At 45.0% G+C, this 144,179-nt stretch overlaps 1 protein-coding gene across 1 annotated transcript; it reads right to left on the reverse strand.

Annotated features, from left to right (window-relative positions):
- Positions 1-6,748: 6,748 nt before the first annotated feature.
- Positions 6,749-68,340, reverse strand: TMEM150B (transmembrane protein 150B). Its single transcript, XM_069638261.1, has 6 exons — positions 68,256-68,340; positions 51,193-51,252; positions 33,703-33,770; positions 20,932-21,059; positions 17,430-17,607; positions 6,749-9,482 (listed from the first exon to the last, which is right to left on the reverse strand). The coding sequence occupies exons 1-6, from the start codon at positions 68,318-68,320 to the stop codon at positions 9,286-9,288; spliced, it is 696 nt and encodes a 231-aa protein (XP_069494362.1). The 5' UTR covers positions 68,321-68,340; the 3' UTR covers positions 6,749-9,285.
- Positions 68,341-144,179: the final 75,839 nt, after the last annotated feature.

The raw sequence follows: 144,179 nt of genomic DNA on the forward strand, positions 1-144,179 counted from the left end.
CATTCTTAGGGTGCCCTTCCCCAAGGCTTTAACTTCCCCATTACAATGTCCTTGCCTTCTTATAACTCTCTGTCACACTTGCCCCCTTTTCCATAAACTGTTTTCGCATGGGCATCTTTGACTGTTCTCTTTATTTCCTTGGCTAATAAAGCTTTGTTTTCTTTATAAAATGTTACATTTCAAGGTTTCTTAATTTTGCTCTCAATATGCATTCATGCCGTTTGAAGCTTTCATTCAATTCTGTATTCAATACGCCTTTCTTTTGCTTCATTTTAAAGTTATATTCAGTTTGATCTTCAATGTACCCTTGTTTTGCTTTTTAAAATTCCATTGAATTTGGAATTCAACATGTATTGACTTGCTTAATTGTAACGATTTTATCCAGTTCAGTATTCAATGTGCATTAGTTTTGCTTAACGTTCAATTTCCATTCAGCCCGGTATTCAGTATGCATTTGTTTTACTTCAAGTAAAATGCTCAGCACTCAGAGACTTTCAAAAACTTTGTTCCTGAGATACGTGACCACTCTGATACAAAGTATTCCTTCTTGTGCTTTAACAATCAACAATGAAAATGTTCTTAACCAGAGACTTTTGAAAACGTTCTCTCTGAGACAAGCGGCCACTCCAATACAAAGTATACTCCAACAATGGAAATGTTTAGGCATTTAGTTATCCCGGGTTCCTCATCTGTCAGAAACTCACTGGTCTCACTGATAGCTTTCACTGCCATGCGGAGCACAGACAGTTCAGCTTCTGCTGTCAGGGGTCCATTTCCTGGCTCTCAGACATTCCTGTGTCAACTCCTTGACACAGGAAAACTAGCACTTCTGTTCAAAGGGAAAGGGACAACCTCTCCACACGCTCGGCTCTCTACCCTGTCCTCAGTGTGATCCACAGAGCCCCATCTCCCACACCACGCTTCATGAGACCACCTCTCTCTGCAGTCCCCAGCTTCTTGGCGTGCTGTACACAGCAAACCGACTCACAGGAGTTCCCTCTGGCGGCTCGCCTCTCCCAAAACAAGGTTCCCTGCTGGTCGCACAGGCCTCCCTGCTGCTTTTCTCCGTGTTGCTTTCTCTCTCTCATTTTCGACACCTGCAACCCTTTAACAGGTTGCAGGTGTGCTTTCCCAATTAAGCTTTCCTGACCGTGATTAAGGGGCCATGCCTGACCTTCACAAGATTTTGCAGGCATATTCTTGGTCGTAGTACTAAGGTGGTGAAATGGTATAGTGCTCATTACTCTCAGGTGCCTCTTCCTCATCTCAGTACTGTTAAGTGTCACATGAGGGAAAAGGAGGGGACCTGACTTACAATAACCCATAAAGGTCGGGGAACAGTTAGGTTGGTCATCAAAAGGGAAAGGGGGATACCTTGTCTCACCTGGGTGCACCCTGCTCCCAATCCCCAATGACTCTCCACCCAGGGTATCCTCCCTCGCTTATCCACCCGCAGGGTCGGGATGCAAGAGTGATGGCCTTTCCCTGGCCACCTGCGAAGGGAATCCAGGGGGTTTAGGAGTGAGGCTATCCTCAGGTTTCTCACAAATGCGATAACTAACTGAAAACATAAGCAAAAACCCATTCGTTTGGAAAGAACAAAGAAAATGCAGAGCTTGTAAAGAATAGCACTATAGATACTTTAGCAGAGTTGATCCAGCAAGCAATTGCAGTAATGTCACTTTAAAGGATATGTCTTATCAGGAAAAGGTGCTAAAAAGTACTTTAAAGTCACTAAGATCCTAGAAGGTGGACCATGGACAGGGCCTCTTTAAAGTACCTTAATCTTATCTTGGCTTTGGGGGCTCAACAGCATTGAGACAGGTTTCTAAGAGCATCCTAAGGCAGTGATTCCCTGTTGTGTTGGTGAGCTGGTCGACTGGATCCAATACGCGGTGCAGTCCAAGCATCAATGGCATGTGGAACAAAGAAGCAGGGAAAGAAAGGTGATATCCAGGTCAGTGGAGCGCACAAGCAGCTCAGTGCTGGAATCAGGGAGCGGAGCTTTTCTTTGACATCTCCAGGGACAAGGTAAATCCTTCTGTTGCACTCCCATTCCAGGGTTTCCTTCCTCTCCATTGAGCAAGAGCCTGGTTCTAGTGCAGCCAGCAGTTGAGACCTTAGTCCACAGCGGTGCACCCCCACTGGTGCCAGGGCATGGTTAGGGGATAGAACTTTCCTTTGCCCTGCAGGCGCCTGTCTTCATCTCTATGTCAGAGGAATTTAGCATGGACTGCACTCACAACAGGGTTCCAAAGATGTCTTCTTCTTGGTGTCCAGAAAAGAATCAAGTAAGGGGTTGGAGATGCCTTCCTTATAAGGGTACATGTTCACAGAGGACTGGACAAAAGCAAGCCTGCTGTAAGGAGTCCACTTCCTTTTGCTGTACCAATTAATCCTTGCCCTCTTCTTGAATCGTCCTCAGATTGCTTTGTTCCACAGTAAATGTAGGGGAAAGGAAGGATAGAGAGCCCCACAGAAAACCAAGATGTTGACTTCTTTCTCTCTGGTACAGTTCTCTCTCTGGATATTCTAAATACGCCCCTTTGGGTACCTGCAGTCCCAAAGGCTCTTTGGTGTGCAACCCCCTATTATGAGGCTGGCCTTTGTTGTGTGAGTTCCCCTTTGAAAGCAAGGTTCATTGGAGATATTCTGGTTTGAGGTCATTTGCTTGAGGGGAGGCCTTTCCTTCCTCTCGGGTACTCAAAGTAAGGCAGCATGGTGGTATTGTCTCTCTAGGAGCAGTACAGACAGCCAGGCTGACATGAATACACATTGTCCTCACGTTGCTGTTCTGGGCACACAGGGTTGACAAGTGTATAATATCAAATTGGTGTGGCTTTAATAAATGTATGCTCGTATCAGTCACTATAATCAGATGTAGTTTATTTGTATTGTTTACCCTGCCACCAGATGGTTAAGGGCAACAGTTATTATATTTTGGATGAGAGGTGCAGAAGTTAAATGCAGCCTCTGTCTGCAGTGGCTCTGGGTTACAGCAGCTGTGAGGAATGCACATGTGACCTCTGAACCAGCTCGGTACCACTGGAGTGCAAGTGCTGCAGTTGTCAGACTTCCCTAATGATGAGCAGACCTCCCTTTCAGAAACAGATTTACCTGCCTCATTTTATTTTAATAAAAATCAAGAATGCCAGGGCTGTCACATCGTCGCAAGATAGCAATCGGCCACATTTCGCTCTCCAAAGACCTGTGGATATATTCCGAGATCTGTGTGCCACATGCAACAATATATTCAAATTACAGCAGGGCTGACTCGGCCTTTCACTGTTCGCAGCCAATAAAATGAGCAGGCCTGATAAGCTATATTTATCTGAGATAGGATCAGCAATACCATTGGCAATAATGATCAAATGGAAATTGATTGAAAATTCTGAGAGCAGACAAAGGACTTGCTATTTTGACCCCATGTAAATAATAATATTGACGACTAAGAAGTATTAGCCATAATATTATGCAGGAACAACGACTTCAGCAGATAGCATCGGCAATAATGAGCATCATGCAGGACTATCAATAGCTGTAAATCAGTCCAACCAGACATTATATTGGCGAGGCAGCCAATCCCTCCATTTTGACTCCTACCCCTCAAACCTCATTGCTCATCTCCTCAGAGGCACATTCCAATTGCCCTGAAGGCAAATCTCCACACTTCACCCCTTCAAGCCCCTCCACAAGGATATCCCCACACCAAGCTATCCCCTATTCCCACAGGTGTATCTCCACCATCCCTCTATCCCAACCTACAACACCGGCGTAGCACAAATCCCCCTCCACCTCCCCATCAGCCTTACAAGCACATCCCAGAATGCACATGCGTGCAATCAACCACCTTCATACCAATTCACATCCTCCACCCTCTGTCAATCCAACCCGATATAACATCACCATCCACCCATATCCCACATATGCTTCTCTACTTTCCTTCAACAGAAATACACAGGAGACGAGGAGAAAAAGTGGGGAGCAGATTGTAAATAGAGTGAGTAAATGTAAGGCGAAGGAAGTGTGATGTTGCGTGGATAAATTGCCAGCTTTGGAGGCATAAAAATCAAGTTCTAATCCCGGCTTCCCCACTTGACAAAAATCGTGTGATCTTGCGCAAATAACTTTGCCTCCTTGTGCTTCTGTTTCCTTAGTTGCAAAATGTGGAAATGCTTCTAAACAAATTTGATAGCAGTATAAAGCGGCATTTTAAAGCAAACTACAGGCCCAGGAATGAGAGATGTGGTCTAGCAGCAGAATTTGGACACACAATATCTGGCTCCCTTATATACCACATGTGGTAGATTTTAGAAATAAATACAGCAGCACATCAGGTGCTTTATTTAATCAAAAAGTTGATAGGAAGGGGAGAAGGATGAGAGGAAAGAGGGATGTACCATAAGTGGCACGTTGCCACCTTTGAACCATACGATCTAAACAATTCTCTTGGCTTTCCTGCTTGAACAAAAGCCACACTTTTTGCATTCATTGCTGAATAATGCGACCAGCGTGTACCTATGCTCTTCTAGTGTTGGTGTATGTGGAAATCAAGCACATCAACCTACTATTTTTCCCAAGATCACACAAATCCGGTCCAGAAGCCAGGATTAAGCCACTGAACAACATATCCTATCCTCTCATCTCTTCTCTGCGGACTTTTTGATTTAACGTCATAATTTATAGTAGTGTCCCCTTCGCTTCTGAACACCCACAAATTTGGCAGTCAAGGAAACTCAGGTACCAGGAGATAACGATTTCCCCAAAACAAAAACATTTGTATTCAAGCAGGAAAACCAAGAAAATGGTTTAGATCGTCTGGTCCAAAGGTGGCCACTTGCCACGTAAGGTCCATCCCTCTTTCCTCTCATCCTTCCCCCCTTCCTACCACCTTTTTGACTAGAAAGAGAAAGGACATGGTTTAACGGAGCGAATGGCAGCAGAGATGAAAGTGAAGGGGGGGAAAGAAATTCCACACGCATGTGCTCCTTTCTCCTGCTAACTATGCATTGTCCTCAGTGCACATCAATGGGAAATTGAAACCCCTTTAAAAGTCTTAGGTGGTGAGAGGCTGCCGATCTCATCTGACCCAGGCACGGAGGCCTTGGCACTCTGGAATCGTGCAAGGCAAGAGTGGGCGTGCATCAGGCCACAAGGTGCATGGTGTCACTTTAGCTAGCATTATGAATGTGGTGAATGACACCACGCAACATTGCACCAGGGATAATTTCCCCTCCACCGTGCATTCTAAGAATATCACATGTCACATATAGTGGAAAGAGGTTGAAGTCTGATTTACTCTATGAAGTCATGGGGCTCTGAGCTGACTTGCAAGATGCTTTTCACCTATATAGTGGGTATTTAATTCTTTTATTATACATGGTCACAGCATCATCCCCTTGAATGTTTGTATCTTATCCAGATACACCGGATGTTCCAATTGGTGATGCATCAAGTGAATGCAGAAGGCGCTCAGCTGCAATTAAACATCCACCTGCAGTTTGTGTTCCAAACAAATATTTCCAGCCTTTAAAAATGCTTTTGGAAGTTATGCCTGTGGCATATACCCAGTGGTGCCAGGCACAAATATACCATATATCTCCTGCACTAAACTCAGGCAGCGCAAGCCATACACGTTCGAAGATCAGTGCCTCCTTAACCTCTAAGGACTTGTCCTGGAAAGGTAGCTCAGAGGAAAAGAAGCTGGAAAGTGGTCGAGTGGAACATTGGAATTCTCGTAACGTCACACCTGAGACCTGTTGCAAGTTATTACTTCAGAGTGGGGATGTCATATTCTACTAACAGTGATGTTACAGCTAGACTGTAAGAGAACATTATTTACAGGCTGTTAAGGCTTCCACGTATTGTAAATCCTACACTTGCTTAGAAGCACTTTCCAGCAATTATAGGAAAATGGCACAGAAGATCAAACTTTATAATGGTATACTTCAGTTGCGAGGTCACCGCTTCTAGGGGTGCCAAAACACGGAGGACACAGAGTGACACAGTGCAGAGCTCAGAGGGCTGCAAAGGGCACCAATGGACTGAGGGTAGCCACGGCCGGCTGGCGCGCAAGGATGAACGATAGGGCGCGCAGGCGCTAAAGGATAAGGGATACAGAACTTGAAATGCTTCGGGTAACAACTCATCACAAGACTGAGGTCTCTGGGCTCAAAGTGATTGTAGTTACAGAGGTGAAAAGGGTAGAGATCAAAGAATAACAAAGCAGAGGGCCAATGGACTGAGGTTCCACTTGACCAGAGGTCACACACTGATGAAGGATACAGACCATAGAGCACCAAATGGTAAGGGAACAGAACCTGAAAGGACTAAAATTACAAATTACCAAAGGGTTGAGGTCTCGTAGCTCATAGAACTGCAGTCCCAGAGTGACAGAGGATTGGGAGCACAGAGGTCTAGAGTATCGTGGTCAGAGCACACTAAAGGATGAGGTCACAAAGCAGCAAAGTGGGCTGTGGTACCACATACCAACAAAGGATGAGAGTCACACGGGATCAGAGCATTTAGGTAACTCAGGGCCAAACGCCTGAGGGAGAAATGAGTTCACAAGAACAGAGGATAGAGGTCGCTGAGGACTTAACAGAGAGCGGTCAGGGGGTGCTAATGTATTGAGATCTCACATGTGCCAAGGAGTGAGGTCACAGAGCCAAGGGTACATTGACCTATTCTGCAACATAAGTATTGTTAGTCACAGGCACACAAAAATATGACATACATCTCAGCGGTATTGATTTGTTTGAAAAATAAATCTTTATTTTCATGTAAAATATAATTTGGGGGTGTACTAGGGTTGATATCCTAAGGACTAAATTACACACACAATCTTTTTAAGACACTTTTAGAGCCTGGTGATTTCATTTCGCCATCCTGTGCACCTCTCCAAAGTCGCCTGTGTTTTCACAGCACATTGTGGTGCCCGAGCTGTAGGTCATGTGGAGTCCAGGGAACCTTGGCCCAGTGAGAAGCTGGCAACATATCCCTGCACAGGGCCCTATTGAGTCTTTAGTGGGGCCCCAGAAAAGATGAATAATGCATTGCTGAAAAGGTGAATTGGACAGATGTACAAACCCACCCTTATTCAGTACATATAACTTTTAATCTCATTAAGGACCATTGTTATGCGCTGGAATCATTTCATTGTGCAGCAAATGGTGGATTATGCAGATTGTCCGGAATCATGAAGCCCCGGCTGGGCCCGTACGATCGCATGATTAGAGATCCCCCGGGATTGAGTTGTATGGGTGCATCCTAGGAGCGCTGTCGGAGAGGTTAGGAGTGATGATGTGATCAAGGAAAGGATCAAATGAAAGTGGGCATCAAATGTTAATTTGTGGAAGGCATACATGGACCGTCTGAAATGCCATTACAGCCTTCTCCATTATGACATAACTAGTTCGAGTGCCAGTGTCCTCTGAAAAGTAGGTAGGGCAGGGGCTGTTCCAGTCAGCATGAAGTTCCGCGCATGTAGCTTCATTATTTAAGGGACTTGCACTGCATTCAAGCCTTCATTGTGATGGAACACAGCCTTTGTTCCCAAGTCCCTGTTTTGATGGAGGCTCAAGCCAAGGTCTGCATGCAGGCGGTGCTCTCCAATGGCTGTCGCCTACAAGGTCTGTTTGGAGGGCTCAAAGGTAAAGAGGGTAAGCATCTGAGGCATCTATTCAGGAGGGTAGCCCATATGTTGGCCTAATACATTGGCAGAAATATTGATAGAAAATGGCTGACCCTAGACTTCTACAGATGAGACATCATGATTTGTTGAATAATAAATGTATGGACGAGGGTAGCCCAATGCACTGACCCAATATTTCTTTGAGGATGGGCATCATGAAAGGCTGTCCGTAGGCCACCATGGAGGTAGGCACCATGAGGAAGTGGCCCGCGACCTTTAGGGAGGTGTGAGGCACAATGTGTTGTCCTAAAATCTGTTTGGAAGCATGCAGAAAAATGTGTTAAAACAAGATCTTTCTGGAATCAGGTATTGTGTTGAGTTGATTAAAGGTCTGTTTGGATATTAACCAATGATGGAATTCAAATCCATGGTCTTCAGGGGTATCAGCAATGCAATTGTGTCTCATCCCAAATCTGGTATCTGCTGGCTGGAAAACCGTGCCCATCCTGGAGGGCAGCACCGCACAATGAATGGCAGCAATCATGGCGGTAACACAGAGATGTCTTTGGAAGCCAGCATCCACAAATGAAGTTCATTGATAGATGTATTGGAGGTCTACGCCCACAATTGAAGCTTGCATCCACAATGGCAGTTCATCAACCAATCTGATGGAGATCATCACTCACAATGGAAGCCCAACCCCACAATGGTGTCCCTCAAATGTGATGGGAGTGAATATTTATGGAGATGTCCAGGGAAGCCAGCAACCATGATGAAGTCTTGGACCCATGAGGAAACTGTATGTGGCAATGTCATGAAGGATAGAATGCATGATGGAGGCCAAAATTGGGAAGTTTCTGGAGGAAGATGGAAGCTAGCACCCCCAAGAGAGACTGATCCTGAGCCTGCAGTGCAGGAAAGACAGGAACCACAGAACACCCCAGCACTTACGATGGGGGTTAGTTTAGTAAAAGTATGTGGACCATCCCCTAGGATAATAGGATTAATGTCAGTCCTCACAATTAAGCTTCATCAGGACATTTTATCAAAGTCAGCAGCCGGTTAAGTGGAGAAGTGCATGTTGACCCACTCCCAAAGTGGCAGTTAAAGTGGCACATTTTGTGGAGAACAGCACCCACCTTTGAGGTTAATCTGAAGGTTTTATTGAGGGTGAGCCTGAAAATGTTGATGGAGCCAGCAATCAAGAGGGAGATAAACCTGCCGATAACTATGCAGGCCAGCCCAGCAGCCACAATGGTGACCAGCACCCAAAATGGAGTCAACCCCCTGTGAAGATATCCTTGGAGTCAACCACCTGTAATGAACGGAAATCCTAGGAATTCATGGAGACCTGCATCCATGAAAACAGTTAATCTGGCGATGTCCGTGGAGACCAGCACCCTCTCTGATGTCAGCACCCACAGAGAAGGTTCCTCGAGAGTCCTCATGTTCGTTGGCCCCAATGAAGCAGGTTTATCAGGAGATGTTCACGGAGGCTGGCACACATGATGAACATTAATTCCAAGATCTCATGGAGCCAAGCACCCACGGTGGACGCCACCACTTATGTTGGAGGCCAGAACCCAAGAAGGAGGTTACAATGAATGCTGGTCTAACCATCTGTTAAGGGACAGCACATGCACAGGTGTAGCCTATACACCTAGGGTGACAGTTGAGACTTGGAACTGATGAGGTATGCTCTGCACAGTCTTCTGAACGTGAAAGAAGTGACCTTCAATGTGTCGGAATTCCACTGCGAATAATGCAAATAGTAGAAAGAGGATCATGGCAGCGATCCACTCACAAATGGCAGCCGCACTCTTCAGGTTCTGTGAATGGAGAACACCCACTGATGTTGTGGTTAAGGATAATGACACAAAATCTGAACAGTTACTTCCCTCTTTAGTATCCCCCCTAATATGTTTTCCTTTTAGCTGACTGCAATATTGCTCTAATAATTTGTTTCTTGGTGTGTTACTTTGTTTCTTTCTTTCTAATTGCCTCTTGTTCTAGATTGTTATTCTTTCTTAATCCGTTACCCTGCCTGTCATTATTTGACACTTTTTCTTGATTCATTGCTTCCATGTCCTTTCTTTTAATTTCTCTTTCTTCCTCGAGCACCTCTTTCAAAACTTCACTTTCTATTTTCTTTTTTCTTTCTACTCTGTATCTCACATAGTACTTTTTAGCTCTTTTCTTTGTCAAAAGCACAGCATTTATCCATCACTCTTTCTCTGTTTCTCGTTCTCTTTTCCTTTTCATTATTTCACCTTTTCTTTTATGGCCTACTTTTCTCAGACACATCTTGATATTTCTATCACACTTCTTGTATTCATTATCTTCTCAAAGCCCAATCTATGTTCTCAGACACATCTTGATATTTCTATCACACTTCTTGTATTCATTATCTTCTCAAAGCCCAATCTATGTTCTCAGACACATCTTGATATTTCTATAACCTTCTTGTATTCATTATCTTCTCAAAGCCCAATCTATGTTCTCAGACACATCTTGATATTTCTATCACACTTCTTGTATTCATTATCTTCTCAAAGCCCAATCTATGTTCTCAGACACATCTTGATATTTCTATCACACTTCTTGTATTCATTATCTTCTCAAAGCCCAATCTATGTTCTCGGACACATCTTGATATTTCTATCACACTTCTTGTATTCATTATCTTCTCAAAGCCCAATCTATGTTCTCGGACACATCTTGATATTTCTATCACACTTCTTGTATTCATTATCTTCTCAAAGCCCAATCTATGTTCTCGGACACATCTTGATATTTCTATCACACTTCTTGTATTCATTATCTTCTCAAAGCCCAATCTATGTTCTCAGACACATCTTGATATTTCTATCACACTTCTTGTATTCATTATCTTCTCAAAGCCCAATCTATGTTCTCAGACACATCTTGATATTTCTATCACACTTCTTGTATTCATTATCTTCTCAAAGCCCAATCTATGTTCTCAGACACATCTTGATATTTCTATCACACTTCTTGTATTCATTATCTTCTCAAAGCCCAATCTATGTTCTCAGACACATCTTGATATTTCTATCACACTTCTTGTATTCATTATCTTCTCAAAGCCCAATCTATGTTCTCAGACACATCTTGATATTTCTATCACACTTCTTGTATTCATTATCTTCTCAAAGCCCAATCTATGTTCTCAGACACATCTTGATATTTCTATCACACTTCTTGTATTCATTATCTTCTCAAAGCCCAATCTATGTTCTCAGACACATCTTGATATTTCTATCACACTTCTTGTATTCATTATCTTCTCAAAGCCCAATCTATGTTCTCAGACACATCTTGATATTTCTATCACACTTCTTGTATTCATTATCTTCTCAAAGCCCAATCTATGTTCTCAGACACATCTTGATATTTCTATCACACTTCTTGTATTCATTATCTTCTCAAAGCCCAATCTATGTTCTCAGACACATCTTGATATTTCTATCACACTTCTTGTATTCATTATCTTCTCAAAGCCCAATCTATGTTCTCGGACACATCTTGATATTTCTATCACACTTCTTGTATTCATTATCTTCTCAAAGCCCAATCTATGTTCTCGGACACATCTTGATATTTCTATCACACTTCTTGTATTCATTATCTTCTCAAAGCCCAATCTATGTTCTCGGACACATCTTGATATTTCTATCACACTTCTTGTATTCATTATCTTCTCAAAGCCCAATCTATGTTCTCAGACACATCATGATATTTCTATCACACTTCTTGTATTCATTATCTTCTCAAAGCCCAATCTATGTTCTCAGACACATCTTGATATTTCTATCACACTTCTTGTATTCATTATCTTCTCAAAGCCCAATCTATGTTCTCAGACACATCTTGATATTTCTATCACACTTCTTGTATTCATTATCTTCTCAAAGCCCAATCTATGTTCTCAGACACATCTTGATATTTCTATCACACTTCTTGTATTCATTATCTTCTCAAAGCCCAATCTATGTTCTCGGACACATCTTGATATTTCTATCACACTTCTTGTATTCATTATCTTCTCAAAGCCCAATCTATGTTCTCGGACACATCTTGATATTTCTATCACACTTCTTGTATTCATTATCTTCTCAAAGCCCAATCTATGTTCTCGGACACATCTTGATATTTCTATCACACTTCTTGTATTCATTATCTTCTCAAAGCCCAATCTATGTTCTCGGACACATCTTGATATTTCTATCACACTTCTTGTATTCATTATCTTCTCAAAGCCCAATCTATGTTCTCAGACACATCTTGATATTTCTATCACACTTCTTGTATTCATTATCTTCTCAAAGCCCAATCTATGTTCTCAGACACATCTTGATATTTCTATCACACTTCTTGTATTCATTATCTTCTCAAAGCCCAATCTATGTTCTCAGACACATCTTGATATTTCTATCACACTTCTTGTATTCATTATCTTCTCAAAGCCCAATCTATGTTCTCAGACACATCTTGATATTTCTATCACACTTCTTGTATTCATTATCTTCTCAAAGCCCAATCTATGTTCTCGGACACATCTTGATATTTCTATCACACTTCTTGTATTCATTATCTTCTCAAAGCCCAATCTATGTTCTCGGACACATCTTGATATTTCTATCACACTTCTTGTATTCATTATCTTCTCAAAGCCCAATCTATGTTCTCAGACACATCTTGATATTTCTATCACACTTCTTGTATTCATTATCTTCTCAAAGCCCAATCTATGTTCTCAGACACATCTTGATATTTCTATCACACTTCTTGTATTCATTATCTTCTCAAAGCCCAATCTATGTTCTCAGACACATCTTGATATTTCTATCACACTTCTTGTATTCATTATCTTCTCAAAGCCCAATCTATGTTCTCAGACACATCTTGATATTTCTATCACACTTCTTGTATTCATTTTCTTCTCAAAGCCCAATCTATGTTCTCAGACACATCTTGATATTTCTATCACACTTCTTGTATTCATTATCTTCTCAAAGCCCAATCTATGTTCTCGGACACATCTTGATATTTCTATCACACTTCTTGTATTCATTATCTTCTCAAAGCCCAATCTATGTTCTCGGACACATCTTGATATTTCTATCACACTTCTTGTATTCATTATCTTCTCAAAGCCCAATCTATGTTCTCAGACACATCTTGATATTTCTATCACACTTCTTGTATTCATTATCTTCTCAAAGCCCAATCTATGTTCTCAGACACATCTTGATATTTCTATCACACTTCTTGTATTTATTATCTTCTCAAAGCCCAATCTATGTTCTCAGACACATCTTGATATTTCTATCACACTTCTTGTATTCATTATCTTCTCAAAGCCCAATCTATGTTCTCAGACACATCTTGATATTTCTATCACACTTCTTGTATTCATTATCTTCTCAAAGCCCAATCTATGTTCTCAGACACATCTTGATATTTCTATCACACTTCTTGTATTCATTATCTTCTCAAAGCCCAATCTATGTTCTCAGACACATCTTGATATTTCTATCACACTTCTTGTATTCATTATCTTCTCAAAGCCCAATCTATGTTCTCAGACACATCTTGATATTTCAATCACACTTCTTGTATTCATTATCTTCTCAAAGCCCAATCTATGTTCTCAGACACATCTTGATATTTCTATCACACTTCTTGTATTCATTATCTTCTCAAAGCCCAATCTATGTTCTCGGACACATCTTGATATTTCTATCACACTTCTTGTATTCATTATCTTCTCAAAGCCCAATCTATGTTCCCGGACACATCTTGATATTTCTATCACACTTCTTGTATTCATTATCTTCTCAAAGCCCAATCTATGTTCTCAGACACATCTTGATATTTCTATCACACTTCTTGTATTCATTATCTTCTCAAAGCCCAATCTATGTTCTCAGACACATCTTGATATTTCTATCACACTTCTTGTATTCATTATCTTCTCAAAGCCCAATCTATGTTCTCAGACACATCTTGATATTTCTATCACACTTCTTGTATTCATTATCTTCTCAAAGCCCAATCTATGTTCTCAGACACATCTTGATATTTCTATCACACTTCTTGTATTCATTATCTTCTCAAAGCCCAATCTATGTTCTCAGACACATCTTGATATTTCTATCACACTTCTTGTATTCATTATCTTCTCAAAGCCCAATCTATGTTCTCGGACACATCTTGATATTTCTATCACACTTCTTGTATTCATTATCTTCTCAAAGCCCAATCTATGTTCTCAGACACATCTTGATATTTCTATCACACTTCTTGTATTCATTATCTTCTCAAAGCCCAATCTATGTTCTCGGACACATCTTGATATTTCTATCACACTTCTTGTATTCATTATCTTCTCAAAGCCCAATCTATGTTCTCGGACACATCTTGATATTTCTATCACACTTCTTGTATTCATTATCTTCTCAAAGCCCAATCTATGTTCTCAGACACATCTTGATATTTCTATCACACTTCTTGTATTCATTATCTTCTCAAAGCCCAATCTATGTTCTCAGACACATCTTGATATTTCTATCACACTTCTTGTATTCATTATCTTCTCAAAGCCCAATCTATGTTCTCAGACACATCTTGATATTTCTATCACACTTCTTGTATTCATTATCTTCTCAAAGCCCAATCTATGTTCTCAGACACATCTTGATATTTCTATCACACTTCTTGTATTCATTATCTTCTCAAAGCCCAATCTATGTTCTCAGACACATCTTGATATTTCTATCACACTTCTTGTATTCATTATCTTCTCAAAGCCCAATCTATGTTCTCAGACACATCTTGATATTTCTATCACACTTCTTGTATTCATTATCTTCTCAAAGCCCAATCTATGTTCTCAGACACATCTTGATATTTCTATCACACTTCTTGTATTCATTATCTTCTCAAAGCCCAATCTATGTTCTCGGACACATCTTGATATTTCTATCACACTTCTTGTATTCATTATCTTCTCAAAGCCCAATCTATGTTCTCGGACACATCTTGATATTTCTATCACACTTCTTGTATTCATTATCTTCTCAAAGCCCAATCTATGTTCTCGGACACATCTTGATATTTCTATCACACTTCTTGTATTCATTATCTTCTCAAAGCCCAATCTATGTTCTCAGACACATCTTGATATTTCTATCACACTTCTTGTATTCATTATCTTCTCAAAGCCCAATCTATGTTCTCGGACACATCTTGATATTTCTATCACACTTCTTGTATTCATTATCTTCTCAAAGCCCAATCTATGTTCTCGGACACATCTTGATATTTCTATCACACTTCTTGTATTCATTATCTTCTCAAAGCCCAATCTATGTTCTCAGACACATCTTGATATTTCTATCACACTTCTTGTATTCATTATCTTCTCAAAGCCCAATCTATGTTCTCAGACACATCTTGATATTTCTATCACACTTCTTGTATTCATTATCTTCTCAAAGCCCAATCTATGTTCTCAGACACATCTTGATATTTCTATCACACTTCTTGTATTCATTATCTTCTCAAAGCCCAATCTATGTTCTCAGACACATCTTGATATTTCTATCACACTTCTTGTATTCATTATCTTCTCAAAGCCCAATCTATGTTCTCAGACACATCTTGATATTTCTATCACACTTCTTGTATTCATTATCTTCTCAAAGCCCAATCTATGTTCTCAGACACATCTTGATATTTCTATCACACTTCTTGTATTCATTATCTTCTCAAAGCCCAATCTATGTTCTCAGACACATCTTGATATTTCTATCACACTTCTTGTATTCATTATCTTCTCAAAGCCCAATCTATGTTCTCAGACACATCTTGATATTTCTATCACACTTCTTGTATTCATTATCTTCTCAAAGCCCAATCTATGTTTGCTTTATATCACTTTCCACTCCCTCTAGTCTTCTCTCTGCCTTTTCATTATCATGTTGTTTCTCTGCGGTCATCCTTTTCACATCTTCTGCTATGTGTAGAGCTATTGAAATGAAAATATAATGCTTTGATAAATTGTTTTGCTTTTCTTGTTTGACGTGCTGTCTGATTTTTTCATAAGTTGTACTTTTTATAATTCCAATTTTCTTTTAAAGATTGCCACTGGAATGAACTGGTTGCAGGGAAGGTATGGTATTTTCCTAACATTCTGTCTGGACCGAACGCCACTTCCACCTGACAATGAAGTGGACAGAGGTAGGTCAAAGTGCTCTGAGGCTACGCTTGTGTCAATGCCCTATCTGTGTGGCCTTAATTAATTAATCTTGTTTTACACGCTTAATACCAGAGACCAGTCTCTAAGCACAGAACCGGGATTCAAATCTGTGTTGCTGTGCGTTGTCTTTCTACGAAAAACCAAAGACGTTGCCACTGAGATATCCTCCCGGCCCAGCTATCCTCCCTTGCTTCTTTCTGTTGCAGGCTCTTGCATCATCTTGATGACTTCTAATATGTACATAATTGCCAGTTTACAAATGTTAGTTACCAAACAAATACTCACGTAATACTGCAGGGCAGATGTCTTGCAAAGAATTGTGCGAGGCTCCTGATTTCTTTTGGGCCAATGCTAAATTCTGCCCTTTTCAATTTCGTCTGCAAATATCATGACCAAGGTGTTCACACATATTGGCCTGTATGTTACTGTGTATGCAGCTGTTTGAGTGTACACAAATGTATAGCACCACACAAAGAACTGTGGCATTGTAGTTACTTTTGTGTTACTGGACATAAATATGTTCTTGCAAAATCACTATGCAGTCTAACTGCACACTTTCGTCACCATGTTCACACACAAAGTATGCGATAGTATATAGTGAAATAGCACGCCATAGTGGTATGAACGATGTGGCTTCACTTTAAAGTTTAATTAAAATATGTGAGTTTTTTCAGGTTTGAGAATGTTAAAATGGGAAGGCCTCGGGGAGCCTGCGTATTTTCTGACTTGCAGAAGCCGTTGAACCGTGTCAGTGGAATGAAACATTACATTTAGACCGTATTTAAAAATGTGCCTACAGTCTCTGGTTGTTCATGTTAATAACATTGAAGAGCATTATCCCCAGAAGGTTCTAGATTTCTAGGGAACTCATGGGACTATTTGAAGAGCTCCAGATTTCACAGAAAGTTCCCTAGTGTAGATCCACCCTTTTCCTTACACTGCACACAAATGTACATGCAATGTCTGCAGAATTCCTATAATTGTTCAGTTTTAGACCCCTCCAATCCAAAGAAATGGTGTATAGTTTTGGGTTTGAGATGGTGTGTTCAGGCGAGAGGCAACAGCAGCCCCTCGGGAGCCCATGTTATACTCTGGCCTGGGTAAGCCCGGGAACACTCCAAACCATGCATGGTCCCGTAGTGCGTTTAAACATGGTGGAAGCGTAACATAGCATGTCAGTGGGTTAGGAAAAAAGGAATAAATTAAGGATTGGATATCCCATTTGAGGGTTATTACAATTGTGTATGTGCCCGCCGATGGAATTTTTGTATCGACTTGTAACGGTACAATCCCTCACCATAACCTGACTTTTAAAATATGTGTCACTTTAACAATGCCAGCTGCTTGAAGCCCATCCCTAAATTCGCTCTGATGCCCATATTTTATGATGTTGGCTCCCATTTAGTTCTATAAAATTATTCACTGCCCATTTAATATCAGGATGAGTAAAATCCCCAAGTCCCCAGGTAGGACAACCTCCCTCGCCTCTGCTAGGACACCACAAAAGGATACTCATGACGATAAGCACTGTGCATGCCGTGCAGAGAAGGAACCGGTACGGTCCAAGCCATCGTCCGCCATGCCGTGGTGTCACCCGGTACGTCATGATGGTCTGCAGCCAGAAGTAGGCGACACCCACGAAGAAAGCCAGGACAGCCCCAACCAAGTGTGTCTCTAGCTGGTTGGATTGCTGTGAGAATAAAAGGATACAGTTAGCAGTCATTCAATAGAAATGTCAGTATACACAGTACCTGAGCCTAAAAAATAGACTACATTGTCAACTCATTAATGACAGAGCAACCTTTTGTTACATATTTTGAAGAAGCAGTGCAGTGTACTTGAACAGCTACCAAAATAAGTAAATGTTATATGACTGCTGGGCTTGCAAACACATATGTGCTAATTATTCTGCAAAACATTTACTATAGCAAATATAGGTGTAGGCTGCCCTGCACATACCGATGGCCTGCCCTGCCAAAAGTGGCCTATGGCTTCTTTCCCTAGTACAGTTAATTGTTCACAATGTGATATTCACTCAAACAAAAAACGTAGAATGTGTCTTTAAATATGGACAGCATGCAAAATTGATTCATTTTGTTTTTCATTTGAAATTGTACATTTTATATGTCATACCGAGGTCTAGTCTTGAAACCAGAAATAGTCGGCGTATAAGAACTGTTCTGTAGTTTTGCATTAACCAGAGATACTAATTTAACAGAAGAAAACGCTGATTTTACAGTTGAAAATGTGCTTCTTGGCTGCAGTGTTTATTTGTTTGCATTAGAAAAGCAGCAGAGTAAAGGTCAGCTAACAAAATGCTTATACTATATAATATATAGGTTATTTATAACGCGCTTAATATCCAGAGGTTTCTAAGCGTGGACCCGGGGATTGAACATGTGTTGTTCCGTGTCATTTTGCTTCCAAGGCGAGCACGTTGCCACTGAGCTATCCTCCCAAGATGTCATCCTTTACCAAGACGTCTACATTGAACAACCTCTTTGTGTGTACTTTTTTTAAACAGTGTACCAATGTTATGAAAAGGAGGCAGCAACATCAGCTAATTAGATAACTGAGGTCATTGTGTATGAAAAAAGATTAGACCATCAGGTTTCGCTTGAACTGTTTAGCTAATAAGCCCATTCTAAGGTAAAGAGAATAGCAAAACGCTGTCAATGGGAATAAATAAGTTAGGAAGCAATGAACGTAACATGATTAAGATAAGACCTATTTAAGGTTAAAATGAGGCATCCAAAAGAGGTGAGAAGGGCCATGTCACCGAGGGGCAGTAGAGATTGATGGGGAAAAGAAGGAACCCGCAGCTTTCCAGAAATATGTTGTAGGGTGATATACCTGTGCACCTTCGTTCTACACTACAAGGATTCTTTAGAATTCTAATTATATTCTCGTTCCTTTATTTTGGCAACTGTTCTTGGATTGTTAAAGCCCTCTTTTTCATTTTTATGTTTTCTATGCATTTTTAAAATGAATAGTAGAGTGGTAATAGGTTTGCATAGGCAGAAGTCGTGTGGATTCCTACGACTGCTGGTTTCCTTTTCCTGACAGCACTAGGGTTAGCATATTCCTTAATTTTACTGTGTCATATTTTAGATGCCTGTGCACAGAGACGATTGACTGTAGCCTCCAGATGTCTAGAAATTATTCAGAGAAAGCTTGGACTCCATGATTAGATTCAAACGCTCTATTGACTACATTGGACATTGATTATGCTTTTAATATACTATTTTGTAGGCTCATATAATAACACTAAAGGAGAATAAGTATATGTAAATGAGGTGCGTGAGCATTCTTTATGTGTTTTTATTTTATGAGCCTAGCTGGCACTATAATGAAAGTGTAAATGCTGTTGTTTCCATGATGTAAATGTGAAGGGGTATTTGATGACATGTATTGTTTATTATTTGCAGAAGGGTAATAAGAAAGTATCCCTATGACTTCTGGGGGTAGGCTCACAACAATGCTTCTGACTAATAGTAGACCTGACAGGTGCTCAAGGGTAGAGGTTTCATGTAAAGCTTAGAGCTCCAATGCTCCCTGCAGACCATTGTCAGGTATTGCTCTATTCTCTGCCAGAAAATCTCCCATAGCCAAAGGCAGGTGTGGCCCATGGGCCCACGGTGCCAGGCTAGTGTTGCATCATGCGTGTCCCCTGAGGAAACACCAAGAAAGAAAGACACAGGCACCAGGGTAATATTTTGTTTAAATGTAAAGTAGAGGTTTGTTTTATTTACTTATGTCTCTTATGTGTGTGTGTCCTTTGAAGTACACCAACCAGCTGACCATGGGGCTGGATGGAATGTTAAAAGAAACAGAACCACAAGAAACTAGGGTTTTAGATTCAAATACTTAATTTCGGCCTCCTGCAATAGTATTTACAGTAAATAGGATTGCAGTGGGAAATTAAATCTAAATTATGATCAGCTGCGCATCAAGTGCCATCATTCATCACCATAAAGGCCAGTGGTATCTACCCTGTCCTGGACTCTCATCTGTATTTGTATAACTACACTTTTGCCTGTTTTGCCTTTCTTATTCTAGAAAAGCAAGACAGCATGTCATGGGTTCAGCACTATCTTGATACGAGCCCTTGTGCCTTACCAGGCCCCACAGTCTCCATGTGCTTTTGCTGTGAAGTACTTGTTGATGGCAGTACCTCCTACCCGGTCAGACTGCTCGACCTGCCACCTAGAGGCGGCTCATTGGCCTGGGATTTCTTTGTCATGTGACATCACAGATTGTTAACAATGCACAGAATAGTTTACTGAGATGTGCCCACAGGAACCTCTCCCTTCTTTCTGTCCTTGAGATTTCTAAAGGCAAAGTGAATGTTCTATTCAAGTATCATCTGATATGATATGTTAATTATAACGCGCTTAATACCCAGCGGTTTCTAAGTACGGACCCGGGGATTGAACCTGTGGTGCTCCGTGTCGTCTTGCTTCCAAGGCGAGCACGTTGCCCGTGTGCTATCCTCCCATGCTATACAGCCTAGTCAAAGAGGTACATGTGAAAGGGCTTAAGATCTACGCCAACGTGTTTGGTTTGAAATTAATGTAATCATAAACCTTGGTTGCCCTTATTGTACAACTGAGAGGTTGAAGCCTTGTCCAGTATGTCAGATCAGGAGCTAGACCCTATAAACCACACTGAATCCATCAAGCATTTGTGGGGTGGGAGAAAGGGCATATCCGTCTGCTTGCTGATCTCCGAGCAATCCAGTAGTGTCTTGGGTACCATGAGTATATATTGTCAGTATGGCGTGGTGCGGTAGACCCTCTGTGTCCATGGGAGGCTGATATAATTCCATACCAAATATCAACACCAACTAGAACTCTCTTTCTCTTCATCGCAGCGATTGTGCTATGCCAGCTTTAGCTTTAGGCAGTATCCCACCCAGTCAATCACACAATGCGGTCAACAAACATTGGGGCAATGCCCACATCCACTAGGGCCCTCATTGGCACATCATTGCTGGACACTTGAGCTCTCTTACCTGGAAGTTTCCAACCATGGAGATCCCCAGGGCGCTTAAGACACCGAGAACCGCACTGGCTATGTTGAGGCGTGAGTGGCATCCCAAGTCCCTGACCTGCTGGAAGCGGATAAACGTAACCCACACCGCTGGAAACAAGAGTAAGACTGTGTGAACTGTTTGGAAATCAATGATATGTATTGCCATTTTTTAATGCAACATTTGACAGTTGTTTTCAATCTCCTCTTAAGTTCTAATTTTGGCAAATACGATTTTTTAAAAAGCACATGGGGATGTGTGAATTTCACCAGATCACGCAGTTTGCACGGGTTTGCCAGGATGAAAGCCCAAGATTTCTGGTTCCACGGGCGGTAAACAATCCACTAAAAAACACACACATACCTTGCTGCACGTTATTGTGGCTCTACTAAACGTACACTTGCCTCATGCCGACATTGAGCAGAATTCACGTCACACTCCACTCCTCTTATAATATGTGCTTCGCATGTTTGCCTACTTTAACACCAAGAGACCACCGTGGTTGCGGTAGGACACGCGGTACAAGATTCGCCAACATAACGAACTAGGGGATGCAGGCACCTGGAAAATGGAGTCATTCCTTCTTATGTTTGATCTATTTTTCGTTTAAGCTTTTTATTAACAATATACAACCTGGAAACACATAAAATAGCAGGAATATTAACAGATTCCATATGGTTACACCCCTACAGTTGTCCCTATGGAATGGGTACACATTGAACAATGTTTTGACCAGATCTCTCAACTTCCCTTCATTTGGAGGGTATCACCCACTTTGGACATCTTTTCACACTGGCAACACTCCACTTGTCTCCCATAGACTTCAACATGCTCACCTGTCCAGGAAAAACCTCAACAACCCAACAATGACTGTTCCCATTGGTGTCCTTAAAATCACTCACCAAATACTCAGTAAACACACCTGATTGCCCCCGCCTTGAAGAATCAATAGGTTGCGATGTATGCAGGGGGTGAAGGGAAGAAGTATGCATCAAGCTGGAAGTTACCCCTCCACCTCGTCCCACCCACAGCATCTTTTCTGATAGAGAGAGCAGAGCATGTGTGTGCCGGCAATGCCGGCCGGGTGCATTGCTGCATTTTGAGGTGGTGGGGCCAGTTCCTTCCTGGAATGTGTGCAATATGCCTCAGTATCACACCGGGTGTTGTTAAGCGGCACCCACACCACCTGAGCATGGAAATGTCACAGGACAATGCAAGTTCCCAGAGGGAGATAGCCATGACCAGGGCTGGGCATTCATGCTATTAGCATAAAATGATCAGGGTAATGTTGTGCGTTGCATGAGTAATTGGCCCCCGGCGACCGTTTAAGCTCCACCACTCCCCCCTCTCGGTCCCTATGAAGCCCTTTTTCAAGTTGCCTTTCTATTCTTGCCTTTGTGAAGACAGTAGAATAGGCCATTTCATCTAACGAGGACATACGCCACAGCGCCACATAGTGGCCATCCGTGGAAGTTCACCGCCAGTTCTGAACCACTGAGAAATGCATTGCGTGCATACAAATTAGCCAAAAGCATGCATGCTTCCTCCATGTGAATAAAGGGTCGTAATACCTTATCCACCCAAAACATACGTGTTTCACCCTCATTGAGGATCATCGTTGCGGTGCAGTCGGACATCCTTCTGATTGGTGCTTTATGGCATGTTTACCAAACACCATCAAAGTTATGATGAGTTCAAAAAAGGTATGAAAAAAACCTTGCCTTTGAAGAAAGATGGGCGCATGGTTGCCCAGATACCTATTTACATCAGGGGTCAACAAAGTGTAGAGATAGTACAAATCTAAGGAGCTAATTGGTCGGTGTAAATGAGGCACATACGTTCAACATTGGCCGCAGATTTTAGAAATCCCTTACAGATTTGAAACAGTTTGCAGATGCTATGCAGATGTTCTCCCTGTGCGCATGTCATTTCCAGCTGTGCCTGCAGCTCCAGGTAGATCCAAGCCTGCGCACTCATAAGGAAGTGTGAACAATGGGGGTGTCATGGCAGCTGTAAACACAGGCTGGCAACACAGCTATGCGTTCATCACATGCGGCCATACTGAAAATAGACACAGTGGATCCAGATTGGTGTAGCACGTTTTCCCTATTTAAATTCAGAAAAAGCAATTCCCTGGTTAATTACAGGTAATCTGCATGACCCAAGTCAAAATATTCTAGGTGGAGAGACAACCTTATTTGCTGGCCACTAGAAAATGTCTTTCCCAAAACTTAATTAGAAGTTTTTATCTCGTTTAACTTTTGTCGATTTGATCAATTCCTCCCTTTTCTTCAGTTGCTCAGATTTTTTCTATCCCACCGGTTAGTGATAGCAGAAGTCATTTCCAGTTTTTCTAGTTACCGGCAGGTCCCCGGCATCTCCTGTCTCCTTGACAAGGTCGTATTCGGAAGGGTACCTGGTTACTGCCTTGCTCTGCCCAGGTCGGTACACTAATATCAACAAACAAATGAGCAAGGTCTGGTCGATCTCTGCTGAAGAGTAACCACTGCTACACCCTGAGTGGGTGACCCCTTGTGTGGGTGGTCACAGAATTCTCATGAAACTGTTCTTCTGCACACAAGGGTTTTATTTTGAAGTGCAGTGGTGTAGTAATACACTGGTATTTTTCAAAAACATAGGACATTCACATTTGAGGACATACAAAGTGTAGTACCTAAGTACGAATGATCAAGTAGTCAATTTTTGAGACATCTACTTGTACAGTTTGTTCATTCTCTATAGGTTCCTTGGGAAGGAAGCTTAGAGAATTCAGTGGAATCATAGACAGGTAGGGGGCCCATAGAGTATGGGCACAATCAAGAGTTGAACAACAACATATAATACATGTCAACACAACAGTGTTTCGGCCATTTTGCGTGGAGCTAGGTGAGCTCTAATGGTGTAGGCCTTCATCTTGCATCTTGCATCCTCGACATCCGAGACGACATACTGCCTCTGCAACGATCTTGGCCTCCAAACTCCATTCTTTCGTCCTCCTACAACCTCCTTCAACCTCCAGCCTGCAGGCGCAAATCCAGCCCCAAAGGAAAGTCACTATCAGCCGTAAAGGATCAGGCCAGAGACCCCAGACGCCAACAGCGGGAACACTCCCAACTAATGACCATCTCTGGGAGTTCCGAAAGAGCAACAGCGGACGAAGCAGCCCTCCACATGCCACAGCCACACAGAAAAAAATGCAAAGCAGGGCACAGATAACCAAGCTTTGCTGCTCAACCTCTGCTTCCACTGGTCACTCCAGACACTGGATACAGCCCGCCTCGGCAGCCCAGATCGGGCGCAGTAGCCAAATAGGCGAACAGCCCCATGCGACGTACCGACACCTGCGTCTGTAGCCGCACCCCAGGGGCCACCATGGCAGCTCAATTTAGATGTAGGCTGGATGCCTCTGCGGCACGGGCAAGGTTGCACACGCTGCAGCATCTGCCGACACCTGCACCAGCGTCTGCCGGAATCCCTTCATAGATGGAGTTGCAGTAGTCTAGTTAAGAATTAATCAGTGAGCCAGCCACTACTGGCCGATCATTCACTGGAATAAGAGGAAGAATTTGTTGAAGAAGTCTAAGGCGGTAGTAGATGGTCTTCACTGTTTTGATAACTTGGACACAGCCAAGATGTTTAACCTTATGTACATAGGAAGTCGGAAGGTCAAGCAAAACAGGACATGAGAGCAATTTAGATCGATTATTCAAGAGATGTTGTGGGTCGAGGAAAATGACACCAGTTTTTGAAGGATTCAACTGTAGCATATTAGACGTCATTGAACTTTTTTATTTTGCAAAGCCCAATATGAAATACGTTTAAGAGAATCAAAGGAGTTGTTTACATGCACATAAATCTGTTTATCAGCATAGGAGTGATAATGTAAATCAAATTTAGAAAAAAATGCTCAAAACTGGCCAAATATTAATGCTGAACAGCAAGGATCACAAGGAGGAGCCCTGAGGAACCCTGAAAGGACTGGAATAATGAGCTCCTATTTCAACAGATATCTCACACAGATCTCACACAGATAGAAAGGAGGTAAACCAGTTTAGGGAATCTTCTGACACAAGAGCAACTTCAATCAGTGTGGTTTTAAGAATGCTGAAGTCGGCAGTGTCAAATGCCTCCAAGAGGTCAAGTAGGACCAATAAAGTGAGATCTCCCTCATCAGCTTATCTCAGAATGTTGTCCCAGACAGTAAGAAGCTTTGTCTTGGTTCAATGACAAGGCCTGAAGCCTGATTGAAATTGATTGCAGAGGAAGTGTTCTTCAATACACTTTTGTAATTGTGCAGTGACTACAAATTTGATAATCTTTGCAGGCCAAGGCAGGCCAGCAATGGGGAGATAATTCTGGAGCATCTGATGGTCCAATGAGGATTTATTTAACAAGGATGTCAGTATTTATCCTCTAATTAAGAAAGCAGGTGATGAATTCACTTAAGTCAATAGAAAGACGCAGGCATGCAGGTAAAAAATAAAAGTTAGGATTTGTGGGTTTCAGTGTCATAATTAGAGTAAGTATTTCATCAGAAGTGACTGGCACAGACCTAAAAGTATAGACAGAAACTCATTTCGGAAGGTTTGTTTCGGGATGGAGATTTGAGAGGTAGCGGTGTGAACATCAATGTTGTCTCAAATTGTATTGACTTTATTCATGAAAAATGTATTAAACACATTTGCCAGTTGAGGAGAAAGTGTCAAAGTTGACAAAATGCATGATGCGTTGGATCATTTTCTGATGATGTCAAAGCGTTCTTTGGGCTTATTGATTTTTGTGTTCACATAATTTTGCAAAAGCTTGATTTAGCTAAGAAAATAGCTTTTTTGTAAATATTGAGGGTGGTATTTACAGCACTACGAGAAGCAGGATTATTGGGTTTTTTGCCACAAATGTTCTTTCTTACAGTAATCCTGTTTGAGGAACCAACGGGAGGAAGAGAACCACTTGTTGGCCTTGTTTGATAGGCGAAATGATATTACAAACTTCACATAGTTTAATCATATTTGATTGAACGAAATCTTCACATGCAAGATTTGGTGTGAATGGTAACAATACTAAGGAAAGTTCCTAGCCAGAGATTTTATTTAGATCCTTGATGCTATGTGAAGCAGTGCCAATGGGGAGGCCATTCCTGGTAGATACTATGGGGTCTTTTGGGATCCTAAAGATCCTGACAGGAGGATCAGACCATGAAACTGGTAGAGTGTCGTGGTAGGTAAGTACTTGGCCTTTGTATAATATTAGGTCAAGGCAGTGCTCTTAACAATGGGAAAGGTAGTAGACAAGTGAGGAGACACTATGTGAGAAGAGCAATTTGTTGAGTTTAATAATGTCCGAATTGTCTGGGATATTGTACGATAGGTTGAAATCCACAAGAATGATTATCTTAGATAGTTTTAGGGCATTAGTTCCTAGGAACTCATCTAATTTCTCTACCAAAAAAATTGGCGGATTCTGGGTGTTGATAGCAGAGGACAGTATAGAAGGAAACTTTAGGTGATAAATGTAATTTAAAAACAGAGGGATTCAAAATTCGTTACAGTCATGGAAGAGTTAAAGACAATTGCGACCCCACCCCCCTCTGTGTAGCTCTCAATTAATCCATTTAATCTGGCCGTCGTAGGGTACCAGAAAGTGAAACAAGGAGGTGGAGCTGGCATTAAACCAGGTTTCCCTGTTTAAAAACTAGGTCTAGGTCATACAGTTCATTTATATTGGCCAGAACTGTGGAATTCTTCACTGCCGATCTGGCATTAACCAGGGTGCGTCACGACGGTTCAGATCCCGGTCATTTAACGGCCTTGGGGTTGTGGATGCGGGCATATGGTGTGGTCTTTGAGTAGTCTAACCATGTAGTCTAATTTTATTTAAGGCATACAGAGTAAGGCAGCTGTGGCTGTTATTTAGGCAAATAATATTTCTTGCCTATACATTTCTTACAGATGTATAACAGGGAACAGAGCAATGTACCTAAAGTGAGCGTGATGTGGTGAGAAGAGTGGCAATTGAAATGGGAGGAATGAGAAGATGAGCATTGAAATGTTCCCGTAGACTGTTGAACTGCCCTGAACAGGCCCAAACAGGCTTTGCATCAGGGTGGCCCTTTTGAGGCCTGCACCGCCTGGGGATGATGCTTTTCAGGCAGCGACAGGCTAATAAGGTTGGGAGATATAGTTCCCGTACAATTAAGGAAAATTGAAGTGCAGAGTGCACGGGAGCGAGAGAATAATGAAGGGACTCTCTAATAGAGTAAATAGCAGGAGAAGACACAGTCAATGCAGAGTCTAAAAACTAATTGAACTAAAAGCAGTTATATAAAACCACCAATACAAAATAAATGTTTGAACTGATCAACAACAATAAATCAATCTGGCAAAAAAGTAGCAGGGAGATGAAAGTGTAATTTTGAAATTCTGTGTTGGATGTCTATGCCTTGGAACTCTTTCCGACGTCCCCCTCCTTCATCTGCGTTAATTCTTTCTGTCCTTTTGAACTCTGCCGCAACCACTCCAAATTTTCCTGTAATGGTTTCTAGTGTGGACCGCCTAGGAGCCACTGTTTGTTTTCAGTTACATCACATTTTTCGTGAAATGTTCAGCAGCATTGTGTTACTAATTTCTGTTCCTTTGTTAGACTGCCTCTGCTGGCTTTAGGCTTCATTTTGCCTTCCATACCTAAGTTTCTGCGTTTCATTGCCTCCTGTAGAGATCAAGCATCACCCAGTGGTAAAGGTCCCCCTTTCTCGTCTCACAGCTTAGCCTCTTTAAAGGTATCTTTAAAGCACCTGTCGCTGATCACCTCGGTTTCTGTCCTGTCTGTCTTGTGTGCGCACTGAGGCCTCTGGGCGAGCTGACGCGTTATCAAAAATTTAAATAAAGACATTAATTTGCTTTGGGGCACAACAATGGCACCCTAGCCCCTCTCTCTATCAGCCAACTGTTTCGTGGGACTCGGGTCGTGTGACCCCGCCCTCAACAGCTCCCATCTAGGTCTTGGCCTCCAGATTGCCATCTTTGCTATCACTAGTTGCAGCAGTGCACGCCCGCGGTCTTTGCTCAGGCCTCTCTTACTCGTGTTCTGCGCACCCTCAGACTTGCTGAGCATCTCTGTTGACTTGGCTTGCATAGGAAAGGTTTTCCTGTGCCCATTTCAAACATCTGAGTCAGGGTCGAGGGGCTAGAACCATCATAGGGCTACCGCAGTCACGCGGCAGTCTTACGTGCTAAGAGGTGTGGAAGGCCGGAAGAAGGAGTCATACACATTAAGGGCATGTTCCTTCTTTTTAATTAAATTATAGGTTAAAAAAGGCCGATCTTTCCCTATTACTGAAGGGATCCCCCTACCTATCTAAAGATGCTCGTATGTCATCAGGAAGTCCAAAGGTAACTGTCCTCCCTCCCTAAACCTGACTCTACCTGACCCTACCACAAACGTGAATAGCTCAAAAGGGGGCCAGAAGAATGTCCCTCTTCTCTTGGTTGTTTTCTTTTTGCCTTGCTTCCAGCGCCTTTCTCATATCCTGAGGATATTGATACCCAAATGTCTCTGTTTAAAATAGGTGCCTCCTTCAGTTCTCTTCCCTAATGGCCTCTTGAGACTTCCCTCATGAGCTGCTATAGCTCTTCCCATATAATTGTGGGCTTTGTAGTGTCTTTAATGCCAGGCTTATGACAATATTCCTTGGAATACTTTCTCCCCCTCTTGTCTTCCACCTTATAGTGTTTTCATTCTTGAGGGTTAATCTTCCCTGGGTTTTGTATGACTTTATGCAAACTATGGGCTCTTCTCTTCTGGGTTCTTGGTTGTGGATTGTCTCTTTTCTGATTCTGTTTGCTTAACAGTCTCTTTTCATAACGCTTGTCACACTGCTGAGTGGTGGGCTCTCTCCTCTCCTTACGGCTCTGTATCTGTACCTGGGGGCTTCTCCCCTCCTCTCAGGGTATTTACTTCAACTTTTTAGAAGCTTGCCATACAGCGTTATGCCTCACATATTGTGTAGCACTCCAATTTTGCTTATTTAATGTTTGACTTTCATGTGTGATTATGCAAAGTTTCTCTCTTTCTCATATGTTGCCGCTGCAGCCTCCCACCTTTCCCATTCTCACTGGTACCTCGTCTGACGCAGGGGAACCTTGCGGGGCTCTGTGCACAGTCGTGTCTTCTATTTCCCAATTTATCTTCTATGCAACTGGTCTCGTTGGCATCTCTTTCTCGGCTCTGTGGCAGCGGGATGTCGTCTACGGACACGGGTAGCAGGGAGCTTGTAGCACTCCATTCGCGAGTGCTCTCGATGTCATTAGCTGGACCCTTCATCCACCACAAAGCAGCTGTGGTCACACCACCACCTGGTGCGGGACTTTGACTCCTGTTCGGGCAACGGTTCTACCGTTGCAGAATTCTTCAGCTCTCTGGCGTCTCAATCTGGCATTTCTTGCCTATCTGAAAGTTGTGGGCTCTGCAAATTTGCCCTGTTCTGCCTCTCCAAGGCGTAATGACGTCAGGGGGATTCCCCTGCTTACTATGCTCTCTCTTTTCCCCAAGAGCTACTCGTCCCAGTAATGTACATGTCTCTTTTTAAAGAGACATTTCCTTTTTCTTTGTATGGCTGGTTTGTTCGCACTTTGCTGGAAGCTAAATATAAGGATGACAAATCAGTCTTCATAGCTGGCAGTCCCATATAGGCAGATGTGCTATTGGAGCTAGGGGTTCCCTCATCAGAAAAGGGTTCTTGTCCCCCATGAGGAATCACTCCCATTGGGTTCCACTTGCCCATTCCCCTAGGGAGGGTCTTGCAGAGCAGCTCACCTCACTTGCCTCAAAAGGGGGGCTCCCCATTGGGGAGAGCAGTCATATACCCGCGATTCATCACAGTGGGTTTAAGCTGACACGGCATCACTACCCCAACTTGGGAAAAGCAATGGCACACCATGATGAGAAACAAAGCAAGAAAGTCAGATAGATTATTTTTGGGGTCACCCGAGCATCAGACCCCATGGTCCTCTTGGCTTCTGGCCAATGCCAGCTTCTGAGTTCTTTTTTTTATTTATAAATCACTGGGCTTAGTGACACATGCCCCAGGACAGGACAACCCCTGTAACATTGGTCAGTGAAACAGCATCTCCTTGTGAATTGAAGCTGCAAGATCCCATACTTCTGCCTACCTGGAGAACTCCAGTGTGAGGCAATACCAGGGAGGTGCCTTAATTTCTCATAGTCAGGAGGTGGACTTACCTATGGGAGAAATCAGGTTATTTTGTAACAGCTGATTGTCTGTCAAAGGCACATTGGATGGAAAACAGTAAAGCAAGTGCTGGTTGTCCCCCTTTCCTTACTACTCCATTTCACCTTCTCAACTCTCCTTCACGTCTCCTTCCCTGAAATCGACCACACCCTCATCTTGGCCCACTCCCTTCCCCTTTTCCTCTCACATCTCCAGATGCCTCTTTCTTTTTAGAATACACCATCTATTTTGGCTCTTTAACAATTCACTCCTCACTTTCGCTTACCTTCCCTATTTTAAGACTGCAGTCGTTGCCCTTCTACTTAAAGGCTCCGCATCCAATGCATCAGCCCTCTATAAATGTAAACACCTTCTCATCAGTTTACCATCCTGCGTTTTCCAACTTAATAGGAAGTTCACCACCCATGCTTTCTTCAACTTGTCTAAAACCTCTCCTACGTCCTTCTTGATGCATTAGACAGGCTTTCCTAAAGCATGCCACTGGACTCTATACATATTTTTCACCCTAGTGTATTAACCAATCAATAGTCTTGCCTCTCCAACACAGTGCAAACTATCCCCCCCCCCACACACCTTTATCCACCCCTCTTCAGGATAACCCATCAATGGCTCACAGTCCCCCCAATCACCTCTGCCACACATCCAGATTCATGTCTTGGCCTACCTGCCATCCTTTCCATGGATTACTTGCCCCTGGATCTGAGAGCAACTAGCATCCTGTCCAACTTTAAAATAGCCCGCAGGGCAAATTTTCTCCTCCAATGGCTATACAGCTCACCATGCTCGGCAGAGCTCTGAGTCACTGTGTAAGGACTGCTATGTTGTGGCTCATCCCATAGTCCTCTGCCTTTCCTCAATATCGCCACTATCATTCTAGGCTGCCACTGTGAAATTAAAAGCCCTAGGCTGCACCTCTGGTGAGAGGCACCTATATTATTAACTGTGTTTCGGCTTGGTGAACAGATTTTTTTGGTTGGAGTGGCCAACACATATCTCTTCGGGAAAGAAGCTGTGAACATGTTATGGCAAAGTGTTAAACTTCGCAAGGGTGAGGATGCCCAAGGACCCCCTGTTCCCTGTGTGAGTCCCCTCCTTTTTTGTGTAGGATGTCAGTGAGGTTCATCTTGCTGTACCCTATGGGTGTGCGTTCAGGGAACCGATGTGAAAATCCAATACTGCGTCCAACAGCCCTATGTTGTGCTCTATGAGGATGAGTGGTACACGGATGTTGCCATATGTGGTCACTGCGTATGTCTGACTCTGAGAGCGAGCGCTGCAGTTGCCAGGACCAGACACACCCAGATGGTTGAACTTGAACCACACCCCTGAAGCAAGGACAGGGGGATGTCCTGGAAAGTTGCTGGCCCATCTCCTCGTCCAGGAGTCAACGCGGCTACTCAACCACACGCACCACTAGGTGGGCAAGAGAAAGCTGTCAGGAGACCCTGTTTGCCCAGAGTAGTATGTGCTCTCATACCTGACCACAAGGGCACTAGAAACCATACTACCAGTCAGCATCTATATCATCACTGGTTCCTCTTTACCATACATCCTGTCAAGCATTTCATGGTCCGACTGAATACAAATCAAATTCGTAAACTCTTCAGCAAATCTACTTTTCAGGATTCTATTTGACAACGTTTTCCTGTTGATAATCTCTTTAGTTGCATCGTTAGGCTTAAAAATGAGAAGATCAGACGATTTATTATGAGACTTCGCTGTAATGAACTACCGACTAATGAATGTTTGGGCGCGTTGGCTAAACGCCCCGACCATTTAAGGATTTGTGGTTTATACTTGTTATAAGCGGAAATACCACGCCATCTCTTAACCTCTTGTGCTCATTTAGCAGCTAAGTATAGGAAAGCACACAGTAAATTTGTAAGCAATATGGTGAACATTCAAACTCAACAGTTGTGGGCCTTTTTATATTGGGCAAAGGTTTCAACTGTTATCACTGCAGCATTTCATCTTTGGGTGGAATTGGAAAATAAGTGCCCTTTTTTAAGATGTATGTAACTGGGATTGACTATGTTTGATATCATGAACTTGAAACACTTGATTTTCTTAAATAATATGCTCTGCATATGGTGGGAAAGGTGTTCTTTGTAATCAGACACCTAAATAAAAAAAGAACTCCATGCGCTTCTGAAGGCACTGCTGGAGTTGGGATATTTTGCAGGTGAGGCTACCTTTGATAATGTGGGACTTCATGTCATGTCATGGTAGAGCCTGGTTATCCAGTTGCAACCCGCTCCCTCTCACCCAATATTTTCACTTGAGGGACATTCATGCCGGGTTATGTAATACCATGAACCGCCACCTCACTACAGGGCGCTCTCTCTCATCAGAGCCCAAAACAAACAATGCAGATCCTAAATTCTGTGTGTGCCGTTTCTTCTTTTCTTTTCTAGAAGCACATTGGAACGGTGATATTTGCATTACATGCAATTCAGTGGCAAAGCGCTATAATGAGGCGATATGCCCCCAGTGGCGCGCCCACCCTGTGTGCAAAGGCCCGCTGCCCAAGTGAAGGGCCGAGCGAAGCAGGCGTCCCTTAACGAGGGTGGCGCGCCGTTACCCACAGGGTGGGCCCAGCCACTGAGAGGCATATCACCATTAGCACCCGTGTAGAATTCTATGTGGGTGCTAATGTCTTTTTTTTTTAAAGTGCAAAGTATTTTCTTTCTGTGCGCGGGACCCCTCGCAGCGTCCCGTTCACAGAGAGCGAATACTCTAACAACATGGTCGCCATGGATTAGGAACTCAGGGCTCCGTATGGAGCCCCTCTCCCATGTCCATGGCCGACAGAGTGGGAATGGGAGCAGCAGCAGCCGCTGAGGCGGCGGGACTCGCCATAGCAGCAAACAGGTAAGTGGGAGTGGGGGCAAGGATTTGTTTTTAAAAAGCGGGGTCGGGTGAGGGGAAGATGGCTGGTGGGGGAGCCAGCCATCAGGCATCATAGAACGCACTGCTCAGGCCCTTACCAACTGGTAACCTTACTTGGACGGAAGGCTGTTACCAGCAGCTACTGCCCTTGCAACGTGGCATTATTTCTTAATGCAAGACCAATACATTACATAGATGGCAGATTCACACTAAACATATGCTTTCAATGATTTCCCTTAAGTCATACGCACATTCGCTGTTGAGAAAAAGTCCACGATATTCAGCTTTTTTCCACAATTGTCAGAATAGGGACTGTTTTGACAAGTGATGAAGAGGGTTAAAAAATAAAACCGTAAAAAAGCATCAGTAACGTGATTTCATTTCCCTGAATATCAAGATCATGACAGTTCATCCTCTGCCCTTCCATTTCGAGCAAAAACGTAGTAATGGACACTGCATTCCCAAAGATCCAATGGTCACCTAAGAAATCACCCAACCCGGACTTGACAACATTCGTGGAAGCTTCTATCTGAAGGATGCACCCATGCCTTCTTCTTGGACCACCCTCACACACACACACACACACACGCCCCACCGCAGGGACACATATTACCTACCAAGAATAGCTCCCACGTTGAGCACTTGGCCGAAGACGCAGCTCTGGGGAGGGTAGGACCCGCACGTGCTGAAAAAGGGGAAGTGATTATTGTGATTGAATGATACCAATAATGCACAGCACTGCAAATTACAAATGAAAACGTACTGGATCTTTGGTTCTCAAATACCCGTAAAAACACAGTTCAGCGGCTGCGCGCCAAGAGGAGATGCGCAATGATGCATTTCTTTTCTTCCGGCAGCACTTTGCATAATTGAAAAGTTCCCAACCATGTTATGTTATTCAATATTCTTACGGCGCCCATCACCACTAAAGTGGCCCTACAGTGCCTGACCTTGTCCTAGAAGTGGCCTGTTGTGACCCTGCCAGGGTGTTGCCAGACCATGTCTGTGGTTATGAAAGTGGTAGGGTTATGGTGAAGGGAGGGTGATAGGACTGGGGTATTAGCTAGTAGACAAACAATTAAACGGGGGATAGGACACACAATGAGCAGGGGAGATCATGGTTGCGGCACCTGGGATGCATGGTACTTAACTACGATTAGTTACTGGGAAGCTTGAGCGCAAAATGATAAGATTTAAAGAATTTCGGTACATTTCCAGTACATCTTCATCATGTGAAAAACTAGATTGTGATCATTATCTTCGAAGAACATATACAAGAGAACAGACAAGTCATTACAATTACAGTTGTTATCTTAGGATTTAAGGTAGCTAGATCGTAGTAGTTGTAAACTCTCACACTCAATCAAGAGGTGCTCTAGCGTTTCAATGACTTGTATACCACATAGGTGACAAACTCGTGCTTCTCGTAGAGTGGCGCTCCTTTAGTGGCTAAAGCCTCACTAATGTTACATTTCAGTAATAGCTAGTGGGCCTCATTACAAGTGTGCCGGTCCGGTAACAACGGTGCCGGTAACCCTACCGGCATCGTTACCGGACCAGCACACTACGAGGCTGCAGGTGGGTGCCGTTCCGACCGCCAGATCAGACCTGGCGGGCGGAACGACACTCGCCCGTGGACTTTCACGGAAGCACCAGCACCGTTATTAACGGTGCTGGTGCTTCCATCATTCCCATTCCCATTGAGTCTTATGGGAGTGGGGATTAATAATTTACCGGCGCCTGACTTCCCGGATCGCCGGGGTCGTAATCCCCCAGTGATTCCGGCAGGTCAGGCGCTGGTAAATATTGCAAGTCCGGCGACAATCCACCGGCAGCACCGACAGGGTTACCGCCGGACTTGTAATGAGGCCCACTGTCTTATGATTGCTCTGTTCGGATAGGCGGTGATGTAGGAGGGTTTTACCAGATGATTGCATACATAATCACAATAAAGCGCACTTTGACATTTGGTGTAAAGAGTAACTAAATTTTGTTCTTTACTCATCTTCATCAATTTTGCTTTCAGTCGTGTTTTTACCACATAAGCTTCCCCGTGCAGATTGTGTTTAAGGCATCCGGCATTCCACTTAGTATAATTGGAGGACAATATACCTAGAGTCCCCATGGTCTTACAATTGTCAAGAGCTAAAAATGCACCAAGAAAGCTCACCATCATTCAAGTGCATGTGTTCATAGAACATAACCGTTTTCAACTTAAAGTCGTACATGATACCATTCATTTCGAAGTTTAAGTAAAGATACTAAATAGGCAATGCCTGAGGCATACGAAACAGAGTGCGCAACATTAACCCTTCAAAATTTTTTAATGCGGCTAAATACTGGTGGCCCCAGATTTCAATACCATAAAGGAGAATCTGAAGCACCTTTGAGGAACATAACAAGAGAGAGCTGTTGCGATGGACAAACTACACTGACGGCCAATAGAATAACTGAGTGCTCTAATAGCTTTATTACATTTTGCTTTAATTTCACCCATTGCACAGCCCATTTCAAGGTGTTCTCACTATAGTGGCCTAAGTATTTATAAGACGTGATACATTGCAGTTGTTGCCGGCTTAAGCTACAAATTGCTTTCTTACGTTGGCGAGTAGGGGAAAATAACATTGTCTTACTTGTTTGGATATTCACAGATAGGCCATTTGTCAGGGCGTATTCGCCCAAAGCCGAGAGTAGACATTGTAACCCCTTAGGGGTCTGATCTATTAGGATGAATTCATCAGCATAGGCCATCCAGCTAGCCTGATGACGGTCCATTTTTACAGGGCTAGCTCGGAGGTTCTTAAAGGACACTTCATGATCTGCAAGATATAAATTGAAAAGTATGGCAGCAACAATAAATTCCTGCTTTACCCCGCGATGGGTTGGCATAGATTTCAACTGTTTGCCGCCAGCATCCAATCCGATCTTTACTGATGAATCGGTATACAACAACATTAACATCTTTAGAAGGCCAGGGGGGTTTTCCATTGCTCTAGTTTTCGCCATAATTTATTCCGCAAAACAGAGTCAAATGCTGCAGAGAAGTCAATGAACGCACGGCACACTGGGGTCTTTAGGCAGGTCCAAGGATTCTCGACTGATGACACCAGGATTATTAAGTTGTGCGAAGTAGACGGCTTCTTAATGAAACCCCCTTGGTTGGCGGAGATGATGTTGTTATCACTAATCCATTGATTTAATTCTAAATGAAGGACTTTGGCAAAGATCTTGGCAGGAATATCTAGCATAGCTAGCATCCTGTAATTAGCTGGCACGTTCCATAGCCCTTTTTGTGTACCGGTAATATATGGCCTTCGCGTCAAGACTCTGGTATAATCCCGCTTGTGCCTATGTGGTCGAAAAGCAGGTGCAGAGCATGGGCCCATAGATTATGAGATAATTTCACTAAAGAATTACAGATCCCATCAGGCCCCGAGGCACGAGAGTTATTAAGCTGCTCGAGGATAGTTGTAAGATCTCAGATTGTGAATGGTAAATGTATGGTAAATTATATACTAAATCATATAATTATACAAATGTATACATCTGATTTTAAATTATAGAGAATATATTTTAAACTGTGATGCATGTGTTTTTATAATTATACAATGTATTATTTTTTTGCAAGTAGGTTATAAATGTTTTGAAATATATATTGGATACATGTCTATGATTTAAATAATATATGCATAACATTTGAAAGTCAGACATAGCAATCCTCAGTGCATCCCTGACTTATGAAGCAGGTGCCGTGCAGGCACCACTGTTTGTAAACCACTGCTTGCATTGCAGTGGCCAAGATGCAAATGCCCATAAACTACATCAGGGGTTCATTCCTTTTTAGGTCTGGCTGACGTCAGACAAATCTGTTGCATTAGAAAATAAAATAATAAAATAATGCCAAAAAGCAGTCACATGATGCCAGAAGGAGGCCCAGTTATGACTGTTCCTTCAACGTGTAGCGATGCATGAAAGAGTCCATGTGACAAGGTGGGTCCAAGGGGAAACCCACCATTCCAACCGTCAATTGGTGGCCACCGCCTCCTGCATTGTCGGTTGGCTTTTAGATTTCCCAACCCATTACACAGCACTCAGACAGAGTGGGCGGGCTGATAGGTAGTATTAAGAGGGCTACAAAAAGTCACTGCTTTGTCTACAGTTCATCATCCTCCCCACTGAGCCAGGTGCATTGAACGACAAAAACACAGAAAAGTGGCAGTCAAGAAAAAGAATGTGGAACTTCCGTCCAAGGCGGATGTTAGGCAAAGACGGAAAGGCGGAAATAACCCCAAAAACACAGAGCAATTAAGAGCAATGCAAAATAATTATCAGAAAATACACAACATCCACAATCAGCACTAAGCCACCAGAGAGGAGACTGGATACACAAAACCCAACACACGTCCCATAACACACCACAGAACACATCAAACACACAAACTGCCACATCATATGTGCAATCAATACAACCATCCTGAAAAATACACAACACCCCCATGCACAATGCCAGCAAACAAGAAACACCTGATCCCCCACACACACAGCTGCAGAACATTCCATGCAAACAAGAACAAACCAACCACAACAGCGACGATGCACATCAGCATGCACAACATGACATCAAACGTCCCTATATTAAGGCCACTGCCACTCCACACCCGAGCCCAGGAAATGTATCCCTGCAATTTGTCGATAGCGCTCTACACAAAGCAATAACACAACGCTGCTGTTGCAGCCGCACCCAGCCGAGGAGGAGGAGATGGAGGGAGCAGGTTTTCCACACCAGGGTCACCCTCTTCAGCATGTCCGATGAAGAGGTCTATGTAAGGTATTGCTTCCTTCTGCATGTCTATTTTGCAGGAGCGGGAGGGTGCTTTGCACCCCACCACTACACGGTCAGATGCCATCGGGGCACATGTGCAGCTCCTGGCCGCACTGCGCTTCTTTGCCAATGCCTTTCCCCGGCAATGCAGTCATGTGTCCTGCACCAGGTCGTGGCGTGCATCATATCGTGCAGCCTACGCAATGTCCACATGCCCTTGACCCAGGAAGAAAAGAGACAGGTGGCTCGCACATTTTATTCAGCGTACCCATTCCCTCTGGGTCATCAGTGCCATTGACTGCACTCATGACACCCTATGCCCCTCCAGGACCAAGCACACATGTACTGGAACCGGCACCGCCGGCACTCCCTCAACACCCAATTGTTCATGGACATGAATGCAAATTTCCAGGGCTCCGTCCATGACAACCACATATTCCAGGTTTACAGCATTTGTGCGCAGTTGGAAGCTGTACCCTCTGGGGACATGTGGCTGATAGGTAAGCACTGCAACTCCCACCGCCTTCCACCACACACACACATCCACACGGTATCAGGTAATAATATCCCGACAAAAATATCGCCGTAAATATGGCCGTTTGGTTCGCCATAGGCATATTTTTATTGGGGATGTTATGTGGGAGCTGGTGTGTCCCCCACACATTAAAAAGGGATGCGGGGGTTGCGGTGGTGTCCCCCGCAGGGTCCATTGTGAATTTTGCCGCAAAAATATGGCAATATTTTTGTATGGAGATATTTTTGCGGCAAAATTATCACATGGAACCATCCACACATCCACACACTGGCGCACAGGCACATGACCATCGCAACAGATGTGTGACAACACTGGGTCCACACAAAGGCAACTAGCATGCATCCAACACCACACACATGAAGGAACACCCAATGAGCAATGACGCCATTCATGCACTTCTCCAAGATTCTGGTTATCCACTGCAGCCCTACCTAATGACACCCTACAGGCAGCCTTCCAAAACGCAGCAGAAAGGTACAATATGGTACACAGGGCCACCGGGGGCATCATTGAGTGGTCCATATGCCTCCTGAATTCAGGATTCAGATGTCTAGACCACTCGGGGGAGTTTTCTCATGTACAGGCCACACGTCATGTACAACATCATACATGCCTGTTGCATCCTGCATAACAATGCAGTGCACAAAGGTATATATGCAGACCATGTGCCTGACCTCAGGGCAGAGCCACAAGCCAGGCTACCAAACTGGGGGCAGACAACTGTGACAGCAGCATGAGTAAGGGGGCGGATAGTCTACAGCTTCTTTGCATAAGCACGCATTGTCAGAAAGAAACAGTGACCGCACATGTGATGGTGTCAGTGATGAGCGGATAACAAGTGCCACACACATGGCCTGCACACACTCACCTGCCTGAGACACCCAAGGAAATAAACATCCGGCAAAGCAAATAACACACACACACACGCACGCACGCACGCACGCACGCACACACACACACACACACACACACACACACACACACACACACACACACACACACACACACACACACACACACACACACACACACACACACACACACACACACACACACACACACACACACACACACACCCCCCCCCCCCCCCCCGCACCCCCAAACCCCCCCTGCCCCACACCAACCCCGCCCTCTGGTTTGTAAATCTACGAAATGGAACTCAATTGCACACAGCAGTACACAAACCACCATGTAGCACTCAGCACCAGAATCTACATGAACACCCACACCACCACACAATCGCCTTACATGACATGACACACATTACCAGACGTTTGCATGCCACGCCCACAATGATCAATTGCGCAAGACACATTGTGACACAACTACAATACACTGTGACAAATCAAAGGTATTCGTCCCTTCTCCCCAGGGGGGAGCCTCCCACATTGAGGATAGGGAGGTGAGCATGCTTGGCAAAACCCTCCCTAGGGGTCTGGGAAAGTGGGACCTCACTGGGAAAGACTCCCCCTTAGGGGACAATGACTCTCGTTCCTGTGCAGAACTCCCTATGCCACCCAGTCTAGTAATCTACATGGGACTAATTGTTACAAAGAGTAACGTATCATACACCCGTTTGGCTGAAAGTAATGCTTGAACATGCTGTTCTGAACAGGGAAATGAGAATATCTCTTTAAGAGAAAACACATACTTAACTGGGACAAGTGGTGAATGCTGGAGAAGCAGAGAGTACCATATGCAGGAGAAGCTCCCTGACGTGAGCGCGACTGGATGAGGCGAACTAGAGAAAAGTTGTGGAGACTGCGACTTTCGAAGAGCGGCTGAATGCCATAGTGTGACGCTAGAGACCTTTCATATCCTACAACGAGAGAACAGCTGTAAGGAAGGAAACAGAGTCTCGCAGCAGGTGTTGGCGAGACCACACCCAGACTGTGGTGGGCAGGGCACCCAACAGAACTTTCCGAGACCACCCAGGAAGGCAACTGGAAGAGTGAGCAGCTTCTGAACGGTGGAGCCCGTATGGGGCATAAGGGAAGCCGAGAACAGGTGACCAATGAACACAGAGAAGCAGAGAGGCAATGGGAATGCGAGCAGCTTCCCAGCAACACAATGCATGTATGGCAGAAGGACAGCTGAGGACGAGGGTGCGACAAAGTGAAAGAAGTAGAGACCAAGCACCAAAGATCACCCCAGTGAACGCAAGAGCCCACAAAGTTCTCCAACCGGCAGAGAGGTAACGGGGAAAACGGGAGAAGCGGAGGTGGCCGGGGCAATAGACAATAGAAGGAACTCATCCAAGTCTTTATGAAGATTTTCTTAACATAAACCTATGTAACTGGAACTGTGTAAAACCGAGAAAGAGGGACTGAGTAACCCTGGCTTAAAAGTCTATGAAGATTCAAAATCAAAATTGAATACCAAAGGGAAGATATTATATGAGCAAGACGCTGCAAAGACAAGTGCAGAAAGTGGAAATCAAGAGAGAATCCACAAGTGGGAAATACAAAGAGGAACAAAACCCCAGGCAAGTTGAAAAAGCCTGGATCAACAGACTGCATGTGTCCTAAAAATCCCAACCAACAAGTGAGGAAGTATCTCGAGGAAGGTTACCATAATTACTTCACCAAAGAGAATATCAAACTCCAGAGTGTTGTGAAGGAATTACAATTACTGATGAAAGAAGTAACAAGAGACTATTAATGAAGGTCCTACGGGATAAATACTAACCAAATAAAAAGACATTGATACAAAGGGACCATCGGAAAGACTGGCACATAGAATCAAGTCAAGCCCCTGAAATTGTTCTTAGTGGTAGGGTCAGGATAGAACTAGCTTTGGAGGACTTTTCTTTCTTTGGGACTTCCTGAAAACAGACAAGCACCTTTAGTTCCTTAAGACAGGTAGGGAAACCTCTTTAGAATAAGGAAAGCTAGGCAGTTTTCTTATTTCATAAAAGTTATTTAGAAAAGTCCTCAAAGAGTCTGACTCCTGCTTCTGACTCAACACAACTCTCACAGAGTACATGCACTCCCCAGTGTCGTAACCAATAAGACACACTGGAGGACCAACATGAACACATTGGCCAACTTGTCATGCCGGGCGTAAAGTGGAGTATACACCACCACAAAGCGGAACATCTGGCAACCAAAGGTGAACAATGGCCTTATGGAATACTGTGTTCCTGGACCTTGGGATGCAGACACAATGGTACACGGTCTGGTGAGGTGACACCAAGCACCCAGTGACATGCAGTAGTCCACCAAGAATAGATTGGGGAGACAGACACATCATCGCCAAAAGGGGAGCGGGAGAGGGGGCACATGGGTGAGATGAGTGTGAATTCCGGAAGTGAATCACCAAGGCACAGCGGTTCCATGTGAAACTGTCCCAGAAAGAATGTAGTCTTGACAAAAAGTAACTGGGAAAAGGCTGTGGTGAATGTGTTGTCATTAAATAAATACACTGAAAGGTGTGAAAATATCTACATTCCCCAAGTCATGTTAACAAAAATGTAACTGAACACTTTATAGAACGATTTATCTGTAAAGGTATGACCCGTACAAGGAAGAGAATTCTGAAATTGAGACGCAGAGAAGAAATGTGCAGAGTTCAAGGGAGCCTGTCACAGCACGAGTGAAACAGGTGGGATGTCAATTAGCAGACACGAGACGAATTGAACGGAAGAGAAACGTGCCACAGAATTCCCTGTATGCTTTAAAAGGTAGGTGTGCCCTTTTAATAGTCCACAAGGAAAATTTATTCATATTAAAAGGCCGAATGGTAAAATATTGCTAAACTCAGACATTGTTATTGTAGTAAATATCAAATGGATAAAGGTGCACAGTACATCACCTCTCTAAAAAGGAAATAAACAATTGATCGAAGGAGGTACTATGTATACAAAGGAAAAACAGAATGGTGAAAAAGTTTGTGCAAATGTACGTTATATCATTCGAGAAAGTGCACTGCTCGAGCAATCATAATGAAAGGAAAAATAATGAAAACCATGTAACACAGCCATGTGGTAATAATAGAAGCAAAGGAGCGAATACATGAAATGAATAACAAAGGCGAGCACGAGTAAAGTAATAGCAAACACATGAGAAAAAATCCCTTTCAATGTGGCAGGTCAGTTACCATCAATTACATTGCTAACAAGAAGAACATGCATCAAACGCCAAGAAAGATACGCTGCCAAAGCCAGCAAAGAACTTTCCAGAACATAGTATACCCAATTAAATGAAAAAGGAGTTTGAGTAATGCATGTTTCTTTGTTTATGACAACGAAAAAAAAATGAAGGCTGCAATATAATATTTGGCACAAAGGAAAATGTAAATCTACTGAAATTAAAGGATGCATGGCATGCAGAGGGTACTTTCAACCACATGCCCTCAGCCTTTCAAACAAATATACACCATACATAAATATGTGTAAAACACATTATGCCCATTGCTATATTGCCTACCACCAGACAAAACTCTAAAGACATACAAGGAACTATATCAGGTGATCAAGGACGAAATAGGGGAAAGTAATCCACAAACTGCGGAAATGGACTTTGAAATGCAAACAATAAATGCACTGAAAAGTAAATTTTGTCAAAACGAAATACAAGCATTTCAAGCAATCCATGTGGAAAAAAATACAAAAGAGTGGACTCCAAGCACAGTACTCTTCGGATTCCGGATTCGAAATTCCATTTAATATAAGATTACTGCGTGCACTAGCCTTTGTACAAATAGATTATGTGTCTGCATACTATGGAAAAATTGCAACTTCAGAATACTACCAATCAAATATGAATGCGATATTAAATTACTTCAAACTCCCTTGGATTGGTGTGTTAAACAGAGGAGGTCAAAGAAGACAACCCAGAATTGACAAAAAATACTGGAACTGCTATGATGCAACATTAAATATGAAGCAAGAGTGAATAATGCTGCAGCGGGATGGCATAATTAATTTCAGCATTCAGTTGGTATTTGCGTCCTAACATTATGGACATTCATAAAAACAATAGTAACGGAGCAAGCCTACCAACAAGCGAGAATTGCTCAAACACTGTCAGAAGAACTGGAACCCAGAAGTATGAAAATATACTAAGACTCAGCTGCAAGACTGACGGAAACGGAATGTCTTTTCATCGCCTGCAATTTAATCCCCTGACATTATAACGTGTATATTACAACAAATATGCTCATTGAATTTTTTAGGGGGGATGGGAAAGGGCAGATAAGGGTTTGGGGGGTATGGAATAGTTACAAATAAGTTGGGGAGTCGGATTGGGGGGTAAACCCCCCCCCAAAAAAAGATGAGCGTTTCCGTTAGAATGTACACGTTAAAATGCCAAGGGATGAAATTGCAGGCGATGAAATGACATAGAACCAGCAAAACAGTCACTCAGTTTGGAAAATTAACCGAAATGCGTACTTGCAAAGCGTGGCTTTCAATATCACCTGTGCTTGTGTGAGTATGAAATATATACATGTTATGTAAAAAAACAGAATTGTCCCTTTTCAAAATGTAATTAACCAAACCAGTAACATCAGTGATGTTATGCATGATTTAATAAGTGATGCCATCAGTGTTGTCATCTATGATGTAATCAGTGATGTCACCTGTGATGTCATCATCTTGCTCATACGCTCGCAACAGGGGGAGCATAGTTAAGATGGACTTGCTTGAAATGCGATTGCTGAATTTCAGGGGTTATGTTGTGTTGAATCTGATCACCTTAACTCAGTGGTCTTCAAACTTTTTTGGCCGGGGACACCCTAGAGCAAAATTTGGGCAGGCCGGGCCCCCCCAAAAATGCCAAATGAACAGTATGTGTTGCGTGCTGTCACCGCACCATACTTCCAGTATAGTCCCTGGGCTCCCCCACCTGCTCACATCACAGTCGTTGGGCTCCATCATCCCACTCCTACCCAGTCCCTGGGCTCTCCCCACCCCATCACACACCCTGGGCTCTCCCCACCCTGCTCCCACCACTATCCCATGGTTCCCGCCCATTCTGCTCCCACCACAGTCCCTTTACTCCCTCCATCCTGTTCCCAACACAGTCAGAGGGCCAGTGGCTGCTGGTGAATTTTTTAAGTGGAGGGGCATAACTATTTCCCCCAAAGATGCCATAGCGACCGAGCGCAGTGAGGGAGCCCGAACCAATCAAGGGGGGTTTTGGGGGCTTTCGGGGGATTTTGGGGGTTTTCCCCCCTTGAATTAGTTTGAAAAAAATGGGTTGAAATGTTGCATTGTAGAGCTGTACTTTAAAAAAAAAAAGGTAAATAGCCAACCCGTTTGCAATTGGTGCTGGGGAGCCCAGGGGGCAGGCATGACATTTTTTACTGGACATCTATGATAGATGTCCAGTAAAAAGATACCATCCCTGTCCCCTGGGCCTCACTGGGCCTCACTGGGCCTAACAGAATCAATATGATTACGTGTGTATGCAAGGCGCTAGGGTGCCAAGGGGGAAAGCATGGTATTTTTGACTGGACATCTATGATAGAAATCTAGTGTAAAAAAAACCATCCCTGTCCCCTGGGCTCCAGAGCGCCTCAGAAGGAGAGCTGATTTTGACAGGTGGGTAGGGGGACTGTGCAACAAAGGAATTTAGGCATTTTTAAAATGCCTTTGTTGTAGAACCCTCCTTCCCCCCTCTATCCACCACTTGCCAAAATCAGCTCAACAGACCAAAACAAACTAGCACACACACACATTCATACAGCAATCACTCTATCATTCACACGAGCATCCATAACCATACACTCACTCATAACGCAAGCATACACGCATCCATACACGTTTAAATAAAATAAAATCAACATAAACGTACCTTCTGCATTAGGCTGCGTGTGGGGGCTGAAACGCCCTGCTCCAGGCTGCTCTGTCCGTATGTGCGAGGAGGCGCAGGAGCTCCCCCTCACACATACAGACATGCAGTGCCCCAGCCAGCATTTCCAATGAGCTATGCAATGCTGGCGAAGCAAAACACCCCAGCACTTGTATGGCTCAGTGAGCATGTGTGGCTGGGGAACTAAACTGAACTGTCAAAGGGAAATAGTGTTTCCTTTGACAGTTCAGTCAGCCCAGGAGCACTCCCTCAGCTGGAGAATGCAGCTGAGGGAGTGCTCATTGTTTTATGGGCTGGCTCCTTAGCTCCTCCATAATGGGTTAGGGGGTCACTGGGTGGGCACCCCCTCGCCATTATGGATGAGCCGCCAGGCTCGGACTGCCCTATAGGGCAATAGGGTAATGCCTGTAGCAAAAATGCAAAATGCTAGTGTGGGCCAGTCAAAATGGGCGACCTTTTTGGCCAATGTGGGCCAGTTTGATTAGTTACTTCATCATGCAGTTAGTAATTTTGACCATTGTTACTGAATAAATACTCTTTAAATATCACAATTTACTTACATTTTAACACAAAGCACCCCCTTGGGTACTATTCAAACAGTCTGTGACTAAAGGAATGAATATCCATTTACAACTGCGGGCCACTTTTTCATTGGTGCCTGAGACAGTTTCATGCTTCAGCCCGACCATGTAAGCCACCCCTGCCCATTACTTCCAATCTAAAAAAAAATATATATATCCTTTTTTTTACATTTCTTTCTGGGCTCTCACAGTCCCACAGGGATGCGGCCGCGGACCCCTGTGGGGGCGCGCCCCACAGTTTGATTACCACTGCCTTAACTCTTTCTGACCCAAGGTTTTTTCACTGAATTTCAAGTTTTTGTTATACTATTGTTTCTTTGGGGCTGCCGTGGACATTGTACATGTTGCACCAATAGGTTTCTTTGGTGCCCACTAGCCATGGCCTTCAGCCGTGGACACTGTACAGGTTACATCAATAGGTTTCTTCTGAGCCCAATAGCCATGGCCTTCGGCTGTGAACACTGTACATGCACTAATAGGTTTCTTTGCAGCTCACTAGCCATGGCCCTTAACCATGTCCATTGGCCATGGCCTTCAGCCGTGACCACTGTACATGTTACACCAATAGGATTCTTTTTGGACCCTCTAGGCACCGTAGATGTTGCACCAATAGGTTTCATTGGAGCCCACTAGCCATGGCCTTTGGCAATGGCCAGAAGCTACGCCCTTTGGCTGTGGCCTTTGTACATGTTGCACCAACAGGTTTCTTTGGGGCACCCTAGCCATGACCTTTACAGAGACCCGTTAGCCCCTGCCTAGGAGACGACATCACTGCAGAAGTTAAATTCCTTTTTTTTCACTCTCTCTCCATTCCCGCGTTATTCCCCCGATAATGGCAACGTACTACACATAAAGTGGCATTGAACTAGCACCCTCAGCACCAGCCCTGCAGTAGGAACGGGGCATGTTCAAAGATCATGTTCATTTCTGACAGCTGCTGGAACACAAACTAACAGTAGTCAGAGGTGTTTTTATTGTCTGCACCTCTGATTCAAATTATAATAATTGTGTAACCTAGTCAACCTGATGGCACGTTAAACTGTAAAAAACAAGCCATGACTGATTGTGGGATTATGGCTGCTAGGGTCACATAAATATACAAGCCCAACAATGTCATGTCATATCAGTGTCGGTTTAGTGAGCAGTGCGAAGATATGACAGGGTTGATGTTTATTAGCCTTATGGCTTTTCTTTTTAAACATTTCTCGCAATGATATGCAGTGGAGACGCCCTGCAGCCCCCCCCCCCCAAACTCTCCTTATATTTTTCATAACCCTAACCACCCCCACATATAATTGTGGGGTAATGTGCCCCTCGAAATTCGGCATTTTTGGATTCAACATTTTTGTCGGCTCAGAACTTGGCTGATACCCCTGGAGGAAGGGCACCACACCAGAGCAGAAACCCTGCCCAGACGTTCACCTGGGAGTTGGTGCTTCAAAGGCAGGGAGAGTTATAGTAGACAGAGGAGAGGTGAAATGTAGTCTGAGAGAGGGGTTCTGCCATCTTGGGCTCTGCTAGGGCTCCCTACAACTCCCTGTCCTCCCTATTTCCTGCAGAAAAGGATTTCTGGGTATGATGTAAGAAGGCAAAGGGCCACTGTACAAAAGCCTACATTGGAGCATTGGCCCAATCCTGTGTGACATCAGGCTTTTAAAAGGAGGGGAAACTCCATTCTCAGTTGATTAATCTTTGAATTCTAAAGACAAGAAGACCGATTCATTGCACCTCTGTTGGGAAAACAGTCTATTTCAAAGTCCTCTGCCAGAGAGGTGAAGACACAAGGTCTCCAAGGCAGAGGCAAAACCATGCCCAGGGAACAGTGGAGGTTAAATGATGTGGACCAAGGCCTCTCGACTGTCTGTGCACTATAACCAGGATCCTTCTCACTGGTTGTGAAGGAACCCCTGTGTGTAGCAAACAGTTTCCTGCAGTGGAAGTGCAGTACTGAAGAAAACATTTTGTTATGGGGCCCTTGGATTGGGCCTCCCTGAAACCACGAAGTCCAGAAGCAGCTTGGACACTGTTTACTGTCTCAAGACAAATGGCAGTGGCCATGTTCGACTCACTTGCCACAGGACCTGCGGTATTTCTTTTGACACTCTACGATCTTCAAACTGCTTACCTGCTTCTTTGAGGCGTCTCAACGCCATCTCACCCCAGTGAAGAGTGCTACCACCATGACTTGAGCACCGGCTTGCCACTGTGGAAGCATCCTATTCACCACATCCTGAGCACCCATTTGACCCACTAGACCCAACAGAAGTATCATCATGACCCAACTCGAAAGCTGGCTCAACCCAGAGGATCCATAGTTTTGACCCGTTTCGATCGCTGACTTGAGCTCATCTCGCCTCGCCCACTTCGACACCTGCTTGACCGCAGGAAAATGTCTAGAAGCCAGCTTGACTCTGTTGATCACCCAAGAGAAGACCTACAGTATTTTGAAGAGGCCCTCTTCCACTTCAAAGGACCATAGTGACTTTTAAAGCCCCCTTCTTTACCTTCCAAAGACATTTCTTGAACAATAGACATTGCTGCTACAATCTGTTGCCTGAACAAATCCGCTAATAAATCCACATGACCCTTTCACATCAAAGTTTGCATTTTCTATGTTTCTCCTATGCGGGTGGATTTTTAGTGTTTTGAATTAGTTGTTTACATTTGTTTGGTTTATTAAAGTCCCTTTTTAACATTGACCCGACATTTTTATTTTGGTACCACCGTACTATTGATGTTTTGTCTTGCAGCTGTATCAGCTCATACCACTCCGGAAGATATAGCTTGTCCCCGGCCCACATTACCAAAAGAGGTAAAGGAGGTATACCCTCGGGCTGTGCCTGCTTCACCTATATGACAGGTATCACTTCTGCTGTAGTAGAGGTGTGGGGCGGAGGTAGGTGATTTAGCCACTACTCATCCCTGTAATCCTGCAGAGCAGTAATCAAATTGTCACACATACCTGTTGCATTTGTCAACGGTTGTCCCATTGATATGATATATTTTATTTATATCGCGCTCATACACAAGTGTTTCAGAGCGCGACGAGGCAAGGGAAGGGAGCAAGGGAGAGGGGAGGAGTGGAAAGTGCTGAGCAAGAGATAATACAGCAAAAAATGGTAGTGCAGCCAGCAAGGTGGCAAGGGCAAGGTTAAAGCGCAGAGAAGGGGTGTGAGATAAGTGCAGTTAAGGGGACTGTAGGGTTACAGATACAGGCCCAAGTGCAAGGGATGCCAGGACGTAGTGCGGGTATGTGGCTGGGTGGGCAGGGACCTGGTCCCGAAAATCAGAGGGTAGCCATTGCTGAAGTGCGCCAAACATTTTAAACATGCATTGAAAGGGAAGGCCCTTCACTTGCAATGTCTACTATGAACCCAGGTGGGTGAATCTATGGCCATAGCCATCGACTCACAAAGGTACAGGGTACCAATGCCTTTCTATTTGTTGTGTTAGCCCATTACTTCAAAGCCCACCTTGCACCAATGGGGTAGAAGGGCTGGCCCCAGACCTACACCCATACAGGTGATGTTATCAAAGCCTACCTATGTGTCAGGTGAGCAATGCGATAGCATGGCGAGCTAGGTTATGATATGTTGTGGTATGTTATGTTATGGTATGTTATGCTAAGGGATAGGTTTTCTATAGCTCGATTTCTGCCATTTTCATGGCCTCTTTGTACTTGAGACCTACAAGGGAATCAGTTGGGTTTGGTTAATGGTAGGGAGCGGTGCAAGATTGCATTCCTATACTGTTGATGTGGGGGTTCTATGTGATATTTTCGATTTTTTATAGGTCGCCTTACTAAAAGACTGGTTTTTTCAGCCAATTTTAGGCGACCCATAAAAAAGTGAAAAACCACATTTCCACGCCCCATCAATCCCAACACCCCCGTCATCCCCATCTCCACCCAAGACTCTCCTATCCCCAATCCAACACAAACACCTGACATACACACACGCAAACAAACACACACGCACACATGAACTTTCCTCCTCTCCCTCAGTGTCGCTTCCGGGTCCTGGAGTTCCTGTCAGCCCCTGCGCGCACTTGTGTGCGGCAGGGGCGTGACAGTTCGTCTGAGAAAGACCGCTCCGTGCAGTCATGGAGCAGACTTTCTGAATCCATTTTTTTTTGTTGTTTTTTTTTAAATGTCTACTTCACTTAGGACCGATGTGGGCAGGCTGAAAGAAAACAGGATCTCTGTTCAGGTAAACTTCTTGGGGTTTTGGTGTGCCATCGTTTGGAAAGTGGTCTGTATCCACCCCAAGTGGGGCACCGATGTTGCGTATCTGGTCCATCTGTGTTATGGCCATTTCAGAATAATGATTCTGTGTGTTGTTCTCAGTGCTAGCGTTTGGTTAGAGCATGGGCGTTTGGGGTGAACTCATTTACTTAATGCCTTGTCGGTTCTCTGCTTAGTGTTGAGTCTGGTCTCTGCGTTTGCTGTAAAGTGTTATATAGATCGGTGAGTTGGGATGCTTGTAAGGGTTGTTGGGTGAGAATGTTACAAGGGTGCAGATTAGGTACTAAACATCAAACATGAACATAATATCACAAGCTGTAATGAAGGAGAGCAGGTACTAATTGGGTCCTGGAGTAACACATCACTCAGGAGCAGAAAAGACCTAGGCAACAATCAGGAAGCTACAGATAGTAAGCCATAATACAGCTCAGCAAGGCATGGAGAAGCATAACGAGGAATTGCAGGACTACTTCCCCTCACTCCTTTCGCTGGACTCCCATTTTGACTTTCTCACTTCGTCCCCACGTTGGTTGGTATTAAAAAAAAAAAATCTTTTGCCATTACCAATCTACTTATAATGAGAAACAGAGTATTTTAAATATTAACTTTTCAAAATGTCACTTAGTACTGAGTTGGGATCCCCTAGTATATATCCATCAAAGAAAGCACTGCATGGGACAAATATGGGCTAAAGAGGACTGTTTTGCATATCCCTGGCTTAAGTCTGCACAGGCTCTCAAAATGCTGCATCTTCCCCACATACACATTGTGCAGAAATACCATTGTGCAATAGGCTTTTTGCATACACTTTTTTCTCAGATGCAAAATCTTTCCATATTCCTGAAGCTTTCAGTTTCGTTCCCAATTTCAGGAATTTGGCAGAGGTGGAGTTCTAAGATCAAGCAACAGGTGAAGGACACTTACAGGCACCAGTGATGCTGGTTGGGACAAATGCCTCTCAGCTTTCTGAATAGAGTCTTGGTGACAAAGCTCACCATAGATAGTAGCAACCCTGCTGGGCATCAGGTGGTGGAGTGGGCTGGGCTCAGTGGTGGGCACAAACCCCCTTCCCTGAGAGGAGCAAATAAGCAGGCACATTCAAAAAACATACCTGATGTAGGGAAAGGCCACTGAGATGTTCACAGAGCCATTGCTCACTGACATGAAATACCTGTAGAGATAAAAGAGGGACATCAGTTCAATGGTCCAGAAACAAGGAGACTGTGAATCCGAGGGAGGCAATAGACACACACTTTCTTACAACAGGGCCCAGACATAGGGCGTCCTGAGTGATTAGGGGCATAGAAGTGATTATGTGTTTTCCTGAACCTGTTTTGTAGGGAGTTATATCATGGAAAGGTGCTGTTTCATTGGAAAAGTTAAAACGGAAATTAACAGAAATTCCCCGATTTCAAAACAATGGCCACAAATAAACATGGGACAAAGGTGAAAGGGACGCATTAGAAGAGGTGGGCAGTGGGGCTGTCAAGAGCCCCTCCATACATGCAAGTGGAAAAAGGAAAAGTTATGCAAATTCATCACAAGTCATTTGAAGAAACCGGAATTCGAAGAAACAGCAAAGGTCCTGTACCATGCCTTCTATTGGGGTCCGCTACATAGGTTAATGCATCCTCGATATAAACATCGAAAAGGGACGTATGTAAAGCTTTAAATTAATCACATCTCTTGACGATTTCCCTAGCAGCTGCCATTCTGCTGCCTTTTTACCACCTTTGTGTCATAACAGAAGATGAGCAACCTTGAACAGATTAGGCATAGCAGCAATCAGAGAGCCCGGCTTCACCTCTCTGCTGGTTCTACCGACTGCACACAAACACTGAGAGACTGGCTTCTTACAAAACATCTACATTCATTGTTGCATTGAAAACCAAACAGCTCAGTATATGAACTGCTTGTAGGGTACTTGTGCTTGAAGAAGTGCGAGGTGCCAGTAAGGTGATGAACCTGTTTGTGGTGGCTTCATGATAACTGGTTTAGAGTTTCAAGTAAAACATGGAAACATAGAAATTAAGGGGCTCCAATAGCCTCTTTTATATACGAGAAATGCTGAGAGATCCTGAACCATGTGCTATCTTTGGGGGGCTGGCAAAAGTTTGCATGGCTAGCCCATGTTCAAGGGTGGCTCGCACAGCTGGGTTTTTCTATTTACTGGCAAAGTCGTCGCCAAATGGATGGTAGTGCAAAAGCTAGGGTGAAAGAAGCCTTTCAGAGGTATAGGGCGATGAGGGCTGTGACCGTCACACTGGCCTTGGAGATGGGCCCGTCGTATCTGGAACTTAAACAGACCCAGGGTTTTGAAAATGATCTGGACATTCTCAATCCACCCTATGCTCATGCTCTGTATATGCGATTACGCTTTGGTTATTTACCAGTACCCATGAGAAACTGGGTTGGGACAGAAAACGCTGCGCGCCCGCTCTGTGATAAGGGTGTGGAAACAATGGTCCATTACTGTGTGAAAATTTGAAAGATCTGAGAGCAACGTAATTGACACCTCTGTTCCGTTCACATTGTGTTTTCACAGCCAGGGACGCTATGCGGTTGTGCGAGCAGTCCTCGGACTTGAGTGTGGCCTATTGTGTCTGAAAATTTACTCACAGAGCCTGCTTAAGAAGAGATAAGGCTCTTTTGTCTAATGGCCCAAGATCTTGATCATCGCATAAAGCTCATTTATGATGAAGTATGGGCGTGCAGGGGGTATGGAGGTAGTTTGAACATTTTAGTGTCCCATTAGTTCAATTCCAAAGTTTATTCAGATTAGATCATCCATCAAACACAAATATCATCATATACAGGTAAATATCAGGATTTCTTCAGTAAGTACATATCATTATAAATGACATTTACAAAGAAAAAATGTAAACCGTGTAGCTCTAATCAGTTAAAATTGTTGTAGCCCCTTAAAATCCCCTTCCTCAAGTGCATTGGTCTTTTCAGGTAGGACTGGAGGGCCCAAGCAGTCATTTCTGATTCTGCCATCAGGAGTAGCAATAATGGCAGCTTATAGAGGCGAATATTATTAATCTTGACTACCTGCAAAATGGTACTCCTTCTGATCTCCCCAAACGCAGGGCAAAACAGTAAAAAGTGCTTCAGGTCTTCTCTTGCCACCTCACACATTGGGCAGCTTGGATCATTGGGGTGGCCTGGCCACTTTTCTGTATGGACCCTTAGTAGTAGGCAATTAAACCTGGCCCTTGTTAGGAGCCAGCTCCCTGTGGACGGATGCACAAGGGAATGAAAAGGAGAGGCCCAAAAGCTGTTTAAACAACTTATTTTCTTTCCCCTGGAGTTCCAGGGCCTTTGCATAACCCCACAATGGGGCTCAAGGCACACAGCTGCCTTGGTTTGGGTGGCATAGACCTTTAGGACAGGTTTCAGGGGCTGTCCCTTGCACCTGGTTAAAAAACGGGAGATGCTTGCTATTTGCTGACTCATTTTTACAGACTGTTTTTTCAAATGAGCAGCGCCAGTAACGATCTCCGAGAATCTGACCCCTAGATAGTCAAATTATTTTACTCTTGGGATAATTTCCCCATTGCAAGTCATTGGTTGAATCTTTGCTGGCCTCTTCCTTCCTACACAGCCCATTACAGCAGACTTGGTATTATTCATTTTTAACCCCAGTCCCTTCATAAAGGTTACGTAGGTATCCACCAAAGCCTGCAGGGCCCTTGAGGTTCTGGCCATGAGGACTGTATCATAGGCATAGGCCAGAACCGGAAAGGCCCTACCACCCAAGCTCAAGTAGTCCATGCGTGTGTCCACCAGGGCCTTCAGAAGCCCATTAATGTAGAGTGTGAACAATATAGACGTGAGCACACACCCCTACCGAACCCTCATTCCAACACTGATATACTCCGTGCACTGGCCCCCCGGTCCAATATGATGATTGACCCTGTTTTCCGAGTGGATCTCTCACAGGACCATCAATATTTACTCTGGGCACCCCAACAACCTTAGCACGGCCCATAACTCCACCTCTCCCTTGCAAAACATAAAATTAGAGATGAGGAGGTACAAATTGAGCCATGGTTCCCAATCCTGGTCAGAAACCAAGTTGAATATCCATCAGGAATGATCCGTCCTCAAGCCAGGACTCTATGTAACCCAACAGGACCCTTCCAGAGATTTTGAATGAAGTGTCTAATAAAGATATGGGAAGGTAGGATGCCGGGCTTGAAAATCAGATAAACAATAGCGCTTTTCCTGGAGGGAGGATGTTGGCCAGAATTCAAGCAGGCATTGAAGGTCAGGGTGAATAGCGGTCCCCATAGTTTAATTTGATCCAACAATAAGTCGTCCGGTATCGCATTGCGGACTGTGGCTCTGTTGCGTGCCTGTGCCCTGATCGCTAGCAAGACCTCTTCAATGTTAAAGCATAGGATCGAGCTAGTGTTCCCTCTCTCCTCTGGTCCACCACTAGGTCCAAACAGAGAACCAAAGTGCAGCACCCAAACTTCCCCTGCCACCTGGGAACCACTGTGGTGCTCTTTTGGATTGTATACCACCCCCCCTTAACAAATTCCTAATTTTTTTTGGCATTGTTGGTTCAATTGGTCTCATGAAAACTTCCCAGGCCTCTTCCTCCAGCTCAATTTTTCTATTCTCTATTACTAAGTGATAGTGAGCTCTTGCCTGGACGATATTGCCTCTACAGATGACAGGGGATTTCAGGGCATTTAAAAGAGCTTGCTTAGCATCTTGCAGGCTTGGTCAAACCATCCCGCCCCCCTGATTTTCCCTCAGGGTTTATTCTCTACCACAAATCCTCCAGTGAAGCCGTCCAGGATGCCCTTGAAGTACTCCACCACCTCTTCTGGTTGGCTATGTTCTTGAGGATATCATCTATTTCTAGAGTCAACCCGGCTTCTATTGTCAAATGCAGGGCTGAGTCCTGAATTCTCCCCCAATGTATCCTTCATTTCAGGAGAGCTGCTGGTTTTACTTGACAGTTTGCATTATCATGCTGCCCTCCACCCACCCCTGAGCATCCCTCTCATTTGCAAAACCAAAGGATTATGATCACTATTACCCTGTGCAGCCGCCTCAAAACTAACTATGTCCCTCCACAAGTCTCGGGATACACAAAAGTAATCTAGTGTGGAGGAACCCAGATGGTTATGGAAAGTTTGTTTCCCTGGGATATCCGGCTCAATGCTGCCATTTACCGATCTCATTCCCCATACGATCAGCCATGTCCCTTCGCACACACCCTATTATCCCCCATTTGTGGTTCCTGGACATTCAGGAGTAGATCCTCCAGCGGGTCGAAAAGATCTCTAGAGATACCACACCCCATCCGGAGGTTGAAATCACCCCCCGCCCCCACATTAACATAATATAGCTGCTTCCCCTGTTCCCCCAATACTTGACAACAAACCCCTTGACCTTTTCCAATTGGTTCACCTCTGCCTTATGGGGACTACTGTAAAAATTTGAAATGGAGACTTTGTCATTTCCAGGGGAGCCGAGTGTCAGGAGCTGTAGAAAGTCCATCTCTGTCTCCATCTCTGTCTCCACTAGCTTTGCTCTGCAATTTACTATTTTTCTTTGCAAATTGGTTAATTAAAACCGTATACCCACAACTGCTTTTCTATTGAAACAAATTACAAATCATTATCTCTTTGTTAAAATGTATCACATAAAATCATCATCATCATCTATCAAAATTACAACCTTTGTAGCACATTACACAGTTTGACCGCAACTCTTTTCACTATTTACTAATGCCTTAACCATTATGACCATCCCACCAAAGTGCCTGTCCCTCCGATTTCTTTGTGTTGGTATGCCGTGAGAAATATACCCATGCAATAAGGAGATATCAGGGGCACATTTTTCCTGTAGGAGGATTATTTCATGAGTCCTCAAGAATTCTATAATGTCGGCCTGCTCCAGTTTCCCTCTGGTTCCCGCTATGTGCCAGGATACCACCTTCACCACTGAGGCATTTCCTTCCGATCATTGCCCCCTTTCAAACTCTCCAAAATATTCCTTGCATCGGTCCCCCCCTGCCTCCTACCGACTTCATAGGGTCTTTCAGTCAGTCCAACTCGTATATGGATGAGAGAGGATCAAATCTGTTTTGGGACGGCAGACCCATCGGGACATCATCCCTTGTTTGCCTTAATCGACCGCTTTTACCTCTTCGGGCCCACAGGCGTTCACATGACGGTGTATACAAACTAGGTGCTCCCATTGCTCCTGTTCCATCACGCCCAGTTCCATCCACCTCCCTTCGGCCATATATTGAAGCCACGTCCCTCCGCGTCGTGGGTTAAAAGCAGTCCAGCCCGACCAGCCTGCTATCTAATCTAGATCCATTGGCCCTTAAGCCTCTCGTCAGATTAGAAGGGACCATATGCCTGACAATGTCCTATCATTAATTGGTACCGACATATTGTTATTTTCATAATGGAATTCCTTCTTTTAACCTGATTTTAGAATCCAATGTTCATGTCCTATCATTAATTGGTACTGACATATTGTTATTTTCATAATGGAATGCCTTCTTTTAACCTGATTTTAGAATCCAATGTTCATGTTCAACATCTTGTACTGTGTATTGTGGTTCTATTTATTGAATGTATTTTTTTATTTTTTTATTTACTTGTCTGTAATCAAAACAAAATTTGATTTTTACAAGAAGTCATATCTCGTAGCACACATAGTGAGAAGAAATAATACTGCACGAAGAACGTAGAAACAAGAAGGACACAGTAAGATACAAACGCGTAGAATGATAAAACTGTGTTAAGTGGTACTGAGTAAGTTATCAGTCTCTATCACTAGTTTAAGGGCCGCCTCCAACATCTTTACTGCCGCGGTAGACCATTTTGTCTTTAATTGTTTCAACTGAAACGGCTTATGCCGAATAAAGGTTTTACAACAACAACAACATACACGTTGGTCCTGCCAACACTGGGAACCATCCAGCTCAAACTGCTAGGCCATGGTACATGGTAAATGGAAAGACAAGGAGCCAAAGGCATGTTTATCCGTACTGGTCCTCAATAGAGAGGTGCAGCCTGGTTCCCTGTTATCAGGATTCAGTGCTCCTGATGCCTCCATGTGTTCCTGTGGTCCTGCCAGCCGCCTGTTTGGCTCTTGAACTGTGCAAGATTCCTAGTTAGGCTCCACAAACCTTCTTGACAATGACTGGAACTGACTTGACTCTGGAACCCTGTTCTGGATCATACAGAGCCAGAATGGTGCACTCTGATGCATGCAGTACCTCTCTTTCTGATACTGTGAAGTTCTGCAATTTAGAGGGCTGAAGCCTCTGATACCTTCACACTGTACAAGACGACTGGTACTTGCTAACATTCCTCCCTGATAAATGACACAACCAAACTACACTCAACAATCTGTTTCTTTTCTGTTTCTTTTCTGTTCCATCAAACCATGAAAAGACCATGTTAGGAGGTGGAACCCTAAGAGCCAGTAGCTGGCAAAATGGTTAGTGATTACAATTGAGGTCTGCTCTGTCTTTGGAAAACCTCTGACTACGAAGTTCTGGGTTCTAACAATTGTGGGCCTTTGCCACTCTGCAGCAGCAGGCCTGTTTCTAGTATTTGAGCTTTGGGCTGTCTGCTCGCTTGGCTAGTTTGTTTAAGATTAGGAGTGCAGATGTTTTTGATAACATGCTCTCTATTCTTTGCAGTGGCAGCCTCCCACTATGAACGGGGGGCAGGGTGATGCCCTGTGCCTGTTTGGGAGGCCGCGCCCTCACCTGAGTGACAAGCAGTTGGGATGAATCGCAAGAATTGGTCCCTTTATCCCAAGGGGGAGCCCCTCCCCCTGTGAGGCTAGGGAGGTGAGCCTGCTCTGCAGTACCCTCCATTGGGGTAGAGGCAAGTGGGACCTCACCGGGAGAGACTCCCCCTTTGGGGACAAGGACCCCCGTTCCCATGTATGAGGAATTAACCAACATCTGCTATTGTCATTCAGAGGCCGTAAATATCTCTTTCAATGAAATTTCCCCTTTCACTGAGACGAGGATGCCAAGCCAGAGCAATAGAGAAGGATCCGGATGTACGCTGGGGTAGTCCCATGCATATGTCACACAAAACAAGGGAGGAGACTGTCAAATGAAAAAGCCTGCGAGTTGCAAAATGGGGCTGTTGCCAGTTACTGAGCAAGAAGCAGACGAGCTGCGTCTTATTTGGGAGAGAGAGAAAGAAGCAGTTCCAGTGGTACGGGGCAAAAAGAGAAAACAAACAGAATCGGGATTGGGCACATGGAGGGCGAGGGACAGATAACAGAAATTGAGATTGCGAGCAAAGGGAGCTAGAGGGGACATAGAAAGAGACCAAAGATGACAAAAAAATGGGAGCAAGACCATGGAGGGATTTGAGCACAATGCAAAAAAAAATTACTTTGAGATGAGAGGAGAAGGAAAACCACCCAAGCAAAGACAGAGATTGAGAAATTGAATTAAGGGGGATAGCTCGTAGAGAAGGCGGATATATGCATTAAAGATGGACTTAAGTGGGGCCAAGCGAGAGAGAGAGAGGAAGACCAAAGAGAATAATAGAACAGTAAAAAAGGCGAGAAAAAATAAGAGATGAGATCAGGAGTTTGGTAGCACCAAAGGACAGAAAAGAACGAGCTTTGCGAATATTAAAGAGATGGAAGCAACAAGAACAAGAGATAGTAGATATGTGATGGGAAAGGATAGGTCTGTGTCAATACAGAGACCAAGATTATAAGCAGTGCTAGAAATAGATAAGGAAGAAGGAGGGAAAAAGACAGAGGGAAGGGACTGGGGGGAAGGGAAGAACAGAACTTCAGTTTTATATATGCGCTCAGGACAAGGAAGTGTTCTGACATCCAAGACTTTATTGCAAGCAAACAGGAAGTTAAATTATCGTGACTAGCTGGAGTAAACGAAGAGGAGAGAAAAAGTTGTGTGTCATTGGCATAAAAGTGATGAGAAATCCCAAAGGATGAAATAATTGCAGCAAGAGGAGAAGTATAAAGAGAGAAGAAAAAGGGGTCAAGAACAGAACTTTAGGGGACGCCGTGAAGAAGAGAAAAGGTTTCGGAGGAAGAACCAGCCCAGGAGGCAGAGTAAGTGCAGTTGGAAAGATGCTAACAAAACCAAGTGAGAACAGAGTCAGCAAACCCAAAAGAAGACAGAGAAGATAAGAGTAAAGTGTGATCAACAGTGTCAAATGCAGTGGAGAAGTCCAAAAGTATAAGAAGAGAAGAATTTTCAGTGTAACATGCAGAGAGCAAGAAATCACAAACAGAGAAATATTGGTTTCAGTCGAGTGGCAAGGACAGAAGCCAGACTGGAGAGAAGGAAGGATGGAATTAACATTAGAACCCTGGTGGGGGTCAATCAGAATGTAAAAAACATTCTGATTGGCCATCGCAGGGGCTTTACCTGACCGGGAATCCCTCAGCCGGGATTCCATTCCTTTGTTCCCGGCGGGAGGGCGTGGCTGCCCCTCAGCCAATGAGGAGGCTCGAAACAGGGCCAACCCCGCTCCGAGCCTCCACATAGCTGGAGGCTGACATCCTCCACCACCAGGGACTCAGGTAAGTTTTTTTTTCTCCCTCCTCCCCTGCAAACAATCCCCTCCCCACCCTCCAAGCCCCACTTACCTTCTTATTTCTCCTTTTTCGGAGCGAACGCACTGGAAACACTTCTGTTCCCAGCGCGTCCTCTCCCGATGGCTCCGTTTTCCCTTCCCCGGTGGGCATTTTCTTTGACTTTTGTTTTTTCTGTTCCGAAACAGAACAGAAAAAATGCTATTAGGACCCTGATCTTGCGGGCCGGGATACTAATAGCAATAAGCCCCTCGTTGCGGGGGCATTACTGAGTCAGGTAATGCCCCAGGGCCTTCGTTAAGGCTCTCGCTTCACTCGGGCCTATAACTATGGGCCCCGGGGTATTACCTGACTCTGTAATGCCCCTGCGGCTCGGGGCTTATTGCTTAATTAAAAAAGGTAGAATCCTGAGAATAAACTAATCGTACAAGAAGTTTAGAAAGGTAGGGAAGAAGAGAGATTGAAAGGAAATTATAAGGAAGAGAGGGGTCAAGAGATGGTTTCTTGAGAATAGGGAGAATAGAAGCATGCTTACAGCCGGTCAGATAGCACAGCGAGTAGAGCACTCGCTTTGACATCTGTACAAGGCCTGCCGACACAGGTTTGAATCCCAGCAGGGCCAAACTCAGCCTTTCATCCTTCCAAGGTCAATAAATGAATAAGCAGCGCTCAGATGACTAAGAGTTCCTAGCGCTATATAAATGCAAATATTATTATTATTAAAGCAAGATGGAGGGATCGATGTGAGAAGAGAGGAATTAAGAAGAGTGGTAAGGTAGGAGACAAGAGAAGGACACAAATTGGTTTATCATGCTACCAATTCCTCACACTACTCCGAAATTGAGATCACATATGCCCACAGTGACAGAAATTGTGCGGAAACATCTGGGACAGGCCCAAGTACATCAAAGGGCTAATTATGATAGGAATGCCACTCCCCCACTGTCTCTGTGGGACAATCATTCCTTGTCCTCTTACCCACCTCAGAGAATAAAATGGTACCAAAATAGTTTGAACCATATAAAATACTTTTTTTCTAAATGCCCATTGAACTATCTTGTCTCACATCCAGACTGGAGACAGAAGTACCAAATATATCACGTTAACCTCCTAAAAGAGTGGAAACAAGATCAAGGAGCAGATCACCCGGTCATTATGAGAAGCTCTCCTTCTAGACCCTGATAAAGAAAACACACTAGTTTTCTCTGACCTTTTACCGTCCCAATAGATAGACCGTAGAGACTTATCAGATCAATTTCCCAAGGTATTCATAGAAGAACTACAGAGAGTTCAAAGAAATGTCCACTGCATTAGAACACCACCTGAAAAGAAAAATGTACTTAAAATACCCGAGGCAAGAAGAAAAAAAATTGAAAAGGAGGTTGGGGAGATGCTTAGAGCTGACATTATTGAACCATTGAAAAGTCCCTGATCCTCCCCCATTGTGTTGGTTGCGAAGCCAGATAAATCATGGTGAATTTGTATCAAGTTTAGAAAACGTAACTCTTTATCTATATTTGATAATTACCTGATGCTTCGGATTGATGATGTAATTGAAAAACTGGGCTCTGGGAAGTACATATCAACAATAGAGTTGACAAAAGGCTATTGACAGGTCCCATTGAATCCACCAGACCGAGAGAAGACAGCCTTTGCCACTCCTCAAGGACTGTTTCAGTTCAAAGTGTTACCTTATGGTCTTCATGAAACACCTGTCACTTTCCAACACCTCATCGATAGAGTTCTAAAACTGTACACCACCTTCTGTGTGGTATACTTGGATGACATTGTAAACCATAGTAATACTTGGTCAGAGCATGCATACCATTGCTATGAGATTACCAGAGCCTTGAGGAGTTATGGACAAACTTCGAATCCACAAAAATGTCATCTGGCCCAACCGGTAGTTAAATATCTAGGCTTCTTTGTGGGGAATGGCCTCATCCAGCCACAGAGTGAAAAAGACCAGGCAGTCTATCAAACCCACCACCAAAAACCGAGAAGAAACTTCACGCTTTCTTAGGTTTAACTGGTTACTACCGCTGGATTACACCAAATTATTCAAGTATATCCGCCAACCTTACAGATAAACTAAAGAATAGACTATGCTACCTCAAATATGACTGTGCACTAAGGAAGACCAAGCCCGTTCCGAGGGACTAAAGAACATCCTTTGTAATGAACCTGTCTTGAAGATGCCAGACTGCAATAGAGATTTCATTCTGCAAACAGATGCTTGTAAATCAGGCTTGGGGGCCGTACTTTCCCAGGAACACAATGACATTGAATATCCTGTTTTATATGCCAGCAGGAATCTTTTTCCGAGCGAGCAGTCCTATGCAACTGTCGAATTGGAGGCATTGGCCATCAAGTGGGCCATTACCCATTTGGGATATTATTTATCTGGCTGAAAATTTTGAATTTTTACGGATCATTCACCCTTAACATGGATGAGTTTAAGGAAGGATGCCAATGCCAAAGTTATGCAGTGGTTCCTGGATTTGCAACCCTTCTTTTATACAGTTAAACATTGAAAGGGACCAGAACAAGGAAATGTAGACTTCCTAAGTTGGTTTCTGGTCAGTGGAGAAGGGGAAGATAGAAAACTAAGTGAAAAGGTATGTGGTGAATTGCAAGAATGTGTCTATTCTCCCCAAGGGGGAGCACCCTCCACCATGTGAGGCTAGGGAGAGGAGACCACTCCACAATACCCTCCCTAGGGGTAGAGGGAAATGGGACGTCACCGGGAGAGACTCCCTCTTTGGGGACAAGGAACCCCATTCCGATGAGGAACTCCCTAAAAATCCTCTCAATAGTACCTCTGAGAACATTTGCTGTGGGACCATGTATGAGGAAATAACCAACATCTGCTATTGGAATTTCCCCTTTCACTGAGACGAGAAGGCCAAGCCAGAGCATTAGAGAAGGATCCGGGCATACGCCAGGGAAGTCCCAAGCATACATCACACAAAATGAGGGAGGAGACTGGCAAATGAAAAGGTCCACGAGTTGCTGGTTACTGAGCGAGCATCTCACAGCCAGACTGGAGACAGAAGTACGAACTATCGATAACAATATCATGTTAACCTCCTCAAAGCGTGGAAAGGAGTTCAAGGATAAGATTGCCCAGTCACTATGGCAGCTCTCCTTCCAGACCCTGATAAAGAAAACACCATAGTTTCCCCCGACTTGTACCCATGCCAACAGACAGACCATAGAGACTTATTAGCTCAATTTCCTGAGGTCTTCATAGAAGAACCAGGAAGAGTTAAAAAAAATCATACTTGGCGCAGCATCTTATTTGGGAGAGAGAGAGAAAGAAGCAGATGCACAGCATCTTACCTGGAAGGGAGAACGAGAATCGGACATGAGGCATTTTACCTGGAAGAGAGAGAGAGAGAGAGAGAGAGAGAGAGAGAGAGAGAGAGAGCTGGATGTGCAGTATCCTGGGTCCAAAAGGGAATACAAAGCCGAGATCGACATGCAGCATCTCACCTGGATGAAAGCCAAAGAAGCAGACATATGCAGAGAGTCCACGAGCACCAAGAGAGAGAGAGACACCGAAGGTGGTAGTGTGACCACAAAAGACTTGGTGTGGACCAGGAGTCCCCCACCAAAACCATCCTGCAGTCAAAACTACAGAACAGAATTGTACTGGAAGTACCTTATGACCATCCTCAATAACGGCACGAGAAAGAAAGCCTTAAAGGAGTAAGAGAGAGAGAAGCCTGACATTACAGAAAATCACCCCCACAAGCCACATAAAGCCCAGTGACATTGCCCCTAGAAATCCCAGTTAACGAGAATACAGGAGACTTGGGGGAGGGGGGAATAAGATTCGATATCAGACTAATTTTACTCGTCCCAGTCAAAGAAAAGAGACAGCGATACTTGAACGAAAAAGGGTGAATGATACTCGTTATGGGATTGATCATACTTGTCCTAGTCAAGATAAAGAAATCCAAATAGTGGAAACTCAAGAAGTGAATATGAAGCAATACTGGAAAATCCAATCTTATATGAGTAAAGCCCCAGAAAATAAAGAGAAACTTGTACATGGTGGAATAGTTTATCCCAGGAAGAGAGAAAAACAAATCTCAGAAGAAAGAACCAAGGGGAGAGTAATAGACCCCCACAAGGATAATCATCTAAGAAAGACAAAGACAAGCCAAGTCATATATGAACTGTATGAACTCATAAAAACAGTGACTAGGGACTACCTGAAGATTATTTAAAATACCTTTACAAGGAGCAACACACATAACAGGAGAAGGGAGTGGGGGCTGCTGGGGGTATGGCATTCTTTTGTGCTTTACCCTTGATGTACAGTACGCTGCATCAAAGGTAAAACAAAAATGCTAAGGGAAGTGTTATTTCGTGGCTAGATTGGCTTACATTAAATGTAGGCCAATCTAGCTACGTAATAACACTTGTCTTTGCTTTACACTTGATGCCCAGTTACTGTGCATCAAGCGTAAAGTTAACATGGTATGTGATATTACCTGTCTAGACTGGCCTACACTAGCCATGTAATAACACTTATAATTGCTTTTCCCTTGATGCACAGTTACTGTGCATCAAGGGTAAAGCAAACCTGATAAGCATTATTACCTGGCTAGATTCTCCTACATTGAATTTAGTCCAGTCTAGCCAGGTAATAAAACGTATGTTTGCGTTACACCTTGATGCACAGTTACTGGGCATCAAGGGAAAATCAAATACAATAAGTGCTAATGCCTGATAAGACTATCCTAGATTAGTGGTGCCAGTCTGCATATACATTCATATTTTAGCATGGCATTTTTTACTTGGCATCAAGGGTAATGCAAACATGAATTCACTGAATATTTGATGCCTTTTCCAGCCTCAAGCCTCTGCATCATGAGACCTTACACAAAGTCAGTGTGGCTGGAGATGAAACTCAATTGGCTTTGAAAGTCATGTACATGAACTACACTGAAATGACTTTGAGCACAATTAAGGATCCTTATCTGATGCTGAAATCTTTGACAGTTAAGTGACACATCCTAAAGTAGCAAGCTACAAAGGTGGCTCGGGAGGTTGAGTTACTGATGCCGAAATGTTATATGTTTTTTACAGACTGAAACTCGTATGGCTGTTTGCAATTCGTTCTTAAAAATAGGCGCTGTCAAATGCACTGTTTGGCCAGGGGATGAGTTGGCTGGTTGCATGCTCATATTCAGGGTAGGTCTGACCTGCCGGGCGAACAGCACCTGTGAGCAGACCTACACTGTAGCAGCGGTACCGTTAATAATGGTACCTGTGCTACCGGCCTCCCAATTCCCATTGAGTCCTATGGGCCTCAAATGGGAATGGGGAGTAATTTTACCGGCACCCGCGAAGGGGAATTACCGGGTCCGGTGGGGCCAGAATCCCCCATAACATCCCCATTGCTGGGTGGCAGTAAAAAAATGACACTGGCGGCAGCCGTGCCGGTATTTACCGGCACAGCTACCGCCTCACTTATAATGACCCCCAATGTCTTTAAGTATCCCATGTAATAAAACTCAAAGGAAGAGGCATAACAATCTTACGATACTTGTTGAAGGTAGTCCGACAAAAAAAACGAACCAGTTTAAGGGAAACCAGTGGATTTAATTTTTAGAAACAAATTTTATTTGGGAAATGTCTTTTTTTATTGTTTCTATGAAATTGTGAGCTGCACACACTGCAGCAGTGTGAGCATAATGTGGGAAGCCCGCTTTTAGCATGGAAGGCCCACACCTCAGTGATATTCATGGCCCTGCATCTATACCCAGTGTCTGCTTCAGGCCAGAAGAAAGGACAGGCCAAGCAAATAAAGAGATGGTCAACTCGGGGTCAAATCTGGTCAAAGTGGGAACCTTTAATGCTCCTGAAATATGTTCTTTGCCATGGGGGGCAGGGCACCAATTATGGGGGCAAAGTATCAAGTGGGGGGGGGCAGTAGAGAAGCCTATGACTGTGCCCCGTGCCTGCCACCTTTCCCACTCACCTGGAGCCCTGCCAGTCCTTGTACTCACATGACAAGAAAAGCCCGGCGGCGACCCTAGGAGTAGAGATACTCGCAGAACGAGGATGCGGAGGAGAGGAAGACAGGACTGGAGCGCCTCTGCCATGGAAGAGCTGTGCAGACTAGGACAGCAAACCAAATAGAAGCTTGAGGGACCGAGGTATGTTGACCCCCACATAACCCGGGTCGGGGAAGAGGCGATCAGCAAAAGACACATGAGGAGGAATATTTTTAGAAAAAAGACTGCGGGACAGCAGACTGCCTTCAAGAGCGCGGCCTGGGACGAGGAAGAGAGCACGTATCGTTACCACAGATGCCACTCGTCCTCTGCAATAGTGAATGAGGAATACAATGGCAAAGGTGGAGGGAAGGGTCAGGGCATTTCTGTGCATTCAATCGGGGTATGGGGTTTGGTCCCACCTCTCCCGGCTGGCTGATGAAATCTTCATTGCCATTGTTTGATAAGAAAGCTAGAAAACCTTTCCCTCTCAGGACCCCCTGCTGGGGAGGACTGTTCAATGGATGTAGTCTGGGGGTAGCAGCTGCTAGCCCTGCTTTCTCCTTGGTCCCCATGGGTCAGCCCTTGCGGCCTCTGGCCTATTATTACCCTTCAGGCCTCGAAAGTGATAAATCACCCAGTGAAAATCACTGTGTGTCTGAAAAGAATAACTCATCGTGGCAGGGTGTGTGTGTGTGTGCGTGCGTGCGTGCGTGCGTGCGTGTGGGTGTGTGTGTGTGCGTGCGTGTGCGTGCGTGCGTGCGCGTGTGTGTGTGTGTGTGTGTGTGTGCAATACCATTTACGTGTTCAAGATGACAACTGCTTGTAGAGTGGAACTTGCAGCCGCACTGGATTCCTGCAGGCCTCGGCACAAGGAAACTGAACGTTTTCCACAATAGCTCTTGTCATGACACCTTACGAATGGTGGTTGTGTAGGAAGCCTCATTTATCTATGCAATTTCAATGTGTGTGGTTCGTCTGTGTTTGCAGATTGCGAAAATATTCATTATTTACGTCTTCTATATGACAGTTTTAATTCTATGTACTTAAAATGCCCCACTTTCTATCCAGTGTGTAGGAAGGGGTGGAGATAGCTCACTGAGTTGCGTGCCTGTTGCTTGTAAAACAGGTAATTACAATGCTGATAAATGGCGTACTATCATTTGGACAGCGTTAACTGAAGTGCCAACAAGCCAAAGGTTGAAGTTAGCAAGCCCTGCACAGTAAGCGAATAATCCATGCTTTTTTTACCCAACACGCTTTGATAACTATTCTTTTCAGCTTGATTTAGAATGTTGGATGGTGCTTTGCAAAACCCGCTTTATTAAACACAATCACCTGCTTCTGATCATGAAAGAAAACAATCCCGAAATACTAGTATGGTCATGTAATGCTAGGACGGCAGACGATGTCTACCGGATACATTGGAGACTCTGAAACAAGGACAACTGTTTTCAAAAGAACATTGTGCTGAAAGGGTGTTTTATGCCTTAACTGCTCCAATTGCAATCATGCAAAAGTGATCCAGGTCAGGTTTCCAGCAAATAAGCGGACTCCTTTACCCTTACAATGTGCCTTCATCACACCTAAACTCTACCCCGTCTCCTGCCCGCCCCCAGACGGCAAATCCTATGAACTCTGCCCCACTTTGGCATTCTTGACTAGGGGGGCATGTGTGTGTAATCTGCCAGTGCTGTGGGGCAATGGTGGCTGTGCCTGGGCAAATGCCCCCAGGCTGGACATGTGATGGAAGCACCTGGACATGCGGGTCTGCTCTCACATATGGTGAATACATCTGGCACATCAGGCTTCTCCTGGCATAAACGCCAGGGGCAATTGCGGCTGCACTTGGCTTGTGCTAACAGCACTTGGGGGGTCTGAAACTTCACCTGACATATGAGGATCTGCCTGGCATAAAATGACATTACTTGAATATATGAGCCAGAAAGCATTATAAACCCAAGTAGCTCCATATTATGCCTATGGCTGGCACGTGAAGTTTCAACTGGCTTGAGATGGCAGTACCTGGCAGTATTGGCATGAGAAAGAACTGCAACTGCCCTGTGATAGCTCTGCTGGGTGGCCCGGTCATTATGCAGCAACATAGTTAATATTTGATATCAAAACTCACTTTAGTACTATTTGTTATTGTAATAATCGTACTCTAATTGTGAATTTACTGGGGTCTATGATTGCGTGATGTACATTCCTGTGACGTCGTCAGTGTAGGAGATCGTGTGATGCCATTTCCTGTGATGTCAACATACTTGTGATGTCACCTCCGCTACCCCTACCATTGTGTTGAATTGACGTCCCTGCGCTCTCCATAAGTCCCATTCCTTTGAATAGTACTCTCTCTCTAGCTCAGACAGGAGCAGGACCAAAGTCACTGAAGACACTAGTTCCAGTCTTCCCACTGCCCTTGGTAATAGTTTAGGCCTAGCTGTGCTCTGTCTGATCTGCACCTACGAGTAGCCCCCGTCCCCTTACACACCCCGTGCACTCTGAAGCAGCCACGAGGCAAGCAGGACCTTAAAAAAGCTCCAAACCAAATACCGAAGAACGACAATGTTGTACTCACACTATCCACAGCCCCACCGTGGACCAGATGGCGAAGGAGATGGGGACCAGGCTCCAGGCCCACATTCTGCGGAGATCTGTAAGCTGACCCTGCGAGACGGGAGAGAGACAAAGATAGACATTAGGTACAAGTAGAAGACATGTCCCCATGACCCTGAAGCCATGCATCGGATGTGGGTCGGGGGGGGGGGGGGTACACAGAATTGATGGACTGTGCCTCAATTACATAGTTACAGGGTTGCTATGGTTACAGTGGCAGAGATAGAATGTCCCAGGCAGTTTTTTTTTAAAAAAAGACAGAAGGGCGATCAAGCTCAATGTCTCAACTTTTGTATTGCTTCCAAGCGCTATGAGATTCTGTATGCCTGCAGAACTTCGGTGCACCCTCTTTCGGCGCGGCCAGTTGGCCGCAGCAGCCGATTTGGCACGCCCATTTTGGCCCAGGTGCCTTTCTGGCGCGGGTGATTTGGCGCGAGGGACATTTGGACGTGGCTGACCATTGCAGCCACGTCTAAACTCCCTCACGCCAAATTCAAAAGCATAATTATTTTCAAATGCAGCACGTTGACATGTACTGTGCCTGTTCACGTGTTGCATTTGAAAAGAGCAGGGCGAGCATGATCGAGAGAGCAGTAGGCAGTTCGCACGTATCACCCGGTCTTTCACGGTCTTTCATCTATCTCAGCCCCCCCCACCCCAAACCTCTTATTCTGGGAGGCTGGCTGGTCTGCATATTTCGATCGTATATATATATATATATATATATATATATATATATATATATATATATATATATATATATATATATATATATATATATATATATATATATATATATATATATATATATATATATATATATATATATATATATATATATATATATATATATATATATATATATATATATATATATATATATATATATGTTATGTTAAAGGTACTTATTTCCGCGATTCCTAATGCTTCAAAGCGCTACAATAGCTGTTCGTAGTACCCAGTGTAATACTACTCGACCTATCGAACTCGGAAGCATGAAGCATGCAGGGTTGAGGTATTGTGTACATCTTATATTTTCCGAGACAACACTGCTTCAAACAGAAGCAGATATATATCATATAGCTAACACCAAAAGGCCCCCAACTGGGACCAGCAATAGTCATGTAGAGTGAGGAGTCGAACAGCTGGTGAATTAAAGGTCATTAACCGAGGATAGGACGTGGCGTGCAACAACCAGTGTGGCACGAAGAATTCTGACGGGGGCAATAAGCATATTTACACGGATGTTCAGAGTTGGAGTCACGGGGAGGGAGCAGAAACACGTGTATGTGCAGGTTGACTCCCGCTCTCCCACAGTTGTGAGAGCATCACCCACAGAAAGCAAATTCCTCCGCGTTCAGAGAACTTCCCTGCAGCTCGGAGTCTCCCGCCCTCCCACAGCTGTGAGCATTCCAGCGCCGAACCGGGCGCGCCAAAATGTCTGCTGCGCCAAAGCGGTCGTGACGAACTGGCCGCGCCAATACGTCCTGCTCCGCAGAAGGCCACACACATTGGCAGAATTAAGTGAATGGCGCCATCTGCAGGCAAACACTTGGAATTGTGGTTCATGGCTGAGATGCTCTATCAACGTTTACCTTGATTCATTGTAAGTGACGACAGAAAAGCCCCACCCGCCCATCTGATCTGGCCTTACGCCCGTACTCAAGTCATTGTAGTACCTTAAGGCGCTTATGGTCTTTGACTGTTCCTTGGTTTTTTTCTATTCGTCTCCCCTGGGAATTTAAAGCTTTTTCTAAAGATGCTGCCGTTTTGCTGCCGAGCATTCTCGAGTATTATAACGTTCTCCCACTTAAAAGAATAGAGGAATGTGACCCTGGCAAGGTCTATGCCCTGTGCCCTCTCTGGAGAGATGTGAGGGAGAGTCTTGAGTCCAGTGACCAACCGTGATCTGGGGAAGAGACATGCACGTCAGGCCCGGCCCCACCCATCACAAATCGTGATCCCCCTCCACTCTTACTAAAAGCCTCGACTTTCACCCGGGAGCCCTTTCACATTTCTTGTGCAGCGTGCACGCGACAGCTCTAGGCATTTTTGGACAACCCTATAGGCATCCCTGCTTCTGTATATATGATATAGCAGCTTGCACTAACCTCTGAGAGATAGCTCCCTTTTCTCTCTCTCTCTCTCTCTCTCTTCTTTCCCCTTCTTACCCTTTACCGCTATTTTTGCCTCTCCCTTCTCTATCTGTCTCTGTTTCTCTCTCCCCCCCTCTCTCTCTCTCTCTCTGTCTCTCTCTCGCTGTCTCCCTCTCTCTCTCTCTGTGTCTCTCTCTCTCTCTCTGTCTCTCCCTTTACCTCTATTTTTCCCTCTTCCTTCTCTGTCTCTCTTTCTCTCTCCCTCTTTCTCTCTCTCTTGCTCTCCCTCTTTCTCTATCTCGCTCTATTTCTCCCCTTCGCTATTTGTCTGTTTCTCTTTTCTTTCTTTCTCTCTCTATACGTATATATTTCTCTTTCTATCTTTCTATCCTTACCCCTCTCTCTCTTTTACTCTTTCCACCTCTCTCTCATTCATGGCCAGAAAATTCAATGTCAGACAGGACCAGAATTGTGTATGTACTGTTGTGAGCACTGCATTCACTACATTTTATGAGTACCTAGCGAGGGTGGGGTGTCGGCCTCCCAGCCAATGAGGATGCTCTAAATGGGCGCATTATCACATGGTAATCCTGCCGTCCAAGCCTCTTCATAGCGGGAAGCCGGCATCTTCCCGCGCTGGGTGCTCACGTAAGGACTGCCCTGCATCCCCACCACACCCAGACCCCCTTTCCCACATATGTTCCACCCCTCCCAAGCCCGCCCCACTTACCTCACGCTGCCTGGTCCCTTGCTGACGCCGGGAACCTCAGTGTTCCAGCAGCGTCGCAAATGACCGTCACAGAAAGGGAGAAGGGACTATTTAGTTCCTTCTCTAGATTCATGGTGGATTTTTTTTTTTTTTTTTAAAGTTTGGAAACTATCGAGTCCTTTCTCGACTTAGCGGTGAGCAGGCTGAGCAGCTTTATTGGTAGTTATTGCACCCCCTACAGGAGAGGGACTGAACAACACCCTCCACATGGTCTTCCCCTAACAGCTGCTCATCAGCTGACTCCCCAAACATCCTGCGGGATGGAACATATCAGACATCCATACATGTCATAGACAGGGGTGGGCTGGACTACACTGAACCCAGGCGATTTCCCGGTGGATCTTCTCAATATGTGCCTCTTTTGTGAGGGTACCCTGGTTTTCCCCTCCTCTTAAACTCTCTCCCATCCACACCACCCTCTTCTGATCATATCTCCTCCTCCCCATCATCCATGTGTAATAAATAATGTTTTAAAGCTTCCACTGTGTTATTCCCCCTCTTGCCAAATCTTTAGACTGAATTGTGCATTAAAATCCATTTATGATTTGGACTGTTTGTTTTCAAAACTTTATTGAGCTACATTCGCTCACACAGTTGAATGGGGGCCACGTTCAAACACATTTCTGAGGCCATTTTTTTGGTGCTGGGTCCTTCCCTGACCATGGAGAACAGATCATCTCAAAACGAGGCCGCTGGGAATCTTCTCGCAGATGGGGAGCAGGTGCAAGTGGATCTAGGTCACCTGGCCTAAGCCCCGACCACCTGGTGCCTTCCTGCCTGCCGCTCTTTTTCACCACTTAGCAAGCCCCGCCCACCTGGTGTCTTCCTGTTTGCTGCTCCTTTTTCCTACTTAAGGAGCCCTCCAGCCTCTTTTCCTTTGCAGGTGGGGAGCAGGTGCAAGTGGATCTAGGTCACCTGGCCTAAACCCCGCCCACCTAGTGCCTTCCTGTTTGCTGCTCTTTTTCACCACTTAGCAAGCCCCGCCCATCTGGTGCCTTCCTGTTTGACACTCTTTTTCACCACTTAGCAAGCACCACCCACCTTCTTAGCCCTGCCTCTTCCTTCCTGCTCCTAACTATTAGATCAAGGGCGTCTCTCGGCCGGGCACCTTAAGCGAAGGGCAGACGAAGAAAAGGGGAATTCCTGTTTGGACCTGTTCGGACCAGGAGGACCCAGGGCCCGACCCCCTGCTCAGACAGCAGGTAGGCATGCACCAACATGTGTTACTCCCTCTGGTCCCCCCGTGATGTTCCCTTGTGCCCCCCCATTTTCACACACAGGTGTTGCCTGTTTTGCTTGATTCTTCTACCCTGCTCCCCCCTCACCCCACTCAAGCCTACTTCCGCAGGAGTCTGTCTTGATACATTCTGGTTTCACCATCACCGTCTTGTGGACAATGCTGGATTTGACTTTTATGGACTTCATTCATTCATGGTGCGTCACTCTTTCTCAACTCTCATGCTGAACCTCTTTTGCATCTTGTACTCATGGTGGCCCTGAATCATGCTGTTCCCATCTTCATCTTGTATTCTGGCTTGCAACATTATGTGTTACTACTGACTTCTGCAATTGTATTCACTCTCCCCTCTTGCTTCTCCACTCTTTTGACTGCTAACTCTCTGTTCTCTCCTCCTTTCCCTTCTCCCTTTTCCTATCTCCTCCCCTTCCTTTTTTCTATGCACTTACTCTATCAGAATTGTCCCTGGACCTAGTATGATAGTAACCTCATCTGTCTCTTTCCCCTTCCCCTTACTTGTTCTCCACCAGCACTTTCTGAAATGTTGTCAGGCCTAGTACGATAGTCGCTTGTTTTGTTCCTCCCCTCCCTTTCTGCACCCCTCTCTCTCACCTTTTGTTTTTCTCCAGCTTTACCAGAAATGTCGTCAGGCCTAGTACGGTAGTCGCCTGTCTGTTTCCATTTCCTTCCCACTCTCCCCCTCCCTTCCTTATCTATGTCTTAGCTCTTGCACTATCTGAAATGTCCTTAGGCCGAGTATGATAGTTAATTTCACATCCTTACTGTTCATGGCCTGTAAGAATGTCATTGTATTTTGCCTTGTTCCCTCCCTTGCCTTGAAGCGCTTTGAAACACATTGTGTATAGGCGCTATATAAATAAACTATCATATCATATCATATCACATCATCCAGCCAGGAAACCCGTATCCACAGAGAGCCTGCGAGGCCAGGCTCCCTTGCCTAGGGGCTCCCCACTCGGATGCTGGGGCCTTCTCCATGATTCCACTTTCAGGCAGCTTGCATGACTCCTCTTTGAATAGCTCTTGGGTCGAGCAACATGGGTCCCCCTGACCATGGCACCAGCAGCTGCACATGATTGGGGCCAGCAGGGCTGCTTCACGTGCTCCGTTAAGGAATGCAAGAGTAGTGTGAATGCAGCCCATGGTTTGCATGTTTCATTCATGGGAAACAGCCTGGCACTGCAGGCTGGCAATAAAACCCAAATACTACAAAGCAACGCTCCAAATTGGTGGCCTTCTCTGAACCTTTTGCAATTCACCCATATGATTTGTCATTCATGGTTCACAAAAGCAATGTCAGCATTTTAAATGTAAAATGGAACTTACAAAGTACTAAGTGGTACGATGGCCCTTGGGACCCACTTCATAGTCACCTTCTCGAGCAAGAAACGCCCAGGCTTTTCATTTCTTGGCATGATGGCCGCTCAGACTCAGCTAGCTGCCTCAGAACCCAGCCACCAGCAGGAGACTTCTCTGGAGGAATCCCTCTCTGTCCTTCTGGGCATTTCCCTTTCCTTTTCCCCTTTCTACAAGGACAACCGTCTCTGCTGGCACCAGTGGGAGGGGATCGCTCTGCACGCACCCTTGGTCCTTAGTCTACCAACACTGAGATGGGCACTGCCTTCCACACATGGCTTTCATGGCTTTGCCGCAGACTTTTCTTCCCTGCAGTCTTTACCATGACGCCCTTCCATCACTGGCTTTGGCTTCGTTGTAGGTTCCGGCTTGCTGTGTTTTCTCACCATGTGTCTCACTTAGAAGAGGGCCTCTTCTGCATGCCCATCTACTACTCCCTTTCACAAGTCTCCCCTATTCCCCACTCCTTTTCCCTCGAAGACGGAGGGGGTCCATTCTTCACCGCCTGGTCCCGCAGCTTTGCCCACCGCATCAACACACCTGCCTCCCCCACCCCACTTCACGTCCCCTTCGTGCCCGTTCATGCATCCTCTCTCCTGCCTCTGCACATACCTTGCCATGGTCCCTCTCCTGGATATGTGGGTTCATTCCCATATACCAAGTGCAGTGCAGTAAAGACCCACGCTGCCACGGAATTCCCCATTTTTGCTGAATGACATTTCGCATATTCACATCTTAGAAAACTCCAATGAGTTCAAAACACTACAGCAACGCTCCTTCTTGCCCTTGGCCCCAGAGAGCACATCACACCCACCATTCATGTCCTTCACTGGCTGTCGATCAGGCAACAATGCACCTTCCAGGCTATGTGCATCCCCCACCGAGCTGTGCACAACACAGGAACAGAATATCTACAACACAAGCTCACACCCTACAGGCCTACAAGAAACCTGAAATATGGCACAGCTCTCCACCTTGCCACCCCAGTCGTTAAATCAACCAGAGTAGTGGGATCTTCTTTCTTCATCCAAGCTCCCACCATCTGGAACTCGATTCCATATAGCATCCACCACATAGAGGCTCCCCTCACTTTCCGGAAGGCTCTGAAGACCTGGCTCTTCTCCTCAGCATCTCGAGTATCCTAGTCCACCTCCCAGTAAAATATCACCCCGGTCAGGTAGGAGGGAGCACTGATGAGTCATTTGAAGAAACAACAAGACAGTACTCAGCCGGAACGGAAAGGACTCCAGTCGATTGGTATGACACGATCCACATACCCTCCTCACAACTAGATAGCAGCCTGGATTTTCAGGTACATATAGCACTCCATCTCAATGGAACATAGTCGTGTCCTTCCCGGAGCTTGACTACCCACCCACCTACATCTGCAATAATTTACTACCCGACTTCACGAGGTATAACGTCCTTTCATCGCGGGATGTTTTTTTGTGATTTTTTTTTTTTTAAAACATCACATTTTTTAGGGGGGTTGGAATAATATATATTTGGGGTGTGGGTGTTCGGGATCATATACAAAATAAAAGTGGATGGGGACTTGGGGGAGTAACCCCCGGCAAAAAAAAAAAAAAAAAAATAGATGAGTTTTTTCATTGAAAAATCTGCAGTAAAAAACTCAGCAAAAAAACATCCTGCGAAGAAATGACATAGAACCCTTCGTAATGCACATCACCTCTGCCATCTGAATGCAGCTGAGTCACACAAACAAATTTGGTTAAGCTGGACACACAATCAGTCTCCTTGACTCTCCTGACAGCTCATCACAGCAGCCATCCAACAGCCAGATATCCATGTGTCGCTGCCAGGGACCTAGCCGCTCCTCCCTACCTTTGTGCTGGCTAAAATGCGCACATGCATTCTAAAATCCTCCTTTCAATTCGCATACCTCAAACTTCTAACCCCTAAGGGCTTTCACCCACAACACCTTGAGGTCATACCAATGGCAATAGGCGCTGTACAAATGCCATATAGCATAACATAACATAGATCTGCTGCAGCTGCTTTGCGGAAACAACATGGGTTCCTCAAATGTATTCTTGTTGAGTCCATGCTCCATGCCCGAGTGATGAAGGGTTATGTGTCTTTAAATCATTGGAAACATACTTTTTTAAATAAATAACAAAAGTTTAACTTCGCTTAAATAAACAAAGTTTAAACTTTGGTATTGTTCAGAATCTCGTATCACATATTGTATCTCTGTCATGTTGTGCCATCTAGTGGGCATTTGTGGCATAACTTGAGAGTTAAACAATATGTAGTATCACAGTTCCCACACATATTCTTATAAATCTGTCTAAAGCAGGGGAGTTGCTAGGTCTGGAAAAGACCCGGGGCTAAGCTGATGTCGGAACTGTTGGGACTGGGGGCTAGCTAGTCTTTTGGCTGTAGCTCCTGAGATTCTATCCGGGGCTACAACCAAAAGATCAGGGGCTATATATAGCCCCCTTAGCCCCCCCAGCAGCGTCCCTGGTGTAAAGTATTTCATTCCTATTCGTTATGACGGGACACCACCCACACCTTATTGCTGTCTCTTCCCTCCCTCCAAACCCCCACCCCACGCCTTTACTTTAGAACAGTATCAAGGAATACTTTTGTTGTGAAACCCTACAACTTTTTTCCTAAACGAAACACTAATAAAACGATATGTTTTGCTATCTGTTTGTCAAAACAAGGCTTTTCCCGATTAAAATGTGACTTCCTTTATCTCAAAGCACTAGCACCAAATTAAAATGTGCCTCGCCTGGAATGAAGTAAATGGTTTAGCCCATCACAAAATATTCCACTAGATTCAATGTACTTAACAGACAAGCTTGTTATCAAAGCATTTCATATCTGAGTACTTACTTTGAACATAAAACATTTGAGATAACCAATGTATGTAGGTTGTACTCATATGGTGAAACCCAAACAAGGGAACAACGAAGAGTTGTACAAGCAAGTAGGGTGGGAAGGAATCAGAATTGTGGGTATGGCCGGGGTGAGGAACCGCGGCCAGGTGGGTACATTGGGGGCCGTCTTTGTTCTTGGCTCCGAAAGCAAGAGCAGAGGTTGCACCCCTTATTGGGATCTTATGTGGGCAGCATCACACGATGCTTCATATGCGTGGAATCTAAGCCCAGATCCCGGGGGCCTGCTTTGGGGAGGAACGCTGCCCGCCTGGCCTCGGGAGCTGGTTGGAGGCTTGCATGAATTCCAAAAGAAACTAAGCCTCTGGAAATCAATCCTGACCGGGCTGCCCGGTGGCCACTAACCATGGATTGGATATGCTGTGGTTTGTGTAACATGGCAGGGCCTTGCGGCAAATGCAGACCTCAGTCATGAGCAGGAATCTCCCACAGCACTGGAATTGGAATTGTGGGTATCTCAGAGGAATTACCAAACAGAATTTCCAGTGTAGACGAATTGGATTTGAGTTGATTTATTTGTAATGCATGACTGAACGGACTGAACCGCATCCAGGCGAGAGTGTTATCAACGGAAAGCCTGCGTCGCTACACTTTAAACATGATCGCTGTTGTATCCTGGCTCCGCGGCTCTGCGCGCAGGAAGACAGGATGATGTAATGCAGGGCCGCGCGGCCCGCGTGTCGCAGCTCCGGCAGGAGCGAAAGAAATGCACAGCACACAGGTTGCTGGTCTGCCCGGAACTGCCTTCCCGTGCTCGGGGGCGGGGCTTTTATTAATGCGCCCTGCGTCAAGGGCTTTACGGAACTGATACAGTAATTCTTGTTTCCTGAGTTCCCGGGGGCAGATTATTCCACAGCCTGGAGCCGTACACTGCAACCCTTCTATCTCCTCTGGAGGCGTAATCAGATGGTGGCATCATCAGTAGCAGTTGTCCCCAGATCCTGCTTGGTTGATATCTAATCAGTTTTTCCATTAAGTATGATGGTGCCTGGTTATGTAGACATTTATAAATCAGGCACTAGGGGCCTGATTTGCAGAAGTGTTTTTATAATGGCGCAATCCCATTGACAAATGCTCTGTGAATCAGGACCCAGGTCTTGAATTTGATTCTCTCGCCCACTGTCAGCCAATTAATGGAGCCGCGCAGTGCTGAAATTCGGGAGGATTTACCAACTCCAAAAATCTGTCTGACTGGTGCATTCTGTGCCTTCTGCAACCGGTACAGATGTTTTGGCAGAACGCCTGCTAGTAAGCTGTTGCAGGAATCCAGCTGAGAATTAACCATCGCTCCTACTACAGCTGCATGGCCCTCAAATCAGCTCGAGGAAAAGAGAGGGCATGCCGCAACAGGCGTAGGGAGTAGAATACCAACTGTATTTCTGCCCCAACCTAGAGTTTCACAGCCCAGGTTGTCTAGCCATATGCATTCAAGAAATGTTATTTTGGTGGCAAAATTAAGACTGAAACCCAGAACCCTGAATGTGGGTGTTTATTACCATAGAGAAAATGTTTTCGTCTAAACAAGGCCACTTCTGCTTTACAGGGATTGAGTTGCAGCTAGTTCAGAGACATCCATTTACTGACATCGTCTAAGCACTGGCCAGCCCTGCGAAAGGAATCTTGGCAGTGATGGATTTTAATGAATGCCTGAGTATCGTATGGTCGAAAGCCAACCTTGTGTCTCTTCAGGATATCCATTAACAGCTGCAGATATAAATTAAACAACAAAGGAGACAGTGATGACCCCTGAGATACACCACATACCTGGGGTAATGGGTCTGAAATAAACTACCACACCGAAGTTCTTGCTGGCGATCTGATAGGAAGGAATAAAACCATTTAATAGTGTGGTCTGAAACATTCTGTACCTCTCGGAGATGCTTCAATAGGGCACTGTGATCCACAGTGTCGAATGTTGCGGAGAGGTCCAACATTACCAACAGCGATAATTACCCTTGATCTGCGACCCGTAGAAGCTTGTCCCAGGCCGCTATCAATGCTGTCTCTGTACCAAATCCTGTCCGAAAGCCTGACTGGAAAGGACCCAATAGAGCACTCTTCTCTGTTGGATCTTGTGACTAGACCAGGCCATGACAGACTTTTCCAGGATTCTTGTTGGCCATAGTAGGCCAGCCACCGGACGGGAGTTTTGTAGCTCATTTGAATCTATGTTAGATCTTTTTCAACAACGGTGTAATAATTGATTTCTTCAGTTTCAATGGGACCATTGCTTGTGAAAGAGAACCATTCATGAATTGTGTCGTAAACGGGCAAATCTCTCCCCCACTTCGTTGCTCTGTGCAAGATGGAATCTCAAATAACTGATCGGTAGCAGGTTTGAGGGTCTGCAGCAATGACAAAATGGTAACCCCCGACACTGTTTTGAAATCAAAGAAAGGCTTAGCACATTGCAAATGACCAGCTTCTGCTCCTATCATCTGTGGAGGAAGGTGAGGTACTACATTTAGGTCTGATTGCATGTTCTGAGTACTCTTCTCCTGGATTAATTTAATTTTGTTTGTAAAAAAAAATTGAAATGCATTTGTTTGATCTTGTGAGAGTTCCATACAGGAAGAGGTACTACTCGGATGACAGAAATGGGCGATGGCTGAGAAAGGTTCTCTGGGGAGATTGTTAGCTGCCTCAATGAATATTCTGAAAACTCTTGCGGGGTCAGAGGTGCTTAAGGTAGGACCATATCTGGTGTGCAATTCAATCCAGCTGCTTAAAATGGGGGTAGGTGCAGCATTTAATGTTTGTCACTCATGTTTTTTCCTTTGGGGCTGTAGTTTCTGGCATCCTCGCTTTGCTCGGGCCTTCAACTTGGACCGCCAAGCCGTTACCACCCGTTACAGCCCTTGGAACGGGTGCTTCATGCCACAATCACTCGTCATCATGCTGCCGGAGCTGCGTAACAACGGCTGTGCGAGCACAGAGAGGGAATGGAAGACTCTGTGGGTAGGTCCAGAGGAACGTATAATATCACTGACGCCACACACTGGATGACGCAGCATCAGGCGCGCTTTTGTCAGGAATGCCGAACTCGGTTATAAAACGTGAGAGAACAGCGAGTCAACAGACGAATAATGAAGAGTTATAAGTCAGCTGGAACAGAAGGTGATTTAAGCACAGAAAGTAAACACGCTTAAAAACGCCGGATTTGCAGAAATGGCTTAAAGGGAGGAACGGGATAGATGACTAGAGATAATGGGCGCAAGAAGGGGACAATTGACAATGGGTGCAGGCGGAAAAAGAGAGGAACAAAAAGATGGTGTTTTAGAAAAGATCAACAATTTTATTTAATATATTATTTTTATATTCAAGCACGTATGTGTAAGATTTTCTTTTTTTTAATTTAAATAAGTTTATTTATTTTGCATTTTTAAAGCGCTCACACAGCCCGCAGGCATCGAGGCGCTGTTACAGGAATTGTTAGTTGCGTAATAGTTTTTTTGTCTTAGTTGCATATTTATAACGCGCTTAAATACCCAGAGGTTTTCTAAACACGGACCGGGGATCGAACCTGTGTTGCTTCGTGTCGTCTTGTTTCTAAAGCAAGCACGCTGTGGCTGAGCTATCCTCCCTTGCCTAGTTAAGTCTTACCCTAACAGTAGTTAGTAGCAAAATATAACAGTCATGACTAGTTTATGAAAGGGTTGAAGCAATTATAACTGTCATACAAGAAGCGATTCAAAGGTTAAGATTTTTGTAAATGATATGTTGATATGTATAGTAATTTATTGGAACTCAAAGTGCCTATGGAGCAAAGGGGTTTATGCGTGGGGAGCTTAATCTTTCCCTCACCATTTTATCAGACATGTTAGGTTATGCATAGCAGACTTATAATGATGGTCTATCGGAGAGTACCAGAAAAGTTGTTCCCTTGATTCTCAGTTACATTTGCAAGCAGAGAGAAGATTAATCTTTGTTAGGCAATCCTTCGGGGAACAAGGAGAGAGGGTGGGCTCTCTACTAGTGTGTCGTCTGAAAGAATATGAGGAGGGGAGGCACGTTTTCTTGATTATAGCTGAAGAGGGTAACGTCTTCTGAAACAAGTAACTGCAATGCCAACAGTTTGGGATTTTGTGTAGGCATAGGAAAGGCACTTGCCAGGCACTGCCATATGGTATTAACAGGTCATTGATGGCAGCAGGAGATAAATGGTGCGAGTACCTGGGCATCTAATAGCAGTACGTGGCAAATGCCTAATCCGTTTACACATGTCAAAACTGTTGGCTTTGTCAATGCTTGTTTTAAACAGGACTTCAGTGAAGGACATGCATAGTTCTTATACATCGAGTGGCTGAAGACAGACCTGTTTATGACATTTTTATTGCACCAGCATTGGGTTTACTGCTCCAAGTAGGTCATTAACTCTCAGAGGACTGTTTTGAAAAAGCACTGACAGGCACTTTGAGTGCACAGTTTGATGGTAAGGCTTGATTTAAGCATGCTCAAAGAGTTCCCACAAGGAGGTGTTTTGGGCAGGGAGTGCAGGAACTGGGTGGGAATGGCCATTGGGATTAGGATGGTCATGGGCAGTCAATGGGTGAATCAAGCTCCAAGCTTTGTGTCCCTCCTCATGTGTCATTTCTCCCTAGCTGTACTCTAATGCAACCGTTTTGGCTTAATAGCTCAAACTAAAAATGAAGACTTATGTGGGACTTTTAGTGAATGTTATGAAAAAGGACACCATGATTCTTGTCAATTGGATGAAGCAAAGGTGAAAGGTAATCTGGAGCAAGTGGAAATTCCCAGTCAACGTGAAAGTGATAAAATGTCCTTGGAAGCAGATATAACGGTGAAAGAAATTCCACAAGCTATAGATCAAATGTGTCTTGTGTAAAGCCGGGGTCCAGACAGGTTTCCTATAGAATTCTGCAACGTGTTCAATCAAGTACTCTCCTGCGTTTAAAACATATTTTCAGAAATCATCCAGAAGGAAACTATAACTGCTTCCATGGAGTCTGCACTTATCACCGTGATTCCCAAACCAGGGAAGAGCTATACCGAATGCGGAAACCTTCAGCCAGTGTCATTGTTAAATGCAGGTGTGCAGCTCCTAATGAAGAACTTTGCTCAACATTTGGGTGGGTGTCTTCCAAAGCTGATCCATAAGAATCAAACTGGTTTTATAAGTGGTCGAAATAGCTTTGATAACTCGAGGGAATTGGTGGATGTTATTCATCTGCGTAAGAACTCATTACAGCCATGAGCAGCAGTTACAATTGATGCTGAAAAAGCTTTTGATCGGGTTAACTGGGGCGATCTGCGTCAAGTTCTTCAAAAGGTTAATAGTGGCCTGAAATGTTTTAAACTATTTGAAGCACTATACAGTGAAGCTAAAACACAGGTGAGTGTAAATGAGTTAAAGTCTGCTCCATTTGATATTAAGAGAGGTAAACGGTAGGGATGTCCACTGTCCCCGCTTTGTTTGAGCTCTTTGTTCTATCCCTGGCCACTTTGATTAGAGATTACCCTAATATTGAGGGTTTTAAATAATGTCTCCTGTACTTCAAAAGTCTCACTGTACACTAATCATCTTCTGGTAATGTTGTTTGATGCAGGACATTCATTCAACCGTCAGATGGATGTTTGAGGGAATATCTGATTATAAAGTCAACACCTCAAAAAGGGAGATATTGCCTATAACAATATCATGCCATCAAAGTTTATTTGGAGTGGGTCACAATGCATGGGGCAATAAAGGTTTCAGATGTTTGGGCCTTCAAATTGCTAGGGACCGTAATCAGATTTTGGAAAATAATGTTCAAATTAATTTAATAGAATTAGAGGCATTGTAAATGAAATGGGGAACATTGAAACTTACACTATGGGGGATCATTACTGCTATTAAAATGACTTTACTTCCAGTATGCTCCCATGTCCAGCTACAGCAAAGCTCACTTCTGAGATACGCAAAGTATGTAAAGATTTGTTGTATGGTTAAAGGCAAGAATTCCATTACATATCCCTCCAGGCCCAGTTCAAATGGGAGGGTTTGGATATCTCACATTAAAATTGTATAATAGAGCAAATTACTATGCGTACATTCCATTACTGGCTTATTGAAGCTTATACAGAAAATCGAAACGGGGTTCACTTTGAAAGAAATTATGTGTATCCAACCCCTATGGATAGTTTTCTGTACATGGATAGAGAACCAGGGACGTCATTTCACTAAAATGCCTGGGGTAGCGGAAGTGACATTGCATGACCCTTGATCTCTGATGACATCACAGGAAGTGATGATATTTGACCCGACCCCCAGGTGACATTACAGGATGTGTTTGCACACAACTTGTCACCCCTTGACAAAACAGGATGTGGCATCACATAGCACTGTTCCTCAGTACACTAAGAAAAATATGGTTACAATATCACTGTAATATGATATACATTTCATATAAGAATAGATGACTATATGTTATGTTATGTTACTTTGCATTTATATAGCGCCTTATGTACCATTGGTATGGTCTCAAGGCGCTGTATAGCATTAATATCAGTGTGGGTAGGAGGGGGCTTCACACCGGCAGCAGGAACTACTGAATTTCAGCAGCTTGGAATATGATGACATCACCTGGCAAATGATGTGAGTGACTGGGCATTTCATAGAACAATTTGACATATATTGCTTGTACATTACATGGCAAAGCATGGCATATGGTGTAAATAACCTAATAATCTCTGTCATCCCGTAAAGTGTAAATGACTGGGTATAGCAAAACCTGGCATATGATATGAGTACTTGAGTACTTGCTACTTGATGACAATGGTTATCAAATTGTGTGATTTCCTGGGTAATGGCGGCAATATCTGGTGTATGATGCTCGTATTTGGTCATATGATGGCAGAACCTGGGACATGCTCTTTTAAACACTTTCCTGAGCGCTTTGAAACACTTTCCTGTCTATAGGTGCTATATAAATAAACAATATAATACAATACAATGCTAGGAATACTTTGAACATATATTTCGAATTTCTTGGCTATACTAAAAATGCTGGTGGTAGGGGTTTTTTGCTACCTATGGTGCCATTTTGTGGCCCCCTTCCTAGGCAACTGGGACGCATTTGCTACTTGTAATGCTGGGGGATGTCCCATTTGGACCCCACACTCAAGAGTGCCTTAAGCCTTTTGTAATTAAATAAATCATTGCAGCGAGTTTAAACATATATATAACAAAAAAAAAAAAAAAAAAGACGGCACAGACCACACGCCAAGGTCAGGGGCAAAAAATTAAAGCAACAGTGTGATAATGTCAGGCACGGGTCATTAATCAAAAAATAAATTAAAATGACACAAAGAGCACACACACAGAAAAGATGAGTGTCACACTCGCAGTGTGCTTGTTCACAATAAAGTAACATGATCTTAACAGGACATTTAAAGTGGCCTAGTTCTTCTTTGCTGTCAATCACATTGCATTAACAAATGAGAACAGAACTGCAGGGAATACAGGCAGCCATGTTAGGATGGACTATTCATCGTATTTTGGAGCCAAAACCTTGAGGTCAGCAGTCATGTGGGTCGAGTTGACAGGTAATGATGCAGATTTATGACCAAACGGTTGAATTACTTGAATAACTTGAACCGCATGACACATTTAACCAACATGAGGGATAAACATTAAATGCATGTGCATTGTTACAAAATCACATGTTGAAAAACTGTCAGTCATGAAATGCAGTTCATAATTGTAAAGGCCAGAACAACATTTTAACCCAAATGGGAAACATGGACATACTGCACCACAGAGAACCCGACAGTATATTCAAATACACACTGTAGACACACACACAGGATACACAGCAAGGCAAATAAATACATCGAAAACGATGGTAAATAAATACATTGAAAGCAATGGTAAATGTCAACTTGGAAAATGCAATAAAGTGCAAAATGCAATAATAGTGCAATGATAAATAGTAGCTTCATGGAACATGATAAAGAGCATAGTGTTGCAAAGTGCTCAGTGCTATAAAGTGCAAATGCATTGAGGGTGCCATTACATACAACAATTTCCAAGCAGCAAAATAAAGTGCCAAAGCTCGCAATACATTAACTTGTTAAAACCATCTATTTGCTAGTTAAAACAGCCTATATAGTAGAACAAATGCTAATATCATAGCCTGTGTACTAAATAAATCGTAGGGGAATGGAGATGGAAAGTGCCTCAACATACGGCACAATGATTACGCAAAAGAAGCGTAGAACCAATAAAAAAGCTCTCAGTCATACTCTAAAAATCGCACTGGCTGATGTACTATGCGCCTATTCAAGTCGTACCACTGCATTACATGAATCTCAAGAAAATAGCATAAGAAGGACATATATGACCCATCAAAAAGAAAAGAAAAAAAGAAAAGGAATAACTAAGCCAAATACTAATGTTAAAAACCAACCAGCAATACGATAATCCAGTTCATGAATAACCAGGGTAACAGACCCTACTCAGATCAAAGAAAAATAGTCAGTGTGAAACAATTACAAATAAAACAATTAAACACCAATGAAGGTATAAAGCTTCTCGTCAATGTTATGACCATGTGGCACTTTAGTATTGAAATCCAAAATGAACCTTGTCTCAAGCTGACGTAATCTTAAGGGTATTTCTCCCACTTGTGTGGGTGGATCGGCACACGAGCCACTCCAAAAAATGTTAACTGAAAATTGTTACCATGACAGTTTTTAACGTGCTTGGCCTTCGGATAGGAGGGATATGAAGTCTTAATGGCTCTCAAATGTTGTAGTATTCTCATCTTGAGTTTGCAAGAGGTGCTGCCCACATACCACTTATTACAGGGACAGCTACAACAAAAGTGGTGTCACGTGTTATCAATTGTGACATTTTCTGCGGTACTTCAGTAATAGGATGCACAAACTCTTTGCATGAAATTGCATGCACAAATACTTTACATTTAAAACATTTAATAAAACTCATGGGAAAAAGTGGCTAACCAACAGGTCTGGGTGGACATTTTACCTAAGGGCTGGAGAAAACTGGAAACCAATGTATCTCGTAATGAAGATGCTCGTCTAAAGGTGACAGTAGGTTGCCCCGAGAGCAATGGCATCAAATCTTTATCCATCCTTAGTATATGCCAATGTTTTTGGATGATGTTCCTTATTTTGTTAGAGGAGGGTCCAAAAGTCAACACAAATCGTGGATCGTCAGCTACCTTGTCTACAAGAGACCTAATAGTATTCAAAAGTGAATCCCTATCAAGTCCTCGAGCCGTGCAGTAGGCATTCTCTACGGTACCCTTAGAGAACCCACGGAAAAGAAAGTCATTTGATGCCTCTGAACAACATTTATCAAATTGCAACAAGTCTGAGCAGTTCCTACGGTAACGCACAAACTCCCCACAGGGAATACTTTTCTTGCAGCTGGTGGGAACGACTACTAGGTGGTAGGTGGCGTTGTGGAATGTGTAACTTGGCTCAAATGGACTTTCCTGTTTCACATTCCAGGTGAAAGGGTTTTTTCAAACCTTTTTAAATCCACCATAACTTTCTTGGTATTGTGAAAACATGGGCAAAGGCTCCAACAACAAGGCTGTCAGTACTACACTGCACTGACGATCCCTAATAAGGGTGAAACCAAGTATATTGTTGTCCTGAAAGCCTTGCAAATATCTGTCTTGGGTTGATTCAGCTATGTATAAAGTGGCACTGCCCTCTTAGACAAAGACAATGTCCTGGAGAAAAACGTTTTCATTTGAGCTAATTTGCATACCCACAATGCCTTTCTGTTGTGGCTCAGAACTGGGGATGGCTACTAGGTGGTGTTGTGGAATGTGTGATTTAGCTCAAGGCTTTCCTACTATATATATGTATTGTTTTTGGCCAGGGGTAGCAAGGGAGACAGCAGGGATAGCAAGGGAGACAGCACGGGTCACAGATGCTACCCCCAAATTCTGTCCCTGCAGAGAACTCCCAATTACTGCCACACCACCAACAGTTATACACGCAATACAGCAATGGAAGTACGGTAATCAGCTTACAGATGAGCAGAACATTTTTGTGTGAAGATTTGTCCCTCTGGAAAAACCCTGAACTGACAATTAATAGTCATATGATTTACTGCAGGGCATGGCAACAAGCAGGAATATGGAAATTAAGGAAAGTTTGCAATGGAAATGCCATGCGAGATTTTGATTTCCTAAAGTTTAAATACAGTGTACATCCTGTGAGGGAGGCATGGTATCACAGGTAGACACTGACACAAGAACTGCAAGTTTCAAAACCTTTATTGATGGTTTAAGAGGGGTTGGAAAACTCCTATCTTGCCCTATAACTAAGATGGGATTTCTACTCGCCCATTAAACAAAAAGAAAATACAGTCCTAGTCAGTCCTTAGTCAAAATAAAATGGCCTATACTAATAATCCTAATGCCTGCCCTTTTTGTAATCCAATACATGTGTAAAGGTAATGTGTAATGCAGTATGGCTGAGTAAACTTCCTTCCCCACGTTTTCTAGCACGGGGTAAGGTGGCACACTCTGGCCTTGCGACACACTGGCTTTGGACACAAGGATGCCGTTTGTTTCATGGACCAGGGCCCACTTGGCCTTCCACGAAAAGTCACTAGTTTATCCGCTGGATCTCTCAGCATTCTCTCACTCCAGCTCAGGTCACCTTTTATCTTGTAATACAGTCCAACTAAAGTTAATTTCCTCCCAGTTACCACAATTCAGTACAGGTTTCCCTCCGCCAGGTTCAAACCTTTCAATCACAATGCGTGGGGGTTCCCTTACCCAAGCTTGAATCGCACCTTCATAGAGTTCCCTCCGTCGGGCTCAAGCCTCTTTTTACTTTCCTTCTGCTGTCGTAGACTTTCTAAACTGCGAGGCTTTTGCTCTTACTTTGGCATGAACACTTTGACCTTCATTCCTAAAACGTCTTTTTTTCTGTCCTACACCAAGGCCTCTTGGCAAATGTAGATTCGATCACAGTACTTATTTCAAAGTTCAAAGACATCTCTCACATCCATGTTTTCCTCTGCTGGGATCAAACCTAACAGTACAAAGACATCTCTCACATCCAGGTTTCCCTCTGCCGGGATCAAACTTAACAACAGTTCAAATCTTGCACTGCAGTTTCTTTCTCTTCCCGCTGCTTCTATGGCATGAGACATTACAAAGAGACTTTCAATTGGGCAATATTCTTTCGCCGGACCACTCTGCTGCGCTATATCTTTAATTTACAGTTCTTTACAATGCTTTGATTTCTCTCACGTCTTATCGGCACACGCGCAACCTTCATTCATCAGATACTGTTGCCATCAAGTTTCATTTAACACAGACTGGACTTTCATTGCTTTCATCAACTTACCGGCTGTGTTAATTCATTTTCGTTTTTCGCAGATTTGATCCTGAAGTCAAGGCTGATAACACAACTGCTGCTGTACTAGAGCTGCACAATTATCAGTTTCTGGGATGTACAAGCTTCTTGTTTCACCAGAGTCAAATCCCATTTTGTAACAAAGAAAGGATGCCTGGGAGGCTGATTTGAACCAGACTATGACAGATAATGAGTGGAAGCAGATATGTATGGTGATAACCATTATAAATTAGATCTTGACTTGCGTTAACACCAACAAAGAATGGTCAGTTGTTTACACTGGTCCCCATGGAATATGTGGGGCAGTAAGACATTACCCACCGATGTGTGTTGGTACTGTACAAAAAATATAGGGATGATCTCACACATTATCTGGTCATGTGGCATGGTTAAGACCTATTGAGAAGAGGTCCTCTGGTGCATTGACTTAGTATTAGACATTTCTGTCCCATGTACGCCAATTGCTTTTGTGGTAGGACTACTTCCGTTATCTGTAGGTATATCTAGTGAGACTGTTGTATCTTAAGTGTAATGTATGTGGTGGGGGGTAGTGCACGTGCGGTAACGGGATATTGGAATGTTGGTGTGTGAGGCTCGGTGATGTGCGTGTGCTCTGTCGGTTGACAGTTAGAGCCGATCTAATGCCTGCCGGGTGGGGCGCTGCCGGTGTCTCTCCAACGATGCCAACATTAAGAGACAATAAACTTACCAGAAGTACCACGTTGTGTCATTACCTGCTTGCGGTCATACTCTACTATAGAGACATTAAGATGGGTTTAAAGTGCACTAATAGTGGCTAGAAAGAATATGTTGAAACACTGCAAAAGTAATAGTGTGCCCTATGTTGAGGATTGATTGCAAAGTCTAATGACTCTTTCATCAAGGAAAAAAGTCTCATTGCAGAGAAGTGGAACGATAAGAAGTTATGATAATATGTGGGGTGTTTTTAATTAATTATATGGGTGATAATTCCAAGTTTACTTTTGTCTTAAACATATCCCTCTTTTTTAAGATTCCATGATTGTATAATAACTCAGCAATATAGAAATTAGAAATTTATGGTAAATTGAATTGAAAGCATAAGCGAATAACCCATGCCTTTGATCTGTTAATTATTTATTCGAATTTGTGTTATTGTTAAACTTATGTTGTTAAAAATTAAATACATTATTTGCGAGAAAATAAATTTCTGATCTAGAGATAAAAATCCAGGCCCTGCACTTTTCAAAAGCAGGGCCAAAAGCCCCTGGACTTCTTCAATTTGGAAATTAGGAAAATATATGAAACCATAATCACCAATCCTGTCCACTCCCGATACCATCCCATCATCCAGCCACAATTCCATTCCTCCAGCTTAGCTTTCCAACCAATGAGCTGTCAGCCCCATTATGTTAAGGAGCATGGGTCCAACACACTTGTCACCGATTTCATTAAAGATTCCACAAAGCCACACCACTAGCCCATACAGTAATAACCCCACTTCTAAAAACACTCCACTGCAGATCTTTTAAAGTACCACAGGATCCTACCCCTGGCATACACAAAGACATTGGACAGTGAGTCATTGCGGAATGGCAAAGAACCCACCACTCAGCTCAACATCTGCCAGTCAGGCTTCAGACCCCAGTCTAGAGTGACTAAGACCATGCTCAAAGGCATGGGTTAGGACATCCCGATCTCTGGTGATGGCAGCTCTAATCATCCTCATATTGTCGGTGGCCTCCAAAACGTATGTTCCTGGATCCATCTCAAACACCTGAGAGAATGGACAGGGGTTTTCACAAGCATCCAGAAATTAATCCTACCCTTTCTCACACATCACAGTCAACTGATTTGCGTAAGCATGCACACATCCTCCAGAAAAAGGGTAACATGAGGGATGCTACGCCAATCCTCTAGATTTCCCTTTGCGTTCAATGTGAACAAGAGCCCCTCAGCCCAGGTCATCAAGCTTCATCACCTTCATTTCCAGACGAATGCGGGCGAGCACCAGATTCACCTCCATTTGTGGGGCAGATTTGGGGTCTATACATTTGTCACAGAATATTTAGGCCAGATATAGTTCTGTGTGAAGGAGCAAATACACTTCTGGGCAGAGGAAACCTTCCTTTGCCTCAGCAGAAGGAAAACAGAAGTGCTGCTGACTGGTGTGGACCAAGCAATTCCCTTCCTTTCGCATGGTACACTCCCTGGACAAAGCCCTATTTCTGGTGCAAAAGTGAAACAACCTGGGGGGAGGAATGGGGTGTAGTTCATTGAACAAAGAATTGCCCTTGGTTGGCCAGGTAACTAGATTCGGAGAATTCATAAAAGGAAAGCTTGCTCCCCAAAACCTAGCCACTTTAGACGAGTTATTTCATCATCATCAAAAACAGCAACAATTCACAGAAGGAAATAGAAGTGCAAATCACTCAAATTGACTAAGATATGTTTGAAATTGTTCGCAGAAGTAAATACACTTGTCTCTTATTGATCTAGGACCTCCCCCTATGTTCATCATTGCGTGAGACATCTGATCCCAAGGTTTCTGGTTAGTGTATGAGCTCACCCTCTGTACTCTGGACAGGACACCCACACCTATTCTTGGCCACAGGGAAGCGTCAATAGCTACAGGTGCTGTGACACTCTAGACTCGTCCTGTGTGAGGTGAGAATGCAAGTCTGTTCCAAGTTCTGAATCTATTCCAGAACCTTCTTAGACAGAAGGCTGTGTTCTTTTCAGGAACTGGATATTTCTGTGGCTTTAACACCCCATTCCATGGCTGGAACGGTGGGGTGTGAGGGGGGGTATCGGCCTGTCAAGCATGTTAATGGCCGAGCTAAGCCATTCCCTCCATTCCAGACCTTGGAACGGGGTGTTAATGCCATTAGCAGCCCGAGTTACCAAAGCGTTAACCCTATACTTCACAGAGATCCCCTCGCCTATGGGTCCCACTGTTGTGGAGCAATTATGCCACAACAAAGCAGGTAATAGAAATAACTTCTTCTTTCATTAGTAAGATGAATACTTTCTCAGCAACAACCCTCCTGTCCTCCTTCACTCCCTTCCAACCATTGACTCCTTTCCTGCATTACAGATCCCACTCACCATTCCACATCTATACATAACATTCTACCCAGCTACATCATCATTCTCATCACCTCCCTTCCTTTCCTCTCGTTTCACCCTCTAACAGAGCCTCTCCTACCACCTCCTTTGACCATCACCATTCTCTCCTTACTCCATACGTCCCCAACCTTTTACCAATATGGAGGAACCCAAATCTTTCACATCTTCTACCTCTTCTGACAACTCGGACTTCCCCTTTCTCACTCTCTCTGATAATCTAATCCTTATTACATCCCCAGGCATCACCACCACTTTCCTACAACAATTCCTCCAATCGTACCTCGCTTTGTCTTTCAACTCACTCTCTTTAATTGTACCCCTCAATCCTTCTAGATGCATCCGCTTGATCCTTGACCTTCCCATCCATCCAGGACGCAAATGTGTATTTGGTTTACGCCCCCTCAAGACTTCAAACACTGACTCCCCAGTCACTGCGTGAGGCGCCAACCTATGTTGAAATACTCTCTCTGTCACCGCTCTCATCCAATCACCTCTAGTCCCAACCGCAATACTTGTAGCATCCATCAGCGTGTGGTTAACCCTCTCCACACATCCGTTACTTAGTGGATGATACAAAGTTGTGGTCACATGCTCAACTCCATACCCCTGCAGAGATTCCTTATATTCTCTGCACACCAAATGAGTCTGACAACAAACATGACGGAAACCCCTCCCTCCAAAACAATGGCTCCAAAAATGTAATCACACTACTAGATGTGACATTCCTCATCACATACACTTCTGTCACTTAGACAATATATCCATCACCACCAGCACATAGGTATGTCTTGAACCCCGATGTTGAAAGGCCCCTATAAATCCAAAGCAATCTCTTCCCAGTTTAATTTGCTAACATCTAACCATTATAAGAGTCTTATCACATCTCACACACCCACCGCACCCGAAATTCCTTTCCTAAACAAATTGATCCAATCCAGGCCACTAGAATGCAGCACCAGTCAACCTTTCTGTCTTACTAACCCAAGATGACGTTTATGTCCCAAATCCACCACTTTAGCTCTCATCCCTTTAGGAATTACCAAACGATTACCCATACATAAGTAATCGCCCATGACCAATAACTAATCCGATAACCTTTTGTACTCCTTAATCTAACTTCCTTCCCACTCTCCTACCCAATTTGACTGAAGGAATCCTATAACTTTCATGTAGACCTCATCCAGAGCACAAGCCACATCCCACTCATGCAGTCTTACACACTGTTGTACTTGAGAGATCTCACTAATCTCATCCTCTACGCCATTTGCACCATCCATTGCACCATTCTCCATCACTGACACCCTGGACAGTGCATCTGCTACAACATTATCCCTACCAAGGATACGGTCCACTGAAAACTGAAAGCCTTGCAAGCTGCTCACCCGCATCATGATTCATCTGGACACTCTTCTAGACCTCCCTTGCTGAACATACTAACCAAACTCCTATGATGAGTCCTCACCACAAACTCTCTCCCTCACATGCACATCTTGGATTCTCCTACGGCTCACACACACACACACACGCCAGTGCCTCCCTCACAACTACAGAATACCTCACTGCCGCATTCTTGAGCATTCTAGGGCAAAGCCAATTGTGTACATCTGCCGTGCCACTTCTTGCATAGGCACCGCTCCCAAACCTGAATCACTGGCATCAGTGTACACTATGGTCATGCGATTCGCCTTAAATCCTGACAATAACAGCGCTTGCAGAACATCCAGCGTCACATCCAAAAACTCCTTCCTGCACGTTTCATCCCAAATAAAATGTACTCCCATCCTTGTGAGCTTTCTCAAGCTCTTAGATTTTTCTGACAGATTCTTGACAAATTTACTATAGAAATCAATGAGGCTAGAAAGGCAGCTACCTCAATTTTATTCTTAGGTTCTGGCATGTCTCGAATAGCCACCAGCGTGTCATGCTTGGGCATAATACCACCCCTGAAAAAACATGCGCCACATATGTCACTGAGCACCCCCTAATTTTGCATTTTCCAGCGCAATGGTGAGCACTGCATCTTTCAGCACAATAATGCTCCTTCCCACTCTTCCTCCAGACCAGCACATCATTCTGATAAAACATTACCCCACTCACACCACTGAAAGCCTAACCCTAACCTTCTAAAGCACACTCACAGAAGGCACTAAACTAAATGACATGCACCTGCATCAGTAAAGTCTAAATAATGTAATAAACACTGTCAGGTCCATGCAATCAGCATGCAGTTCTTCTTGGTTTTATCCAAGTCTATCAAGGAAAAGCTTTGTGCACCAGAGACTCTTGTTAGCAACTCATTGATCCTCAGAAGAGAAAATCCACATTCTTGTTCAAGCTCCTCAAATCTATGCACAGTCTTACAGCTCATTTGGCCTTCTTCACAACTATGAGGGGACTGGCCCACTCTGATGCTTCAATGACTAATAATACCCTCCTTCTGCATCCTCCTCAATTCTTGCTCTAGTTAACCCCTCAAAGACAAAGGTACTGGCTGAACTTTGGAAGCCACCAGCTGAGCTCCCCTCCATAACTTATGCAATGGACACAATGATTTAGGTGCTCCACATTAGCCTCAAATACTTCTGGGCACTATGTCGTCACTTTCCCATTCACCTCTCCCTCATTTCCATTGTTGGCCCAAGTCTCCTGTATCATCAGCACTTGCTCTGGGTGGAGAGGATCCAACCTGGTGGCTAACTCTGCCTGATCATCCCAGAATAGTAGCTACTCCCTTTCTGAGCTACATAAATCTTTCCAAAACTCTCTTGCACTTTAAATCAAGGAACTGCCTCAAACCCTCCAGCAATATAGATAGGAATGTCTCCATAGGCATTGGCCCTTATTCCAAGCTCCTTCAGGGTGCAGCACCTGAACGTGTTCTTCCAGCATTCCAGGCTGATGATCAAAGTATAATCTGTCCAGCTGTCTATCAACCTGGGAACCAACACATCATTGATTACAATGTCTGTGTGTGGTCTCTTTCGCTGAGGTTTGTCAGAAACTGCGCTCACAGAGCATACCACCACTTTTTCCTCGACACTGTCCTCACTCACACTCTGCATGATTTCCTGCACCGTCCCTGCAGCTCTACAGTTCTTGCAATGTTTAGATGCACTTTCCTTCTACAGTCCCAACAAATGATGTGCACTGCAAAGCATTCCCTGTCACTTGCCAGGTGGCTGAAACTCCCACAGAGATTACATCTCCTTCCGGCTGCAGCTTGTCCATCCCACCTGGGCATTAAGGCCCATCCTTTATTTCCTCGAGACTGGAGGCCATTTTCTGTACAAGTTATTTCTTTTCAGCGGTACCAGGCGGGGCATCCATTTTATTAATGGAGAATCTACTTCTGTATGCTCAATGTTCTTTGCTTTTTCTATAGCTATATCTAGAGTTGGGTCCCTCTCCCTCCAAAGCTCCTCCCTTGTCTTATTGTGGATGCACTTGATCATCAGCTGGTGACGGATATGCTCCTCCTGGCAATGTGCAAACCCCTTAGTACTGTTATTAACTCCTCGATGGTTCTGTTCACTGACAGCAAAGTGGTAGCGTGCGAGCATTTTAGTTTCCTTTGACTCATAGTGCTTATCCAGTTTGGCCAAACTCACATCAAATTGGTTCATGTCACCCAAATCTGGCAGCCGTTTTAAAACATTCACTGGAATCAGGAAACCTTCTCTCCACTCATTCCATTTGACAGGAGGCTCTGCAGGGGAGGACAAGAAGAACATGGGGCCGTGAATGCTCGCCATCGTAAAAGAGTATCAAGTTTTCCTGCTATTTGTTTTTTTGGCTTCTCTCTGTTAGACTGTGTTCCTTCACTCTTTGCAAACTTCCTATGGTGAAGCCCTTCTTACAACCAGACCATCGCTCACCTTACGTCTTGTCATTGGAGGCTATATTGCTTAACAGCAGCATTAAACACCCTCCGGAAGGTTGCTTAAAGATGCTATAGCAAAGTCTAAGATGGCGGCTATCTTGTCATTCTTTCACCGTCCACGGGGGGACTCCTGTGCGGCTGCGTTACACGCAGCCACGCAACTGCCATTCCCCCAGTGGTTCACCACCACGTTCCGAGGTGCTTTCCTCGAACATCTTCCTAATGCTATTTCAGGTTTCTGCTCACTGCCCTTCAACTCAGTGAACGCAAGCCACCCGCTATGCCAGACACTACTGGCTCAGTGGCTCAATGGAACAACCTCACCTGAAATTCCTGACTTTCTGCCACTCAGTCTCAGACGCTTTTGCAACATGTGGACCGTTGGCGCATTGCACATGCTTTGGATTGTTCTTGCCATCGTGGGTTCTCCTGGTCATCCATCATCCCCGGTCGTTGTTGCTGCTATCCCATCCTTGTTGCCAGTTGTTATGGAGCAATTATGGCACAACAAAGCAGGTAATAGAAGTAACTTCTTTTTTTATTAGTAAGATGAATATTTTCTCAGCAACGACCCTTCGGGCCTCCTTCGCTCACCTCTAACCATCAACTCCTTTCCTGCATTCCATATCCCACTCACCATTCCACCTCTAGGCATGACATTATGCCAAGCTACATCGTCATTCCCAACACCTGCTCCACATTCTCTGGGTAAGGGGACATGGTAAGAGGCTTTGCTTCAGCGAGCGCACATTTTGATTCATACAGTGGTTCCCTCAGGAGGTTCAGACCAACTCACATTGGGCCTGGCTTCAGATGTCCTTCTTACACCCGCACAGCCATGCAAGTCCCACCCCCACAATGCACCACTCGCAGGAAACAAAAGTGGTTCCGCGGTGTTCGCTGAGCCAGTAGCAGAGGTCTGCAACATTTGGATCACCAGATGTTTTGGATGAGAACTCCCATCAATCCTAGCCAGAAAGTCAATGGTGAGGGGGTCATGGGAGTTGCAGTCCAAAACACCAAGAGGGACACAGTGGGCCTCATTACGAGGAAGGCGGCCCAGTAATGAACGGTGCCGGTAAGGGACCAGGACCGTTCATTACGGGCCGCCACATTAAGGGTCTGCTCGCGGGTGGAGGAAAGGCCGTCTGGTCCAGACCAGACGTCCTTACCGGCACCCACGAGCAAACCAGGATGTTAACAACGGGCCCGTTATTAATGGGCCCATTGTTAGCATCCTCCCCATTCCCATTGAGCCCTATAGGGGCTCAATGGGAATGGGGATGTACCGAGTTCCCAGTCCCAAGAATGGGAATTACCGGGCCCGCCAAAGTCAGCATTGGCCCAATAATTCCCTATTTTCGGGATCCGGACCTGGTACCCGGTTTGGTGGTAGCCATGCCGCTAAAGGCGGCATGGCTACCTCCAAACTTGTCATGAGGCCCAGGGGCTTGGAGACAGTCTTCTCTTTGCATTCCCTCCAACTCCGTTAATGTTTCATGTTCTGGCCAACATCAGAGCAGGGAATTCCTTTGTTCTACTGGTGGGTCTAAAGGCTAAATCAGCTGAGATGCCTGATGCTTCCCGCTCAGACTCTATCTTAGTTATTCCAGTCAGTTGGACCAGGGGTGTGAGGATAGCTATGAGGCAATGCGCTCGCCTTGGAAGCAAGACGATGCAGAGCAACACAGGTTCGATCCCCAGGGTCCGCGCTTAGAAACCTCTGGGTATTAAGCGCGTTATAAATAACCAATTACAATTACAGCACGGTTACTGTAAGGTGGATTCAGGTCAGTATGGGTTTGCCTAACACCATGCCGTTAAGAATCCAACAGTCTAGACGTCCTGTGACTTAGAAAGTCTGCAATACAATGTGCAGGCCTTATATATTTAACAGACTGAGTTTAGCATGGATTTGCCGACTATTCTTTTATGAGCTCAGTTTGTAGCCCTGCCCGTAAACAGAGGTCCCTGCTGGGGTTTTGGGGTACTGTATCAATACGCTCTCTGCATGTTTTCGAGTTATCCATTGTCCTGTCCTCCAATCTGGTTGATTTTGCCCTCCTGGGATGGCCCCCTCAAATTGAAGGCCTTCCATTCTCCACCACTTGAATCACTTATTGAGGTGGTATTGAAATATCTTCCCTTCAAGGTGATATTTTTGTTGGAAATGACTTCTGCTCACCAAATGGGGAATATGGGTGCCTATCAGGTCTCAGAGACTTATTTGAGATTTTACTGGAAGGGTTCCTTCTACAGCCTTCTCTGAATTGTCTCTCCAAAGTGATGGCTGGCTTCATCTATCCCAGGAGTTGACCCTAACGACTTTGTCTGCACCTGACCTTTTTTCCTCAACCCGCAAATTCGTGATCAACTTTTTTGGATGTTGGTCGGGCAGTGCGCGTTTATTAGTCCGGATCTTCTGCCTTTTGTTCGTATGAATCTTTTTGTTGCTTATGGAGCAGGTCACCAAGGCGCAAAACCTTCTACTTCTGCTTCCAATAGAAGGGATTGCCAGTGTGTTGTGTTATCTGGAGAACAATGAGTTCCTCCTCCGCAGATGATTCAGGGACGCCCAAAAATGGGGAATGGCAGCCGCTTGGGGAGGAATGGGAGGAGTCTCAATCTCCGATATATGCTGAGGAGCCCCGATATGGCCATTCCCATCTACCTTTGTAAAACATGACAAATTAAGTATTTCTGAAACGAATGTTCCACCTCTGGCTGAGTGCGCTTGGTGCAGCTTCACGCTGGTTGTGAGACACCATTGTTAGATAGATGTGCTGCAGGAAGATGCTGTCTGAAGGTTTGTGCAGAGCCTGCGTTGCTGTGGTACATCCTCGTCCATTAATGAAGTCCATGTGGAAGAGGGGCGAAGGGGTAATGCCCAGATTAATGACAGGTAATCTTCATTACACTGTGTCCTCGTGACAGCTCTTCTTCCCTTCTCCCAAACGTCTGTTATCAGACTTTCCCGTTAGGATCAGTGCTTGGCAGGAGTACACAGGGGTCTGGGTAGAGGGGAGGGAGCACTTGCACCTCCCTGAAGAGGGGGAGGCAACACTGGGTTTTCTTAAAGGAAGCTATCAGTAGCTGGATGAATTGGCCTCCAGAGGCAGAATCCCCCTGTGCATTAAGGACTGTGTTGTGGAGGAGTAGGGTTCAGTGTAGTCAGGATTTGCAGTAGGCAATCAAGGCAGTAAAACAGGCCTCTTTTATTGCTGTTTGTGACTCATGATTACCTTCCATGTGTAAAAATAAAATCAATCCAAATAAGGCAATGTATGGCATTGGCATGATATGATAGGTTATTTACAGAGGTTTCTAAGCGCGGACTCGGGGATCGAACCTGTGGTGCTCCGTGTCGTCTTCATCGTGTTAGTCGGGCTATGCAGTGTCTTTTCACACTGTGCTTTATCCAGCCTCAAAAAGGAACAGGGGGCGCCCCCTCACAAGAAAACAAATCTGGAGATGTGTTTAGTAATGGGAGCAGCTAATGAAGCAAGATAACATATATCTCATATATTTCCTGCAGCATCCCCAAATGTCCCACCTATCAGGTTAGTATTGCCAGCTGGTGCTTTATCAGAGCGCTTCTCTGTAAAGCCATGCAGTGCAGGTCATGATGCAGCGGCAAGCGGCAGGGGGAGCGAGGGAGGGACAGCCTAATCAGAAGCACCTGCGACCGCTGCCACTGGGTCAGGTGGATCAAAAATAGATAGTGGAACAGGTGAAAGAGGTGGGTGGGGTGGAAAAGAACAGAGGGAACTGAATAATGGAGAGAATAGACGCCAAGTAAAAGAAAGGGTGGATGCAAAGGGGAAATGGTTCCAAACACCAGAATGCATCATCATTAGTGCTCCCTAGAAATTGTTTCAGCCAATCAAATTCTTTCTAAAGTGTTTATAATAAACGTGGAATAGCAGTGAACAAGTCTAAACAAATATTCCATATCTACCTCCTCGAATTCAGAAACTCATCTACATAAATTATTCTACTCTACCTATGAGCCAAGGCATTAAAGTATCTGATATATATTTGTAGGTGTTCAGCCTCTGAAGAGTTTCTTCAATTTCTATTAAATTGCTGCAACAAAAGTTTCAATTTTTTAGGTTACTAATATACAGACACCCTAATTAGTGCTACATGCAGTATTTTACCGGCTTCTAAGCGCTGCAATAATAGACATCTTGAACCAACTAAAACATTTCGCTTTTCAAATATCACTACCTTCAGAATGCATCCCACTGTCTCCAAGCTTCCCATTAGCAGGTAATGAGAAGTGGTTCTATGGGGGTCATTAGAAGTTTGGCGGTGTGGGGAAAAGTGGTGGTAAAAGTGGCCGTAATTCTATTACCACCACTTTTCCCACACCGCCAAACTATAGGATTGCCGGTGGTGGTAACCTGGTTTACCTCCAGTCAAAAGCTGGAGGAAAATCGGGCCCCACCGGCAACAAATTTCCGGTATTACCCCTATGGAGTCGTATTGGACTTCATGGAGTGGGGAATGACCACCGTTGCCGGAACCTGGAAGATCCCGGTAATACCGGGATATCATGCGCCGGAAACTGTAGGGCCGTTTGCCGGTATCCCACTGGAATTACCGGCGGGATGCCAGCAAACCAATAATGACCCTGTATGTGTTTTGATCGTGCATTTATTTTTGACTGCAAAATGCAGGGGGAGTTCCCATCACCCCGGCTTTCCCCATGATCTCTACCCAACCCTATTTCCCCACAAACCATAATGCCTTACCCAAATACCCCCCTGCATTTTGCAAAAAGAAATCGGCAGTAAAACAGGACCGCGGTGAAAATGTACGGTATACAGCTCTGATACCATGTGAAGTAACACACCCTTATTCGTTTTATCTGCAGACTTTGGACTTGAGTGGGCACGGAAGTGAACCAGCGGAAGTGAACCTGCCCTCTGAGCCCTGGAAAGCAGAAGGAAGAGGCGATACTGTGGGCGCTCAGTGGCAGAGCTAGCAGGTGGCCGCCGACAACTTCCGGGAGCGTCTCCACAGGCTTCGAGAGTAATCCGAAAGTGTACTGCCAGGATGGGGCCAATGAAATAAGGGTGGGGCAGGGGCGCTGCCCGCCCTTGGTAACAGAATTGTGCTTTTCCACACTGCGATAGGCTTAGCCAGGGACACACTGAGAATTGGAAACCACGCACGCAAATGCTGTGGACGAGGTTTATTTGTATGTTAAGTCTATTTGTGCCTTACAATCGAAAACTTGTTTGCTGATACATAGCATAATTGTAACATTAAAAATTCAGCAATCCAATAAAACGTTCAACTAACACATCAACAACCAATAATGATTATTTTTTATAACTAGCTTTCTTTTTGTTTAGACTTTGCCATGATTAAACATAAAACAAAGAACATGTGTTATAGTATGTATTGTTTATCCCACCAGACCATTCTTTGCCTTGTGTACCTGTTTGCGTGTCACTACTATGCGTGCAGAAGGAGGTTTGGTATGCAGAACTTAAGCCACTAGGTCTGCACAGCCCTCTATGCAGCACATGGAAACAGCAGGCGGATGGTGGCTCCACCCCAATCAGCAAATGACATTTCAGTTGGTGGCGAATGAATGGAGGAACTAGTGCTCATGCTTTGTACTAACCCGCGCGCCAACTGGGCAACGGGGAATGCAGCTAGTCCCCATATTACCCAATCAGCCGCAGGCTGGGTCCAGACCAGTTACATCCAACAGGCCTGTGTCCCTGTCTGGAGTCAAATCAGTCACATGCAACAGGCCAGCAAGGCAGGAACAAGAGCCACCAGCCTGATGGGAAATCTCTGAACTTCAGTTTAGGCCAGGCCCGGCAAATAAACACTCCCTTTGAAAGATCGCTGATGGAGTAACCAGTAAGGTGTTCCCTAGCTCCGTGACCCTGACTCTAAGGCAATACTCCAATCCGTTGACTTCATTAATATGTCCAAGAGCCAGAAGTGTCATTCCTTTTCTAGACAGATCAATGGATGTGGTCTATCTGTACACAGGCCTCCAATTTCAGATCTATGCCCCTCTGTGGTACCCTTCTTTTGCCAGGCATTCAGCACTTAGTTGCAACTGTTGGCAACAAATGCCTTAAAACATACCAGTGGCGTAGCACAAAATGTGGGCTCCGCACCCCCCAAGCGCGACAAAAAAGCACTGGCAGCACCACTCTGCGGGCCGTCCTTGACCACCATGCATGCTCAAATCGCATGATGATCATTCTGCTACAGGGGTGCACTGCGCGCTGCACTAGGTGAAAGATATAAATATGTGTTTTAATCAAGCCTTAACTCTTTTACTTAGCATAAAACTAAGAGGGCAGTGTCTGGCTCTGGGCTCCCAAATGTACCAGCCAACTCTGTGTGTGGCCAGTAATATTACGCACAGTAATGATACCATAAGAAAACATGTTCATGCTGGCTCTGCCAGTATATGCCAGTAACCCCATGTACAAACATTCTCATGTTGGCTTTGCCCTTAATGCCAGTAAACATGTCCTGCCACAGGAATAAAACATGTTATTGCTGGCTGCACAAATGCTTGACCAACTCCTGCACCACCATGTAAGAATACTCTTCAAGTTGACTTTGCCCTCAACACCAGTAATGCATGCAATGTAAGCAAACATCTTTTTTTTTTATTGTGATATAACCACATTTGGGTTTTTTTACACATTCAAAAGCAAAACGTATATACATGCAAACATCATATTATAAATTATATCTAGATAACATTTAAAACTAATTCATCACAATCTTATAAAGTTAGCATATTAAAATTGAATTCATCACATCAATATCTAATTTTCCTATAAAACAGTTTTCCCCCTTGCTTCAACAATCAATCAACAGTATTCTGACGATATAAAACCTGTCAATTGCAAAACCCTTAAAATATTTAGGGTCAATTTTGTTTCATGGCCTGCAATCATTCTTTCCCAGAAAGTGTCGGAGGATAATCTATCCAATGACCCAACTGAATTCCCTAAATGTTCCACCCTAATTTCCCAAGTGCCTTTACAGAATCTTAGCAGGTGCTCTAAGGTTTGTTTGCTTAAATCTGAGCATTCCGTGCATAGACTCCGGGCCCCTTCAGTGACTCCCCATTTGGTTAATACTGATCCAGTTTTAATCAAGTTTAACCGTACCCTCATAAAGTTTTGTCTTCCTTTTGGGTTAGGGAATTTCATCAAGTATCTTGGTACAATACCCTGTTTTTTCCCGTACTTAAAAAACCCTTCAGGAATAGAGGATGATCTCACCATATCCCCTGTTGAAATCCAATCTCTCAAAGATAAGGACTTCTTAACTTTCAGCGGGTTTGAACTCAGTGTTAATTTATCTGATTCACAATAAGTCAGCAGATTTTCTGCCGTCTTTTTGAGTTCTGTCAAAGTTAGTGAGGAATCAAGATTCATGTTTTCTAGGAGATTTCCATATAGTGTATTAGTCATTGGCACAATAATTGACCTATACAAGGAAAGAAGTTTCCAATCAACTGCGTATTTTAAAGATTTTAATCCTAGCTCATATCTGAGTGTTATCGTATGTAATCCTTTAGGCAATCCTAATACCTGTTTCCAAATATAACCTTCTATTTTTTGCCAGTCTATTGACCACAACAAAGGTTTGGCTTCAATTCCGTACAATAGTACAGGGATTACTTTGGCCACATAGAAGTTTATAACAGGCATAATCGAAAATTTACCGTAAAGGCTGGCAATCTTCTTCATCTGGGCTATTAGTTGTGTCCCTTTAGCCAGGATTTCACCATACTGCTTCCCAACTGTAGGGGTTGCGTACACAGTAATGCCCAGATACATTACTTCTTTTACCACCGGTATCTGGTTACTGCCAATTGACCACCGATATTTTGTTTCTTTGCGACCTTTCTGCTCAAAAATTACAATCTTAGATTTGTCAGGGTTTACAACCAGGTCATTTAATTTCATATACTTGCCGAGGGCATTCAACAATCTTTGTAGACCGATGGGAGTCCTGTCAAGAAGGACTATGTCGTCCGCATACATAAGCCATTTTACGGCCAAGGACCCCACCTTTGGGCTTATTAATGATGAGGATTCTAGGGTGGCTCCAAAGTCTCCCAAATAAAACTTAAAGAGAAATGGAGCCACCATACAACCCTGTCTGACCCCCCTATCAATACTTATATATTCTGACAAATATCCATCCATATTTAATCTAACTCTGGCTCTATTTCTTTCGTGAAGTTTTACTAGTATATTAATTAGAGTTTTCGGTGCCCTTTTCTGTTCCAATTTGCTCCAAAGTTTATCTCGATTTACCATGTCAAAAACACTTGACAGATCGATAAATGCTCCATAAAGTCTTCCTTTATTATTTTTATCTTTCAGATTTGATAATGAGGCTAATATTATACCATTCAGAGAGGTTGAATGGCCTCTTCTAAATCCGGTCTGCTGTTTGGGGATTATGTTGTTTTGTTTCGCCCATGTTTCAAGTTCTCTTAATATCAGACTAGTAAACAACTTGCTTTCCACGTCAAGCAATGTAATTGGCCTGTAACTAATAGGGTTTTGCGATCCCCCTTCTTGAAAATCGGGATTATAATTGCGGTCTTCCAAGAAGATGGAATTATTCTATTTACAATCACTTTCTTGTATAAGGTATATAGGATTTCAGCCCACAATGTCCCATTTCCTTTGAGGACTTGATAAGTTAAACCATTTGGGCCCGCAGATCTCGACGCCGAGGATTTTATGATCAAATTCAAAATATCCTCTTTGTCAAAGTTTAAACCCCAATTTCCGTTGTCACCTATATATTTTTGTCCTCCCACTGGTTCCTGGTATTTTATGCCGAAATAGGTTAGCCAACTTGCTTCCGACACATTATTCGTCTGAGCAATGGTTTGGTGTATTTGGGGAGCATTTACTAGTGACCAGAAGTTTCGCGAGGAATTATTTTGTAATGCACGCAGCATCTCTTCCCCATCTTTCTGCCATAGTCCTTCTCTATGGTGTCTAGACCAACTCTTCAGATCATTTTTAATTTTTTTTGATTCTATCTCTAGTTCTAGTAAGCTTTTAGCCCGTTTCTTAGCGAGTCTTAACTGTATTTGCATCTTGCGTTTTTTTACCCAAACTGCTTCATCAAAAAAGTGTTTGTGCACTCGCTGAAAACCCTTCTGGGTACTTAACGGGGGGTCAATTGACCACAGGAATTCATGGAACCGTGATGGGTCACAATGCTGATGCAAAATATTTTGATCTCCCCAGTTGGAAAATCCATCCAGGGCTTTGTTTAACCGCTCCCCTTCCCTCTTGTATTTTACCAACCGATTTCTCTGTGCATTAACTTCTACTCTCTGGTCCCAAATCTCTATTTTTCCTCACTACACCAATTTAAATGTGCAACTAACCGCTTATGGTCACTTGCCTCCACCCAGCATGTAAAAACACACATCATCATGGTCTTGCTCCTTATGTGGGAAAAAAATGCCACACCACAATGTCCAGTGTGCCTGCCCTTTACCGCCAGAAACCCCCTCCCCAAAACCCACACACCATGTGATAACATTCATCAAGGTGAATTTGCCCAAAACTAGAACACATAAGAACCTGTCCATATTCCGATGCCCCTTGCTAGGGCCCCAACTTTGCACACCCACATTCATAGCCATACACCCACCAATCACCAGTGTCCCCCAAGATAAATGTTTCAATAATGGGTTAAAATGGTGCATTATACAGAACACTTTCTGCAAGAAATTGTGTAAAAAGCCACAGCATTTGCAATCTGTTTTGTAGGGTAACTCCAATCCACAAATCCAATAGATGCAAGACCTCAACAGTGCACAGGAGCATTAATGCTTTAATTAATGTAATACTTTGCCATTACGAATGCAATACCACAATTAGAACACATGTTCAAGCTGGCTGCACAATGTAGGCCAATCTAGACACACAATAACACTTACAATGTTTGCATTAGCCTTGTTGATACCCAGTAAAATAAAAGGCCATGTCACAGTAAGACATACCTAGGTTGGCTGCACCAAAATTCCAGTCTAGCCACGTAATACCACTTATGATGATCACTTTATTGTAGAAGCCCAGTTAAAAAAAAACATACCACAGTAAGAAATTACTAAAATGGCTGCGCAAAAATGCCAGTCTAACCACTCAGAACACATATCATGCTTGTTTTTATTATAGATGCCCATTATAATTATGCTTTAATGCATGCCCCCTTGCCCTCTCCCCCTGCCTTGTCCCATCTCCTTGCCACTCCCTTCCCCAATTCCCAAAATCAGCTCCTCACACCAGTATGAAACACAAGCAGACACACATACATACACCATTCACTCACTCATTTACACATGCACCCATTCACCGTACCCTCACACACGCACAGCCAACCACCCATACACCATTCACTCACTCATTTACACATGCACCCATTCACCGTACCCTCACACACGCACAGCCAACCACCCATACACCATTCACTCACTCATTTACACATGCACCCATTCACCGTACCCTCACACACGCACAGCCAACCACCCATACACCATACACTCACTCATCATGGCCTGCAAAGTAAGCACAGGCAGTAATGGATGACAGACAAGGAATAGACAGGAAAAGAACCAGGTTGTAAATAACCCACTAACCCAATAGCTCAAACTTCTGCATACTCATCTCACCTAATAATCCACACAACCCCCCTCTCGCACAGCAGAGCGCACACACTTCACCACATCGCAACAACAAAAAATCAACACATCGTTCACACCAACAGCACACGAGGTCTCACATTGATCCGATATTTGTACCCGAGCTCGGCACACAGTGAAAACCTAACCAAAGCTGCTACCAGGAAGCCACCTTCTCACTTACTTACTCCCTCTCGACCCGACTAACCACCCCCCCACCTTCTTGTTTGCAGATCTGCCTGAGTGTCTGGGGACCAACTCCGTTGGTAACGGTGCACAGTACAAATAGCTTTAACATTAACATTCACACACATTACATAATATACATATACACACACTCTTGCATGCATGCATGCACTCACATTTTGAACAAATACATGTTTCTCACATTTTTATGCCAAATCTATCGCTCCACGGAGCAGGAACCAGCTCTGGTTCGTGTCATGCACAGAGCAGAGGAGCTGAAGTCCTCCATCTTGTGTAAAGCAGAGCCATGTCCTTGGGTACGGGGTCTTGTACTTCACAAACAAATCATTTCTTTTTGAAGGCACTCCTTGCACAGGCGCTCCGATGCTTCAATCACACATGCCAGTATCTGCCTCAAAAGTCACCTGTGTCCTCCATCTGTGGGCCCTTGGCTCTGCCACTGCCTCTGCCCATGCGGAAATGCGCCAGTAAATATGATTCTAGCGATGTGAAAAAGGGCGGACACAAACAGTGCACATGAGCACATGAGTGTGGTGGCGCAGCAAGGTAGCCAGGATCCTTGACTTCAGTGCCCACCCAGTGCCCGGCGTGGAAGCACACAGGGGCTCTTGTGTATGATCTTTTCTGTTGTCTTACTGCTGTCTGTCTCTGTCATGAGAAGTCCCAGCAGCTAACCCGAGACTTCTGCACCCCAAGGGCCTCACTTCCTCATGCACAATCTCCCAACTGTGCTGCTCCATCCAGCCTCAGCTGCCATGGGGCTGGCTGGCCTTAACCCTGCTTTCTTGTGTTGCACAGTACTGCAACCAATGATGCCCACGGCTACGTTTATTTTTTTGGGCGGAGGGTGGGGGGTTGAATTAAAGAGCATGAAGCAGCTGAAATAATTAAAAAAAATAGTATGTGAAAGGAGGTAACGTCTTCTTCGGAATTCTAGAATGTAACGAAAAAAAGGAATGGCCGGGCATCTCCTGAATAACATGGAGCATGTAGTCATGTGTGATCGTTCACCTCCAGAAACACTAATAATAGATTGCCTTAGATAAATGTCATGAACATGAATGTATTCTAAGCAATTATGTTCAGAGGAGAGTGGTGTGCACTGCCCCATTGGCCAATTTCTGGGACATTCGAGCCAGTATGGCTGAGCATTCCAATAAAAGGCCTGGCCATTGGCCAAAGGGAGGGGAACTGTGTGACTCTCCCGGTCACTACCGTTGGCAGGGCGTTCAGCGTGGTTCTCCCTCTGATCACGAGAGTGATGCCTGACCATTCCCCTCCTTGCCTGGGATACACCTGACAGATGCAGCCGAGCACCCATGAAATCCCGGGCCAGCCCCTAGCTCCTTATCTGAAAAGCTGGGTCACTCCTGCCATACGAGACCCGGGTCATTGCCTCTCATTATCCTCATCGGGCTGCATCTGGTAGACGCGGCCCAACCTTGGCTCTGCCCCCTGGGCCACCACTGCATTTTCTTTGACAGCCCATACAAACAGACAGCACTCCTTATGTGCTTACTGGCAACCAAACCAGTTCCCTGCAACCACACAGGCAGATTGCCACTCCACCCCATCCCCATTTTTAAAATTGTATTTCTGTTTTCGAGATGTCTCCTTATCGTCACACAGCAGTTACAGCAGTCAACATGTTCAACAGTGCACATCATCTTGACCCTTAAACTCATAACAACCAGGTTTGTAGTGAAAAAACATTTCACCATCGAGCACCCCCCCTTCATTCTCCTCTGCCCCCCCTGCCCACCAACATCCATTTGTAACATTACAGTAACTACAACTGTCCCTGTTCAAGGTGGGTCATAAATCCGGCTTCGAAAGTAGTTAATTAAGCATTTGTCCCCATTCCAATGTTCCCCCCTTCACCCTCTTCTGAATCCACCCTCCCTCTCAGAATCTCGACCTCAGCCATCCCCCATCGACGTGCATCCCTGGCCCAAGATTGCACTGCAGGGCCCTCTGGGCGTTTCCAGGATATCACTATCCCGCCTGTTGCCAATATAAGTCGGTATGGTACTACTTTCTCCTTCACTTTTCCCTTTTTCCCGCCTGGTACCAATCCCCACAAAGATATTTCCAGAGTACACTCGTAAGCACTGTGTGTCCAAGTATTCAACGTTCCCGTTACATCTCCCCAATAGGCCCGGATCACCCTGCAGCCCCAGATCATGTGCCGAAACCCTGCTGATGCTTCCCCACATCTGGGACAGAGATGTGGGTGTGGCGGGTCAATTGCACGCAATCTAGATGGAGTCATGTACACCCTGTGCAGGAAATTACATTGGGTTAGACAGAACCTCATGTTCCTGGCTACCTTTGTCACTTGCACCCGCCCCTTTTTTAAAATTTAAAAACAAAGGTTTTTAAACCACAACATAGCTATAATGTTGGTATGTTCCGGTTAAAAGGTCACTATTTTTTTCTAAAAAGGGCCTGTGGAGGTTGAAGGAACCTTTCTGGGTTGCCAGTGAGCACCTAGCATTTTCCAAAGGAGCATAATAGCGTCATATACCCGGCCCTTGGGCCGTACCTGAAGTTATCCGCCCATAAATGTTGTGAAATACCCTAGCTGCACTCAGGCCTTCAACTCGGTCTTTGAAGCTATGAGGCATAGTCTAATTGGCTAAAATCCAGGATATATTTCCTGATATAGGCCAAAGTTTCATGTCACGCCACAATCTTCCACTGGGCTACCTGTCTCGCGCTGCGATCTGTTGGTATCTTACTGCTCCTCAGCCACCTGCACACGCCACGCTCGGGTGTGCTCGCCAATCGATGCCGCTGCCACACTCCTTTCTCCTGCTTTCTTCCGGTCATCACCAGCACACAGGATCACACCAGTGACCATCCAACAGGCCCGGCATCCACTTCCCACTAGGACCCGCAATTAGGACCCCTGGTCCACTGCAGGAGACATAGCACGTCCTCAGCGTACTAGAACCTTTAAAGCCCTCACACAGGTGGTAATATCCCTGAGTGAAGGCCATTATCTCCCGCTGCAGCCCACTGGGAAGGGCTATAAAGCCTACTCATTGAACTGTGTTGATAGTTGTTCACAACTTGGGTTTGGGGTGCAGCGTGGGACCAGGTAAGTAACACATGTTCAGAAGCATGTGGTTATGTGACTGCTGGCCTGGGATAGAGGTGGGCACTGCCTGGGGCACGATGTTCAATTCCTTCATTGGTTTCTTTGGTGTAAATATCTCTGTGCCTAGGTCTCAAAAACCAGCTTAATGGCTCTTCGAGGGGTACGAATGGGAGATAAGTCTGCTATGCCCCCGATGCAAGCACGTGATCCGCAGAGGATTCTTTTGGCCCTTACATGCTCCTATAATACAGATGAGTAAGCGTCCCATGCTGTACTTCCATGCAGCGTAGACCACTTCCATGTGCATACCGCTACCTGTTCCACATGCAACTACTGTGTGCCGTATTGGTGCATGTTTCCCCCATTGAACCAGCAGTGAAGAGCATGACTTTCTCAATACTCTCTACTAAATGCTCCCTGTGCCCCCCCCCCCGACACCTCCACCGGCTCCCCATTCCAAATGGCCACTAACCTGCCAACAGCTAAGCGTGCTTCTGATCACAGGGGTAAACCTCCGAACCGGTGAAGAGATCCAGGACTCCTCACCAACCTGCGCATGAGTGGGGTCCTGCGCGTAGGACCAGCACAGGTTAAGCTCTATTCGCTTTCCTTGTTACCAGGTAAGCGAAGAAATGCAGAGACCACCATTTGCAAACAATTGTTCAGGTACCAAACGCGCCACCACCTTGTTCTTGCTCCCCCAATGCAATGTCGCACCTGTGTCATTTTAGCGCCTTCCAAAGACCAAATTACATTTCACAGAAATGTGCGCAAAATACAGCATTCATATCTCTGTAGCACTCACATGGCCCCGTGCTACTTTTTTATTTTATTTACCTGTTCCAAATGCCACATATCCCGTGTACCACTTTCATGTCCGTTAAATACGGGATTGCGCCATTACAAAACACTTCCATGAATCAGCCCCGAAATGTCTTGCATACACGTATGTGTCGTGCATACCGTATGCATGTCCAGGCTATGGGCCTCTTTCCGAGACTGGAGGCAGCCATGGCGCATTTAGCGCCATGGCTGCCTCCAGAATCGGGTCCGGCACCGGTCTGGTGGAGTGGGGATTTACCGGGACATTCCGCCCAAGCCAGACCCGGTAAGTCCCCATTCCAAATGCCATTCCCATTTGAGCCCCCATAGGGCTCAATGGGAATGGGAAAGCGCTAATTATGGGCCTGCTAATGGCCTGCCCGTAATTAGCGCCCTGGTCCCCTAGCGGGACCCGTAAGGGACGTGTGGTCCGAACACACGTCCCTTGCGGTTCCCGCTAAGGGACCTCGGAATTGGGCGGTAAGGGATTACCGGCACCGGTCTCCTTACCGGTGCCCGGTATCCCTTACCACCCACCTCGTAATGAGGCCCTATGTCTGGCATGTCGTGCATACCACTTACTTGCCCCATATATCACATGCCCATCCTGTGCAACACAGTTAGGTGTCCAGGAAAACTTGCATGCATCCCATATAGTGCTACCTGCCTGTTATACCTGCTTACACTGTGATCCGTATGCCACTTGCGCATCTTGTGTGGCATGATACAGATCTCCCAAGTTTCGTAGTTCCTTGGACAAGATATAGTTCCGTGTGTCAGAAAGGCATTGACTCCTCATTTTTAACTTGACATTCTGGGATTTGTAGTCCTAAATTTAAAATATAGAAGAAAAAAACTACAAGTCCCAGAATACCAACATAAAACGTGGGATTGCTGCATGAAACAGTAAGACAGAAAATTAGATGATAGTGTAAGGTTACCAGATGACACAACATCAATGGGGCATCATGCACCAGTCCTAGGATTTCATTTGTCCACCAATTGCTTTCTGGGAGTTGTAGTCGAAGATAACTTCAGTTAAATACAATGGATTAATGTAAATCGAGAGCAAATCCTAGGACTTGAATAGGGTGCCCCCACTACCATGCAGTAATCTGGTAAGAAAGTAGCATTTATCACCACAGAAGATCACCACAGAAGAAATCTTCCTATCTATATTCACATTACCTATTATTATACACATACACACACGGTTCTCAATGATTGCACTTGTTGAGAGGTTCCCTGTAATACCTCCAGGAGCCAAAGCGAAATGTAAAATTGCCCACACGACCTTAAGTCATTGTAGCTCTTTCAAAGAAATTGAACATCTGGATGTTTCTCGGCCGTGTTAAACATCAAAAATAGTCAATCTGAGACAAACCAACAGAATGAAATTTACAAAACCATCAATGAAACGAAACACCCTATCTATTGCAGCAACACGCCCATAATTCCCAAAGGTTATGCAACATCATTATAGACTACTTCCAGATCGAAATAAGTATAATCCAACAGGCCCTTGACACAACTACCTCGAACACAACCAACAACGCACCAGACACAGGAAATCTGATAACAACAACAGAACGCAACAAGTTCAGTCTAATTTCAGAAGAAACCTCCAACAAACTGGTAAAGGAGAGTAAAAAGGCTGGATCACCCAATGACTCTTGCCCTCCAGACGTGTATACAAACATACTCGCCAAAGAAACCTCAGCCATCTACTTCCAAAAATGTATGAATCTTTTACTGGAAACAGGAATCGTACCAAAGGCTTACAAAGCTGCCTATGTTAAACCACTCTTCAAGAACGAAGCCTGAAAAGCAGAAGACCCAACTAACTAGAGGCCCGTATCCAACCTACATACCCGGCCAAAATACTGGAGAGCATCAAATGGACTAATGAACCAATCCCAGGTAAGTTTCAGACCAATGAGAGGAGCGGAATCAGCAATCAACTCCAGATTGGACAACCTAAAAATGAGACAGCAACATAACATCAGCTCTCATTCTCCTGGACATATCAGCAGCTTTTGACACCATCAGCCACACAACTTTAATCAAGAGACTGCAAGAATCCAGCATCAATAACTCTGCACTGCAATGTTTAAAATCTTTCCTCACAAACAGAACTGAAACAACATGTTTACCCATGTCACCTCAACAATTATAACCTCCAACCGCAGCATCGCACAAGGATTAACTCTCTCGCCACTTCCCTTGGAAATATCTGTGAACCCGCTCATGAATGGAATTTTTGTTCAAATAGAAACAATGCTACAACTACGCAGACGGCACCCAACTCATTTTCAAGATGACCACCAGCAGTGACTCCAACAATTCCCTCAACCAGATTGATAACATCACACAGCGACAACAAACTCGGCACTGCACTCGCTTGGCCTTTGTAAATGGGAACAAGACTGGATAAAAATCTGGGTAGACTCATGGACACAGGACTCACACTGGAACCACAGGTCTACTCAGTAGTATGAAAATAATGTTACCATCTAAGACCAATCAGCTGCACCTTACCATATCTAAGCTTCCCACACTGAACGCTCGCCACCCTCTCACTGATATTGATGAGAATAGACTACACAAAAACAGCCTATATCATGGGAAATACGAATACCTCACCAATAAACTGCAATGTATCCAACACACTGTGGCAAGACTTCTACTAATAATAAACAAGAAAGAACACATCGCCCCTGCCTTGAGTAGCCTTCATTGGTTACCAGTGAACAAAATAATCCACTTGAAAGCACTCTGCATTGCTAACAGAGGGATGTACGGACAGGGAGCAGAATGGACACCGAGATCGCGCAGCAACATACTTATAGAATCAAGACACTACGAGAAAAACAATTACCGAGGTACAGCCTTCTCTATTCTCATAGCAAAACTATGGAACTCGATCCCAAAATAAATCAGGACAACAGAAGATCATCTAGATTTTCGTAAACTTTCAAAAACCTGGCTATTTAAGACACCAGGCTAGAGATCAGAGCAAAACCCTAGATAGTAAAATATGTCACCGAAAACACCACCATGCGCACTAACAACTGTTCAGCGAATGGCACACCAAAATGAACACAAGGAAGCAAACGCCCTACTGGAAACAACACAATAACAACAACACAACAAACTGACCAAAAATGAAATAACATGAAGCAGGACAATCTCCAGAATCTGGAATCCCCATGTGGTAACATAGACCTCTGGGAAAAAACAAACACTTGGAGAACTTACCCGCACGGACGCCAGTTCCTTCTGGATCTACCAACATCAACAGTTGAGCACAACGCCTAGTCCCACACCTTCCCCCCTCACCTCTTTTACATACACAAGAGCGCCTGGAGACCCTGGAAGTGGCAGCTGGGTTCAGTACAGGTCCAAATAGATTAACACCACAATTCGGTTGTGTTGATTCCAACTTCTTAACATCACACTGAAGGCAATGTCGTGACATCTCTGCCATTAAGAGTGCAGAGCCAGATTTTATATTAAAAGCGGTTGTGTTGTTATTATTATCATTATTACGGTACTTATTGAGTGCAGATTTAATTTCAGGAAGCAATTGAGCACTTTACATTCATAGGTGGAAGAACGCAGTGAGTAGAGAAACGCGCGGGAGCGAGGAGCCAACAACAGGGGATGGCGGGCAATTGGCAGTAAGGGATTTGCAGGAAACAGTGAAGAGCGGATCTCTGAGACTGAGCAGTAGAAAGTGTGTGGACCTAGGTGTTAGGGTGAAGCCATTCCTTAAATAGGAAGAAGCGATGGGGCGAGTCTGATGTTGACGGGGAAGAGGTTTCAGAGTCTTGGTGCATAGATAGAGAGGGCCTGTCTTCTGGTTCTTTCCTTCCTGCACCGTCAGAGTTCAGGTCTGCATGTTTACTTACTTCTGGTGGATCGCAGGCCTCCGGAGATGCTGAGTTTCTCAGTGAGGTCGTTTGGGGACTTCAGGGTAACAGCCTTGCAGATGGTGCAGCAGGATTTGAAGATGATACTGGCCCTCATTACGACCCTGGCGTTGGACCATGGTGCTAATAGCACCATGGTCCATGCCGGGAACTTACCGACTCCGCCATGGCGGAATGAGGAATTACCGCCCCATTCCGAGGTCGGCGGGGCGGTAATTCCCCATGCCGCCATGGCCCTTCCCCATTCCCATTTTTGCCCCATAGGGCTCAATGGGAATGAAGAAGGCGCTAAGTACGGTGCCGCAAATTGCAAAAAGCAGGCGTTAAAATCGCCAACCCGCAAAAGGACCTCATAATCAGGCGTTAAGGGGTTAACGGCACCGCCACCTTTTGCGGCGCTATTAACCCCTTAACGCCAGGGTTGTAATGAGGGCCACTGACTTGCAGCGGGAGCCCATGCAGTTCGATGAGTGTCTGGGTGATGTGGTTGAAGTTGTAGAGTCCTTTGATGAGTTGTGTTGCATCATGCAGGACACAGCTCAAGAGTGCCAGGGTAATTTCCGGAAGGCCTTCCAAAAGGGTGCAGCCTCCATCCAGATGGGAGAGGACCAAGGCATAGATAGCAGATCCGAAGTTGTTTTCTCGGATGAAGGGCTTGATTTTCTGCAGGAGAGACATTTGGTAGAAAGATGGTAGTGTTTTGCTATGTTCTGTTTGAAGGAGCAGTATCTGTCGATGTAGAACCCAAGGGACCTGGCACAGGTGGCCAGCTGGGGTGTGAAGCCCTTGAGGTGCATAGAAGAGGGCCAGGTCTGGATGTCAGGGTGTTCTGTGTTGTTGGTCAGCAGTAGGAATTAAGTCTTGGAGGGGTTAAGCTGCAGGTAAGGAATGGACATCCATGGCTAGATTAATGGGAGGCAAGTCTTGAGCTTTTGGAAGTCTTGGATGGAGAATATCTTGAGCATGTCATCTTCGTATTGATGGACGTGGATGTTGCGTGGAGTGAGGAAGGTCCCAAGTATTCAATGTTAGGATTGATGATCACACGGGAGAGAATGGATCCTTGTGGAACTCCACAGGTGATAGGTAGAGTTGGTGATCTGGAGGTATTCATTTGTACAAACTGGTGGCAATTAGCAAGGTAAGCTTTGAACTAGCTGAGCATGATCTTGCTAATCCCCGGTGAGTGTCTGGTGGTCGACTGTGTCAAATGCTGCTAAGAGGTCCAGGAGAACCAGGAGGCAAGGATAGCCATCACTGAGGATTGTAAGGGCATCATCTGTCACATTGGTGTGTTGCATCAGGGCCTGAAGCCAGATTGGTAGGACTGAAGGAGGTTATTGGCTTCAATGTGTTGGAAGAGATGCGTGGCTACTGCTTTTTCAAGAATCTTACCTAGGAAGGAAAGATGGGTGGTGGGGCGGTAGCTGCTGAAGTCGTCAGAGTCCAGTGCTCTTTTGCTGTTCGATCGGGGTGTAATATTTCTCCTGTATGTGTGTATGTTACTCTTTTTGTGCATCACTATGATACCCAGTGGCCGAGATTCCCGATTTGAGAAACTTGATTTTGAAAAGTATGTTATTGACTTGTTCCGCAAACCACTTCTTTACCCCATACATGACTTATATATCACTCATAGAACTGAGGTATCCCATATTTGAAATACTATTCTTGTGTTTACTTTTCATATAAAAACACGTGTCCCTCATTCCAATTATGTGTACCATATAATAAATATATTTTATTTAAGTATTGCATATAAGAGTTATGAATCCCATATGCAAATTACGTTGCCCACATTCAAACTATGTGCCACAAAGTCATTTTGCAGGTCACTTATACTACCTACGCATCACCTATTCTAGTTGCAACACTCAGCGAAGCCACCAAAAAAAGCATAAGGTTGCCATGCAAGACCGCTTTATGTATCAGTCCTTCTACTTGCCCCGTACCTGCCCCATATGCCACGTATGCGCCTTGAATAACTCCTACGTGTCCCCTATATCACGTACTTGTACCTAGGCCCGTTTCTAGGGGCGGGCCAGGCGGGCAGTTGCCTGGGGCGCCATCGAGAAGTGTGTCCCATAAAGACATGCTCTTTGATGTGCGGTGCTGCCTGAAAGCGTGCCGCGCGCTGGGGAGTCTGAATAGGAGACTGGGTGGATTTGCATTGTAACTGTCATGTATGCAAAACAAAATAAAGCACACAGTCCGAAGCCCAGCAGCTCACTGGAACAAAAAGGTGTAATTGTCTCCACTATAGCTGCGATGAACAGCTGATAATAATCTACGCCTCGTTCGGTCTCTCGCCATATCTAGAGTAGGACCCATTCCCGCTCTGAGACGGGTCTACGGGTCTTTACACTACGGAAGCTCTTGTTACGCAGTTGCTGCTCTCTAAAACCAAGCATTTCTGCAGGCCCATTCCTCACACCACTTCCAGTTTGCAGAGCCAGCCCAGGTGTGAACAAAAGCAGCATAAAAAAAGATGTAATGACACCTCAAATTTCCCCTGGCCATGCTTGAGAAGGCCATCCAGTCCTGTACTTTTTTCTTTTGAATTCTGGAACGTTTCGTTGTTACCCATTTGAACTACTACAGGTCCCAGAATTCCAGTCAAAACCAGGACTGGCTGCCCTTCTTGCACACAGCAGTGAGCATTGAAAATCCTGCCGAAATGGTCGTTTGGGAAGCAACGATATGGTAAAAAAAAAAGGGTATTTGCCTTAGCTGTAGTGTTTGCACACGGTGCAAGAGGCGGTCTCTGCTCTGGAACATTATGTCGGCCAGTGCTTGTTTGCTTCAAGTGCGTGAACCGCAAATGCATAGGGCACTTTTGTGATGTTTGCCCGCCGGGTAACCTTATTGCCCAGAGACTGCCGTGCATGTACCATGCATACGTAGGCTCCTTCCGCCACTACCACGTGCCATGTTCTGTTCACATGTCTAGTATCTAGCCTGGCTGGTAGTTTAGTGCTGCGTATTCCGCTTACCCGTCCAGCTGCAGGGGCTCCGGGGGACCTGTTCCGGGCGCTTGTTCCTGGGTGATGCCTCTGCGTCCCTCCAGAGCAGCACGCAGCCCTGTATGCGCCTCGGACCAGGAAGAAGGCTGGCGGACCGCACCTCGCTTAATGAGAGCATCGCCGCGCGCCCTCCCCCTGACGTTGCCAGGGCCATTGTACAAAGTGCATCGACGCTCTGCTGTTATCTGCGGCCGACTTATCAGGTTTCCTATTTTTAGCCAATATTGAGGGCTCTTGATTTCCCGTTTCGGCCGGGGAATGAGACTTCGCTCGTCCGTCTCCTCGGGGCAGGTGTTGAAACTCTATGAGGGCCGGGCAGCCGCTCGCCACTTCTGTTTCCGAAGTCCCTTCGTGTGGCGTTGCTGCTCTGGCGCCCGTGGGGCTTCAAACTGAGTCGATCATTGGCAGGTAAAGGGTTAACAAGGAAGCGATGTATAGTCCTTTGGCGACAGAGAGTAGACAGGGCCTGTTTGTGCAGATGGTACCCGCCTCTGTCACAATGTACTATTTATTCACCGTTCACACCCTTTTAAACCCTCTTTTGATCATTCGAATACCAGCATCTGTCCATCAACCCATGGACCTTGCTTTACATGTACACGTGTACGAGTTTTGTGCTGTAAATGGGTCCTGGAGCCACACGCTTAAAGGACCGCAACATCTAAGTCTGCCTCAGACGTATGTGATCTCTGGATGGGACAATCCCATACCAGAGCCAAGCCAACCAACAAACAACCAGAGCCAAGCCAACCAATAAACAGCCAGAGCCAAGTCAACCAATAAACAGCCAGAGCCAAGCCAACCAACAAACAGCCACAGCCAAGTCAACCAATAAACAGCCAGAGCCAAGCCAACCAATAAACAGCCAGCCACCAGAAGAAGAAATGGCTGGAACTGCTGATGGTGTGTATGGACAAAAATCCAGTTTATTATCTTAAAACATACTCTGGGAAATATAGACCACACTATGTAGCCACAACGTCAGACTATTACCAGGAAACAGGCGCCGCTATGCCCAGCCACCAATCCTTTCATGTATGGATATAATACGTAGCTTATTTGTATGTGTGAATGTTTAAACCCGTTACCCAACTAGTACATCATTGACTTTACATTATTTCTAATTAGCAGAGCATTGTCAATTTCCAGGGGATCCACTTAGCACAGCATCAGCAGTTTACATTATTCCCAGTTAGCATATGATTGAACATTTACATTATGGACAGTTGGCACTTTGTGACCGGCTTCCAGTACGATCCCTTAGCTGATCGTTATAACTACTGCTACGCCCACTTTGCACATCATTGCCAGTTTTATGTAAGCCCTTGATATGTTTCCATTATATTCAGTTAACCCATCGTTGCCCATGGCTTTCAGTGCCCTCTCAGGGCAGCTTTTACCTTCTGCAACTAGTGCTGGAAACAGGAAGCCTTTGGCTCGCCCAGGCAGCGTAGGGCTTGTATGGGGGTGTAACAACTACAGCCTGTTGTAGGACACTGTCGACTGGTAGTTTGGAGGCCTGCTGAGCCACTCTTGCGGGTCAGATGGGAGTAGGTGCAAGTGGATCTAGGTCCCCTGCCCTAAGCCCTGCCCACCTGGTGCCTTCCTGCCTGCCGCTCTTTTTTACCACTTAGCAAGCCCCGCCCAATTGGTGCCTTCCTGCTTTCCGCTCTTTTTCACCACTTAGCAAGCCCCGCCCACCTGCTGCCTTCCTGCTTCCCGCTCTTTTTCACCACTTGGCAAGTCACGCCCACCTGGTGCCTTCCTGGTTGCCGCTCTGTTTCCCTACTTAAGGAGCCCTCCAGCTTCTTTTCCTTTGCAGATGGGGAGCAGGTGCAAGTGGATCTAGGTCACCTGGCCTAAGCTCCGCCCACCTGGTACCTTCCTGCCTGCTGCTCTTTTTCACCACTTAGCAAGCCCCGCCCACCTGGTGCCTTCCTTCACCATCGCTGTCTTGTGGCCACTGCTGGATTTGACTATTATGGACTTCATTCATTCACAATGTGTCACTCTTTCTTAACTCTCATGCTGGACTTCCTTTGCATCTTGTACTCATGGTGGCCCTGAATCATGATGTTCCCATCTTCATCTTGTATCCTGGCTTGCAACATTATGTGTTACTACTGACTTCTGCAATTGCATTTGCTCTCCCCTCTTGCTTCTCCACTCTTTTTGACTGCTTATTCTCTTTTCTCTCCTCCTTTCCCTTCTCCCTTTTCCTATCTCCTCCCCTTACTTTCTTCTATGCACTTACTCTATCAGAATTGTCCTTGGACCTAATATGATAGCAACCTCGTCTGTTTTCTCCGCCCTCCCATTACTGTTTGTTTCCTCCCCAACACGCCTCCAGCACTATCTGAAATGTCATCAGGCCTAGTACGATAGTCGCTTGTTTTGTTCCTCCCCTCCCTTTCTGCACCCCTCTCCCTCACCTTTTGTTTTTCTCCGGCTCTACCAGAAATGTCGTCAGGCCTAGTACGGTAGTCGCCTGTCTGTTTCCATTTCCTTCCCACTCTCCTCCTCCGTTCCTTATCTATGTCTTAGCTCTTGCACTATCTGAAATGTCGCCAGGCCGGGTACGATAGTTAATTTCACATCCTTACTGTTCATGGCCTGTAAGAATGTGGTTGTGTTTTCCCTTGTTCCCTCCCTTGACTTGAAGCGCTTTGAAACACATTGTGTATAGGTGCTATATAAATAAACGATCATATCATATCATATCATGCCCAGCCCACCCGGCAGCCCAACAGCTTGTGTGTTGGCGCAGGCAGGATTACCTTTCTGAACCTTTTCATTTGCCACATGCACTTTCCTTGTTTTAGCGTCCGGGCAGCGACCCCTTGTGCAGTGTTTTAGTGTCAGAGTAGTGAATGGATTTGAAAAGGTCAAAGTGCCATTGCAATTCCAAATTTGTCTGGTGATTTGGCTGGTCTTAGCAATGGAACTAAGTCAAGACTTGCTTGGGTGGAAGCCCCTGCACAATGACCACATAGCTGAAATAGCACCAACAGCCGGGCAAATCTGGCCATTGTGCTGACTGCACCGCATCCGCATGCTTGTCCTCTCTTCATGTAGCAGTGCTAGGCGCAGAGCATATTGGGTAACTTGTACTGCATTCTGGTTGAAGCCCAAGCATAATGGCCAAAAATGGCAAGACTTGCCCCTGGTACAATGCAACTATTGTGTTATAACAGGCGCCAGAGAGCTGAATGCATGTATTATGCTGTTGTGTTCGTCTCGCTGGCCCGCCATGCATGAATGTAGAAGGTCGGTGACTGCAGGGGACCGACAGCTCAGGGAATGTTAGGCGAGTGCGATGCATGCACCTGGGAGTGTCAGTTACATGCTGAGCTGTGAGTGCCTGAGGATAGACCGGTGCTTGTCGCATATGCATACTTCGGTACTTCAGTGTGACTGGTTTTCCTGCAACTTACTGCAATAAAGCAACGCTCCTGTTTATCTTCTGACTTCCGAGCCCACTTCAGACCGAAGAAGACACTCTAGTATGAGACATTTGCAACATTCTTAGCCCTGGAACACACACCAGCAGGCAGTGCGGCCATTGCGTCTGCACTTAGACTCCCACAAGCCAGTGGTCAAATTGTATGAAAAGAACTAGTGGAACTATGCTCCCTGCTGACCTGTCCCTGCTCGCCACAAACCCAATTGCCACCCCACCAGGTGGCATACAAACCCCTAAACAAACGCACCTGCTGTTTAAGGGAACGTTCAGTGCAGTGTACTAACGTGCAAGTTTCATCTTCTTCCTACACTTTTATTTTAAATTGAAACCGGAACGGTTTCATTTTTAAATCAAAGTATAAGAACAGTAAAACTTAATTTAAAAAAGTAGAGAAGAACCACTCACGTCCGCTCCCGCCCACTTCGACCACTGGCACAAGCTCTTCCATTGAGCTAGTGCTAAACCCAGTGCACATCTGGTCAGGCACTACAACCATCAATGTATACATACCAAAGGTATCCAAACTGTGGGGTGCACTGTCCCGCCCAAGCGTGTCTGGTAGAGCCCAGGGCAGGTGTGGCTTGTCCATAATGGGTGAGGGGGTGTTGACCCAGTGGCCCCCTCACCCATTATGTAGCAGCTGAGCACTCCAGGATTGCCTGAACTGTCAAAGGGAGACACTGTTTCGCTTTGACAGTTCAGTTCTCCAGCTGCCCATGCTCAATGAGCCAGTCAAGGCTTGGGGCGCATTGCTTCGCCAGCCTTGCATAGCTCCTTGGAAATGCTGGATGGGGAACTGCATGTCTATATGTGCGAGGGTGAGCTCCTGCGCCTCCTCGCACAAACAGTCAGGGCAGGCTGGAGCAGGACGTTTCGACACCCACACTCTGTCCCTTGCACGCGTGTGCAGGAACCAGGAAGCTTTTGCGTCGCGATTCCTGTTCATGATGCAGGAACTGGAGCTTTGGGGAGGAAACTGCAGGACCGGGGCAGAAGGAAAGTGTATGCTCATTTATTTTGTATGTACTTATGTGTATGAATGCATGTATGCTTGTGTTATGAGTGAGTGTATGATGATGGGTGTGAATGATAGAGTGCTTGCTGTGTGAATATGCGTGTGTGTGTGTGTGTGTGTGTGTGTGTGTGTGTGTGTGTTAGGCGTTGTGAGGCCCAGGGGATAGGGATTGTATCTTTTTACTGCACATATATCACAGATGTCCAGTAAAAATACCATGCCTGCCCCCTGGCCCCCCCAGCACCAATTGCAAACTGTCTGGCTTTTTACCCAATGTTCTTTAAAGGTATGCTCTAAAATGGAACATTTTAATCCATTATTTTAAAGAATTTCCTGGGGGAGAACCCCGCCCCCCAAGCTCCTCTTGATTGGCTCGGGCTCCCTCGCTACACTTGGTTGCTGTGGCATATCTGGGAGAAATAATTATGCACCTCCACTTAAAAAATTCACCAGCCACCACTGGCCCTACAGCTGTGCTGGGAGTGGGGTGGGGCGTGCCCAGGGACTTGGTGGGAGCGGGATGAGGGAGCCACAGAATAGTTGTGGAAAGAGGTTGGGGAGAGCGCATGGTCTGTGGTGCGTTGGGGAGAGCTTTGGCATTGGGTTAGAAGTGGGATGAGGAAGCCGAGAGACTGTGATGTGAGCAGGTGAGGGAGCCTAGGGACTATACTGGGAGTAGGGTGCAGTGACGGCACACGATAGTTGCTCGCCATTTGTACTCAGTGTCCATTTGGTATTCTGGAGGGGGCCCGGCCTACCCAAATTTTGCTCTGGGGGCCCAGACCAAAAAAGTTTGGAGACCACTGATCCATGCCATAAAAGTGGTACATAGACACAGACTTTCAACAACCCCAGCATATTTCCAATTTCATAATCTCAGCATGCGCTCAATATGACAACTCATATGCACTCTTGTTAGCCAAGCTCTATATGTTTCCAGCTTTAAAAAAAATGCAATACTCTCCCAGTTTCACATTCCAAGGTTGTGCAATCCCAGAATATCCCCAGTTTAGCCACCCCAGCAAATTCAGTGTTTGTCCATCTCCAGTATATCACTGGTTTGTCCCACTCAGAATATACCCAGTTTGACAATTGCAGTATTCCCCAGTTTGGCGATGAAAGCCAACTCATACTAGGACAATTATTTTATACTCCTAATTAGGATTCCTAGTATATTCCCAAATTGCCATCCCGAGTATTCTTTCTTTAGGACACCCACAGGACACTTGTAATGTAAAAATGCAAGCATGCGCTCAATTTGCAAAAATACCAGTACACTGTCCCTTATACAATCCCAATATAGTTCCAGTTTGCGCAATACAAGTATATTTTTAGTTTGAGAATCTAAGTACACTCCTAGTCTGGTAAATGTACTCCAATCATCATTTTCCCAATCCAAGCATAGGATAAGGTCAGCAATTCCAGCTACCCCACAATTCGGAAACCCCGTTTTATATCCAGGTGAATAACCTCTGTATGCTGCACTTTGCACAATTCATGTATAGCCACAGTTGTACATTCCTGTTTGCAGTAAACTCCCTGTTTACAAAAACCTAGTATATTTGCAGTTTGCATATTAACAGTGCCGTTATGCTCACACGTTTACAATTCTACTTTGCACAGTCTCAGTATTGTCCCTGTATATTGCCATTTTTCACAACCCCAAAATATTACTACTTTTCCCCATAAACAGCTATTTTCAGTAAACGCCATGATTGCAGTGTTTCAGTGCATTTCCAGTTAGACAGACCCGCATATTCACCGTTTTCCAAGTCCAGTGTGCTCCCTGTCTAACTGTTCCAGTTTGTATAACCCTAGTCTACTAACATATTCACCATTTTCACAATAACAGCGTATTTCTATTTGGACAATCACAACCTGTTCCCTCCTTCTGGGCTTGTCAGCCGCTTTAGAACTGGTCGATCACAAAATCTTCTGCCACCACCTTATTACCTCAGCCAACTTCTCCCCCGGAAGCTACAAATTGGATTTCCTTCTTTCTAAAAGTGACATTCATGAGAGTGTTCTAGGGCAATGCCAGTACCTCACCTACAACCATCCCATGTGGGGTTCCACAAGGTTCTGGCATATCACCTACGATCTACAACATCTTCACCAGACCCCTCTTTGACATCTTGGACTCCGTTGGCATAGTTTACACCAACTATGCCGATGACACACAAGTTCTCCACACCATCTCAGGCAACTATGCAAAAGACTAATACCCTCAGTGATGCATACTCCACTATTCAGGCATGGATGGCGGTGAGCCGCCTTTGCTTAAATGGGGAGAAGACAGAAATCCTGTTGGTTGGGCCCCTAGCAGTACTAAAAAACCTTAATGTCCAATACTCTGCCTTCTAGATTGCTACCATCCTAGACCCGGTCACGTCCTCAGTAAAGACCTTATGGTCTACCTTGACAACACCCTCTCAATGCCCCGCCAGGTTACCGCTATGACCTCTGCGGCTTACGTGACCAAATTGTTAAATGCTTCCAGACTGTTCTTTCCACACTGATAGCTGCCTAACCATCGCTCGAGCAGTCATTGGCTCTAGGATGACTATTGTAACGTCCTCTTCGCTGGTACCTCAACCAAAAACCTCCAGAAGCTGCAAGTTATTCATAATAATGCTCGCTGAGCAGCCCTTAACATCCCCAAAAAGGATCACATCTCAGCAGCTAGGAGAGATGTACACTGGCTGCCCATCCGGCAACCTAACATCTTCAAAACCCTGTCGATTACCCATAAGTGCCTCTCTAATACTGCCCCCCTACCAGAAAATCAACAGAGCACACTCATCTAGACCAACCAGAACCCCTTATGTACATCGCCTCCGCCAACCAAAAGTCAGACGTGCCGAAGTGGGAGGTTTGAGCTTCCCCTACGTCACAGTCAAAGAGTGGAATGCTCTACCCTGAGTGCTGGACCGTCATACTGGGTATTTTGAATACCCCTCAAAACTTGGTTTTTTGACTATCCCGCTCGCTCTCCCTTTGCTCTGTACTTGCATCTAAATTGCTTTCCTAATGCATCTGCCTAATTCGTGTAACTGGCTTCTTGTAACAGCACCTCAATGCCTCCGGCTGTTTGTGCGCTTTATAAATGAAAAATAAAATGAATAAAAATGTGACAACCTCGGTATACTCACAGTCCTACAACCTCGGTATACTCACAGTCCTACAACATCGGTATACTCACAGTTCTACAACCCTGTTGTCATCCAGTTTGCACTGTCCAGTATTTTACTAGTCTGTGGATTCCTAGTAAATTACCGGGTTGCACATTTTGAGTGTAGTCTTAGTTTTAAAATCCAGTTTGGCGAATCCTATTATACACCCAATTTGATGTTACATAGTCTATTCCCTGTTTGCAAAATTCCAGTATATGCGCAGTCTTGGCAATCTAAGAGTACTTTCTGTTAGGCAATCTCAGCATGCAGAGTTTGTTGATTCCCTCCCTGGATTTCCCAGTTTGTCCTACCACCGTATGTTTGCAGTTGGAAAACCTCTCTGCTTCCAGTTTGTAGATAGTTTGGACAAACCCTGTATTTTCCCATTTTACATAATTCCATTACACTCCCAGTTTTTTGCTAGCCAATTGCAGTTTGCCCCAAGCTTGCATACATCCAGAATACCAACATTTCACTCTTAAACCATTCCAATATGCTCACAGACTGTTAAATAGCTGTATATGTTTAGACTGCAGAATCCCAGCGCACTCCCAATTCGGCAATCCCAGGATGCCGTGCTCCAAGCTTGGAAAAATGACAGTATATACCCAGTTTGCCCAATTCCAGTATGCTCCCAGTTTCACCACCAAAATATCCTGCAGCCAAAGACCCCAAATCAGCCTCACATACCATCGAGAGCTAGGTGCCGTTTGAGACACACCATTAGTGCTGCACACATTGGAAACTCAAAACATATCCCTACGACCTACAAGCACAATCACAGACAGTGTGATTAGGCTTGGGACTAAACACACTTTTTCCACCTACGCAGGACAAAAAGTGCAACAACGACATGAGGTATCACCAGCTACTCTGTGAGCTAATAATGAGTCAAGCTGGTGCAAAGCAGTTTTACAAGTTCCCTCAAATCCTACTGAACTCGCTAAAGGTTTAGGAAATCCTCACACGTCACAAAAGAATGTCATGGTCAGCAATTATAAGGAACATGTGGCGCCAAAACACTGAGATTCTATAGTTGCAGAGGTCAAATGAAAACATTGCAGACGACCACTGCAACAAAAGATATTTCTGCAAACAGGAAAAGTAGCAAGTACATTCTATAAACTAAAGGGTGGAGCGTATGCCATATACACAGAGTGTACAGAGAGAGTCTGGAATACCTGAAAAGTCCCTCCCAGATACCGGTTCCTAACTACAAGGCCCAGCACACCCTGCAACGATGACGTCAGCAGGTGCCATGACTAGAGATGTATCACAGTGAGCAATCATAGAGAAGGAATGTTCGTATGATGTGTTCACACTAGTTACATTGACTGTGCACATTTGCACGGTATGCCTGTGAGCTCTGTAAGATAACGTGGGGAAGACTCCGGGACCCAACTGCACCGGCAAGAGGGCAAACAAAGCCAAGAGGACCAGAATAAACTCTAATGTTTTAGCCATGGATGACTATGCTTTAAATCAACAGTTCATTAAAGATGAATTCGCCTCCCTTGGCATGACATAATTTATCCACATAAACTTCAGAGATGCAAGGGAACAACGTAGGCAATTGAAGATGTAACTAATTGGAGTTTATAATTGACCGCAATGCATATTTATGAAATTCAGTGGTACTGGTATCTCAAGGGATGAGCATTCTGATCCCTTTCTCGGCAGCCTGAGGATTCCTTACATATGTGGGGGCGAGGGAGGGATTCTCCTGCCACAAGGGATCAGCATTCTGATGTCATTACAAGCAGCCTGAGGGTCCCTTGCATTGGTGGAGAGCAGGACAGCTCCTCTTGCCACAAGGGATCAGCATTTAGATCTCATTCTGAGCAGCCTGATGTTTCCTGGTACTACTAATGGGCCTCCTCATGCCTCAAGGGAACAGGATTATCATCTAATTCTGGTGAGCCTGAGGGTTTCTTGTCAGTATCTTCCCTGTCCACCATAAAAGGGTTGCTTCCCAAAATCCTCTAACCGGGCCTGCTTTTGGAAATTCCTCTTAAAAAACTGGTGGCAGAGTGGGATAAGTTCTTTACAACTCAATGTAGATTCACTGGAGTGATTCCATAGTTCTTGTTACAAAGAACACTAGGCTTTAAACGTTTTAGGCCTGCAAAAGTTTCACAACCTATATTTCAGTATGTCGGTGCACACTAGTACAACTCTTGCTATGGACAAAGTTGAATACTTGGAAAAATGTTGTACAGAGAAAGGTTTACCTACCTCTGGTGTAAAAGCTTTCTTGTGCAGAAACCTGAAAAAGTAATTACCTGTTGCTAGTGGTGCAGAAGATGCTGGGTCATGGCTTAGCCGTAGTAATGGTCCTGATGTTCTGGAAACCATAGATGGCAAAGTGAGGAAGACGAGAGGACTTCCCAATCCTCTATTAGGACATCTAAAGCAGAAGTCATTTTTTAAAGGAGGAGCTGACGCTCAACAAAAATGAACTCAATTATAACATTACTAAGATGCATCAGAGAAGATTGCGAAAGAGAAGGACAGGGCATTCCAGCAAGTTTTGGCCAGACTATAAGGGTCTCCAGGCTCCTCCAGACAGTCTGGGGATGGTTCTTGGTTCTCTCATCCAAGATTTCCTACAGCTCTCTTGAATGTTTATGATTAAGAGAAAGATATTATTGGTTGGTTGACTACATTTGATTCTGCTTGTGCAGTACAAGGGGTAAATGAGTCAGAAACAATTGCATGGTTGCTCAGCAGACATCCCCAGAATGGATGAAGTGATATTATGGAGTTGTTAAAGCCTTAGAGAAAGACTGACAAGTTAAAGCAGGCTTTGCCCTTAGAGTTTGGGAAGACTCCTTCCCAATACTAAAAGAGGTTAAGAGACCACAAGAAAATAGAAAATAACATTTGGGCGACTTATTTGAATTATTCTCTGAATAACTTGAGTGGCTGGGTTGAAGGTCGTAAAGTAGCCACTTTTGATGGCATGTAGAATCTTATGCTTGAATGTATTTTTGCTTCTTGTTCCCCTACCTGAAACAGCCCTTGGCATATTACGAGGTGTTAGATCCAATGAAACTGCCCATTGCTGCTGATTTACGGGTATCCTATAGAGTGTTCCATAAGGACAACAGTGCTTCTGGTAAGGGGGAAAATTTGAAAGGGGATGGCTCTACAATAAGAACGACATCCAATAAGGCCCACAACAAGTTCCATCAAGGGAGTAAGTCACATTTAGATCATGTAAAGTAAATCTCCTAACATAAAATGCCATCAGGATCGTGTGTAACCTATGGAGCAAGTGACTATGTGAAGGGGGACCCCAGATGTAAGAGCAACACCTTCAGGGTCCATTCTGTGAATCTGGCCTTCCCTTATGATGAAGGAGTTATACTAACAGGAATCTCCTTCTCTTCTGACTCCTTGCCCATTGGCGTTGGATCTGAAGTGGTTCTAGTATTCCTGGCATCCTGGGAACCTAGAGTTGCTGTAGTTTATGCCTCCATACCTGAGGATACTAAGCATTATTTCAAGTATAGTGTACTGGCATAGAAACCTCTGCTATAAGCGACATTGGAGCCAGTCAGACTGTGGTGGATTCCACTCTAGTAAACTCAGAAACTCTTGTCAGAGCTCTGCTGATGCCCACCAAGTTACCTGAAGGCCCTACTCTCAACTTCCCAGTAATGCCTGTCACTCTAGCTGTAAATGGAGGAGTGGACAGGAAACCTTTAAGTGTTCAGAGGCAAGTTCCAGGTAGAGGTCTACTGGGTAATGGCCCCAGAGACTTCGGTCTTGTGGGGGATATTGTCAGAGCTACCACTTACTGGGTCTCAAACAAAGAAGACTGCCTTGGACAGGCATAAGCAGAACCCTAAACCAAAGGGGGAACCCAAGGAAAGGGAGTCAAAGATTCCAAAGAAGGGGGAGAAGAGTTCCTCCTCTACTTTACCTCCATCTGAGGTTGAGGTAGCTGGCCAAATCCTTTCACCTGATGAGAAAGAAGGGTTGCCTGAAGTGTTCAGTCCCCATGATCACCCTCAACTGCAAAGTTTACTTTAAGATAGGGGGCTTTATGGGGATGAATTTAGTAATGGTCAGCAAAAGTGTCCAACTCTGAAAGCCTTCAGGAGACAGGCCATCTCCAGGTTGGAGAGTGAATGCCCTGGGAAGCACAGCATCTATTTGGGAAGGTGGGTTGCTGTACAGTGAACCCATAGAGTCCACAGGAAGTGACCATAGGAGGTTGGTGGTCCCTCAGTATGTGAGACCCTTCCTCCTGCAGTTAGTGCATGAAGTCCACCTGGCAGGTCATCTTGGTGTCAAGAGGACTAAGGAGGTGTTAAGCATGCTTTTCTATTGGCCTAAGATGGGGTCCAGACAGACGGTTACTACAGGAGTTACACAACTTGTCAATTCTGTGGCAAAAGTGGAACAACAATGTAGGTTCCATTTGTACCTCTTCCTGTATTTGGCATACCATTTTAGAGTGTAGGGATTACATCCTCTGGCAGCAGGTTTATCTTGGTGACTGTTGATCATGCCACCATATATCATCAAGCCATCCCACTCAAAACAGTGACTTCCAAGTCAGTTGCTAAAGCATGATTAGGCATTTTTCTAGGGCTGGCTTCCCTAAGGAAGCTGTGTCTGACAGAGGCACTAACATTATGTCTAATTATATGCAGGCCATGTGGAAAGAGTGTGGGTGGCATATGCATTTTCATCTGCCTACCACCCACAGACAAATTGTCTAGTTGAGAGATTTAACAGAACTCTCAAAAGCATGATTGGAGCTCTTAAAGAGCCCCATAGAAAGAAGTGGGACCTTCTGCAAACATGCTTGCACTTTGCCTACAGACAGGTACCTCAAGAAGGGGTTGGCTTCTTTTTGGTCACACTGTCAGGGGATCCTTAGCTATAATCAAGGAAGGATGTGAGTCCCCCACTCCTTCTATCACCACAAACATGGTAGACTATGTGTTTGGCTTATGAAAGAGGATAGCTCGTCTGATGGTACATGTCAGTGACAATTTAAGGCTGGACAAGCACTGTTAAAACATTGGTATGACCAGAACGTTTCACTTTCCCCAGGCCAAGAAATTGTAATCATGAATTCTGTAAGGTTAGGGCTTTGCAGGACAAATAGGTTCTTACCAGATAGTCGAAAGACTGGATGAGATAAACTACTTAGTTGAATCAGTCTTCCAAAGTGTTTCATGTGAATAGGCTGAATGCATAATCCAAAGGGTTGAAATGGGAGCCCCGCTTCTGACTTCAGATAGGGAAGAAGAGGATTGTGAACCTCTCCCTGATCTTTTCCAAGGCAGTCCTTCAGATTCATTCATTTTTTCATTTGTATAGCACCTCTCACCATAATTATGGTCCTAACGAACTGTTGGTTAAACGCCCTCAGAGGGACCAAGGTCCAGATATGGGAAAATTGGGAGGAGCTAATATGCATGTGTGCATTTCGGCTATTAAAGTTATGAGAGGGTGACCATGACCCAGCTAGTCACCCATGTGTGAATGGCAAGTGAATGGATGGTAAAGGAGGCATACTATGAACTACGCTGGGTGGGGGTGTGTAGCTACAGTTTGATATTTTTGCTGTGAAAGGAAGCTTCATTCTTATGGCAGAGGTGCTGTGCAATAGTGTGTGTGTTATATGTGTGTGCAAAGGTGTGTAGGAGTGAGTCTGTCCCTTCAGCTAAGTTATGAAGGTGCAGAGTGCAAGTGAAAAATTGGGTTAGCCGCACAAACAACTATGTCTAACCCCTGGATTCGCTCCATGTGCTTAGTCTCACATACAATCTGAGTGCTATAAACGAGTACGCGAATATACCAATGAATAAGTAAATAGATGGACACTCACCCTCTGAGTGGATCTAAGAGGGATACTTTACCATCCCCAGGTCCTTCAAGTGTGGAGAATTCCCACCTGACAAGTCTAGTTGTGACGGCAATGCTCACCCTCATGTACTTTAGAGATACATGCAGTGTGGACCACAATTGAGCATTCAGCTGTAATTGATTGTCCTCCTTTAAAGGGATTCAATTGCTTGACCTAAGGTGTGTTTAAGTGTGGAGAGCAAGGGGGAGGAATTTCCAGAAGATGGGTGCAAGGACGGAGAAGCAAGCTCAATTCAGGGTGCCATATTGTCCCCTCAACCTACTGTGCAGCGAAAGGGGAAGGTGAATGCTTAGGCAATTTTCCTCCTGGTTTTCCCAAATTCCAGGTTTGACAGCTGAGCGTCAGCATGACATTGACACTGGAAATAGTGTGCCTACCAAAAGTAGGAGTAACAGGTTGTCAGATAAAATGAGGTTACACATCAAGTCTGAGGGCAGCAAGATATTGTATCTAGGGGTGATAGAGCCCTTTAAAAGTCCATGGTCCAGCCAAATGATTTTGGTACCAAAGGCAGGCACCACAGGTTTGAGGCTCTGCATGGACTATAGGTCTCTTAATGCTGTCACCAAGACCGATGCTCACCCCCTTCTACAAACTGATGAGTTGGTGGACAAACTAGGTTCTGCAAAGTACCTCAATACCTTTGAACTTACTGCAGATTATTGGCAAATATCCCTCATAGAAATGCCAAGGAAAAAACAGCATTCTCAACACCCGAGGGGCTTTACCAGTTCAGGCTAATGCCCTTTGGCTTAAAGAATACACATGCCACTTTCCAGAGTTTCCATGTCCTGTATAGGTAAGATGAATTCTGCACGGCATGTCTTGATGATATTGTAGTCTTCAGTAATGGTTGGGAAGAACAAATGAAACACCCTCAAATTCTATTTCAGAAGCGGCTGTTTGGTTCAGTGTGACTTGACACAGTGTGCTGAACGTGAGAACGTGTAGGTGCTGTTCTCTAATCCAACCTAACCTAGCCTGGGCGCTAGTGTCAGGTTTCCCTGCCGTCCTGGTAAAGCAGCAGGGAAGGAGCAGGCAGTAGCGAAATACAAGGGTAGGCACGCACGTAATCGTATGTTTTTGCACAAGGATGCGGGCCGCATCCATAAAACTTTCTGCTTACCTGGAACGCAGCCTGGCGCCTGGAAGGTCGCTTGGCAACGCTGGCGTCCTCTACACCGCAGGTTGGCCCACCCTGCGCTGACGGCAGCACGCAATGCAGTCACATGATTCTTCTTTCTTAAGCCCTTCCCCCTGAAGTTGCCGGCGCTTCTGAACAACCTTCGGTGACGTTACGAACCTTGCTGTTTGGGTTTTTGTAATCTTTTCTTCTTGCCTTCCTCGAATTGACCACGGACCGCTAATAGTTTTGCTTATCTGGATTCTGATTCTGCCATTGTCGCCTGCACCCTGCCTGACCACGGACCGCTGCTGTTTTGCCTTTGGATTTCGACTCAAACTCTTCGTTGCCTGCCTCCTGCCTGATCACGGACCGATTTTGGGTTTATCTTTGGACACGTTTGAGTACCTTGCCGCCTGCACGTTGCCTGACCTGGAAAACTTATAGGATTGTCTTCTGATTTCGTCTACCTTACCTTGCTCTCCTTGCTTCACGGAACTTTGCACAGTGCCTGGAAAATAGATTGTATTTGGGGACTAAGTACATGGACTAGAGACTTCTGGGTGTACGTTTCGCCTTCAAGGAACTTGCCACGCATGTCAGTTACTCTTGAACTTCGTTTTGGCAGTCGGACAGGAGTCCAATACGGTAAGACTGTTATTCTGCTAATTTGACTCGTTCATGTTTCTGCCTAAGCCAATTCCTAATTCCTGGTTCCCCTCTCTGTGAATTCTTGGCTGCTTATTACTTTATTGGCTACTTTGTGTTTCCTGGTTATACGATATTGACTATTGCCTTGTCTTCAGCTGGGGGTGTACTTCAGCCTACCTTGTGTCCAGTTCCACGACGCCAGTGGTGTGTACTCCTGCCTACCTTGTATCCAGTTCCACGACGCCAGTGTCATCGGTCTCCTGTCTTTCCATTAATAGACCATTCTGGTTGTGAATTCTAACAATCAGACAGGTACATTATTTGGAAGACTTCTTCGTCTACACTACGAGGCAACTCGCTCCATCTCAAATATTCAGTTGTTCTGACAGCTAGTAGCAGTTTGCGCTCCATGGATTGCGGCTCTGGGAGTTTCGGAGACTCTGAGATTCTGAGACTCTATGGTCTTACTATTAAGGATATTCTTGGACCCCAGGAGTGCTGCTAACGGAGTGGGGAAGAAGGTGGTTGGTAAGCCCTTGGTGGGCCAGCCCATCTTGGCTTTTCGTTCTGCTTTGCTCCCTTATGTTTAGTGATTGTTGGGGCCTCGGCTTCAAGTGATGAGATATCCTCCAGTAATAGTTTCAGCACCTATATTAGTTCCATAGCCTTTATCAGCTTTTGCCATCGCCGACCTGCCGACAACCACACTTCTCTCTTGGGAGGGATCATGCCTAGGGTTTGGGGAAGGACATGGGAATTGGCAGACATAGCACACTACTGTGTTCCCCGTTAACGTTGGCTTAGTTGTTGATAGTGCCAACGGCACAGTGGCTGTGGATTAGTTGCTGAATATTTCTGTGGAGTGCTTTACTGAGTGCAGTAGCAGTTTAGTAGTTTGCAGTTTGCATCGCTGAAGAGTAGCCGTGGCCTTAGTCAGATCGAAGTAAGTGGTAATTTGCTAACAAGCAATTGGTTACCCTTATACTAGCTTGACACAAGAGGCAATGGTTGGAAGGTTTAGCATTAATCTTAACCTCTGGCATTGCTCTGGGAAACCCTCCAGACCATTGTTCTTCGCCTGCCAAGCCATTACAGAAGGGGAAAGGCCATATGCAAATCAGGCTTGGTCCCACCCCAAAAGGGGCAGTACAGCCCGAACTGGTAGGTCACATTTCTTCTGCATGGGACCACACGCATCCCCAGACATGTTTCCATCTTGTTGGACCTCATCAGTGAGGAGTAGCTTGGGGCCCAGCAGGCATGGGACCCACGCATTGGCAAATTAGAATCAGAACATTTGTAGATTTCCTTTTAAGATGGGCAAAATAAAGCTACAACCAAGCTCTTTTCGCATAACATGTTTCTATAAGGACTTTTTAAAAGGTCTTCGTGTTGATTTATCATGCGATTTGTGTATTTTTCATGTCAGGGGTACAAAACAGAATATTTCCATTCTTGACAGTCAAACCTTCATACACAATTACAACTTGCTCCATGACAAGAACTGGGGGGGAGTGGTCAAGTGCCGAAATTGGAGCCTGTGCTATAATCCCAGCTTCACCTCTTAACCGGTGTGTGTGATCCTGGGCAAAACATTCAATGTCATACTGCCAAACCTGGCAAAATTGCCAGTCCCTGAATCTTTCAAAATTGTCAGTCTCAAAAAGTGCTTTAGTTCTCAGAAAACAAGTCTCGCTTGTGAATTAACTAGCTGTAGTGTTTTTTCATGAATAAAAATAGTGATCATTCACCAAACACACTCCCAGGTGAACACTGAGGTCTAGCACAACCAACAAATTGACCCCAGAAACTTTTAAATTAAATAGATTTGGAATAGATGATTGATAATAACCTGCTCTAAACTGTGTGATGGCCTCCTGTCTGAACTGAGTCCAGACCAACTGAATTTCCCAGACCACCCTCGTCAATCATGATATTGACTTGATCTTAATGTTGCATTGTCTGCTAACATTTGACCTATGTACACGCCTGGTATGTGTTGTCAGCATCACATTTGTATATATTCTCTTCTATGCATCTATCCTGTAGGGTGAGACCTCCTCGTCCATCTCTTCTCCTCTTCCCCAATCTCAACTTTCAACCTATGGACTCTGAAGTATCCAGTATACTAGGGATGTTTTATAAAACGCCAAAATAATTTAAGAAATAAAAATCAACATACTGCACACCACAAAAGCATTCATTTCCTGGCTCATAGCAGCACCACTGGAAAGCCGTAGCTCTATTCTAATCTCCGTCTTTGTTCAGATAAATGCAACTTCCTGGTAACTGGTAATCCTTATCTTTTGGACTATGTCTATGTGTACCTTCCTCCTTGGTTCCAATGGGTCTCTGTCATTCAAGCTTGAGCATGCGTACATCTGTGTGCTGCATCTGCGATAGGTCTTTGTGTACTCTCCTCCCAGCTGCTAATCCCTGTGCAGCGGATGCACTTTATTCATTGCAGCCTGTTACCGGGTCAAGAGCCCCAGCTCACCTTTTTTTCCCCAGGGTTTCCCATGTCTACCAGGGAGAGTAAGCAATATACACGACAGAGGTATCTATAAATGGATGGTCTTCCGTGTAGTAGGGTAAGATGGTTGTGGGAAATGTTACGGTAGGTCATCCACAGGCTCGGGCTTCTCCTCTCACACCAGGCACATTGGTAAGGGCAGCTGAGGGTTAGCCATGGAGCGGGCCATGATTTATCTGGGGTCCTCCTAACTATGACGCCGAGATATGCTAGGGACCGCTGAGGCTCAAAAGCCTGGCCATGGGCTTTGTGTCCTTAAACACTTTAATACACAAGCCTCGGGTTTTGGTAACCATGACATAAATGAGGAAACCCAAAAAGTCGAGGCGTTTTTCCCACTTTTAAGGGAGCTTTTGCAAACTTGGCAAATTCAGTTTTCGGACATACAAACCCTCCCAAATGTTGCTGGAGGCCTAGGGAAGTAAGCGGGAGGGCTTTGCCATCTTGTTTTCTTGGGCATGGCTTCTGTAATTTCCAGACATAGCCCTCCTTGCACAGAGAACACCTCCACTCCAGCTATCCCTCCTCTTGGCACAGCACCCAATAGAATGCAGTTGAGCCCCCTGATGAATTTGGTCCAATTCTACCTGTAGCTGATCCACCTTTTCCTTCTCAGACCTTCCTGAGCACCTTATTATCCCTCGCCCCATCCCAACGATTTACCCAACGTTGCTTCTCCCTGCCACCACTGAATCTTGTATCATACTCCTCCTTTGCCTCTCTGACAGGAAAAGATCTTCAACTCCATAAACTATGGCAGTGGACGCGATGCAAATGCAAGATAACATAACATAACATACTATGTCGGGGCAGGGCCTGTCAGTGCCTGGCAACCAAGTGCAGCGCAGGCAGTGGGCGGGGGGAGACTGAAGAGGATGGTGGAACCGACTCACTGCCAGGCTTCTTTATGAACAGTAATATCTAGGACAGTGGGGCTGCATAGGTTTGAAAATGTACGTTTCAAAATATATGTTTCTCTTTTTTAATTATACTTTTAAAATGCAACCTTGAAACCACTTCCCCATCGTCTCTGTTAGCATTCTGTACATATAATTCCCACTATCTAGACATTTATTTACTTCCAAATTCTCCATTTATCCCCATGCTACCTTCCTGAACCTCATATATCCTTTCCCTGTAGCATTGCTCCCGTTTTACCTATTTTAACTGTGGCGATGAGAGGTGCACCAGTATTGGCCATGCCCCCAAAAGACCCACCTGTTCCCCATCACAAAGGTACAAACTGAGAAAGGTGCAGTAGGCCGTTAACAAAAATTAAGAGCCATGTAGTTGCAGTTAAGAGCAGACTAGATGGTGTGACACAAGTAGGGCAGCAGATAGTTGCACTTCTACACACAGGTAGGGGGTAATTAAATGGGGGCACGCACAGACACATGGTACATGTAACAGACACGAAGAGCATGCAGACATGTTAATGTTAAAAGATATTTGTACTGCGCACTATCACTACCGGAGTGCTCCCTTGGCACTCTGGCGGATCTGAAAAGGAAGGGGGTGGGGAGTGAGTTAGTGGGAACGAGCGGGATAAGTGCAAGAGAGCAGTGATGTGCTGTTGGCAGCCTCAGTTTGGTTAACATCGCTCACTGAGCTTGGGGGGTGCTTTCTGGTCAACAGCCGTCATGTGATGTTGTGCAAAGCTATGTCTGGTTTGTGCGGTTTGTTGTTGCGGTGTAGTGAAGTTTGTGCTGTTTGTTGTGCTTTAGGGTTGTGGTTGTGTTTGGTTAGAGTTTGAGAGGTGTATGCAGACGGGTGAAATTGTTAGTGGGTTGGTTATTGGTCTCGCTACCTAGAAATGATATGTGCTCAATTTCAACGTTCTTTCTAGATGTGGCACGCGATTATCTCTGCATTTCTATCTAGATCTAGCACTGGCTAATATTCACAATCCTGTCCACATATGACGGATGCCAATATTCACAATTATATCCAGATGTGTCACTGGCCCACTCTCAAAATCCTGTCCCGATGCGAAGCAAGCTATCATTCACAATTCTATCTAAATGTGGTGCTGGTAATATTCCCAGCACAGACTAGATGTGGCAATGGCCAATATGTGTTGTTCTATCCAAATGTGGCACTGGCCGACACTCACAATCCTGTCTAGATGTGACGCATGCCAATGTTCACAATTCTAAGTCTGTCACTTGCTGACATTCACCATTCTAAGTGGCACGTGCCAACATTTACAATCCCATCCAGATGCGAACACTTGCACGCAGACATGAATACTTGCACGCAGACATGAAGAACATTTGCACGTAGACACGAAGAACATGTATATGTAGACACAAAGAACATTAGCATGTAAGAGACGAAGGGCACAACATGGCAGAGAATGAACTGAAGTACTGCCATTTTAGACTAAACCCAACAAGGTCTCCATTCTGAAATACAACAAGGTCTCCATTCTGAAATACTGCAGCCTGACATAAAATGGTTTAAGACTTAGTTTCCAGGCATCACAGAGCACAGACAGTAGCCCCCAGCAAGCAAGGTCAGTGCACCGAGGGGAGTTCGACATAGCAAGCTGAAACCACACCAGTTAACGTTTCCCAGGGCAAAAAGCACAATGGTTTAAGTTAATTAGCTGCAGTTGGTAGCAGTAAGAAATACATATATCCCCGAATGCCAGGTGCAAGTAGCTACCATGCCAATTGATCACATAACGGATGAGTATACCACACCCCAAGTGGACACTGTGAGAAAGCACACTCATGTTGAAACAGCAGAAAATACAATAAATAGATGAAATTAGGTCCCGGTAAGTGGTTCTCTACCATGTGACTCAAGCAATGGTCATTAATGCAAGAGCCAATTACATAGAGCACCTGCCATTTCCTCAGCAAATCCAGACACAGGGGAAGCATGCCAAAGCCACGTAAAAGACAGTGAAAACATCAGGCCTGGGAACGAGTCCTCTTTGAACTGGATCATAGCGGTTCGCCACTCTCTCCTTCCTCACAACGTAAGTTGGCACCCCTTGAAGGTGGCCAAGGCCAATGAGCTAAAACCTGTCCAATCACCTTGTGTTCCTCTTGTAGACTAGTGTAGTAGAGTGCCAACCAATAAGATGCTAAGCAGAGGCGTTGCTAGGGGGGGGGCTAAGGGGGCTATAGCCCCTGGTCTTTTGGTTATAGCCCCGGATAGAATCTCAGGAGCTACAGCCAAAAGGCTAGCTAGCCCCCATTCCTGACAGTTCTGACATTAGCATAGCCCCGGGTCTTTTCCAGACCTAGCAACACCCCTGATGCTAAGTAGAATTGTATCATTGTAGAAGGTTGAACTTAGGAGGGGCCACTAGTTATAATGACGTGTGCTTGTAGATAACCATATATCCTATCCTCTAAAGTGAACCCAAGAGTGGAATAGAAGTTGCATGATATTATTATCTGTGACATCATCCTTGACAAATTGTGTATATAAAATGTTGTTGTTCCTGTTGCCATTTTGAGATTGTATTTTATATGCTCTCCCAGCAGCAGTTTGTTTTTGAATAATGACGGGCTTTCTTGTGCCCCTCGAGTTACACCGATTACTGTCTTATTTCTCTTATTGGTACATTTTGGATTATCTCAACATTTTATTTTTTTCTTTATTTTCTCGGAGGTACATATGGTGCTAGCAACAACCAGGTCCATGCTTCTTGATAAAAAAAAAAATGTCATTGCGTCTTAGTTTGGAACTTTTTCTATCAATTCCCAACTCTCATTTTTTAAGATTTTGTGCTTTCAAATGTGTGCTTTTAAACTTTTCAAGCAATGCTTGATATTTTGAGAGGGTCTCAGCTACTGTTTCAGCCTGTGGTTTTAGTGAAGCAGGCCTTCTTCGGTGTGCAGTGATCTGCCCGTGTCATTGTTGTCATACAAAGCTGTACATTTCCAAAAGACTCAACCCGTGGGCACATTTTCTGGTGGCCCAGAGTGGATCCAGGGAGTCCAAGAACATTTCCCTTTTGAAAATATGGAGATTCACACTCAGGAAATGGCAATGTATTCAAGCAGATTATCTGGCTAGCTTTATCTTGATGGCCAAGGAAACTAACGGAATACAATGTCTTGAAATGTCCTTGACCCATAATGTCCTTCGTCAAACCTTCAATGTATTGTAGTTTCACTCATGTGTGCCATAATGTTTAATGCGCCCAGATACCATTGGGTGAGGTGCGCGCTACAAACGATCAAATAAATAAATAATTAATCTGCCGTACAATCGAAATTTCGAAAGCTGTATATGATGTGACGCTTCTCTTAAATGTGCTGTTTCATGAACAACATAATGGTGCTAGGAACGGGGCTCGGAAAATATTTCAGAAGGCGCGAAAAAAAAAGTGCCTCTTGTAGAAATGATAGTTTAAATCTTACAATGCGCTGGATTGGGAGCCCAGGGAATGACATGTCTATCCATCAGCGGCGCTCAGCCTCTTCTCGCTGTCCGTCCATCCATCTCTGGCTCCCTCCCCACCCCCGTCTCTCCATCCATCACGGGAAGTATTCCACCCCTCCCCAGCCGTCATTGGTTCCCTGTCTCTCCTCGGTGTCCCCGCAGCCACCGTGGCCTTTCTGTCCCTCCTGTCCCTCGCTCCTCGCCTGGTGGCCGGTCCCTCTATCCCTCACAGCCCTCACAGCCTCCCTCCTCACCCTGTCCCGCCATCTCGCGCAGACTAAGCCGCAACTCTCTCCCTCCATCCCCCAACGCTGGTTGCCTCGCCTCTCCTCTCCCCATCCCTCCACTCGTCACAGTCGCTCTTTCTCGCCCTGCCGCTGCCGTCTCTCTTGCCCCAGCCCCACACGCCCTCTCTTCAATGCACTATACAATAGCACGTGCTTCGTTAGAATTTTACAAATCGGTTGTGTTGGTTTTCTTATTTTCGTATACCATAAAAGAACATGTATATAGGTATTAGAATGTATATAGCACAAAGGGGAGACTAAGAGTTGGGGGAGGGCAGATTGACATATGCCAGTGTTTATGGGCTTGTCGTGAGGGTTTCCCCGCAGGAGTCATAAATGACGTGAACCACTTGCTTTCAGCAGAAGACTGCTCCCTGTTTCATCGGTGCGAAATGCTAATGCGTATTTCTGATGCGTGCCTTTTCGTAGCTGTACGGCCACTCGCTGCCAAACCTTACCAGCTGAGGAAACAGTAGCCTGGCATACACGATCACAGAGCCCCGCGACAGGTCAGAAAGCCCCAGCAGAAATCAAGACATGGAGAGAAGTTTGCAAGCGCCTACCTGAACTTCTGGAAGCTTCTATGGTCCCTTGGCTGCGGCGCCTGAGAGGCCTGCTGAGGAAATGTGGCGAGAAGCTTCGCGTTCACCCCAAGCCTCGCTGCGATGCTTTCTACGGCCCGATCCCAATCCGGTTGTGCGTCTAATGAGGTTATGGCCCTCTGCCCACCCCTGAAAAGGAATGACGACCCCCCTCTGGCCGAAGGCCCATTGTCTGGTGATCCAATCAAAGGTCCCGGCAGCGGGGCTTGACGAACTCTGGCAGGGAGCGGAGCGGGACCCCAGCCTCAGCGCACCGACCCCTCGGCCGTGAAACGGGGATTTGTGGAGGGCTCCGGATTAGGACCATTCAATTACGGATTTGAGGAGAGTTTGAAAAAAAAACGATTTGGGGAGAGTTTCAAAGAACGTTTGGGGGAGTCATCAAAATACAGTTTTAGAGAGCCATTCAAATCAGGATTTGGGAAAACGTCCATATAAAGTTTTAGGGCCCTACTAAAACAGAGATTACAGAAGCCCTTGAAATGAGGATTTGCGGAGCAAATGAAATAAGGACTTGGGGTGCCTCTGAAAGAAGGATTTGGGGATCCATTGAAATACAGATTTGGACAGATATCACAAAAGGCGTTCCAAGAGCCCCGAAATAATGATGTGTGGAACCATTGACATCACGATTTGGTAAAAAACGAAAACATGCAAAGAAGGATTTGTTAATCCAGCAACACATTCAACGTCACCGAAATCGTATTTATGGAAGCCTTTTACATAATGATTTAGGGAAGTCGTCGAAGTAAAGCTGTAGGAAGTCACTGAACTGAGCGGTTGGGGGCATCACTGTATGGTTTTGGGTAGGGAGTGCTTGAAATGCGTCAGGCGTACCAGAAGCAACCATGGCAGCTACTTTTCAGGGCTTGCGTCTAGCTTGCCTCAAACACGCCGCTAGCAGGAGGCCAGAACGCGCTAGACATGTGTAATGTGTGAAGGTTTTAGTGATATGCAAAAAAAGGCGATTAACGCACCCAGCGCCCACGCTGCAGACTCATGGCGTCATGCTGCCACCTGCAGGCGAAGGGTGGTCTTGCAAGCGTGTGCTTTATATAACTGCCGGGTCGACATACATTAGTCCACTCAAAGGTAACAAGTTGTTTCTTACACCTCACACTGTTCTAATGCAAGACACGCCTAGAGCACGGGGCCACACAGAGCCTCCGGAGCCTGACACTGCTCCGTTGCCCCAATGCCACCACGAATGCTTTGCCCACAAAAATCTGCCAGGCAGTTTTTCAACTGCTTCGCACTGCTCCATCACGCCCATGCCTGAGAAAGTACGTACAGCCACACACTTCTGCAGGCCACCATATATACTGTGCTAACACTGCCCCTATACAAGGCTAGGTTACACGGACATCACATACAGCATCACACTGCTGCAGGCTACCATATACACTGCTAGTACTGCACCTACATAAACCTAGGTCAAGAAGAATGCTTACCACTTCACACTGCTCCAGGCAACATAAGCACTGCCAGCAGTGCACTCATGCAATGCGGTGTCTGGCATTGTTCGTGCAGCTTTACATGGCGGCAGGCCACCATAGACACTGCTTGCACTGCACCCACATAAGCCTAGATCAAGAATAATGCTTACCACTTCACACTGCTCCATGCAATTTATGCACTTCTTGCAGTGCACTCATGCAATGCTGTGTCTGGCATTGTTCGTGCAGCTGCACATGGCGGCAGGCCACCATAGACACTGCTAGCACTGCACCTACACAGCCTATGTCAAGAAGAATGCTTACCACTTCACACTGCTCCGGGCAACATATGCACTGCTAGCAGTGTGCACGTGCAAGGCTATGTCTGGCATAGGTTGCACAGCCTCACACTGCTGCAGGCCACGATGTACACTGTTAACACTCACCTATATAAGCTGAGGTCGGGCAGAGTTCTCACAGCATCACACTGCTGCAGTGCACCACATGCACTTCAGGCTAGCACTGCCCCTACGTAAGCAGACGTCAGGCAGACGTCATACAGCCTCACAGTGCTTTAGGGCTGACGTTTTAATGGCCTGCACCCATGGAACCCTCTTCACTGCCAGGCAGGTCTCCAACAGTCGCGCACTGCCCCCAGCCTGACCTCAGTCTGCCAGTTCGGCCCCCACCTATTTACTGACAACATTTTAGGTGCAGAAAATCCCCCAAAGTCCCTCGCTGGACTCACTACGAGTTTGTGTAAATCAATGCAAAATATGATGACTTACCGCCAAACTCGTTGACTGTTACCGTCACTTGGCCTTGTGGCTTTACTCCGGTATTACGAGTGGTGGAAGGGCAGTGGAAGGGCAGTGGATGGGCAGTGGAAGGGCAGTGTAAATCGCCATTTTTGGAATCCATAGGATGCCATGGGAAGTTTTGACAGATTTACAGTGAGCGGGATATTGTGCAATTTTTTTAAAGTCAAGTGGAGCATTTACCTCCAGTTTTTGGCGGGAGGCGAATCCTCCACCGAGCCGCAAACTCAGAATTCAGTGGTGCAGTAAAAGTGGCGCAAAATCCATTTCCACCAGAAGAGTGGAGGTAATAGAATGGCCGCCACTTTATTTACCGCACCTCCAAACCCATAATGAGGCCCATTGTTTTTTGTAGCAGAATTTCTACCCTACTACATACTACATCTCAGTCTGCAATACCTGAATAAAAGCCTGCAAGTAATCTTTTTACAGGATACTTTTGACATCACTATTGGCTTATTATGAGGCGATATGCCCCGAGGCGCCGGGCCCACCCTGGAGGTAACAGCCCGCCACACAAGTTAAGGGCCAGAGCGAAGTGAGGGTCTTTTAACGAGGGTTGCAGGCCTTAGCCACAGAGTGGGCCCAGCATATCACCATTAGCACCCATGTAGATCACTCCACGGGTGCTAATGTTTTTCTTTTCTTTTGAAAGCATTTTCACTTGCACGGGCACCTCCGAGGGTGCTAATTAAGCAATAGAACCCGAGCGTCGGGGGCATTACCGTCTCAGGTAATGCCCCCGATGCGAGGGTTCTATTGCTATTAGTACCCCGGCCCGCGAAAATTGCGTGACCGGGGCACTAAAAGCTTTTTTTTTTTGTCCTGAAACACTGCAGCGTTTCGGCGCTGCAGCGTTTCAGGAGTAAAAAAAATGACCAAGAAAATGGCCGCCGCCATGGAAAGGGAAAACGGAGTCCGTTTTCCCTTTCCATGGCGGGCATCGGGAGCGGACGCGCTGGGAACACAAGTGTTCCCAGCGCGTCCGCTCCCGAAAAAGGATAAAAAATAAGGTAAGTGGGGTTTGGAGGGCGGGAGTGGGATGGGGGAGGAAAATAAAAAATAAAAAAACGTACCTGCGTCCCCGGCGGGGGACGAGGGAAGCCTCCAGCCGTGTGGAGGCGCGGAGCGGGGATGGCCCCGCTCCGAGTCTCCACACGGCTGTAGGCTTTCCTCATCCACCGCCGGGGACGCAGGAACAAGAAGGTAAGTGGGGGGGGATTTAGAAAAATAAAATTCCTTACACGAGTCCCCGGCGGGGGGCGAAGGCAGCCTCTCAGCCGCGGGGAGGCTCGGAGCGGGGATGACCCCGCTTCGAGCCTCCTCATTGGCTGAGGGGCTGCCATGCCCCCTGCCGGGGACCAAAAGCCGTGGAATCCCGATGAAGGGATTCCCGGCCGGGTAGGGACCTGGCGAGAGCCAATCAGAATGGCTCTTGCCTTCTGATTGTCTCTCGCCGGGTTACTAATAAGAAAGAGACCTCCATGTCGCTCTGTAATCAGTCATTGCAGTTTGTGACATCACAAAGCCTGCTGCCTGAGTACGCACAGAAAAGAATTCTAGCTGTCACTGCAGCAATTAAAGCTGTGACAAGTCTTTCACATTCTTTTCTTGTGAACTAGCTTTCTCTGACACTTTACAGACATTGGCCCTCATCACAAGGTTGGCGCTCCGGTAAGAACGGCACCGGTAAGGCAATACCGCCATCCATTACCGGGCCGGTGTACCATGACCCTAGATGCCGTTACTACCGGCATCGTCAAGGACCCGCTGTGGCCGTGCACCACTGTACCGGCATGCGGGCACGCGTGCAGTAGGGAGGCCTTAATACCGGCATGCCGCAAAGAAGGGGACACCACGAGTCACACGTACAAGTACATATCGGCATCGAGATGCCGGTAAGAAGGGCCACCATGATGCCGGCAATACCGGCATCACGGACCACCC

This window comes from Ambystoma mexicanum, chromosome 1q (assembly GCF_040938575.1).
Source record: "Ambystoma mexicanum isolate Mex_15411 chromosome 1q, UKY_AmexF1_1, whole genome shotgun sequence".
Lineage (NCBI taxonomy): Eukaryota > Metazoa > Chordata > Amphibia > Caudata > Ambystomatidae > Ambystoma > Ambystoma mexicanum.

Bases quoted from the DNA above. Each gene is read 5' to 3' on its own strand.
- TMEM150B (XM_069638261.1), bottom strand. From the start codon at position 68,320: ATGTGGGCCTGGAGCCTGGTCCCCATCTCCTTCGCCATCTGGTCCACG. The intron at 21,060-33,702 runs GTAGGTAATATG...TCTTGTTTCCAG, and splicing joins CAACGTGGGAGCTATTCTTG to CGGTGTGGGTTACGTTTATC. The intron at 9,483-17,429 runs GTATCCTTTTGT...CCACAACATCAG, and splicing joins CACAGTGCTTATCGTCATGA to TGGGTGTTCTCCATTCACAG.